Raw genomic sequence first — 144,179 nt, forward strand, 5'->3', positions numbered from 1 at the left:
ATAAATTTGAATGTTTATTCATAATCCACTTATAATCCATGGATGTTAAAAATGTGACGGCACTAAGGAGTAATCTTAATTTTCTGATCTTTTTTCGATAAATTTCATGAAAACTAAAACATTGCAAATTGAGACTACCGAAAAAAATCGAAGTTTCTGATAGTTATTACGGTTTATTAAATCAAGCTGGTTTAAATTTGAACGTAGAGATTCTGCGAATATTGTATATAAAAAAATATCAAAACATGAATTTGTCATACATCACAAGAACTAGTACTAGACAAACAAACAAACCGTTATGTATTGGCACATAAAAATGCAGGAATCACATGTTCTTTACCAAATGTCTACACAGTTTCAAACAAGGTCACAAGTGAAGGGAAGTAGTTTGCCGACAATCTCTTATTTCTGATTAATTTTGTTCATCACGGCTTCTAATTCTGTGCATTTTGCTTTGTCAAAAAACATCTCCATTAGCAGTAAGGAGAAGGCTGGTTTAAAAAAACGTATTCTGTGTGGGAAATTATTACAACAGAAGGTGCATGGGTCAAACCAAGTTATAATCTGAGATTAGACGGAGCAAGAGGCACAATTTTTGTCTAAAAAAAATAACCCAGCCAGATACGTCGCTATTTTAGTCTCTTGAGCTAAAATTACAAGCTGGTTTGGAGAAGTTCATCGTTATATTTTACAGGTCTGTATAAAAGATGTGTCAAATCATCCGGAACGAACTTACAACATGGACGAGTCTTCTATTAATCTTGTTCCAACGAAAGAAACCTTGTTTGCGGCAATAGGTACCGAATGCGCCAATTCAAAAATAGCTTGATAGAGCTGTATTCTGCAAACTTAGTTGCCCCACCGATGATACTATTTCCATATAAAGAACGCTTACCAGCAGAAATCGACAAAAGTGGACCAGATGATAGATCCACAGGTAAAAATGTGACGGATAGATGACTCAGGAGACATTTTATGACAATACAAAATAACCAATAGCTACTGCGATTACAGAATGACCGCATATAATCAAGTTCCGAAAGCGAAATGTAGCGTCAAGACTTTGCTTCCAATAATTACAACTTGATTTTGACAGATCGATTATATCAGATCGATTGAACTTAGACGAACTTGATGCCCTGAAAGTAACCCGCAAAAGCGAAAGTCTCCTTCCCTTCAGCCGATTTTATCGATATTCTGTAAGAATTTATTGTAGAATTTTATTGTTTATGGATGAAAATGTGGACGACGAAATATTCGACCATGTGACATGATGCAAAAGTTTTCCAAGTGGATGACTGCACTCAAATCTAGGTTGCCACAGTGCCACGAAAACGTCCAAGGTACAAGGAAAGACATTAATAATTGATAATCTTTTAGCCGGCACAATTTTTAAGTGCCATTTCACCTGTTAGTCGAAAGACAATCATTCTTAAATTCAATCTGTCATAATAAGTGATGTATTCAACTGTTTTCGAAGATATTGACGAGGTGATAACCCAGATTAATTGATTTGCTTTTTAACTGAATGCTATGCGTTACTCCAATTTACTTCTCTACTGTAGTGATAGTTTGCCAAATTAGGTCAAAAACTTTACAGGTCCATGGAAGAATACGTTTTATTTTTCAGACACTTCTGCTTGTACTTTTAGGAATCCATAGTCTAGTTTGTCACAAAACCCTTGGTGGTTTGTGCGCAGCCGCAAATTTCTTGCCAGTTCATATGCTTTCTTGCAAATTTATCGGCAAAAACGAATTTGAACTTGCTAGAAACATCGCCTCGACTAGTGTTCCATTTAGCCGCCCATAATCCATCTTCACGTAGCACAGTGGGGAATCGCTGGCCAGCAGCCAAAAAATGAAAGTTCATTTCGACTCTCCGTTGTATTTTTCCTGTGATTCTATACTATTGAAGTGTTCAAATCCAAAGTTTTAGATCAATATGATAAAATTTGAATTTTCTATGAATCTCGAAAGTATGCTATCTCAGCATGTTTTAGCGTTTTTTTGAAAAATAACCCAATATTTCAAAACATGCTAGAGGCCTAATGGTAGCTCGGATTTCAACGGCGTCTAAGGAAAAGCTCTTCAAAAAATAGTGCTGAATAAAGCCCACTAATTGAGTATGCAGTAATTTTATCATAGTATGCCACAATTTTAATTTTCATTAAAAAAGTGCCATATTTTCGCGTAAAACACGCTTAAAAGTTTTGAAGCCAAGGTTCGCCACTATTGACACTACCGGTAAAAGTTAGCGTAAAATATGAGCTTTCAAATGGATATAGTCTCATTTAGCGCAGAGTAGCGCAGAGCACAAATGTTACGCTTGTAAGGCTACTATATCAGAATTCAACAATATAGACAAAATGCAAACACTCAAAGTAAAACGGTGGATATCTCAATTATGGGATATCTGCTTTACATTGTTGGATAGGCTGCTTCGAATGTATGGTCCATATTGCATATTTACCAGATTTTAGAGGCTGGAGGAAATCTTGAGGATACAGCGATAGTAATGACGGAAATTCAGCTAGAAGATCTTATGCCAATCCTGGTATTAGTTCTGAAATCACGGGTATTGATATGAAATTAATTAAAAGGTTGAGAAATTTTCTTACAGCAAGTTCTTAAACACATTATTTCAGAAAAAATCGAAACTTATTGTTTGTATACCAAAAACCTTTACGTCAGGGTATAGTCCTCATATAATACGTCCACTGCAATGCAAAGAATTTGAATTCGCGGTCATAAATGAATCTAGACAACAATATTGCTGATAGGACGAATGACAGAAGAAGCACAAAAATAAGTTTCTTTGTTTAATTATAGTCACTTTAACAACTCGGGTCATTCGTGACTTCTGCGGGGTTGGGAATTGAACCACGGTCGTCGGTGTAAGAGGCGTGAATGCTAGCCACTGCACCGGTATTGACCCTCACGAAAATAAGGTTATTGCCTTATAAGACAATATTTTACATGCAAAAATAAGTGTGAAAAAATAAATCGTGATAGAATTATTCGTCTTCTTATTTCTCCGGATAAAGCTTATAGCTTCTTCGAAACGAAAAAATGTAATCAGGAAAATCTTTCTGAGAACGCTATATTACTATTGAAGACGAAACGTGAAACTAGTGATTCTGCAGAAGGAGAAGAAGAAGAAGAAGAAGAAGAAAAAGAAGAAGATGGAGATAAAGAAGATTAAGAAAACTAATAAGGGGAAAAGTTTTGATTTTTGATTAATATTAACTTATATGGATTTTGTGTTGATTATTAAAGCTCATACTTGCTTTGAATAGTTTTATATAATGTTTTATTCTACAAAAATCCATCTGCAATAGTTTTCCAAATGACCCTCATTTCTTATACGTCATTATACTTAAAAAATACTTGAAAAATAGTGGAAAATTCTCCCTAACACAAAAAATATACGTTCTAATGCAAAATAAATCTGAAATTCGGGCTCAGCACCCCAAAATTACTTAAGAACCACATATTATCCTTGATTTAAAGAGATTTTTTTGCTTGGCCAGCGTTTGTATGGAGTCGCCCCACTGTGCGTAGGTTTCGTCGTCCCCGTGGATGCCTTCTTTGTTATTTGTAAAAACCTTTTTGTACAACTTTCTGGCAAGTTTATAGCAATTAAATTCAGCTTTAGTGTCCTGTTTGATTGCTTCCTCGTCGAGATCGAAATCCTTCTCGGAGACGATTTTTTCCGACAGTGTGTCACCCGCTCCAAAGGCGACATGATTTAGTAATCACAACCGATCGAACAGGCTGATCCCACTGCAGACGGCTTCAGCGGGATCATTATTCTTGTGACCATTCGAGCGACAAGTTTACTATTCGCTAATTGTGTACACGCTAGCCATCAAGGCCGTTTTATCAAATTTATCAGAATTATTTAAGTTGGTGTTTCCAGTGCAGTGAGGCTGGGAAACGTCGGCCTGAGTGAAATAATGTTTTTACCAAGGTTTATGCCACACAGCTTCTGTGATATGGAGCCCGTATACAAATGTTTGATCAGCTAGAATCGAAGCAGTGCAACGGAGGTTTATTAGACACGTACTAAGATTTCTACCCTGATCGGACCCTCGTAGACTTCCTCGTTATGAGGATCGCTGTAAGCTGCTGAATATCGAAAAGTTAAACAAAAGGAGAGATGTATCTAGAGCTGTCTACAGTTGGGCGACAACAACTGTTGAATTTCGAAATTGATGCTCCCGAACTTCTGACATTGGTAAACATAAACGTAATGCCTCGACCGCTAAGATCCCGAGAATTTCTTCGGCTCGGCTTCTACCGCACACAATGCGGACAACACGAACCAATCCAGGCGATGTGCTCTGGATTTATTGACGTCTATGAATACTATGAATTTTCTACAACGACGAACACGAATGACGATGCTACAACTTCCATACTATATTTTATCTACAAAAAACAAAAACTTCCACCAAAAGCACAGTTATAAAGGATTTTATCAAAAAACTACACTTTTCAATTGTTATTTTCCGGGGTTCCTGCAGAGTGCTATGGAAGTTGGTTAATTCATCCGAAGTTGCCCAAAATTGGAAAAAAAATTGAATGCGAATTTTTTATTTTTCATGATGTTTTATAACTCATTAAATATACATCCTAGCGAAAAAACAATCTTCAGAGAAAATGTGTATTTTAATATACTGAATAACACAACATTTGAAAGCACTAAAACAATCGTGTGCAAAGTTGTTGAGCAGAATTGATTTTCAAATAGGCTTTTTACACCGTGACCGCTCCTAATTCTGCGCATTTTTCAATATTGTGCATAACTATGATCATTGCGTTATTTTTATAAATGTCTGTTGAATATTACGCCATCTATATATATAAAAGTGAGCGTGAGAATGGTTGTATGTTTGTATGTTTGTATGTTTGTATGTTTGTATGTTTGTATGTTTGTATGTTTGTATGTTTGTATGTTTGTATGTTTGTATGTTTGTATGTTTGTATGTTTGTATGTTTGTATGTTTGTATGTTTGTATGTTTGTATGTTTGTATGTTTGTATGTTTGTATGTTTGTATGTTTGTATGTTTGTATGTTTGTATGTTTGTATGTTTGTATGTTTGTATGTTTGTATGTTTGTATGTTTGTATGTTTGTATGTTTGTATGTTTGTATGTTTGTATGTTTGTATGTTTGTATGTTTGTATGTTTGTATGTTTGTATGTTCCACCATAACTCTAGAACGTCTTGACCGATCTCCACCAAACTTGGCACACATGTTCCTTGACATAAGAGAATCAGCACTGGGGGGTCAACAAAAAGGTGGGTAGGTTCCCTACAGAGGTGGGCACCGCTAATCAGCTAACCGCTAACCTTTTAGCCAGCGAGTAGTGCGTTCGCTAGGTTTTGAATGTGTTAGCGCTTTCATTAGCTTTCGAAAAGTTAAAGTGGCATTAAATAAACTACTAGCTGCTAATTTTTCAAAATAATAACAAAAATAAGAGTGCGATTTCTTGCAAATTGATAAAATTGCTGGCTGCTGTTCGCGACGTGTGCAAATATAGTTCATTCATGGCTAGTTGCACTATTTCCAAATATTATTTCCAAAAATTACTGACTGGTAGTTTATTTAGTAGTACACTCAAGTCTTTTTCTACACGGTTTGTTTTTTTCGATTACTCAAGAATGGTGCAACTTAGGGACCATGAGTTTGAGGTAGTCGATGAATTTGTCTACCTTGGCTCACTGGTAACGGCGGACAATGATACCAGCCGTGAGATTCGGAGGCGTATTATCAGCGGAAGTCGTGCTTACTATGGGCTCCACAAGCAATTGCGGTCGAGCAGACTAAGTCCCCGTACAAAGTGCACCCTGTACAAGACGCTTATTAGACCGGTTGTTCTCTACGGGCATGAAACATGGACAATGCTCGAGGAGGACCTGCGAGTGCTCGGAGTTTTCGAACGACGAGTGCTAAGAACGATCTTCGGCGGCGTACAGGAGAACGGAGTATGGAGGCGGAGGATGAACCATGAACTCGCACAGCTCTATGGCGAACCCAGTATCCAGAAGGTGGCTAAAGCTGGACGGATGCGATGGGCAGGGCATGTTGCAAGAATGCCGGACAACTACCCTGCAAAGATGGCGTTCGCCTCAAATCCGGTAGGAACAAGACGACCAGGAGCGCAGCGAGCAAGATGGTTAGACCAGGTGGAGCGAGATCTGGCGGAGAGTACTCGGTGTCCGAGGAATTGGAGAGCGGTAGCCCTCAACCGAGTTACATGGAGAAATTTTGTTCAACAGGTTTTGTCTTAGGACGGCAAGCCACCTAAGTAAGTAAGTAAGGGACCATTCACAAACTACGTAACAAATGTCGGGCCGCTCCCAAATGTATTGAAAAATAAATGAATGGTCCCTCAGTTGTCCCGTTCTTAATATTCGAAAAAACAAACCGTGTAAAAAAGTACTTGAGTGTACTTATATACATCGGAAGCTAATAGAAGCGCTAGCACATTTAAAACTTAGCGAACGTGTAACTCGCTAGCTAAAATGTTGGCGGTTAGCTAATTGGCGGTGCCCACCTCTGGTTCCCTAATAGGTGGGGGAGGGTCCCTTATAGGGGGGGAGGCCACAACTGCGAAACGCCTTGACCGTTCTTCATCAAACTTGGCACACATGTTCCTTGACATAAGAGAATCAGCACTGAAGGGGTTTACAACAGGGGAACCGAAATGTTTAGACGGTTCCCCCATAAGTGACCGTAGGACAAAAGGAGGAGCTGATGACCGGAGGTTACTGACGAGAAGGGGGAGTAACGCCCATATGACTGTAACAATTTATCTGTACAATGGAAAAAATCAGAATACGAAACACTGAACTACAATGCTCGCAGCTGTAGATTTGTCAAGTGTAATTAGGCACTAAATCAAAGTTACCTGTATAAAAAGTGTTCGATTATTAATGCTAATTGTTGTTGGTCGACTCTGTTTGAGTCACAGGGGTAATCATTCAAACAGCGTGGAGTACAACTGAGAACACTATATTTTTCCCATGGTAAACTTTATGTGGCATGCTCCAGAGTGGGCTCAGCCAATAATTTGTGCATACTTGCTCCTGGTGGTGACACTAAAAACATTGTTTACAAACAAGTTTTGTCTTGAAGTGAGATGAAAGGAATGACAGGTTTGTTGTATCCATGGAAGAAACACTGTTGCACCTTCTACTTTTTTATTAGGATAGCATATAGCACTAAACTAATAAATAAATAAAAAGCTGTGTTTAGAAAAATGCAATAACAAAACTATTCATTTCCTATGGGTGGGGTGGCCATTGTTAAAAGCGGCAGGTGAAAATAGGAAAAATGGCTTTGTTTTTCTTTCATTATAGGGTTCTATAGGGATTTCCGTAAAGAAAACAGATGTGCAAGTGGCCGGGTAGACAAAAGAGGGGGGCTGACAAATGGGGTGGGAACGTCCGAAAGAGGAACAAGCGTTGTATTTTTGCATTATGAGCATTTCGGTTACAATAACCGATGTTCAAGTGACTATGAGACAAAGGCTCCCCGAGTAAGATCGTGCACTCAGCTAGTTATTCATAAACGGGCCATAATAGTTGAGAGCGAAATAATGCCGAATTTTTTGGTGTGCTTTCAGCGTATAAAGACATAAACAGCATGGCAGGAGTATTTATTTTCACTTTTTGGGTGCGAAGAATTAGGAGCAAACATGCGTAGAATTAGGAACATGGGCAAGAAAGTGCGCACCGTGGATAAGATTACAAAACGAAAAATATACTCAATTGTTGGTCGACTTATAATTCCCATATGTTTTACCAGATATTATATTATAGTGTAGTGCTACGACGTTGCTGATATCCACGTTGTTAATTTAAATCTAGAATACTTAGAATAGAGGAAGAATCATAAAAATGTCTTAACTGCGCAGAATATGGTACGTTCACGGTACGAATCTTTATATTTTGCAGTTAGTGAGAGATGGATAGTTACTATATTCAGCAAAGTTGCTCATTTTAGTATGTTCTATAAGTTTTCAAGTTCAATCAAAAAACAATAGTTTGTACTACCCCAATAGGTGGATTCACGGTCTTACTAATAGTGCAAAAAGATGCGCTGTATTTTATTACTAAACTTCTTCAAGGATACTAAACTTCTAAAATTACGCATTTATTGCGTAAATACAATCGCGTTTTTCAGAAACGGTAACACTGTGCACCGTGACTGCAGACGTCTCGAATTCTGACCATACTCGTAGGCTTACCTAATTTAAGATTTGCACTCGATTATAATAATGAACTTACTATACATACAATAAACTTAACTTTAAAATAAAAAATATTACACCAAACAAGCTTAACAGCAAATGAATCGGTTCAGTTTCCGACGACTACAATCAAGCAGACACACACACACACACACACACTCACACACACAGCCACACACACGCACACACACGCACACACACTCACACACTCACTCACACACTCACACACTCTCACACTCACTCACACACTCACTCACACACACACTCACTCACACACACACTCACTCACACACACACTCACTCACACACACACTCACTCACACACACACTCACTCACACACACACTCACTCACACACACATACACATACACACATACACATACACACACACACACACACACACACACACACACACACACACACACACACACACACACACACACACACACACACACACACACACACACACACACACACACACACACACACACACACACACACACACACACACACACACACACACACACACACACACACACACACACACACACACACACACACACACACACACACACACACACACACACACACACACACACACACACACACACACACACACACACACACACACACACACACACACACACACACACACACACACACACACACACACACACACACACACACACACACACACACACACACACACACACACACACACACACACACACACACACACACACACACACACACACACACACACACACACACACACACACACGGTTGCTATTGCCTGCACCGGTTTTGACACGCCGCGAAACCAGTCTGTCTGGAATGCAGAGGGACGCTAGAAACAGTGGAGCACGTAGTCTTCAAGTGTCCAAGATTTCCCGAGATACGATGAGAGATGCCACCCCTGAGCGTGGACAGCATTATAGATGGAGAGCACGTTGAATGCCGTCAACTGCGTGGTAGCGCAGATTATGCTGCAACTGCGACAACAACAAAAAACACACATTGCTGAGTGGGATCTACTACAACAGTGCAACAGTATAATGATAAACCATCGCCATCGTGGTCACCTAGTCGAAGGACTTATGGATTGCCAATTTGTCCGCCGTAGCTTTAAGACGTTTACCGCCGGTTGAAAACCGTATTCGTATTTGCGGCTTTTATACGTCGTCATCACTGCACTGGTACCACCTAACGGCCACCGCTATAGTCGTGGTCCGACATCAGTCGCTTCCCGTGTCGCCTAAATTCCTGCGGCTTCAAATCGAGTAAGAGTAAGATGTAGATGAAAATCGGAGTGAAAATAAGTTGCCATGTTTCGAGGAATGGAGCGGAAGATGTACGGTTGCAGAAACGGAGCCCGTAAGATAGAAAGCGACTTCTTAGAGGCCTTGGAAATTGCTGACGAGTAACTCAAGCCACTCCGGTTCTATGCTACTGATGACTACGTTGAAAATGGTACAACCATCCCCGTAATTTTCCTATACTCTAAACAGCTGACTGCGAAATTTCAGGCGTAAGCGTGATTTTCTGCGGGGTAGATTTGAATACATACCCAATTTCCCCCCGCCCCTCCTACCGTGGTTAGGCCCATGCCTGAGTCCATAAGGATGGAATATTTTTTGTCTCTCACACGCTGGATGCTGAAAGATATAAACCCAACATTTTTTCAAACCAATCGCCCGACATCATCATCGTGGGCAGATATGTGGCAAAAAAAACGCGTTTTTCAGCCATGATGTGTTTATCAAATTGACAAAAGAAAGTCTCCCATACATTGCGCAATTTAAACCAGCATAGAAAAGGGAGTTGATTCTCACCTGGGGGTTTTGGATATACTTTAATTGAATTAGCATTGTTATTTGAAGCGCGGTTCTTACGTTTTACGCGTAAAAAAATCATGCAGACGAATAAAAATGCCGTTGTTCAGCAGTAAACTCGACCCGCATTCCCAGTCTGTCCACCATCGAATTTTTCATCAGCTTTCTCGATTCGTTTTATGTTTCTTCTAAACCCTTCGCTTGGCATCGTGCCCTCCGACCGACCGACCGACCGACACCAGATACGATGTGATCGGCTAAAGTGGAAGATTTTTGAACTTTTCGTCATTTTGCTCCATTCCACGTTCGTTCGCTCGGTCGGTCCCACTTCGGCAGCCGAGCAAACCAAATCCGAACCGATTGGTGCCGAACCCAGTGCAAGTGGGAAGAGAGGGTAACGAACGCGGTACAAAATGGATTTCGGCACCGATCCAGCAGCGAGCGACCGGTCGTTCGTGCGGCTTCGTTTGCTTACGTCAGCATCGCTATCGCTATAGATTGGCCGACAGAAAAGGAGGCGCGGTCATCCTAGGCGGGGTTGAGTAATTTTCCCTCATACGACGATGATAAGTCGATCCGCATTCGCCTCGTTAGTCGAGTACTAGTTGTCAGCGAGAGTGGTTGTGTTTTTGTGTAAGTTTTCCTAGAAAATAGCGACCGAGGTTTGTGAATATTGTTCGATAGATTTTACGAGTTTGCTCCGCGGCAGGGAAAATACTGCGTAACCTGGGCCGATATTGCTGCAGTGCGAATATCGTGCTATTGATTACAGAACATATTGTGTCTCATGCACGTCGCTGTGTGCGTGTGGATACCGTTCAGTGTTGCCAACTACAAGATGCATCGACAGATTTACTAGGTTTGCTCCGCGGATTATAACAACCGATGTAGATGCTGGTAAGTCGATCAGTTTTACTTTTTTCTATGTTCTGTTTTGGTCGCATTCACTCTCTTTCGCATTACCGGCTTATCGCTCTATGTTGAGAAGAGATAAACGTCCGCTCTGCTTGTTTCGCTAGTATTTGTGCAATTGTCCACGTTTTTTGGCACGTGACATGCCCGGATCTCTGCGTTTAGCTGGATCTCTGCGTTTAGCTTGGGTGGATTTTCGTTTCGTATGAAAGCGGGATTGGAATTGCTACACGAAACGGATTGATGGGTGAGCACGAATATACCTCGAGCGGCGCACTTTTGGTATGGTACTTCACTGGTCGCTGTTGTTATTCTGTGCGCGTAATGTTTTTTTCCGCACTTGTCGACACAGTGACAAACCGCCAACCCCCGTTGATTCCCCGAAGCATACAACTCACATGCTGCTGATTTAAATTTTTGGGTTCCACATGCGTAGTTTGAAGTGATAATTATATTCACATCAAGCATTGATTATTTTCGGTACACCTACCAACATTGGTTTTTTTCTGTGGGCTTATATGAGAGAAACTGTACGCTTGGCAAAAAAATTAAACAGGTTGTATAAAATTTTTAGAGGACAATTTTCAACTGGAGAAGAATTTAATTTGCAGCAAATAGAGGCGTAACAGCCGCGGGCTGTGAGGCCTAGAAAAACGATTATAATTCTAATCTGCAGCAAACGCTGGGGCACACAGCGTATTTGCAATCACAACTGTTCGATTTTAAGCGAAAAAATCAATTCCAAGCGCATAATTCACACTCTTGCTAAATGTTTTGAGTTGACACCTTCACACCTCTCACAGCGCTTATGGCGCGAAAAGACAGGGAGTGGTGCCGGCTAAAATATGCGCAGACTCGAATAAATAGTTTCGCTCATTAGCGAAAACAAGCGTGTAAACGATTCCCAGTCGTTGGTGCTGGTGCCGATCTTGTTTTTGCGACCACTGCGACCGGGTTGGGTTCAAACGAAGTAAACAGAACAGTTTAGCATTCCCTACAGCAGAATGAGGTTTCTGTTCAGTCATTCCGTCAGCATGTGATTCTAATTAGCGGATTACTCGCGGCTGCCATGCAATTCGTTTAGCTGCTATTCAGCCTACTTGCTAATCGATTGGATGTTAATTAGTGGCATACTTTTAAAGTAAGTTTAAAAGTGGTATATCATAAAAATATATCAAACGTAAAATAGAAAGCAGTGAAAGGAGTGGGATGTTATTGATTAAAAACTGGTCAGATCTGTGCATATATCCGTATAAATGTTCGAACAAAGGATCTGCGGATATTTGTGTATATTTATTTAACTAGTTTCATATCCTAAGATAATAAATTGATGAACAATATTTCTCCTAATAACTTCCGTTGTCAAATTATTTGGACAGTGTGACCTATTTGCTGTCAGACCTCGCTCCACCTCGTGATAACCATCTTATTCGTTGTGCTACCGGTAGTCTTGTTCCTATCGGATTAGGAGCAAACACCACCATCTTTGCAGAATTATACTGCCGTGAATCGCATCACAGTCCCATTTATATATTTACTTACCTAAGTGGCTTGCCGTCCTAAGACAAAGCCTGTTGAACAAAGTTTCTCCATGTAATTCGGTTGAGGGCTACCGCTCTCCAATTCCCCGAACACCGAGTACTCTCCGCCAGATCTCGCTCCACCTGGTCTAACCATCTTGCTCGGTGTGCTCGTCTGGTTCCTACCGGATTTGAGGCGAACACCATCTTTGCAGGGTAGTTGTCCGGCATTCTTGCAACATGCCCTGCCCATCGTATCCGTCCAGCTTTAGCCACCTTCTGGATACTGGGCTCGCCATAGAGATGTGAGAGTTCATGGTTCATCCTCCGCCCCCATACTCCGTTCTCCTGTACGCCGCCGAAGATCGTTCTTAGCACTCGTCGTTCGAAAACTCCGCGTATTCGCAGGTCCTCCTCCATGTTTCGTGCCCATAGAGAACAACCGGTATAATAAGTGTCTTGAACAGGGTGCACTTTGTACGGGGACAGTCTACTCGACCGCAATTGCTTGTGAAGCCCATAGTAAGCACGACTTCCGCTGATAATACGCTGAATCTCACGGCTGGTATCATTGTCCACCGTTACCAGTGAGCCAAGGTAGACAAATTCGTCGACTACCTCACCGCCGTCGATCAATATACTAATACCCAAGCGGCGTCGTTCGGCCTCGGTTCCGCTGGCCAGCATGTACTTCGTTTTAGACGTATTTACACGGAGAATAAAAATGTAGTTTCAACCATATTTATGGTTGTTTTACGCACAAACAAAAATTTCGTTTTGTTTCAAACTGAAATGTATGATTGAAATGAAAATATTTATTGTTACATCAATGTCAACTTCAAATTTGAAAATATTTTACTTTTAATTCAAAACTGTTATTTACTTGATTCAAACAGAATCTCGTTTGGAAACAACAATATTTTCAGGTTGTTATAAAAATATTTTATTGAGGCTTAAAACAACAATCATTTTGTTTGAAACAAACTGGAGCTTTTTCGCTCCGTGTACCTTTAACCCAATCTTTTCTGCTGCGCGCTTTACTCCAATGTGCTGAGCAGCCTCCGACACAAATGTTCTACCTAGAATGTCCATGCAAATCAAACCAGACAAGTTGACTAGAATTGTGGAAGATCATGCCGCGCGTATTGATACTCGCTTAGTTTAAAACACTACAGTGCTACGTTGAAAAGCAGGCAGGAGAAAACAATACTATGACGAAGGCCCCTGGGAAACTCCAATGAAGTCGATTGTCCAGCCGAAAAACAAACTAAGCATTGTATGCTTCAATTAACCCGATCAACTTACCGGGAAAGCCGCTCTTGTCCATGATTTTTCATAGCTCTTTGTGGTCGACGGTATCATATTTAGCTTTGAAATCGATAAACAGATGGTGCGTGGGAACCCTGTATTCATGACCTTTTAGGACTTGCCGCTGTGTAAATATTTGATCCGTCGTTGTCCATCCGTATCTGTGTCCATCGTGAGCCACCCAATTGACCAAGAGGTACGATGCTGGTCTAACAAGCTAGTCGTTAGTTCGAATCTCGACTGTGAGAGAGAGGCTGTTAGAGTCAATATGATCATAGTACTAGCCCCGTAATTGTCCTGTACTCTAACAGCTGGATGCGAAGTCTGACGTATATAAAAACAGGAGGTCAAGTTTCAATAATGGAAGCACTGAGGCTTTTTTCGTTGTCCGCCTTTCAACGTAGCCAGAATGATAACTTCCTCCAAATCTATTCGCAATCGGCGTCAGTCGGCGGAAGATGATTTCGAAGAACAGCTTGCAAATATCACCATTCCAACCTTAATTCCTACAATCAGCTGGTGCAGGCAAGTGGCCTTTGCTACGGATCGTGATCTCTGCGTGTGGCGATAACCCACAGATTTGATCAAATCACTGATCTTCCATCCCTGGTACCATGGCATCGGATTCCCAGCAAATTTATTGGTCTTCAGCTATTTGATGAAGTATTCCACGTCGCCTGTTGTTATTAGTGGCTGCTCTGTCACGTTTGTTCCACCGACCAAATTGCTTTATTCGCCTTCATGATCCTCTATATGGCCGCCATTTATGTGTTCGTCGAAGTGCTGTTTCCAGTTTCCGCTCAAAGCCTTTTGCGGTATGCGTTTAATATCTGATATCCTGATGGAACTGTTGCGTTTTCTGAGAACGATACAACTCCCAACTTTGCATAGGCATGTTCTTTCACATAATGCTTTTTCTCCCAGAAGCTTTGGGTTCACTGAATCGTCTTGTGTCTAAATTTTTGCAGTTTATCTCGAATGACACTGCGCATGTTTGCCTAGGGGCACGAACGAGGGGCTCACGTAGGACTACGAATGCAGGTTCAGTTCGACAAAGCTTGACATTTTGCAACTGTTTGTCACGCAGATTTTTAATTTACTGTATTGTAATAAATTCCATAAGCATTCCTCTAAATTTGATACAAGAAGCTAAGTTTAAATTTCCTAAATGCTCGTGCTGTGTATATCAGTTACCTATATCCGTGTTTTAGAGTTTGTAGTTCCACTAAGAGTTTGATCGGGTCAAGAGTTGAACGGGAAAAATAAATAAATAATCTGGGTTATCATCACTGCACAGTGGTTTGATTGCTCCGGAATCGTGAACTTTTTTAATAACTCTTTTCATAGTTTTTTTTTTCAATATGGCGTCTTCGGAAGAATTTCTGTATATTAATAGACGCAACAACTGGTGGTTAGTATTAGTTCGGAACTCAAACACCGGTGGCGCTGCCAAATTTAACTTTGTAATTTGATGATATAGAGCTATAGTATGTTCTAGAAAGTTTTAGATAAAGATAATCTTATTATGAAGCTTTTTGCTGAAAACATTATTCCTCTAAGTATCACAGTTTTTGAGATATTAAGCGTCTCATGACGGACCCCCACAAATCGGGTTTTCCACTTTAGCTTCAAAACTATGTGATATAGGGAAAAATAGTGTTCTGCAAACATTTGCATCTATTAAAATCACACACTTTTGCAGAAGAAAGTGAACACGTATCTTCTATACAGAGCGAGTTACTGAACGATTTAGGTAAAAATTAGCCATATTTCGTACTGCTATACAATAAAAACTTGGAAAAACTGGCGACCGAGATATAATTAAAGTAAAAGTACATTCAAAACTGATCTTAAAACATGCTAAGTCATTTGTCTCTTTAAGTATCTTCATCATTTAATTCGCATTTAAAAAAACCCATCTAGTCGTCTAAGAGACAATGCGCATATGTGAAAAACTACATCCTAGTAAGCTACGTAATGAAAAAAATCGTTTCACTACGTGTGGTTAATTTTCTAATTTATAATCGTGAGCTTTTGTATCATTGGAAAACAATAATAAGGTAATTGTTACAGTTTCATAACAGATCCGAGAACCAGAAGCATGTCCTTCAATAATGCAGGTTAGTGTAATGCGACGAACATGGCGCTTTAGTTAATTTAAAATCGATGAAATAAAAATGTCGGCTTATTCCATAGAAAGACATGTGTTTCTTATATTATATAAAGTTACAATATAAACATGATATTTCAGCTGCAATCGACAAACGAAAGCTTTTTGAATTGTGGAAGGATTTTAAAGGAAACGGTATCGAAAAAACAAAAATTGTAGCCAGAGAAGTGTTTAATTGTTATGGTATTGATACTGTTCTAATGACAGATGTGGCAGCTGATGTCCACAATTACGTGGAGGTAACATGCAAATATTTTAAAAAATTGTAGGAAAAGTGCCATAAGTCAATGCCGTTTACTTTCGAACGGCATAGTGCTTATTTCGATAGCCCTTTTAAGTTACCATTACTATAAAATATTGTCGACCGTATCCTTTCTTCGTCTGGAAAGTCCCAATGTGGAAGGAAGGCTTTGACTTTCGAAGAAAGCTGCGAAGCTGTAAAGAGACGTAAAACGGCAGCAATGCGATCGCAACACCAAACCGATGAACTGGCGTTTGCAGCCCAAATGAAACTGCGCGAAGATGGTAGAGGTGATGCAGCTTTCATTGTACAACAGGCAACTCAAACAACTCCGACAAGAGTTGTGAAAATGGTAACAACTCTACAACAATCAACTAAGTCCGAATTTGTACCGTATTCGGAAACGGAAGCCTTAGGTTTAATATTAGATCTCAATTTGTCCAAGGATCAATACGAAAAACTTCGTAAAGGTGCTCTGGACCGCAACGTACATTTATATCCATCCTACTATAAAGTTCTGCAAGCTAAAAAATGTTGCTATCCTAGAAGAGGATTAGAAATTTCGGAAACTTCAGCAGAAGTTAATTTGAAAGATTTATTAGAGCATACTGTAGCTAGAATCGTAGATGCAAATGAATGCATGTTAGAGAAGTTTAGCGACAACGATCTAACGAACATGACCCTAACAATTAAGTGGGGATTTGCTGGGAGTACGGGATTAAGTGAATATAAACAAGTATTTAGCAGCGTTGAAGGAGAAAGATCAGATGCTAATGTATTTGTAACTTCCATAGTTCCCATTAGAATGGAATCTAGAGGAAACATTTTTTTTCCAAAATAAACGCCCGTCGTCCACGCGGTGCTATCGACCCTTTCGAATACTTCAAATTTCGATACTATACAAATCCAAATCAATAATTTAGAACCAATTATTATAATAAAAAAAAACAATAGAACTATCAAAGTTGATTGCAACATGCTATTGACCATGGTGGATGGTAAAGCCATCAACTCGATGGTAGACAATAAATCGACACAGTCTTGCTATTTGTGCCGAGCAAGTCCCAAAGAAATGAATAAGATCGATGGAATGCGATCTAGAGTTGTGAAAAATGAACATTACCAATATGGATTAAGCATTCTCCATGCTTGGATAAGATTTTCTGAGTACTTCTTACATATGTCATACAAACCTGAAATAAAAAAATGACAAGTCCGCGGAGATTCAGTGTGTATAACCGTCTTGAGGATATTACCCTTCTTTATCGGCAGGCTTCGCAGCCGGTTATTAGAGTACAGGACAATTACAGGATCCTATTAAACTCTAGCAGTACCACACAGCCGAGATTAGTACATACGACGACTGGCTTGTTAGATTAGCATCGTACCTTGCTGTTAACAGGGCGATAGGATATAGTTAACATTATGACATATATGTCTCTAAAAGACTGAGTAACGCTTTTTGGAAATGCACATTGAATGATGGAGATACTTAAAGAGACAAATGACTTAGCATGTTTTAAGATCAGTTTTGAATGTACTTTCACTTTAATTATATCTCGGTTGCCAGTTGTACTAAGTTTTTATTGTATATCAGTACGAAATATGGCTAATTTTTACCTAAATCGTTCAGTAACTCGCTCTGTATAGAAGATACGTGTTCACTTTCTTCTGCAAAAGTGTGTTTTAATAGATGCAAATGTTTACAGAACACTATTTTTCCCTATATCACATAGTTTTGAAGCTACAGTGAAAAACCCGATTTGTGGGGGTCCGTCATGACACGCTTAATATCTCAAAAACTGTGATACTTAGAGAAATAATGCTTTCAGCAGAAAACTTCATAATAAGATTATCTAAAACTTTCTAGAATATACTATAGCTCTATATCATCAAACTAGAAAATTAAATTTTGCAGCGCCACCTGTGTTTGAGTTCCAAACTAATACTAACCATCATTTGTTGCGTCTATTAAAATACAAAAATTCTTCCGAAGACGCCATATTGAAAAAAAAAACACTGAAAAGGGTTATTAAAAAAGTTCACGAATCCGAGCAATCAAACCACTGTGCACTGGTTCACTTTTGTCAATTTCCTTGCAAATAGTTGATATATAGCACCATTTGTTGGGATTGTTACAGGTTGATTTGAAATATAATTGCCTTTCAACGAACATACGAACAACGTGTTAGTTCGGATCAGACAGTCACTTATTCTTCCTCACTTTGAGAATTGCTGCATCATGTCACATGCATGAATATTCCGTCAACCTTTTTTTCATATAAGACATCAGTTTTGAATAATTTTTTTCAGTATAGGGATGCAATGGGCCGAAAGATAGGGTTGGTCGCTCAGTTTTTTGTAACTGTTCACTTTCAGGACATCAAATTGGACTAGGTAGAACTATGTCCTAAGAAATTTTGCTGGTATGAGGATGAGGACACCACTTTTTCTGGCGCAATTCTCTAACGCAGACATCAAGTTGGTCTAGGTTTACAGCGGTCACTTGAAAGCTTCGCGGCTTTTTTACCTTTGTTATTTATAAAAATAAAGGGAAAATGTAACGAGAACCATTAAATACAAACGTCAAAACTGGAATGAGTGTAAATTTGTATACAACCGTACTTATTCCGACCAATCACAGAGCGTGGATTTTTAGTTAGACAATGCCAACTATTTTTCAATTATTTAAAAGTTTGTTAAGGAAACATGTAACCTACTGTTTTGTAATGGTTTCTTAGAAAAATTATCAATCGATACCAATATCTCTAGAATCTATTGAGGGAAGCAAGCAAACCATTATCACTTTTCGTTACATGTTCTCTTTTCGTTATTCATGGACCCCAATATAGAAATCCAAGGCTTAGTCCTACGTCAAAAAATTCATTCAGCAAATTATATGAATAATTCAAACAAGCCTTCAATCCTAATGTGTAACAAATATTTTTTCTGGAGGTGATCACATGTGCATATTCTTTGAATTGTTTGTGTTTAGATTCGAATCTGAAACACATCATTTTACTCAATGGGCTACTTTGTTTTATAACAGTACCGTAGTGAAGTGTAAAATGATGTCCAAAATATCAAGACCTTACTTCTCTCTCTCCAGAAAACTAATCACTCGTATATTTCATCACAGTTCCAGAGTGAAACCGATTGGTTCAAAATGATTTCCAGTTCATCCTTAGATATACAAATGAAATTCGAAATCTCGAGACCGCTTTCGACCACCAAATCTTTAAACTCGCTGGGTAAATCCAACTCACACAAACACTTTTGTGTTTCACCACCGGTCATTTTGTTGATGATATGTGTTGGTATATATATATTGTTGATGGTGTTCCAAGAATCTCCGAGATGGCCTTCATTCAGCTCGTCTTCTTCCGGCAGCGCATCTTCCTGTGAATGCGCATAACTTTCGGTAATATCAAGTTGCTTTAACCGAGGGTGATTTAACCGAGGCTAGCTTCGATACCGAATGTTGGTCTCAACAGAGATTTGGGTGCATCTTAACCGTCATCAGTTAGGTGGTCCGAGTCAACGTTAACGCTTCAGCAGGATCTGATGTTAATGATGTTCGAGAAGACCGGCAACCAAACGTTGCCGATCTGGGTTTCTGTCAGATTTGGTGACCTTGTGGTGGTGTATTTGTGTGAAGAAGGTACTACTTATGGCCTTGTTTTCAAAGGTGTCAGGGGAGCTGTTCTGGGGGAAGTCTAAGGCCCACTTTGTTGATCAGCTGAGCTCACCAATCACCGGCTTGTATTGCCCCTCTTAATGGTCTGACCGTTGAGCTCCGCAATGAAGATTTTGGTATATTATTTTGGGCAGCGGGCGAATTCACGCATGAACACTCAAGTGGTTCCTTGGAAGTTGCTAGACCGGCACTTCCAGATTCTAACTTCAAAGTCTATAGTTTGTTTTCACCGGGTTGTTCTTTTCTGATTGTTCCGGTCCCAATTTCTTAGTTTTGTGTTCTTTGTGTGTTGATCGTGCCGGCGGCACCAACCCCCTATCTCCCGGAGGACCTGTTCAGAGTCCCACACTGACACGAGAATGATGATCGATCACTTCTAACCTGAAGCTCAGACACCGTTTTAAGCTAATCCTAGCATGAAAAATAGGCACTCAGAAGCTCGAATGAGCGCTCATCACATGTTAGGATAGGACCAAGCTCTCATCGAGGTTAATTGTCCGACTTTTATTGGATATAGGTCTCCCCGTTGGTACCGCGAAACGAGCATAGGAATTGTTGGATAAGAGGCGAACAATCATTATATGGTTTGTTTAATGCCAGGCTTCGATGCCAAGGGTAACTAATCCTACAACTCTTCCTTCAGCTAGTAGTTCTTTCCCAACTGAATCCGTTAGCGAGAGATACGACAAAAATGACAGCAATTTAGCAATCCTAAGTCCAGAAAACAAAAACGAAGCCTGGTTTACGTAGATTCAAAGCACAAGTTGTATCGGAGCAAGATTTGGAGACAGATATATGACAGATATAACTAAACTATAGACTGTCTGTTTACATAGGGTATTGTCGTTATCGTCGGGCCACTGTTATGGTCGGGCCAGCACGATTTTACAGTTTTAGTAACGCATGATATCTATGATTCAAGCATTGTAAAACTTCTTACTGTGATAGCTAACTTTTCACAATATTGTGAGGTTCAATCGTGTATTCAAAACACCTGTACTGAATTCAGTGACTAAATCTTACAAAAAAGTTTTTCAGGCGCAATAAACTTTTCATCAAGAAATGATTCATGAAATGCAATTAACAAGGTAAATTTTGAAAATGTATGAAGTGTGTTGTGCTGCACACGAAGACTATAGAAAAATCCCCTCCAGTAAGGTGTTTGGGAAGGCTAAGGTGAAATACTAGAAAAGGGCTATTTGTAAAGGTCGGGCCACTTGAGTAGTCATGGTTGGGCCACCATAATTTTAAGCGCAGAAGCACAATAATCGCTAGAGAATGACAGTCACGTAAAATGTGATGAAATAAAGCAAAATTAATACGATAAAAACCTAGATTTTTGTTGTTTTTTTTCATTGTAGTTGTACACTTCGGAAAAGGCGATTGTAGCAATATTGATTTTACAAGATCGCCAAAATTTCGCAAAAATGCAATTAAAAATAGGATATTTGTACCTATATGAGTCGTTATTCACGGAAATCATTCTTTTCATGTCTCTATATAGAATTTCAATACGTATGTCTTAGATTTTCTGCGGTGGCCCAACCTGCACAGCATGGCCCGACTATGACAACATTTTTTGTCTTCACATAAATGCCTATAACTTTTTTATTTTTCAATCAATCAGTTCAAAACTTTCCGAAAATATAGCTTATTCTTAGACCTTTGCAACGATGTATTTATATTTCAACAATTCCTTTTGAAACGAAAGTTGTGGGCGAATTCCAAAACGTGGCCCAACCACGACGACACTTTCCTACTTTATATAATTCCTATGGCTAAATCGCACTTTGGATTTTGGACATAGTCATGTCAATTCTTTTGCATTTTTGATTATAAAGATCCGACGCATAAAAGTGTAATACCAAAAACAATTCTGTTGATTTTATGCATTAAGAAATAATCATAAATATTCCGCTTTATTCCGTCTATAAAGAGAACTATACTACTGACAAGACGTCATGTTTTCATGGCAATAATCATAGCTCGCTCCCTAAATACTTTACACAAAACAGTTGACGTTGACAAATTATATAAATGTAAACGAAGACTTAAACAAATTATGCGAAATTAATTGCAGTCAAGAGAAGTATCAATTACGTGCGTCACATAGAGTTACATAGCGTTAGAGATACATTTAGGCGTTTTGGTCATACATTCCGGTTATCTCTGTTAAAGTGAGTCTAGATTATTGCATCAAAAAACTATTTTTGTGTGAAAATAAAATGCGTACCTGCGATTTGCCATCGATAAAGTAAAACATTGTATGTTTGTGGTGTTCTTTGAGTGTTTACGCATGCAACGTGATTCATAGGATGATAAAGGAAATGTTGCTCAGTTTAGTCTTCAAAGCGCGTATAGTAGAAATTGTTTTTGAACAGATTAAAGGGATTTTTCGTATAACGCTGTGCTTGGGTGCCATACAATATTGCAAGTCTAACATTATTCCTGAATCATTTCAACCCTCGATCGGTGGAAAACTGCAGGATAAAACAGAGATCAAAGTTCCCCCCATTTGAAAAGCACAAAATCTGCGGCTGCGGTTTAAAAAGTGAAGTTCATTGGTAACATTTGAAGCCATGTACCATGTAATTTATCAGAAGAAGTACCGTCAAACGCGGTAACTTACAACAGTTCTCAACTATAAGCGCAAGAAAAAGCTTATCTGTAGCACATTTACGGATTTTTGATTCATACAAAGTTATTAGGTCCAGGATAGAATAATTTCACATATTGAGATAAAGTCTGTTATCAATATTTGCTGTTCAGCGAATTTTAAACTAATTTATTGCCAACCCACTCAACGGGGTAACTTGCAACAAGCAATATTTTTTGGAAATTAAACAAATTTAATGATTTGTATGAGTTTTTTTGACTTGAATATGTAAATGTTAATCCGACCTGCGATTTTTAATGATTTTGCTATCAATATACGCATAAATGTCCTACGTTACGTTGGTGCAAATAATTTATGAGTCCCGTAACGGAAATTGTGAGTTTAAGTTTTTATGTTATTCGTGCAGTTGATGCCTTCCTCGGCTGAACATCAGGCAGCTAGATAACCCACAAGCTGCCGAGAACTACGCGCGAGTACTGAATGAGGCACTGCCTTCTTCCGAGGAGTTAGGTGCTTCAAACCTCGAAGACGGTTGGGGCAGAATACGCTCGGCCATCGGAGAGGCCGCTACCGCGGCACTAGGTATTAAGCCTCGGAGTACACAAAATGATTGGTTTGATGGGGAATGCCAACAAGCGGTGGAGGAGAAAAAAAATGCTTGGAAAAATTATCTAAGTATTGCCACTAGAGAGAGCCTGGCCAAATACCGACGAGCTAGGAACCAGTTGACCACGATCCTGAGGAGAAAAAAAGCGCCCAAAGGAAGACAGAGATCGTGAAGAAGTAGAGCAACTATTCCGAGCTAATGACACGCGCAAGTTTTATGAGAAGGTGAACCAAACTCGGAAGGGCTACACACCGAAACCTGAACGGAAATTAACCTAGGAGCGCCCATGGAAGATAGTGATGTCCTAGCACCTGATCTCCAAGAAGTCAAACGAGAAATCAGGCTGCTGAAGACCAATAAAGCCGCTGGGAAGGACCGCCTACCGGCAGAGCTTTATAAACATGGCGGAGAAATGCTAGCAAAGGCTCTACACTGGGTTATTTCGAGGATTTGGAAGGAGGAAAAGCTACCGGAGGAATGGATGGAAGGAGTGGTTTGTCCCATCTTCAAAAAGGGTGATCGGCTAGACTGCTGCAACTATCGTGGTATTACGCCCGTAAACGCCGCCTACAAAGTACTCCCAGATCCTGTTACGCCGGCTGTCACCGATAGCACAAGCTTTCGTAGGGAATTATCAGGCGGGTTTCATGGGGGCTCGCGCAACTACGGACCAAATGTTTACTATCCGACAGATCTTGCAGAAATGTCGGGAGTACAACGTGCCCACGCATCACATCTTTATCGATTTCAAAGCAGCATACGATACAGTCGATCGAGACAAGCTATGGCAGATAATGCACGAATACGGTTTTCCGGACAAACTGACGCGACTGATCAGAGCTACATTGGATCGAGTGATGTGTTTCGTACGCATCTCTGGGACACTCTCCAGTCCCTTCGAGACGCGACGAGGGTTGAGACATGGTGACGGTCTATCCTGCATGCTGTTCAACATCGCTCTTGAGGGGGTGATCCGACGAGCAGGCATCAAAACGAGAGGCACGATTTTCACCAAGGGTAGCCAACTTCTAGGCTTTGCAGATGACTTCGATATCATAGCCAGGAACTTTGCGACGGCGGAGGCAATCTACGCCATACTGAAAGCGAAATCTAGGAGAATTGGGCTAAAATTAAATGCGTCGAAGATCAAATACATAAAAGGAAGAGGCTCAAAGGAAACAAACGCGCGTCTCCCACGGACGGTAACCGTTGACGGCGACGAACTAGAAGTGGTAGAGGAGTTCGTGTATTTGGGATCGCTGGTGACCGCGGACAACAACACTAGTAAGGAGATCCAGCGGCGCATCCAAACGGGAAATCGGGCCTACTTTGCCCTTCGTAAAACGCTACGATCAGGAGGCATACGCCGCCGCACGAAGCTAACAGTGTACAAAACCATTATTAGAACGGTAGTTCTTTATGGACTTGAAGCCGTGACGCTGCTTACGGAGGACATACACGCCCTTGCCCTGTTTGAGCGGAAAGTGCTGCGGACGATATTTGGCGGAGTACAAACTGAAAGCGGAGAGTAGCGGAGGCGTATGAATCACGAGCTACAGGCACTGCTTGGGGAGACTCCCTTCGTACATCTAGCGAAAGTTGGCAGGCTACGGTGGGCCGGACGACAGTGCGACGAAAATAGTACTCTTCAACAACCCCACCGGCACCAGGAACAGGGGGGCCCAACGTGCACGATGGCTCGACCAGGTCGAAAGCGATTTGCGACTTCTGAGACGACTAGGACATTGGCGATGAGTGGCCCAGGACCGAGTTGAATGGAGACGAGTGCTTGAAGAAGAAGAAGAAGAAGAAGCAGTTGATATTCCGTGTCTGTATCCGATGGAGCTGCCTTCTTTTAGGACCATCAAATATTACGTAACGCACTTAGAGGAGCGGGGGTTATGTAACAACGCATTATACGTTGTAAATCTACGAAGGGGAGTGAGGGGGTTAAAAGCATTGATATCTTGGTTACGTAACATATGAATGTTCATTACGTTACGACTGATCGTAACTAGATACTATAACATTGCTGGTCGATTTCTCTCAGAAGATATTTTCTTTTTGGCCTCTTCTATGGCCATGTTCAGTACATCAATATGGCATGACTTGGTAAGCTATTACTTATTCAAATTTGATCAATCAGTTTGTTATGCAGTAATAATGGCGTCACTGTGGTTCGCAAAGAGTGCTGGTGCTGGTGATTATCCTAATGCTAAGGAGCCGACCCAATTCAGGAATGTTGACAAATTGTGAAGAGGATGATGGGTTGTGCTCGTAGAAAGGCTCGAACGATGGGCTATGACTAGCAGTAGACAGCGAAAATAATGGCCTTATGATAAGCATAAAGCCTCGAATTAAAAATGTTTTAAAAATGTAATTTTAATCAAAAATGTAATATTAATAATTACTAATATCGGAATAAAATAGTTAGTTTTCCAAGTTACTTAATAAATATATTAGGTCTTTCACACTTTGGTAAGTGTTTGATTTGATTCTGATACTAACAGAGTTGGTGTAAAATTCGTCAATCTAAAAGGTTTTGATACTCTAACACCTTATTTTGGAAAATTATAAAGCTAGTCTTTAATTCTAGATCAAGGTGTAAAAATTTCATTCTATCAACGAAAGTTTACTAAAATTAAATCATTGTTGAAAACCAAGTGCTAGAGGCGGAGGACGATACGAAGTTAACGAAGGAATGTAGAAGAAATCAATCACGATGCCTCGCCTACCACCCCCAGCCAAAACACCATCGTTCGCACCCGTTCGCAACTCTTCGCTCTGTCGTCATTGTTAGCGATAGCGAGGAAAAGCAATCTGAAAAATTCATGAGATCGAAACCTGTGAGAATAGTGAGGTGGGGAGCTGTAGTAGTAGTGGTAGAGGAAAGGGGCACTGCTAAAGCGGTTTTCCGGCCCAGAACGGAACCCGGAGCGAGTCCGGACGGGAAAATAAAAACAGCTAAATAGATATTGATAAATCGGTTTGACTTCCGGTAGCTATTTTTCTTCGCCGGGTGGTGCTCAGACGAAAAGTGTCTCTAGACACGGACGAGTGCTTGTGTGGTATTTGATTCCTGTGCGATTCAAGGCATGGCAAGGCACAGAGTCGATGGTACATGTACTTGTTTCACAAACATACGAAACGAAGAGGTTGAGCTGAAATTGAATAATCACTTGAAGTGGAAAGCTGTGATCCAACATGAACATTTTCGAGCTCTATCGCTTAAATTTGTTTCGAAAACTAGAACAGGGAATAAAATCCATCTTCACTTGATGGCAGTTTGCTTGTCGCGTGTCGTGTTTATTGAGAATTTATTGTGATAACTCTATTTCTTTACTGCATTGTCACTTTATAAACAAAAAGTAGACTTAATTAGAATGTTCGTGTTAGTAAGCACGTTGTTATTTTCTAAACATGAATATTTTAACACAGTAGCCATCTAGCTGAACCGGTGGACTAGCGCCATCAACGATATTCAGTAACATAGCCTTAAACGCGACAGGGAGTCTAAAGTCAAGTTTCTCTACATGATTGGAAAAACAAATAAACAGAACCACCCGCACATGCGACCGACAACAAGTTACCGAAGAGGCAAAGCCAAACGTCGAACTCCATCGTCACTAGTAGAAGGTAGCAGCAAGCAAAAACCTGATTGATCTAAACAGGTGGCAAATTTTACACGCCCGCTGACATTAGTGAGTGGGGTGAAATGGAAACAGAAACGAACGGGTGTTCTGGCTGGGGTAGGAGGGCGAGATTAGAATTGGATTTCCTGCGGGTTATATTTTGAAAGCGTACGATTTCAATGCATTGTTCAGAATGATTTATGAATCCGTAAACAAATTGCCTTTGGTTTGAACAGCCAGGTATATAGTTGCTTTCAGGAAAAATTCAAAAACTAAAAAAAACAGAAATTCATAGGCAATTTATAGGAAATTTGGCAAGGAAAGGCAAGGAAATATATAGGCAATTTGGTAGGTTACCTTTAAGAGTTACAATATTAATTATTATTATTGTAATAGTTAGTGCACATTAGGATTTGAGCGTTATAGCACTCAATATACAAGGAATTATGATCATTATTATGCTACATATGATTCATTAATTTGTTTTCTACAATTCGGTGGTTTAGTGTCTTTTATCAGTTTCAGACCACCCTTCAACGAGTTGAAAATGTTTACCGTAAGAACTTAGATTCCCAAAGAAACTAAAAGTTCAATAAATGAGACAGAACTTAACTTGATATTATCAGCTCTTATTAAATAAGATGAAAAGGCAAATTTTACCTGTGTATTTGATTTGATGTTTCATGACGTAATTACTCTATTTAGCTCGACCCATGGCCGCTAGTTTTCAGTCCCGCGGGCACTGACTGTTCACCAGTTTTTTTATCAACTGATCTTACCATTTAGCTCACTGCGCCCTTTTTCGCCTGATTCCTACCGGATTCGATGCGACTACCATTTTTGCAGGATAGTTTTTCGGCACGTTAGCAATATGCCAGACAGACATTGTGACAGTAACATTGCTTACGGAAGACGGCTGGTGTACGTATTTGAACCTTGCGGGCTATTTTTGGCGGAGTACAAACGGAAAGCGGAGAGTGGCGGAGGAGTATAAATCACGGTCTACAGGCACTGCTTGGAGAAATTCCTATCGTACACCTGACGAAAGTTGGGACACTACGGTGAGCCGGCCAAGGCACAAGGATGCCGGACGACTGTGCGGTGAAATTTGTTCTCTTCAAGAACCGGCACCAGGAATAGAGAGGCCCATCGTGCTAGATGGCTTGACCAGGTTGAAGCCGACTTGCGTGTGTCGAAACACGCAACGAATTGGCGACGAGTAGCACAGGACCGAGTACAATGAAGAGGATTCTTGATTCGGCAAGAGCCACCCCAGCTTTTGGCTGCTAAAATAAGTAAGCAATATGCCCGGCTCATCCTCGCCCAGCTGAAAATTGGATTCACCGTAGTGACGTGGTAGCTCGTGGTTCATCCTTTCTCTCCAAACACCGTTCTTCTGCACCTAACCAAAGACGGTTCTCAGCACCAGCCGCGATGTTGGAAAACTTTTAGAGCTCGCATGTCCTCTTCGAGCAATGTCCACATCACACGCCGGCAAATAGAGGACAACCGGCAAATGCTTATGGAGCCGACTTTCATTCATAATAACGGGTGGCAACTAAAATTTTGGAACAACAAACGAGCTCAGAGAGAAATGAGAGTATGTATGTGTTAGCTCTCTCTCCTCTTTTTGTTAATATTTTTTGTTTAGTTTATGTTTGCCTAGTTTTGCTAAAAATGGCGTCCGAACAAGAAGCATTTCGGGAGCGCGTTGTACACTTCTATGAACTGCAACAGAAATCTCGGCAAAAATTATACGCTACAACATTTAAAAAGCAAATATGTTGCGGCTTCGACTGTTTACCATATCCTAAGATGCCCAACAACTATTCGCAAACAAAGTAGTGGAAGACAAGCCCAAATTGTGGACGCAGAAGGACATCGTTCTCTTTCTCGTGCCTTCAACAACAGGCCCTCTGATTTGGCTATCAATTAAAATGCACCAGACGAATGTTTGGAGAAAATTTTGATCCCGTTTCTACAAAAACATCATACAGATGGACAATACGTGTTTTGGCCGGATAGAGCATCATCGCCTCACGCCCATAAAACACAATCGTTCCTGAATACCCATTCGATCCCATTTTTACCCAAAAGCTACGACCCGAAACATCTATCTCAGTGCGCCCAATCGAAAATTTCTTCGGGATTTTCAGTTCCTTAGTGTACAAAAATAATTGGAGAACCACGAATTGCAAACAGTGGATTGGTAGAATCAAGAGATGCATTCGCAAAGTTGACATGAAGGCCGTACAATGCTCGACGTCAAACGAAAGCTTCGTTGAACAGCCAATTACGGACCGTTTTGAAATGTACACTATTTTTTTTTCAACAATAGATAATGTATCTTTAATTTCGGTAAATCAGATCTTCTTCCTGTATCTTTGTCTTTTTTTGACAGCTTGAGAAAAAATTCCAAAATTTTGTTGCCATCCGTTATGCTTATAGCGTAAAGAACTAGTTTTAAGCAGTCTAAGCGGGTCACTGATTGTTTTACCTTATTACAAGCGATGGGTTGACTAAGTGGGGGATATCAGCATACCAATCTTCTTGCTATCTTTAGTTCTTCAAGCTGTTACCATTGGAAGACACTATTGTTGAGCTAAACTTTTGATTTTTCGCTTTAAAAGTTGGAGCGGCGGAACTAATTTTGAACAGACCGAACCCATTTTCACCCGCAAGGTGCTTTTTTAAGCAATCCTGAAATCTGAATTTTTTTACGTCCCCTTAAAAAATCCCTCGAACTTTTTGCCCTATTCAGTAAGTTCGCGTTCCTATCCGCGACCTACTAATCGGCATCTGATGCGTAATCGGCATAGCGTATCGGCATTGATGCGTAAAATGCCATCTGTCTAAATTGTTTATCGGGGCATACACTCACCGCACCGTTCGGCAAACGGTATTCGTCGTCTCTTTTATTCTCTGGTGTTCTTATGGGAAACTGCGAGTTTGACGTCTCACTCGCTGTTCATACCCAAGCAACACAGCTTGTTATAGAATAGTATAACATTACATACATCAGCACTTCTCTATTACCAGAAAAGCGCAAAAAATTGAAGTCTAATGAAACAACAATTGAAAGAAGTATGTATCAGGTTATTTCATACCATTTTAAAACATTATTATAGCATAAGCTACAACTTGTTCTTCCAGTAGTTGAAATTTAGTAATGGAGATATAATAAAAACTTTGTGTTGACATGTTGACAAAAACAAACATTATTCATTTTATATGAGCTGTCAAATAAATTCATGTTATCACAAAACATCTCAAAACCTTAATAATAACGACACATGTTTTCAAAGTACGTTTATAGTACTGTTAAACGACTACTTTCCCTCAAGATTATTTTCTAGCTTGTTTTGTGTGTTACTTGGGTAAGGATGGTGGGAGAACAAAAGAGGTAAACATATAGCAGTACAAACGATCCGACTCAGAACAGTGTTGTCAAAGCAAGTAACATTGAAACACATCGTTGCTTTATTAAATCACTGAGAAAATCTTCGAAAATTATTGAAAAAGCTGTCTTTTGTGTTGTTTTTAATAAAGAAAAATTAATTATGAACATACATTTCTCTTGAAAGTATTGAACCATGTTTTCACCATAGGAGGTTTCAGTTAATTTCAAACTTAAAATTCTTATTTCCAGAACCGAAACAGTGTCTTGGCAACACGATAGTTCATCAGTTGTGCTGCAGCTGCTGCTAGTGGTGAACAGGTGCCGTCAATTCAGAATTTGTTTTCAGTTTTGTTAGAAAATAATAAGACTTTGGGCTAGTGACAAAGCCTTAGATAATAGAAATAAAGAGAGTGAATAATATGGTATGTGACAATTGAGTGCTTGACTTTTAGAGTGGTTGTAATCAGTGCTGAAAAATGTGATGGATTGATGGATGTGATAGATTGCCTTCAGCAGCTGAAAAATGTACGTTTTTGGACAACAATTTTTAATTCATCATATTTCTTGTCGGAAACCCAATAAATTGTGTTTGTGTGAATCAAATGTATGGTTAAGTGATTTGTGAAGATGATCCTATCAAAAGATTTTGAAAATATGAAAAAAAAGTGCATTTTCGGCTGATTTATGTTCAACTGATTAAAATAGGTGACACTGCTTAACTCGTTCCTTACCCTAAATCGCAAGACTGATGTTGTTGTCTTCTGGTTGTCAATGAGCCATGGCCGAATGCCTTTGCAAAAGCAGGCAAGAATCATAATCATCGAAACAGTGAACCCCTCGATCGCTAAGGGGCCCGACAGTTGAAAAAATGTGGAATTTTTAGCAAACCTTGAGACCTATATCATGTGATATTTTCTAAATTTGCAATGAAACAACTAGCAAAAGGCACAGCTTTGTAAAGAAGAATAACTGGGCTTTCAAATAGAGTAAACAAAAATTTTGGTAGCCATCTTGAATTTGGTCGCCTTAATGGATTTTATCAAATGCTCGCCGCTTTCGCCGTGTTGTCGTGAAACATTCGTCAAATTAGGATAGTACAACTCGAACAACATATGAAAACGACGTATTTAAAATATAAAACTTGAAGTACACTTGAGTCGCTTCCTCCCCTTGAAAAAAAAATACTTATCGCTTTTAACGCGAAATATATGTTCCGCTTAAATCAAAATCCCGTAAATTCCAAAATTCGCGTAAGTTCCGATATTCACGAAAAAACACGTAAATTCTAAAATTGGTGTAAAAATACCTCGTGTAAACCAAAAAGTTGTGGTGGAAAAATTGTATATTCTAGACTCTATGGTCCATTGTTTTCGAACCATCATTTTTTTTTTTGTTTTTAAAATAGATTACAAGTGGTGCATTTGATTTGTTTCAGTACAGGTTGACTATTTGAATAATAAGATTAAATGTTCCAAGGTAATTAACTATAAATAGTATAGAGAATCGTTTTCAGTAGCTCACAATCTGTCAACCAATCATCAGGGCATTGGGCTCAATTAAAATTGCTTTACCCAGGAGGACTTTCCTTCTGCGAAGCGCTTCTACTTTATCAGAAATCAGTAGCAAAAAATAGCACATCGGCAGGGGTAAAACAGGCCTACGTCCGGTAATATTCTACTGCTAGCTAGAGCAGTCTAGCTCCATCGAAAGAGGGCGTGGGGCAACGACGACGTGCAATTAACTAATTTATCTCCGGCGAAATTAAAGTTAATTGTTTCCCTCCCAACGAATACCACCTACTCTGCTATGCTACTCCGCTAAACCCTTCAAACCGATTTGCACATGAAACATCGTCTGAGTGTAAGTGCCAGTAGTGGCACGGACGGACGATGGAAGAGCTGCCCCCACCCACCACAAACTCCGACAAGCATCGACAGCGACGAGACGCACGGAGCGTTAAATCGTGTCTCACGGCAAGGTTTTCCAGTCCCCCTGGCGTGTGTTTATCGCTAAATTCAATCTCTCGCATTATTACGGGGCGCATGCATACGTGAATGTACGAGAAACACGACGGCCGGACCGATCGAGAGGGAAATCTTGCATGAAATCGTTAGCACGAATCGGCCGCCTCATACTCGAATCGGGACCAGCGCCTCCGAGATGAGCGGTGGGCGAGTGAGCCGAGGGATATTCTGATACGCGGACAAGGCACGGTACGAATGCGAACCACTTCGCTGCCGATATTGATTTCGATTCTCACCCGCTCCGCCGAGTTCGATCCCGCGGGTGTGCAGCAAATGCGTCGGGAGGGAAACTGCGAAAGCGGATTGCGGTTTTTATGGCTCAATTTTATCAAGGCCGATTTTAGTGGTCAACTGCGTGAAGCCTTGCACGAGACTCCCTGCGGTGAGAGAATGCCATTTGTCGTCGTCGGATTTCAGAACGGAATCGGGATTTTCGAAAGGCAGTTCCGCCGGTTTGCGTTATGTCGTTAGGAGAAATGAACATGATGTGAGTAAATTAATATTTGTTTAGGGTTATAGCTTTAAAAAATGTTGAATCTTCCAGAACAGATATAAAACTAGTAATAACTTGGAATAAATAAAAACCTAACAACCAAGCCAACAGTTTTCTTGGTTCGACAAGCAGAAATGCGATAAATTCTCCTCCTATCATTTGCTGTCCTGCATTCTGAATTAAATTTATTTAAAGCAGTTATGAATATGAATTCAATTTTTCATTTTCCAAAACGCCACCTCCGCTTAGGTTCTATCCATTTTCCTACTGTCATCATCATCATCATCATCATCATCACCAACAACGCCACTACCATCATCCCATCATCAACATTCCCGTTTCGAGTCTACCGGAACGAATTCCGCAAGCACACTCGTCTGCGCTCCCGTTTCACGTTTTTCGCTCCTTCACTTGCATGCAATGATGGTCGGTGGGTACGCTTGTTTAATTTGAGACGAGACCGGAGCGCTATGGACCGAGCGATTTTGGCTACCAGCACTTTGAAAACGATCCGTCATGGGCGGTAATTTGAGGAAAACAGAGTCGGCATAATTCGACTAATTAGATGCCACTTAAATCTTCTCTTCTGTCCACCGGTTTCAGTGGATTCATCTTAAGCCAGAATTATTGATTGAGTTCAATAAAAATTGTAAGTGCGCATTATAAAATAAAATACTGTTGAGAATTTAGTGGCATATTAATCTGAGTGCGATTAAATTGATGCCAAAATACGTCCAATTCCCTACTTAATCTACAGAGAGTATACTACACACTTTTTTTTGGGCAATCAATTTTTGTCAGCAGCGCAGTCAATATAATGGAAAAAAATTAGTCGTACTTGGTGTATTGGTAACAGTTAGTTTTGAGGTGCGATCCTGGTCTAACAAACTAGCCGTCGTACGTCAGAATCTCGGCTGGCTGGTGCTGCTACAGTTAGTAGGATTGTTTCACTTGCAAGCTGGCATTGAAACGAGAGGAATGATTTTCGGCAAAAGTATCCAACTCTAAGCCTTTGCAAACGACCACGACATCATTACTAGAAACCTTGGGTATCTGCAGCTGTAGCTCGAGTAGCACGTTCCTCACAATCGCGTGGAAGAATTGAACTTTATTGGACCTTGGGACGGCGGAAACAATCTACGTCTAGTCTGGCGTAGGCTAAGAAGATTGGGTTACAAATCATTGCGTCGAAAGCAAATATATGGAAGGAAAACGCTCCAGAGAAAATAAGGGTTGCCTCCCAACAGTGGATATTGCTTCTCCGTCATCGGCAAACACATCTACCAGGAAAGCGACCGTATGGTCATTAAATGGTTTTAGAGGAATTAAGCCGAATGACCGTTATGCTAAATAGGTGGTCCCCGATATCACCATTGGTGGCGGCGGGTCTTCCTTCTTCGACTAGGCAATTAGTCCAAGCTTTCTTGTCCCGTCTGCAATAGCTTGCTTAAAAGCTTTCTCCAGTCCCGCCTATAGTTGACGGGCAGCTGTTTAAGCCACTCTGGTTTGTGCTTGCTCTATGTCGGCTTTCGCCTCTCTCCGCTCGTTCATCCATCCGAAATCCACTTCCTCCGCCCGCTGTGCACTTTTCCGAGTTTGATCACTGGTCGTTTGTGCTGCCGGTCCATTGTTCTGTGATAGTTCCACCAAGAAGCAGATTTGAGGATTCAAGTTGTTCGACAAAGGCGCAGAATTCATCAATCGGCGGACGTTGTAACAACACTCCACTTTAGACAACGTTGACCGAAAAAACAGAACCCTTTTTGCAGCTGTTTTCAAAGAGTGAAAAATGACTTTTCTTATGTATAGAAGAAATCGAATGGTTATGGTCTCCACGCGAGGAAATGATGAAAAGTAGTTCATTGTGTATCATTAACGCACATTCTTTAATTATTTTGGAAGAATCATTGACGAACTCTCTCTAATTTGAGAATCTATGGTAAGGAAAATAAAAGAAGGAACCTTATAGGATCCCAGCCATAGCTTTGAGTCGCACAGCTGTGTTGGCCAACCCGTTATGCTCTATATTCAATAAGTTGTTCGAGCAAGGAAAATTAAAGTAAGGAATTAACGAGGAATTACTACTTTTCGCAGCTTCTATACTGTTCGGGATAATTGTGAGTGGTGTAATAATGCTTCTCACTAACCGTTATATTTTAACGGGGCGGCACAATTTCATGCCTGGTAGATCTTTTTGCACTAATTTGTTGGAGTTTACATCGATGTGTATCTCGCATATGGAAAACAAGCAGTGTCTCATCGGTGTTTAACAATAAATCTGGAGTTCCTATAGGAAGCCACATGAGACCTCTGCTTTTCTCGCTATTCTTTAACGATGTTGCGTTACTGTTGAGTGTTGCTTGCAGTGTACGATGATGACCTGAAATTGTTTGCTTCGATACACCCAAAACTTAAAACTATTACTCTAAAAGGAATAACAGAAAATTCTTGTTTTAGTAATAACATTGTTACTTAAAGGGTAATAGCGTTTTTCGCCGGTTGAATAATAACATATACCAATGCATATTGTATACATTACACAGTCGAACTTTCTGTTATTTGCGCTTACACTTTGATTTACATTCCTAGCTTGCCTGTTGAATAGCACTCAATGCAAAAACGTTGACTGTGAATGTGCGTTGTGTGGAGTATTCTACCATGCACACATATAAGAATTTTTTGACGTTAGCGTCGCTGAAGTTGTTTGCAGTAGGAATAATATCAACAACATCAAATTCCAAACTCCAGGATCTTCTCCTTCACTCTTTGCTCCCCTCTTAACCCTACACATACGAGCCCCAGCTAATGTCATTCTCGTTTAGTGACGAAACCGCAAATTACTTCAGATTGAATTTGATAACCGTATACCGTTTGCATCGGGGGACTAGCAGCCCTATTCCTTAGAAAACCACAGCAGCCCAGCCCATATATCGCATGCCGTATACGAATATGGCTGAATGCAATTATCCGATTGATTTGACGCCGATTTCTACAATAAAAGCAACCAAACATTCATTTGGTACTTGAACTAACAGGAACATTAGATCGGAAATGACAGAGAGTAACATGCACAAATTTAAAAACGCTTACGATATGTTCGATGCTAACCGCACAAGTTTTGCCTCCTACCAGCCCGCTGGTTTGTAATCGGAAAAGCGTAGCTGTATTAGTTTAGTCTGATAACTCATTCCGATACGAAAAAGAGAAACATAGTGGCCAAAACTGCCAGACTAAAATCAATTAATTATCAAATATTTTGAAGGTAGTGATTTTCCAATTGCATATATTTTTGCAGCTGAATTTGTACAAAGCTTCATTAACGGGAAATTAGCAGTCATTAACTTTTCGTTGGAGGGCCCAATTTCGGAAGCAGTTTTTGGATCCAAAAACGGCAAGGTAAACAAAAACGATCATGGGGATTCAATAATAAAGCATGTATATATAGTATATAATGAGTATAAATGGACAAAACTAGAACAATCTCACCAACAATCCATCTTTGACTAATTACGTCATTTGAATTTTTATCAGTTCATCTAATATCCAATAATTTAATTTTTTTTTCGTTCTGGTTTCCAAGTGCATTATTTAAACTTGTTACGGCCAAAGTTTTCATTGTCTAGTAGGAGGTACTTGATGAGCTAAAATGGAACAAATAATTAAAATAACATATTAGGCTTACCAAGTCCTTGTGGTTCAGCCGTCTGCCCAAAATATCAGTTTTGAGATCAGGAATCTGGGAACCACGCGGCATCGCACCTCCTAGTTTAGTTACTTAACAGATTATTAACGGGTATGGTCGCGTGGAGGCGCTAGGCAGGAGCTTGGGCTGGCAAAAGCTATGTTGGTCGTTTTCTCGTTTGCCTTCTCCATTTCATACCCGTTACTCTTGGCTTTTCAAATATCTACCAAAACGCATACACACAAAGACTCTCACACGAAACAACTTCTAGTTCAATTGAGAGAATGGTCAAGTCACTCATTTTGCATTTAACGAAACCAAAGCAGTATGAACACTTCCTATCTAATTGTGCAGGTTCATGCTCGTTTGGTTTCGTTAAATTCATGTTTGATTTGACAGATAACCAAATGAGTATGAGTTTCCTCGGCCATTCTTAGTTCTTCTTAGGTGAGTTTCTCTAAGGCTTGTCCGGAGGGTCTCAGAATTATCCAACCCTCATTCTTCCGCTGAATGTTGACAAAAGCAATAGCTACAGAGACTATAGGTTACAGAGGCGACAAGGCACTCAAAAAATCGCTAAATTTTGAATCAAAATGGAGAGTACCATCACTAATAAAGGTAACTCTCCGTTATGATTCAAAATTTAGCGGTTTTTGAGTGCCTTGTCGAATCTGTAATCTATAGTCTCTGTAGCAATAGCCTTGCTAACCATGAGCGCTTGTCTCCAGGGTAAGGCGGCTCATGACGGTGATTCCACTGCATCGTAGATCGTCGTTTTCTTATCATATGCGCAGCTGTATTCCAGGATAGGGGCGACGTACAACAGCGACTGATTCGGAGCAAGCGGCTTATTTATGAATTCGTTCTGGTATTCGCGGAACTGTACTGAAGTGGTTTCAAAGTTATCTGGAAAACCGCGTACAAGTAACGAGGTACAAAGGATGTGTGTCGCCAGAAGCTCCAGTAAACCTTGGAGTTCCTCAGGGTAGTGTGCTTGGATCGTTGATGTTTATTTTATACATGAATGATGTGAAACGAATTTTGGAGAGGGCAGAAGTTAATCTTTTTGCGGACGATACAGTACTGTTTGTAACTGCTAACAATTACGATGAGTGTTTCAATGTGATGAACAATGAATTGAGTAACTTCTCTGAATGGTTGAAATGGAAAAAACTTAAGTGAACGTTGCTAAAACAAAATGTATGGTAGTTACTAAACGGCTGCAGAATGGCGGAGATAGACAAGTCCGAATTGACGGAGAAATGGTTCAGCAAGTACAGGTTGTGAAATATCTTGGAGTGATGATTGACGAAAAACTAAATTTCAAAGAGCATATTAATTACACGATCCGTTAGGCTGCTCGAAAGTTTGGTGTGCTGTGTAGAATCAATCGTTTCTTGACTACAAATGCAAAGATATTGATTTATAAATCAACCATCGCCCCCCACTTCGACTATTGTGCTACAGTCCTGTTTCTTGCATCAAAGCAACAGATGAAACGAATGTAGATTCTCCAGAACAAAGTTATGCGTTTGATTCTGTGTTGTGATCGACTGACGCCAAGGATATTTATGTTAGACTGTTTACAGTGGATGTATACAAAGCAGCGAGTTGAGTATAATACGCTGGTTGTTGTGTATCGTGTGACAAAAGGAATGGCACCTCAGTACCTGACAAACACGATAGTGTACGAAAGAGATGTGCACCGCTACCAAACAAGACATGCTGGAGATCTCAGACTCCTGAATTTCCGAAAATCATGCACGCAAAACTCATTATTTTATAAGGGTTACAATTTGTTCAACCAGCTTCCGGAAACAGCAAAACAGGTAAGCAGTTTAAGAGAATTTAAACAAATCTGTAAGATATTTGTAACGCAAAGAGCCTTGGATTGAGAGATATGGATGGGAATACACGGAAGTAAAGTCATATGAAATGGAATCTCTCTGTATCAAACTATTATCGAAAGATATCTGCTCGTAATCCTTCCACGCTACAAAAGATGTCTTTTTTGACAGCTTGTGAAATAAATTCCAAAATTTTAGTTGTCACCCGTTACAGATAAATAAAATAGATTTAAAATAAAATAATTAACCATTTGGGTGTATTTCAAATCTGTTGCGGTTTATTTTGGGCAGTGGACAGAATTGTAGTGTTGTAAACTTTTCTATCCCAGATAAGTGATAATAAATTTTAAAAATTCTAGTTCAAAATTTCCAACCAACTGCAATTACAAAACTTACCAGGTACTTACTACAATAACGTCTATTTTCATGAAATCGTCCTATTCCACTGCCAGCTAATTCAATTAAGAGAGGTGAAAAACTTTCACACAGCTGTCATTTGTCATTTCGCTAGTGCGGCGAAGTAAATTTGTTTCGCACTTTTATCGCCCGTAGGTTATCTTGCCAATCAGCTACTAATGAGTCGTCATACTCATTTGGCTGGTGTTCCGAAAATTGTCGAGTCATGTACTTCGGTCCCGAGAGACTGTCACTTGCGGCAATTCGCCCAAAAAAAAGTTTTTTCCATTAAATAAATTGGTCCACAGCAAAACGTGAATGGGAACCGTACCGAGGCCGATAAGTGTAGACAAACTAAAACGGTAAATTACTGAGCAGCGAATTTCTGCCGATGAATTGTTAACAGTGAGATGCAGTAATATTGTGGTAAGAAGTTTCACTTCACTGGTGTAAATTTCAAAATTTCATCCTCCTAGTTTACAGGACAATAAAGATTTTTTAAACCTTGGGTTCAAAAATCTCTACTGGATCGGCGAAGTCCCACTGTGCAACCAAGCAATCAGCAGTGGAAAACCGGGAAAGAGACCAGTGCACGAGAGAAACTAATTTTAAACTTAATTAATATTCATGCTTTGATTCATTTTGCTGCTCGTAATTTACACTGACTGGGACGCGCCACGGAACTCTGGAGGTACAGCCGTCGGTGGAGCGAGCGGTCGGGTTTAGTTTGGCGTGGCGAAACGGGAATCTTGCATGGGATCTCAGGGGGGAAATCTGGTTCACATTTGACAAGCCTGCGGTAGTGTTGGTTGATGAAGCGTGCATACTTTGGTATATGTTAGGTAAAGTTGGAATACGAGTTAGGTGCGGTTTACTTTTTCCTGCTAGATCACTGAAATGGTGGACGACGTAATTAATTTACGCGCTTTAGTCTAACGAAATGTGCTGACGAAAGGAGATAATATGTTTGGTTGTAAATTTTAATGATGCAAAAAGTGCCTGAATTGTGTGGTCCCAAGTCTAACGATGTGTGCTACAAACTGTTGATTGTTGGAATGTCGTACCTTACGACATTGTTGTATCTGTGTGATGTAACATTTAGCTAATGACAACAATTTTGTTGAACTTTGATAATTGATAATTGATATTCAATTTTATACGATCTCGCGACACAATTTTGTAAATCTAACCCTAGATTGATTAACCGGAAATCCGAGAATATTCTAGCAGCTGGAGCACCCGGTTGTAAATATAAAAGTTATTATATAAACGTTTGTATTTACGTAAACATCAGTATCGAAAACAAGTATAGAACTCGAAAATCTCGACATGGGCACAAATGAACCCGGTTGATCAATTGAGGTTTAATTGAATAATAAGCCTATTCAAATACACAGAGGGCTGCCCTGCTCTCGTGCTCCGATTTTACTTATTTTTACTTGCTTGGCCTCGGCACCCCAGCGAAGCTAAATTTTAACAAATTGTATGTGGGACACTAATAGAGATCATTTGTATTTACGCCGCACTCCCGGTTTATTGTTTATTTTTGTTCATTGTATATTAGTTCATCTGACCTTTTTGGGTCTCAATAAAACTTAGGAGTGGGGAAAAGTTCACTTGAGGTCGACCCTCAAGTGCGCGTAAAACCCCACTATCTTTTAACACTTTAACACTATATCAAATTACAATGTTCACACTACACTACACTACATACAATTACTATATTAATATGGCACATTTACCCATTCTTAACTTAGCGTCTTATAGTATTTGCTTAGTCTATTCTTAAAAGTAACGCTTGGTAAATCGAAGTCAAATAATTCGAACGCGTTATTGAAGACGTCATACATCGTCCTAAGAGGTTCGTTTTGCCCATAATCAGTGCGGTGGAATGCAAGGCGCAGAAAATCACATGATCTTAGATTTCTGGAGAGGACAATAAAATCGATTTCGGATAGTATGTTTGGAGCATCTATTTCCACAGTTATTAGTTTTCCCACGAAAATAGCTTGGAATATATTTCGCCTCTTTACCAGTGTGTCGATTTCTAGCAGTCGGCAACGGTCAGCATAAGATGGCAAATGGCTGGGGTTTTGCCACGGTAGAAACCTTAGAGCGAACCGTAGGAACCTGGCCTGTACTGATTCAATCCGGTTATTCCAAATTTCAGTGTAGGGACTCCAAACGATGGCCGATGTCCCCAGAATGGAACGGACAAGTGAGAAGTACAATGATCGCAAGCAAAACGGGTCAGTGAACTCTCTGGCTATCCTCATAATAAAGTCAAGGTTTATATTAGCACGTGCTATGATGTTAGAGTAGTGATGTTTAAATGAGAGTTGTGAGTCTAGTAATACACTTAGGTCTTTAATTACTGTGAACCTTTCGAGCATTTCTCCAGATACTGTATAGTTAGACAATACATATTGGGTTTTTCTTACGTGTGAAAGAAATCACAAAATATTTCGATACACTAATAGTCAATAAGTTTCGCAAGCACCAGTTAGAGAAAGAGTTCAAGGATCGTTGCAGTTCAATGCAGCCCGTCAGAGTGCGGATGACCAGAAATGATTTCAGATCATCAGCGTAAATGAGTTTACAGCCTGGTGGGATAATAAAGCACACATCATTGAAGAATAAAGAGAACAGCAGCAGTTCCAGGTTACTCCCCTGCGGAACACCAGACAGAGTAGTGAAACTGTCGGACTCAATGTTGCCTAATTTAACAGAAAGCGTACGGTCGACGAGATAAGATTTCAGTCACTCTGTAAAGTGTACTGAAGCTCCGAACCCAAGTAATAATTTGGGTTTTATTACATTCTTATGATGGCATTTAAGACCAAAATTCGTCTTGAAAACCGCAATAAGAGTACAATAAAACTCACATTGTTGCTTGGGAGTTTATCTCCTAACATCAAATGCTACGCATTCTGCTTGTGATATTGCCAAACATTGAACATAAGCATCGGAACTGTGCAAAATATCTAGAAGTGACATAACATCAGAACCTACACTGCCGTGAATCGCATATCAGTCCCATATGTATTTTTTGTGATTTTGAGTTTAATCGCTAAACAGTATTAGTTATTGTTAGTTATTGTTCTTTAGGTTGTAAGAAAAAAAGCTAGTTTCATTTCAAAAAATATAAAAAAAATATCAGGTCAGTTTGTTCACTGGTTTTGTTCTGGTAATTCAATACAACATTGTTTTTTAGTTTCGTCTACTAATGGAACGATGGTTTTAATCAATGATTTTTTCCTTCCATCATCTTTGTCTTTTGTCTTTTTGAATGATTTTCAATAACAAATTCATCAGGCATGACTTGTTTTTCTTGCTTCGTTGTAAAAATCTTGCAATGGTTTTGGTTTCGCCCACTCACAGAGTTGTTATAATGGAATTCGTATGATCCTTTTTTACAACTACGTATCTGATGTTGTCGATATAGGGTCAGGATATAGGATATAGGATATCGACCTTTTCGCGTGCGTAATGGTGGCTAGTGGGTACAACTTTCGGAGAACGTTAGCATGCCTTTTGGCACCTTTGTTCACGTCAAGTTGATATTTCCACCCTCAATTGTTGTTGTAGAACTATCAAGCATACGTGTGCGGAGTTCCCAAAAGCAAAATAAAATTGTCGAAAACTGTACCCACTAGCCGCCATTAAGCGCGCGAAAAGGTGGATAGGATATAGGGATATAGGCTTCAACTTATTTAAAACATATTGAGATACGCTAAAAATATTTGTAAAAAACTGTCGCATATCCATAAATTCAACGTTGTTTTGAAATCAAAGTATGTGATTGGTGGATTTTGCTTCATGGCACCTACCACAGTAGCATGGAAGCTGTCGGCGGACATAAACGTGTGCCCAGATTCTAAATATTTGAGAACCAGTTCTTCCATTTGAACATTCTTGGAATTCACATGAATGATCAAATGAAGGAAGAGGTTCCAATTTTTGTTCTGAGCAGCACAGTTATCCAACCACAGAACATGCTTCTTCGCTTCTCTGAATCGGGTGATAACGCGATGGAAACAACTTAAAATGTCATTTGCAGACCGACCACTGATGGCTTCGTTCCAAACACACGCGAGCATCGGTTCTGTACGGGCATATTTTCCGACAGGGGCAAATGTCTCGTTGAAGGCAATAAGCCGCTGAGAAAAAGCTACCGTTCTTAATCTATCTAAACACGACAGTTGAATGACCTTTTTGAAAACAAAAATTTAATAAATGTAATTTCCTGAAAATATTTCTACCTTCTTACGATACCTTTTGTAGATCAACCACCAAAACCACATTTCCAGCTTTTACCGAATCTTCGTCCTCACGGTACTCTGCACGGGATGCTTTAGCTAATTGAAAGTGCTGTAAATATTCTTCACATATACGGCAAGAGGTGTCCAAAGGCAGAATTTCAATCGAGTGTCCAGATGTTTTTTGGTGTTGTATTGTCGAAACGCATGAGTCGCACTGTTCGTGCCCAAGTTTGACTAACGATACATTCATATCCGTCATAACGTGGCCATTAAACTTATAACTCACGCCGTTTTCGTGCGTTTCGCAGTAGTTACGGTGTATTTCCTTCTTAGATAAATCCGATGCAAATACAATCTATTTGGAACATGGGCACGACGGTAATGTGAGATGGTAGGATTGTATTTGTTGATGTGTGCTTCAACTGAATCGCGTTTTTCAGTATTGCGTACATATTTTCCTCATTTAGGAGCTTTGGAGGGATGATGGGCATCTTCATTATCTTCAGCATCATCAACAAATCGATTAACAATATTTCTATAATTAAACGTTTAAATATTACGTTGATTTTAAAATAAAGTTAAGTACTTACCCACAGTGCTCTCCATACCCCAGAGTATTGAGAAAAAATTTCCTGCAGACGATCGTAGATTCATTACTGCCCACTGTTCGTATACAGAAAATATACGAATGACGCTTTCCAAGATGCTCTTCGGTAATACGATACCGGTTTCGTTTTTTAACAGTTGCTCGACAAAGCCTTTCTCTCACAAAACATTTCTCTCCGGCCGCGTCTAATTCCCAGGAAGATTTAATCATGTCGATTCTGTCATCCTTTGAGACCAATTGGCTGCACTCTTTTTCACAGCCACAATCTTCCATTATTCCATAATGAGCAAGATGCCGTTTTTTCGCCTTATCCAATTTCCTAATTTCTTTTCTAGTACGCTTTCTGGTTGGTTTCGTCGATGTCTGGACATGTTTGTTTTCAAAAAAGCTGCTATCCGAACCTTAATCCAATCCCAAAGATTCGTCGACATTTTCTTCTACTACACTTGCCCCAGTTTTCTCAATTTCAGCGGCTGAAACAGATGAATTGTCAGAACATGACCAAAACTTTTCAATTATTGTTTCGCGACATGAACACCGTTCAAAATCATTCGAGTCGAAACCAACACAATCTTCATCGGAACTATCATCGTAAGCATAACACGCTCTAAGAAAACTTAATGACGACATTTTTCAGGAGATATTAAAACTTTTAAATAAACAACACTTTAAACGAAACAATCAACTTTGACAGTCACACCGTAAACGAAAATCGGTCAAAGCGGGACTGATATGCAATTATTTTGCAGTCTGTCATGCAAAATAATGGCATATCAGTCCCATTGTTGTTTTTTCATACAAAAATATTATAATTTTATTGTATAGGTAGTACTACAAAAGTATTAAAAACATTGTAATACATATTCTTGAGCCATATTAACTAACGATATGTCATGCGATATTTTTTTTATCTTCATAAACATGATCATAGCTTTCATCACTGTGTTCTCCGATTGATGAATTTCCATATAGGACTGATATGCGATTCACCGCAGTACGAGAAATAACGAGCACCTGTGCAGGGTTTCTGTACAGCAAATTATCTCGAAGAAAAGGTCACGGACTTTGTATAATCTGGAAAAGTCCGAACGATGTGTTTTGATGGATAACGAAATGTACAAAGTTCTTCGTATTTCCCAATGGGCACGATCAACGGCTAGGACTATAGGAACGAGAGCATCAAAAACGGCTTCTGTATATCCACTACAGAGACTATAGATTACAGAGGCGAGTTGACACCTAAAAACCGCTAAATTCTGAATCAAAACGGAGAGTTATCTTTATTTGTGATGGTACTCTCCGTTTTGATTCAAAATTTAGCGGTTTTTGAGTGTCCAGTCGCCTCTGTAATCTATAGTCTCTGTACTATCCACCGAAGGCCTCCATTGTTTTGGCCGGATTTAGTATCTGCTCACTATGCTGCTGCGACTTTGACACTGCTCAGAACTGGAAAAGTTGATTTTGTTCTATAATGTCAAAGCCTACCAAACTGTTCGGAACTGCGGCCGAAAGATACTGGCTGGCTGTAATCAAAAAGTTTCTGAGAAAGGATGGTAGCGAAGTTAACTCCATGGAAAGTTTCAAGACAATGTGATCAGCAGCAGTGCGAAAAATGTCTGTGAACGATGTGCAAAGTAACGGGTGGCAACTAAAATTTTGGAATTTTTTCGCGGCCCTTAAACTCAACAACGAACGAACTCAGAGAGAAATGAGAGTATGTATGTGTTAGCTCTCTCTCTCTCCTCTTTTTGTTAATACAGCCCGGACTCGATTATCCGGGTGCTCATTTTTATTTTCAGCCCGGATAATCGAATCATCATTTTTGGTACAAAATTTTTTTTGGTATGTCAAGTTTTTTTACTTTTAAGTATCAGAAATGTTTTATTTATTATTGATCTATCTTCCCAAAAGTCAGAAAAATCCTTTTCTACGACTTTTTCCACTGATGATTTTTTTGGTACAATATTATTTTTTGTATGTTATGTTTTTCAATATTTAGGTATTATAAATGTTTTTTTTTATTATTGATCAATCTCCCCAAAAGTCATAAAATTCTTTTTTTTGCAATTTTTTTACTGGTGATTACAATGATGATGGTGATGATGATAATGATGATGGTGATGATGATTTTTAAGTAAAAAAATTGATTTCATCATCGCAGGATTTATTTTTGTTTTGTTCGCCGATAAAAGGGATATAAGAAAGGAATTTTGTAGCTTTAGGGAGGTGAATCAATGCTTGTCTAGTTGGAATCATCATGTAGCATGAAAACTATAACATTTGGGTTTAAAATAAATCAGCGTGCCTCTTCTCATACATCTCCCACGGTAATGTAAATGCACTTTAAAACGCCAGCTTTGCATGAATCGGTTGCTAGCGTCATTATCTAGCTAAACGTGAGGATATTTTTTGATGGAATCAGAAGAGAGGGACGCCAAAGAGAGTCTCTCAATGTTACTAAGGTCCTTTTGAAAAGTTACGCGAGAATACGTGTTTTCTGCCGGATAGAATATCATCGCATTACGCAAAAAAAAACAATCGTTCCTGAATACCCATTCGATACCATTTTTCCCCAAAAACCACGACTTAAGAGATAAGGAGACAGGGGGAAAGGCAAAGAGATATATCGGTATAGAGAGGAGAAAGATCAATAAAGAAAGTAAGAGAAAGAGAAGGAGTAAAGAAAGAAAGAGAGTTAAAAGCGAGAAGAGAAAGAGGAAGAGAGGGGAGTGAAAATAGTAGATAAGAGATAGGAGAGAGATACTAACTATGTATTGTATTAATTGTATAGCCGTTGCAGGCATAAAATGATTTTTGTTCGAATGTTTATGTGTCATTCCCAGTGCTTAAAATTTTTACTCACTTGTAGGATAAACGTTTTTCGCTCACCCATTATTCTCATATGACAACTAGATTCTGTGGTTATCTGTTTATAAAAAGCGAAAGAAAAACATTTTTCCGCTACAGAATGAGAGTTGATAATATCTCATTGCATTTTTCCCTGAAAAACATTTATCCGCTCGTAGTGAACCATGGAAAATATAAATCGCAGGTGGAATTGGCGCGAAACTCTAATGCAATACTAGATATATAATGAAACCCATGGTAATACCCAAATACATAAGTTGGGTTGTTTTATATGTCTCTCTCTTGTTGGCTGGTTGCTTGGTAAATTCAATAGTAACCTGTGTATTTTCGTCTCTGAAAAACGGCTGATACTGCTTTATCCTCTCACAACAAAGAGAGGATAAACTCGTGTTACGAAAAATTAAAAATAAACAAATCATGATCGCGTGTTTCTAGGGATAAAGAAAAATATGGATAGCCTGCGCTCACGAGCGACAATACATATGTATAAAACATTTTCGTTTCTCTTTTGCAAGGTTATAAGTCGTAGTAGGCAAAATTCATTGAATATCGCGCATTTGAAACGATAAATTTAATGCCTGATTTAATTTAATTTAATGACTCATTCCTGTACGTTCCGCTTGTCGATGGGTTGGGAGGGTGTTATTTTATTTATTTTTTTTTTTTTTTGACGTAGGACTACGTCTTTGTTTACTGTACTGGGACTGGGTAGCACTTTGTGAAAACGAAAATAGAAGTGTAACGTTTGAATGAAAGATTTCAAATGCTAATAACTACTAAACTACTGAACGAAAATGAACAGTTTATATATCGTTGGATAGATAAAATGACCAGCAATTTTATGGGGGTAAGGGATTAATTTTAAGGAGGGTGTAAGAGGGGGGGCTCCCATACAAATGAAACATAAATTTCTTCAAAACTCGAGAACGAATCAAGCAAATGGAACCAAATTTGGTATGGGGGGGGTTTTTGGAGGTAATAATTTTTTCTATGGTGTACTGAGACTCTTTCCCCTTCTAAGAGGGGGGAGGGGCCTCCCATACAAATGAAATTCAAATTACCTCATAACTCTAGAACTAATCCGGTAAATGGAAATAAATTTGGCATGTGGAGGTTTTAGAAGGCAGGAGTTTTTTTCTATGGTGTACTGAGGCCCCCATCCGTCTTTTAACAGGGTGGGGGGGCTCCCATACAAATGAAATACAAATTTCCTCATAAATCAAGAACTAATCAAGCAAATGAAACCAAATTTTGCATGTGGGGGTTTTTAGAGGCATGAATTTATTTTATGACGGTTTGAGACCCCTCACCTCTGTGGTACGAGGATAAGGATTCTCATACAAATAAAACAGAAATGTTTGCGTATGTGCCATATTTTCTGCTATGTAACAAGCAGTAAGCTATAAAAGTAAACTAGTAAAGCCTTGTCGGAGCAAAAGACAGTGAAACGACGCCACTAACCTACGTGCCTATTGCAATTTATGTCAAAAGAGAAGGACATTCGAATGGCACATCATATTTGCGATGAACGTGCTTTGGCATTAATGTTATTTGTAACCAATGGCCCTTTTAAACGTCACAAGCGAGTAAAAGTAAGATTATTGAAACATGTCAAGCTTCGCATAATCATATTTAATGCAATAATCTGTGGGCTGATCATTCATTACTATTTCAACTTTTATGATGCACACAAGTGATTTTTAAAAGAAATCTTCGATGTCTCAATGGTTGCAGGTGTTGTACTTGTGAACCCCCGTCCACGTATTTTCATTGAATTGCATTCAATGAAGAATTGAATCTGAATGTTTCGCTCTCTTTTAAACATTCACTTAAACAATGGCACTCACAGATTCTTATAAATATTCATATGCCAGAAATGCAGTTTACATTAGTCTTTGATCTAATGATCTGATATAGTCCTACGTCACCCATTCGTACAACCCTTAGGGCTGTATACCTTGTAGTTTTTTTAACGAGTAGGGAAATCTGCTCAGCACCTTAGAAGATACGGTACCATCAGGCACCTGAGAAGACAACTCAGGGAGTGGGGTTTGGTATCCCGACCCTCCTAATGGGGCGTGTGGACCCAGACCCACTAAAACCCTACTCGAGAGAGAGCATACCAGTGCATAGTCCTTATTTCGTAACGCCAGCATTCAAAATCCGGCCAAATCAGCTCAGACTGACTGACTGGTGATACTGGTTACAATGAGAATTTCGCTTTTTAAACCACAGGCACAATTAGTATGCCAAACCAGATGCTTCGTAGCAAACTTCGACGATTTCATATGCTTGAAAATTTTTGTCTCTTTTTAACTTCCAGTTGCTGTATAAGATTCTTACCCTGGGAACTGTTAAAAGTCTCCCTTAATGTAAGTTTCGTTGTCCATCATCACGCAATCGACCTTCGTCAGTATCGTACACCTTCCGTACTCGTGTTTTAGCCGTCTTGTTTTGTTGCCATTTGTAGACACTAGCTTCTTACTATTTAATAGTCCAGCTTATGTTGTAGCTCGGTGCACGGTTGTAGACAACTCTTTCAGCTTGTTTGTGACATCTCGGATGGATAGGTTCGGGTTCTGCTTGAAAGCACTGACCACTCTTTTTATCGTCACTGAAACTTCTGGTTTTGATCCAGGTTTCCTGACGGCCGACAAATGTATCTAGAGCACTTTTCTTACGTTGGTGACAGTTGATTAGGTCACTTTTGATGATTTCGCTAACAAAAGTAGTGCGGGCAGCTCGGATTTTCTCGATGCGCGAGCAAAATTTTGATGCGTTTTTTCTGGTGCTTAGATGAAGAGCAAACGGGAACTTGTGATAAGTCTACTTTTGAAAATTTTTCGACCGTGTGATACTTTAAAGGAGCTGAAACCACTCGGAATAAACGAAAGATTCATCTTCATCGGATGCCATCAAACGAGTAATAGAGCGAATTGGACGGAAACCAGATCAATCTGGACCTAAGGTGGTCATGGAACTGGGAATTTCGCAGTCAACCATGGAGAATACTATGAAAGGCGATCTTCGATTGATTCCATGCAAAAAACAACGGGTGCACGATTTGACTGAGAAGTAGATGGTTGCAAGAGTCGAAAGATGTCAGCAGCTGCTCAAGCTGGTGATTGTGAAATTCTGTTTTCAGACGAAAGAATGTTTCTGCTACAGAATCACCAACAGCATGATCGCATATATGCAGTACATATTTCTGATATCCCTCGGGATAAACTGGCTATTCAAAGATTCTACAATGTTTCCAGAGCAACGTGATGGGGATGTTTCTCCAAAAAATTAAAGGCATTGCTGTTCATTGAACCTGGTATTAAAATCAACACTAAAGATTACATTAATAATGTTATGAAGAACCATATCCGCCCCTGCGTCATTACACCACACTACAAGAATGCTTGCAACAAGATTCTGCACCGTCTCACCAGACGAAAGTTACACAGGCTTGGAGTGTGGACAATTTTCGGGATTTTTTTTCTTTGGAAGAGCCAGCCTCTTATGCTGATTTGAATCCTCTCGACTTCTATGCATGGAGTTACACGCTAGGCAAGCTAGGGAGCACCAAAGGGTTGACTATGGGTACTTTCAACCACCGTTTGGAGGAGATTTGGGTTGAAGTACCTCAGCATATCATGCGTGCCAGCTGCAACTCTTTTCAACAACGATTGCGACTGGTAAGTTAAGCAAACGGAGAAAGATATGAATTAGACATTAGTCTAATGTTATGGACAGACAAATTAAGACAAATGTTATGGATATACTTTGCAAGAAATTACTAAACAGTAAGACAATATTGAAAGAATAACGCGGTAAAACAATCCAGTGCAAAAAATAGTGTAGTTGTTGAAAGGTATAACAGTAAACGGAATGAACGGATGCAACCATTCAATAGAAGACATTGCTGTAAAGCAGGAATATATAAAATACACAGTTGAAATATAGATAGTAAGTTTTATATATAGATAGGCCACATCTTGATGCTTACTGTAATCTGAATACTGACACAACGCCAGTAACGAAACCGGTCATCGTGCTCAATCGTAATCCAGCAACGAAAAAAAAAAACATTTCACCAATTGCATCATTGCCACATTGCTCTGGCGACGATAATTGGAAACAAAACATCTCATCAGGCCACTTATTTTAATTAAAACTCAAACAGAATAACAGCAAAACAACGAACACCACACAAATGTACAAGTACTTGCTCGCACGCTTCCTTCCAGCCAGCCAGCATCAACAGCAGCAGCAGCTACAAGCTACATCACCTTCGTCATCTTTCATTATCACACTTGCGCTGCGCCTTATCTTCTTCGACATCGCAGCACATGGCACAGCAGAGCCTTCCTTTCCCGAACAGTGACCAGACAAATCCCTGCACTTCGGTGTCCCTATCCTCCGAGGCGTATTAAAGCATCGGCGGCAGCTTGGATAAAATATTCAGTGTTCTGGTAGTATGTGAATATGTAGTGTACATAATCACACCGCCCGCCTCCCAGCAACCGGTCTTCCCTCTGAGAACCCCCTTGTGGGTGGACAGTAAACAACCACACGACGTGGGTAAATGTGGTGCAAAAGTGCACAACTGAAACACGTCAATTAGGTCCATATAAAACAGCACTCATTCCATTTATAAAGGCGAAGTACACCTCGCTATATATGTGCATAATTGTACTGCAGAACAAGAGAACAAGCGGAGAAAAAACAACGATACAAGAGAGCACTGGACCAGACCGAGAACAGTTGCCTACAGGTACAGCACAGCCAAGCTACTGATATTTATTGATTCTAGTGCATTGCTGCATTCTATGCGCAGGCAGGACATACCCACGTACCTAGTAGAACCGTACCATCACATCCACTGCAAATGCTGATATTCTTCAGCTACTGACTGCACTTTTTCAATCAATAATGCTACTCGTTTTCGAACAACAAACCAGACGATGCCTGCTCTCGAAAACGTTAAACTGTATGTCCGAATTCAATCACAGATTGGATTTATTACAATTTTGCTTGACATCACATTTACATACAAAAACGATTTTTTTATACAGTAATGTTCCGAATTTGTCAGCCCATGTTGAATTTTGGGCTGACAAAATGGGGAAGCTGACAAAATCGAGAATTTTTTTTCGATTTTTTTTTCTAAATTGAAGGCTTAAGACCTTGCAATATCGAAGACTTCTAATAAAAATTAAATTTAAACCCTCAATTGGTCAACCGAAAGCTCAATGAACCGGGCACAGCACACTGCACAATGGGCAAAAACGAGCTCGTAATCCCAAGAATTAGAAGCCGCTGGTTTGGAATCTTACAAGATACTTATTCTTATGTAAAAAATGCAGGAAATCGATTGGTGATGGTTTCATCTTGCGCAGACTTCGGGAAGTGGTCCATTTTGCCCTATTTTACCCAAAAATCATGTTAAAAGCTAATTAAACAGTATAAAAACTTATTTGCCACCCGTGAAACGAACTTACCTGCGGTAACTGGCGTGGCATCACGTTGCTCTGTATTACTCTCAAAGTACTCTGTAAGGTAATCCTCAACCGGATCCAGGAGAAGATCGACGCTACTCTCCGGCGGCAGCAAGCTGGATTCCGTGCTGGCCGATCATGTGTAGACCATATCACAACGCTCCGCATTATATTGGAGCAGATCAACGAATTCCAGGACTCTCTTCTGCTGGTGTTCGTTGACTTCGAAAAGGCGTTCGACCGACTCAATCACGAAAACATCTGGGGCGCACTTAGGCGTAGAGGAGTTCCAGATAAGCTAGTCCATCTCATCGAGGCTCAGTACGAGGCGTTCTCGTGCAAGGTTTTGCACGACGGCGTCTTGTCCGACCCCATAAGGGTTACTGCTGGCGTGAGACAGGGCTGCATTTTATCACCGCTTCTGTTTCTCATCGTTATGGATGAGATATTAGTTGGAGCAATTGACAGTAGACCAAATCGAGGATTGTCTTGGAATCCTCTAACGATGGAGCAGCTAAATGACCTCGACCTAGCCGACGACATTGTCTTGCTCGCACAACGCCGAAACGATATGCAGAGCAAGTTAGACGACCTCTCCGAGAGCTCCCAGGCAGCAGGTCTCACAGTCAATGTAGCGAAAACTAAGTCTATGGTAGTGAACACTGACAATTCCACCAACTTTACAGTAGCAGGACAACAAGTTGAGCAGGTAGCCGTCTTTCAATATCTTGGTAGCCAAACAACGCCCGATGGTGGTACCAAGACTGATATAGCCACACGGATCAGGAAGGCCAGGGGTGCCTTTGCAGGTCTGCGAAACATTTGGCGCTCAAACCAGATCACTCTACGTACGAAAACCCGAATCTTTAATTCAAACGTTAAATCCGTACTGCTGTATGCCTGCGAAACGTGGTGCGTCTCAGCGGAGACAACGCAAAAACTGCAGGTATTCATTAACCGGTGCCTGCGATATATTATTCGTGCCTGGTGGCCTGATAATTGGATATCCAATGAGGAACTCCATCGTCGGTGTCATCAACGGCCGATAGCCACAGAAATTCGTAAGCGTAGGTGGAAGTGGATCGGACACACCTTGAGGAAAGGAGCGAACGAGGTTTGCAGAGCAGCACTCGACTGGAATCCACAAGGACAGCGTAGAAGAGGCAGACCCAGAGGCTCGTGGAGACGGAGCTTAGCCAACGACATCCGGGCTGTAGACGAGAACCTGTCCTGGCGACAGGTAAAAGCCATGGCGGGTAACCGTCAGCAGTGGAGATCTCTAATTTCATCCCTTTGTTCTGCCGGACCGGCGGACATGGACACATAAGTAAGTAAGTAAGTGAAACGAACTTAAATAGCTTCCAAATTTTATCAAAACATCAGAAGAATCAAATTCCATCCATTCTATACTGTCCGAAATGCAAGAATAGTCCATTTTGCCCAAATCACCCCATTATACATAGATAACCTAATTAAAGCGATTAAAACTAACTCAAAGATAAAAACAGTCTTCAAAATGATGTGTAGTTTATCACACTGAATAACTTTGGAAAACAGTTGAAAGCAATAAATTAATTGGATGCGGAGTTATTAAGCAGAATAGATTTTTATGTGTACTTTTTAAATAAATCAATATATCTCGCAACTAGCAAAAGATAGATAGTTACTATATTCAGCTAAGTTGCTCATTTCAGTGTGTTCTATAATTTTTCTGAAGAAAAAAAATTTTTTGGATGTTTTCAAAAAAACAAAAGTTTGTATCACCCTGATAGATGATAAGATCACCTTAATAGTTTGAAAAGATGCGTTGTATTTTATTGATAAACTTCTTCAAAGACACCATCGTTGAAAAATTACGATTTTTTACGCAATAGCAAATGACCATGTTTTTGTAGATCTAGGAGAGAATCAAGCAAAACGAACCGATTGTGAATTCATCACTGCACTGTACTAAATCGATGACAATCAACTCTCCTGAAGTCCTGAAGTCTTTCGAGTAAATTGGTATTATTCGAAGTCATTCCCCTGTCTTTGAATTAGTTTTAATCGCTTTAATTAGGTTTCACTATGTATTTAAGGGTGAATTGGGCGAAATGGACTATTTTGCATTTCGCACATCATGGAATGGATGGGATTTGATTTTTCTAATGTTTTGACAAAATTTGGAAGCTATTTGAGTTCGTTTCACGGGCGATACCCGGCAAATAAGTTTTTATACGTTTTAATTAGTTTTTAACATGATTTTTGGACAAAATAGGGCAAAATGGACCACTTTCCAAAGACTGCGCAGGATGAAACCATCACCAATCGATTTCTTGCATTTTTTTACATAAGAATAGATATCTTGTAAGATTCCAAACCAGTGGCTTCTAATTCTTGGGATTACGGGCTCGTTTTGCCCATTGTGCACTGGTCCAGAACCTTTTTGGTGCGCATTAGCTTAGAGCGGGAAAACTTGGTTTTAGGTTTATGGAACCTTTGGAAGACTTTCTCAAAATTAAAAGCTCTATCATCCAGCGAAATTCAAATTTTGATTATTCCCCCTAAAAGTGCAATAAAAAATTTATTTTTCTTCAGTTTTAATATAACACATTGATGTGTTCTGCAAGGTTTTACAGCATAATATTACAAGAAATTTTGCTGAAGACTGTATCCTTCTAGCTCTTCAGCAAAGATAGAAAAATCCTATTTCTCATAAATGCAAAATCGTAAAATCAGTTTTTAGTTGTTTCTGTAGTTGTTGTATGACTTTTTTCTGTTTTACAAAGTTGTACAAATAGTAAAAATACACAACATTGCTGAATATAGTATACCTCTATCTTTGCTTGTTAAAGAACTATAGAACTTGTACCCTGCCCTAATTTTGACCTCGAATATCTCGCAAGAAGGCATCATTTTATTCAAAAACTCTCCCCAGAGAATCAGAATAGTTTCAAGCACGTTGAAAAGTTTTTTTAAATCATGTTTAAAAGAACAAAAGTTTAACAAAATTTATAGGCTGACAATATCGAGTTAAAAAGCTGATAAAATCGGGGGTTGACAAAATCGGGAGCTGACAAAATCGGAACATTACTGTATTCCTTCCCGCTATTCTAGGGTAAATGACAGAAAAAATTTTGTCATTCTAAGTTGACAAATAAAACTAAAATCCTTTTTAAGGTGGAAAAACTCCTAGCATATTTTAAAAATTGTAACATCACTGGAAGAACTGTGTTGGAAAATCAGAACATTTTGATCAAAAAGCAAAGCTAAGCAAAGCCTAGGTGCTACATTTCGAAACTTGACCATCGTTTTTCATACGACAGACTTCGCAACCAGCTGTTAGAGTACAGGACACTTGCAGGGCCAGTTGCTACGACTCTCCTATTGACTCTAACAGCCTCTCCCAGTCGAGATTCGAACATACGTCGGCTGGCTTATTAGGTCAGCCGAGACTTCGAGACCAACTGGAAGGTTTTTGATCATTTTGATCACACTTTCGAAATTTCTCACCATCCAAACACAAAAAATGAAGAAAATTGCATCCAAAATTATTCCATAAATTTGTGTCATGTTGATTCTCAAAAAACTGCATTCAGAATAAAATAATCAACATATAGTTTTACAGAAAGCAATTTACATGGTTTCTTTGAGATTATAATGTAGGTATCCGATTTGCAGGTTTGGTTTGGAAAACAAAACTCAAGCTTCTTTTGGCTGTATTTGCATAAAAAATAATCCGATCCGCTTATTTTTACGATATTGCTCGTTATCAAGAAAGTTGAGTCGAAGCGCCGGCTGAAATCTGTGGATTTAAAAGCCAAAGACTCGCGAGATATTTCCAGCGCTTGTTAAACCAATGGGTATAAGTAAAAAAAAATATCTGCATCACTATCCAACATTTAACTTCTAAAGTTTTGCACGTCTTTATTCTCTTAACAGGAGACATAGCCATATAATAACACATAATTATTCTTTAGTATTTCAGTAAAACCATATGTCTCCCTTGAAACCATATCATTTCATTGTGCTCTCCAGCCGCCTAGCCGTAATTTCTTCGGAAGCAATGATATGTATCTTGCTGTCACTACCAGAAACTACCACTACGTAGCCGGTAACTCTGTTTTGCACAAATCAAGGAAACTTGTTTCTTTATTAAACTAAATTTATCCAGCGCTTCCGGCAGCAGACGTGCCGCAATGCTGAAAAATTCCAATCATCCGCATCTCGTCTCGTGCAGATCCGATTTTAATCTTTGCCCTTAGGGTCGGACGAGTTCGACCTGCAAGCGGAGTCGTCTAGTCGACCGACCAAGTAGATATAGACGTACCACCACCGGACAGAACCGCCGCAGCCAACGGTCATGCAGACCGACACATGAACCGAAAAGTTCGTATCGTACATCAGAGGTACATATGCACATAGTCTGTGCAGCCTGCGAAGGTAGAATGGAAAGGTATACTTTCCGGTTTGGCTCTCGGTACATAAATCATATCACTCGGGCGGTGCAAAATGCTAGAAATCTTGGCTTAGCTCTCCATGGTAGGGTGGCCGCAAATTTGTAACAAAAAGTTACCATTCTATAATAAAAATTTAAAATTAGCAAAGTTCTATTCATCCACTCACTTCTTAGTTTTGGTGGTGTAGTACTCGTAGCCACTCAACCGAATTTTTTGTATTCTATGCCTTAATCCTTCCGAGACACCGATTAAATGTTACTGCGGGACCAAACATAATTTTTTATGTCGAATTGATGAATATAGGGTTTATTTCTAATTCCGGTCGCAGTAAGTAAAGCCATAATAAAACGCACTTACCTTCCAATCCGTGAACTTTAAAATCACTGAAAAGCGGTTATTGAAGCATTTTATTGAAATTACGCAACTGACTTTATTTTATAAATTCGTCGTGCCGTTTTAAAATCCGTCAAAATCAAAATTTTTCTTCGTCCGAACTAAAAATCACAATAATGTTTACGAAGCTAACGCGCATGTATTTGGGTAAGACGGCTTGATAAATGTTATTCTGCAAAATTTCTGCAGGTCAGGCAAGTTTTCCTGGCTGTAGAATAACGACAATGCCTTGCGTGAATTATTTTCATTTATGAATAACGGAAATTAAAACGATTAGTCGACATTTTCTTCTTCGTCGCACGAAAAAACGTAGGATATTGGGCTGGTAGGTTTTCTTTAATGATAAAGAGCATTTAAATAGATCTCAGCTCACTTTGATTGATCGCGTATGATAGACAACAAACTAAAATATTAGGGAATAACTAGTTTTGCGTTGTGTGTCATAAAAATGCTGATATTTTTAATAATTTGTGTTGGATAGGACGGGAATAGGCAATTACGGCGAAGCAGCAACATACCCTACTCTAATATTTCTTTATTATTTTTACATATTAAAACATTCTCACATCGTACCCAGCTTGACTTTTTTTTAAATTTTTTACATGTTATAGCATGCTGCATCAAAATCCGGACGGTACCAACATTACCTTCACTAATTTATCCTTATTAAGTAACTAGCTGAGTGCCCGATCTTACTCGGGACGCCTTTGTTTCATTGCCACTTGTACATCAGTTATTGTAATCGAAATGCTTATAATGCAAAAATATTAAAATGTTGTTCCTCTTTTGGAAGTTCCTCCCAAATTGTCAGCTTCCCCTCTTTTGTCTACCCGGCCACTTGCACATCCGTTTTCTTTACGAAAATCCCTATAAAACCCTATGAAGAAAGACATTGTTCCTATTGGCACCTTCCGCTTCTAACAACGGCCACCCCACCCATAGGAAAAGAATAGTTTTGTTATTGTACTTTTTTGAACACAGCTTTTAATTTATTTATTAGTTTAATACTGCATCCTATCCTGGAATCTGAAACATGCCATATAACTCCTGTACTCCATGCCATGCCTTGTAACTCTAATAGAGTCGGCCAACAACACTTTCACTAATGATCGAACACTTTTTACACGGGTCACTTTGATTCGGTGCATAATTACACTTGACAAACCTACAGCTGCGAGCATTGCAGTTTAGTGTTTCGTATTTTGATTTTTTTTGTTGAACGGATAAATTGTTACAGTCATGTGGGCGTTACTTCCCCCTTCCTGTCAGCAATCTCCGGTCATCAACTCCCCCTTTTATCCCACCGTCACTTATGGGAGAACCGTGCAAACATTTCGGAGCCTTACGCTGTTCTAAACCCTTCCCCCCTCTTTTGTCAACTCCTTCAGTCTAAAATCAAAAAAAAAAAAATAAAAAAAGAAGAAAACTTATCCAATTTAATTCTACTATGTATATTTTATTGACGACAGATACGTATTTCGCCTACGACTTGTAGGCTTCCTCAGTGTCTGTTTTCGAGAGATGGAAACCAGACACTGAGGAAGCCTGCAAGTCGTAGGCGAAATACGTATCTGTCGTGAATAAAATATACATAGTAGAATTAAATTGGATAAGTTTTCTTCTTTTTTAATTTTAGGGTTAGTATTCTACTAAGACGCTCCAAAAACTTCAGTTAACTCCTTCAGTTCTGATTCCCTTATGTCAAGGAACATGTGTGTCAAGTTTAGTAAAGAACCGTCCAGGCATTTCGGAGTTATGGCCTCCCCCCTGTTATGAATAGCCACCCCTCTCCCCCCACCCCTCTCTTGTTGTCAACCCATCAGTGCTGATTCGGACACTTTAGGGTTTTAAGATAAAACACAAAACATACTGACTTTATTACCTCTATTTACACTTTAATGTAGAAAGAAACAATATTAGGTATATGCAAAAAAAATACAAAGCAACAAAATTTCTGCATTCTGCATTTACTAACAATGAAAGCCTCTTGCCAGGGCAAGTTGTAAGAGTGGTACTTGCTTGAGGTGCGAATGAAGCCTCCTGTTCAAGGGCAAATTATAGCTTGCTCCGCTTCCTGGTTCTAGGAACGAGATAGGTGATGCATAAGTAGTAAGGAACACATACATACACGCATACACACCTTCACTCTGTGCTGAACTCTGCTTTACCGACCATGAAGCCTTTAGCCGGGGCTGGTTATAAGAATGATACTTGCTCGAGGTGCGAATGAAGCCTCTTGTCCAAGGACAAATTATAACTAGTCTCCGCACTACCTGGCTCTAGAGCTAGATTGGTTAAAAAGAAGAGGCGTAGAGGGAAAAGGGGTGAAAACACACCGACACTTTAAGCACAGATAATAAGCAGTTCACTCACTCTATAGCGATACTGCAATAACAACGAAGTGCGGAACAACACCTGGATAAGATCACAATAGATCAAAATGCTGGTCGTAGTGATAATATCCACACACAAAAAAAAGCAACAAAATTTACGCTACAAGGTTGATTTTGAAAGTAGATAGCATTTTGAGTACAAATTAGCTCAAATCGAAATTAAAAACCAGCATCAATAGAAGAAAAAGATCCTAGAACAATTTATAACTTCAGCACAGACCTTGTGAGTCCAGTCCTGGCAGGTTCTATTCACATACCTTTTTCGGTGAGAATGTGGAATGCATCCAAAAATATACGTGGCAACTCCATTTACAAAGCATATCGATAGGTTGACATTTTTGCTGATATTTTACTGCAATTTTTTTCTGATTTTTTCTATGTTTTGCATTGTTAACCAGTTTTATTCTACATAGGAATCAAAGATATAGCAATTCTAGATGATGTAAGTATATTTTGCTGATTACTTTACTGTCCGGTCATAGAGGACAGGTTGGTGTCCGGCCAGAGAAGACACAACACAATTTCAAAGAAAAAATTTCTTCAAAATCTTATCTTTTCATGGTAAATTTAAACTGTTTCAAACAAATAACTTTATCAAGCCAACGTTCAGAAGTATGGCATCTTTTATTCATTAAAAACATTTGCAACTACACTTGTATGAAATTTACTCGATTCTCTCTGTTTTAATGGTTGAACCGTTTGACAGTTCTCATTTATTTACTTTTTGAAACAAAGACATTGCAATTTATTATTGTTCCATGCTTTCCGAATATTTTTATCAATGTTTTTGTGAAATCTTAGTGTCCGGCCATAGAGGTTGTCCAGCCATAGATAGCTTCCCCCTATAGAAGATAGAAGAAGATAGAAGAAGATAGAAGAAGATAGAAGATAGAAGATAGAAGATAGAAGATAGAAGATAGAAGATAGAAGATAGAAGATAGAAGATAGAAGATAGAAGATAGAAGATAGAAGATAGAAGATAGAAGATAGAAGATAGAAGATAGAAGATAGAAGATAGAAGATAGAAGATAGAAGATAGAAGATAGAAGATAGAAGATAGAAGATAGAAGATAGAAGATAGAAGATAGAAGATAGAAGATAGAAGATAGAAGATAGAAGATAGAAGATAGAAGATAGAAGATAGAAGATAGAAGATAGAAGATAGAAGATAGAAGATAGAAGATAGAAGATAGAAGATAGAAGATAGAAGATAGAAGATAGAAGATAGAAGATAGAAGATAGAAGATAGAAGATAGAAGATAGAAGATAGAAGATAGAAGATAGAAGATAGAAGATAGAAGATAGAAGATAGAAGATAGAAGATAGAAGATAGAAGATAGAAGATAGAAGATAGAAGATAGAAGATAGAAGATAGAAGATAGAAGATAGAAGATAGAAGATAGAAGATAGAAGATAGAAGATAGAAGATAGAAGATAGAAGATAGAAGATAGAAGATAGAAGATAGAAGATAGAAGATAGAAGATAGAAGATAGAAGATAGAAGATAGAAGATAGAAGATAGAAGATAAAAGATAGAAGATAGAAGATAGAAGATAGAAGATAGAAGATAGAAGATAGAAGATAGAAGATAGAAGATAGAAGATAGAAAATAGAAGATAGAAGATAGAAGATAGAAGATAGAAGATAGAAGATAGAAGATAGAAGATAGATTTTCGATGCCTGCTCGCCGGGTCATACCTGCAATAGCGATGTTGAATAACATACAGGGCAGTCCATCCTCTTGTCGCAACCCTCTGCCCGAATCGAAGGGACTTGAGAGTGCCTCCGGAACACGCACGGAGCACATCACTCGCTCTTGGGTAGCTTTAATCAGCCACGTCAGTTTGTCTGGAAAATTGTTCTCATGCACTATCTACCCATGTTGCTCGCGCTCAACTGTATCGTATGCTGTCCTAAAATCCACGAAAATATGATGCGTGGGCACGATGTACTCCTGACATTCTTGTAGGATTTATCGGAGAATGAAAATTTTATGGATAGTGCATAGCCCATGGATGTATAGTCGACGTAACGACCAGCACCATGATTGTTGAGAAAACGCATTTTTATCGTGAAAAACGTTTAAAGCCATATAATCTTTGCTATAAACTTTTTCAACCGAATAATCCGTCAATTTAGTAGAGTTTATAAATCAAAACATGACTAATGGGGTTTTATGATTCATTCCTCATTTATTGTGTTTAAAAAATGCGAACGCCAGTTTATGCGAATAAACAGACAGTTTTTTTGAACGATTATTCCCATAACTTGGCGTAAAGCTACAAAAACAAATAGGTTGCTATGCTGATCGATTATGCGAGGAATTAGGGGCATTAGGGGCATAATGAGCACCCTAACTTGTTGACTGATTTAAGCACCCAAAATGACGGAATTTTTAAAGTGTCGTCATTGCAAAACATACATTCACTATCGATAATTAAAGGTGTACTGTTAACAAATTAAAAAATAATTGATATGATGACGAAAATTGCAATTTAAACTAATCCTTCAAAAACTAAAAATCGGTCAGTGTGTGGGGCACAATGAGCACCCCCTGGGGCATAATGAGCACCCTTATAAACACATGCTTGAAGAATGTATATAAGAACAACAACCACACACACATACACACACACTCACACACATGCATATACACATACATAAACACATACATACACATATACACATACACACCCATACATACACAAACATAAAACGTGTCAAAATGCCGATAAAACTATTGACCGCAAGCCGCTTAAAGGCAATTAAGCCGCGGAGGTTGCCTCTGGAGCACACAAGGAAAGTTTCGGATGACGCTTAAGCTAGCTGTGTTTTAGTGTTGAAGACATATGCTTTTCCGTTTCCCTCTACCAGCTGGTATAAGAGAGTTCTGATTTCACGGGTAGTAAATACCGTAGCATCGAACCTCCACATACAAAATAGGGACCACCAGCTCTTGTTCTGCAGCGGGAGCGAAAACTATTTTGAAGGAATCAATTTGGTCCACCTCCTGCTCCGAAATTGCCCTTTCGTATGGCCTCACATTCGTATGGCCGCGCTAACGTCTGCCGCAGAATGCTGTGGTACTTGGCGACTTGTTTTGTGAGTATTCCGTCTCGCCTTAGAGCGGTCAAGGCCACTTGCAAGGCCTTTTTTGACCAATTATGTCTTCCGGATTCTCTTGGCATATTTATACCATCACTGTAAACAAGCATTGACGCGATAAACAAAGAAACTGACAGGTTAGTTAATGTGACATAGTGCTCGTTTCACCCCAGCTAAGGGTGCCCATTTCGCCCCCACTCAAGTAGTTAAAATAAAAATGGGTTTTTACACTAATTATAGTATAAAATCAAAACTTCAATGAAGGTGAAATTTGAGATACAATGTATACATCATGCTGTAGTGTGCACTTAATAGTTTAAAATATTTAAATGATCGTAAAAGCTTATTTGGTAGTGCACCAAAATTATAATTTTTTCAGCGTCTGAGAACCAAGTTGAGTTTTTTAATATAACTCCGTGTTTTAACAGTAGAGATCACTCATTTTTTGATAAATAGATACTGTAGTATCTACAGCAGTGTTTCGCATGCCATATGATGTTACAAAATGCGTACTTTCGTAGAAAAGAGGGGTGCCCATTTCGCCCCGGGTGCTCATTATGCCCCTAATCCCCCTACATCAACCATTAGCATTACGTGAAACCAATAGCAGAGTAGCTCAATTTTACTAAATTTCTCGAATATTTTCGAACAAACATATGTTGTTTGAGTATTGGGCATGTGAACAACATAGTTAAGAGTGCGTAGGACCGAAAAAGTACATTTTGGTCATTTTGGTTTTTACGTCAACTATGCATCCATGGGCAGAGTAGTCCGGGCCCCAATAAGCTCAACTAATACTGGCCTACGAAATCTCTTGCTATTGGGGATAAACGACGTAACAAAATCTGGGAGAGCATCTAGTAGGCGGCGTTGATCAGCGTAATGTCACGGTAATTACAGCGATCCGCTTAATCGCCCTTTTTGTAGATGGCACAAACCATACGTTCCATCCCGCATCCCCTCCTCCGGTAGTTTCTCTAGTGCCGCTGCTAGTGGTTCGTAGCCATTTTTGTAGAGTTCTGCCGAGAGTCGGTCCTTTTCGGTGGCTCTATTATTTCCCAGCTGATCAATCAATCCAGCTAATGTTGGATTTAGACTCGAAATAAACCGATAATTATTGAGCTTTAACCTAGGTCTAGGATAGCAGTAGTAAGCTTGAATTTAGAGAATAATTTCTTAAACCAAACGGTAGGCGTTTGACGAAATTTAAAAGGTAATTTTTCTCTGCCAAATGTTTGTTAGCTAACACCTAATAATCTTTTTTACACATTATTTGAAATTAATGACATATATTTGTGTTTTGATCTTTTGGAGTGCTGTAATAACATCGATATTCTCAAATATTGTTCAAAAACCCAGAAGTGGGCAACAATTAAGTGTTGCGCAATAATTGGCAAACTACCTTAATTATGAAAAAATAGTTATCTGCAGAAGCCAAATCTGATGAGTATGAAAGATTATAGGGCTGTGGTAGGGTTACCCACGATTGATGAGCCAGGTTTAATAAAATCATACTAGATAACACCAACAAGCATAAAACTGTTGTTCTGAGCTAGATCCGATATCGTCAAAAGTTATTATATAATTGACTTTTTTGCACATCACAAAATCCAAATTCATTTTATTTTTTTAACCAAATTTCAAATAATATCGATTATTTTATGAAATTACTTTTATTGAATACCATTCGTATCAATTGCTGTAGGGTAGGCGAAACATTTTGATTCATAGGCATTTGAATCGAATGAGAATGCGACGAAGGCTACTGGCCACCCATCGAGAGAAGTTGTTCCTTCCCTTCCCAATGAAAAAATTTCGCTACGTCCTTGACTGAAGGGTTCTTCATTTTAATATAATATAACGCGGAATTGTACTACAGTCTTACCCAACGTAATCATGTATTTACATATTATAACATGACTTAAAACACATGCACCTTTCACATTTTCACAACCATTGCAACATACCTTGGCTGAAGTAGTTTACAATTTAGTTACATCTGTTTTATACACAAATTGGTTGGCATATTGGGTACCTAACCTACTAGATGACAAAATTTTCTCCATGAAAAAAACATTTAATCAAAAGTCAAAAACGTTGCTTCTTCTGTACAATAAATAAGTGAGTAGCGCTATGTCTGTGGATCACGAAGCTTATGAAACGCTCTTTAAAATAAATGTTCTTCTGTAAGGTGACGGTAGAAATTATAGAGGGTTGGGAAAGGGTTCCGCACTGTAATGAAATATTGCTCTGGAAAATTGACGTTTAAGAAAATGAATCGACAGAAGATTGATTTCATTTATAAAAACATCTTTGTAGCAATATAATCTGACATACATCGTCGCTTTTTGCGGGAAGAACATACGTGGAAGGTTTTTTAAGGTTGTGTAATAATGGCGACATAGAGGAAACCGGGCCGCCAGCTAGAATTTCCATTGACATTGTCCAAAAATTTCCAGAACCTTCCTGTGAAGGCCAAATCGCATAACATTTTCCACCACTACGGGTCTTGGACTATCCCTGCACCGAAAGCGAAAAATAAGCGACACACACAGTCACCTGTTTCCCATGTGCAACCCGACACCAACACCAACGCTGACCACTGCAATCTGTGTATGTGCTAGCTATGGAAGCACCTCTCCGGCTGACATGTTTCGCAATGAGACCGCGGAGAAATTTCCCTGCCCCGGCCGAGCTACAGCCGGCTGTGTATACACTGTCTTCACCTCATTCGGACTGGCGCTCTTCTCTCCGTTGGATTACGACCTTCTCCCATCAGCTCTGTATGCGATCAAATTATTCTCGTTCTCTTTTTTATCGATTTTCTAAATACAGTTTCTTCAATCGTCCAATTTCAAACCGTGCCAAGCGCTCAGTGCAGCCAACTTTTCTTTTGCACCTTTTTCGAACCGTAATTTAGTTACGATTCACAGCATCATTACATTTAATTTTGAAACTCCAACTCGCAATTAGTTTCCTCTGGAAAATAGGAATAGTTTTGTATTTCGTTAAAATCGAGTTAGTTTGTGAAATAAGTGCTTCTACTAATCAAACCATCCTTTGGTAGTGGTTTCACCCGAATCAATACAACATCAAAAGCACTGGCAACCACACTCGAATGCGCGAGAGAGCTACTACCGAATACGCATGACGGTGTGCAGCGGTGTTCGTGTCGCGGGTGCCGCCGCCACGGACCGGGCCAAGATCGGCTTTTTGCCCGCAGGAACCACACGCCGTCTTTGCCGTCTTGGCCAGTAGTCTCGCGCACATACAAGCAGCCGCAAAGGCAGTTTGCTCGCAGGTCGTTCGCATTCGGCGTAGAAGGCCCTGCTGTCAGTTCGGTTTGTTTTCGTCGGCACAAACGCTCATCGCGGTTGGTTACGGTGGCGAAGTAAGCAGGCTGTGGCGTGTTGTGTTTTACTTCACATTTTGGGATTATATGGCAGCAGCAGTGCACGGGCGATATTTATACCGCACGTTTCGATAATTGCTTAACCAACAATAACAACAAAGATCAAAAGAGAGTAGAGTGGTTGTTGGTGTAGAGCGAGAAAAAAAAGATGAAGTAGTGGTGTTTTGCCTACCGTTCGTATTCGTGTCGTGTTTTCGGCAGTGTTTTCAACTCGAAACTCGTCGGTAAAGTGTTTTGATTTTAGGCTGTTTTCCCCTTGAGAGGTATGAGCATAACACTTTCGAGAAATATTTTATATTGCTTTCCGATTTTATTGAACGTTCGTTAAACTTTATGATAGGAAATTAATTTAAATTTAATTAGATATAATTTTGTGACAGCAAGTTATAAAATCTTCTCGGTGTCTTATCTTCTTTTCAGCAGCACGATGCAATTAGCGGAGCTAATGAAACCAGCAGGCGATCGGAAAAGTAGGCAGTGGATCGGTACAAAAAATACCCCGTAAACGAAGCGAGCTTCACCGATTCGCACGATCCATGTGTGCGACATAGATAGAAGAGAGTGTTAATCGTAACCTACACGAAATCTAAATCGCAATAAAGCGCCCAAAATGTCAACCGTTTCCGCGTTACACAGTGATTCGTCTACGGCCACTACTACCGTGCCAACAACACAACTGTCTACTTTTCCAAATCGAATCAGTAGAAGAAAAGTTAAAGATTTTAACGATAGTGTAATCTGCTTACTATGCAAAGGCTACCTAATTGAGGCTACTACAATAAACGATTGTCTGCACGCATGTAAGTATGAACTTAATCTTTTCATCTTGCGATAATATTTTACCTATAATTTTTCGAGAAAAAGATTACTGTTTTATCATGGGATTGAATTATTCCACATTCTTGAAGTAATTGTAGATACACAGCCGTCAAATTTGAACAGCTAGTAATCTGCTAGTTCCGAAAGCAAGTAAAATTGAAAACTTCAACATCAACTCCTAGTTCAATACAACTATTGACAATGAACTTTGTTCAAAGACATCTATTAATTTCGTTGAACCCATGTAAAGGTTGATGTCTCGGAAGTAAAAATAGTACCAATTTATTGTAATTATTCGAAAATGACAATTAGAAGTTTTTCTTCTGTATTGCGTTCAATTATAAATTATGTTTCACGCTTCGTTTAATTCGACAAAAATTTGATCACTCCTCCAAGGACTTACAAAACTTTGGATGAGAAATCGAATCCAATATCCAACACAACCACATGGATGATGTAAAACTGCGAAAACTTTGTTTTCAATTTTAAATTACAATTATAATTGATCTGTACTAGTAAAATGGTTCTGAAAAGGTTCACCACGTTGCCTGAAGCAGAATTTATACATTTATTTTCTTTTGGTATGAATATGCAAAAGACTATCCTATTTGCAATATATAGTCTTTTTGCTATCGATGAACGTTTAAATGTCCTACGTCACGTTCGTAAAAATAATTCATGCATCCATAAATGAAAATTCCGTGTCTGGCACTGATAGAGCTACTTTCAGTAAGAACTATGCATATATTACGTAAGGCACTTAAAAATGCGAACGTTGTACGGTACCGGGCTTTAGTCATAAATTCACTACAAATTGTGTTACGGGGGTAACAACCATCGATGTCTTCGTTACGAATGTTTCCACTATGTTACGACTTATCGAGACTAGACATAGATAATATTGATGGACGATTTCTCTCAGTGACGTTATTTTCTTTTTGGTCTTTTCAATGGCCATTTTCAGTACCTTTCGAGAAAAATTGGCATGGTATACTTCCCAGTTACGCTTTTAGTATTGCTTGATGGTAAAAGAAATTATAACTTGTTCCGTGGAGTTAAGTTTTTATATCAACTAGCTATTACAAGTTACTCCGCTACATTATATGTTTTATAAATAATGTGGTAACAAGCAGGACAACCAAAATAATTACCATAAAACCCAAGTGTTTGGCTTCTTCCATTTGTATTGATTATGGGCGAAATCAATGTTTTACAGACGAAAAAATTCCAATGCATTCGACAACGTATTGAGAGAAAACATCAACATAACTGTTTCAATAACTGATGTAGATTAGATTAACTGATATTGTTGTTGTACCGCGTTTAGTGGCGTATCTAAAAATATTCGGTGATTTTTAGCTTTACAAAAATTTCAATACCTGTGCTTTGAATACCAATACGCGAAATTCAGGGCAACATTAACTTGATTTATATACAGTTCACTATTGAAGTTCCACGCAGATAATGGTTACTGATAACTGCCATCTTCCGCGAACTCGTTAGGAGACCTTCTATCGAGTATGGCCCCTAGGGAAAACCCCCCTACAGTACGTAGAAATTAATGACACTACCCATCCGTTACCGCCGTTTCAGCAGCCTTTGCACAATTCTACGTGAGACCTACCGACCAGACCGACTAGTTTCGTAAAGCCTCCACTTTTTTACTCTACGTCGTGTGTCACCATGTCCGTTCACTACTTGTATACGTCCCGAACTGCATTGGCAAACTTGCGCAGTGACAGCGGCTGCCACCGTTGACGCGGAATGATCACGCAAAACGGTGACGATAATAATTGAGATTTCATGCATCGAGATAGAGACTCCGGCAAAGCTTGGCTCACCGAAAACTTGCCGGGCTGTATGGACATGTCTGGTAATAAAATAAAATCACCGGACTAGCTCGCTTCGATAGCGCAATGAAAGCACACGCATAATTATGACCATTTTCAATTTCATTGAAGTAAATAATAAAGCGAAGGTAAAATTTAAAAACTAAATTGAAACAACCAGAAGCTGCCTTAAAAGGAAATTGCACTGCTTACGGTCAGTCAATCGCACGATTCGCATTGATCTGTCGGCATGGCTCTCTGGTGGATTTTAAAGGAGGGAAAGGTAAAATGGGCTGAAACGTACGAATAACAACCTTGAACGGTAATGGTTTTGCAGAGATTGAGAAACGATTAAGGCTGTCATCGTTTTCGGTGCCTTTGCCTGCATTTATGAAATTGCTCTATCTTCTTGAGCAACGAATCGGTTCAGAAGGGTAACAATTATAGAAATTTGTTCCAAGAACAAATCTGTGTAACGATATCATTATTAACCTATTTTATTTCAATTATTTTTAATTTGCGGTGAAATTTTATATCATTTTCAGGGCTAACCCTGCACTCGTAGTAATGCCTACTTATGATGCTGCATTGTTACGATAAAATGTAGTATGAATAATAATGAACACTTTAATTTTCAGTATAATTAAACCTGTTGTTCATTTATATAAATGACTAAAAGACTATAGTAATATTGTGTTATTGCGATCTCGATCTCGAAATAAATTTGATAACTTGAGTTAAAGTCGAAGAATTAAAGATTTTATTCAAAACTTATATATTTGTTTCGTTCCGGAAAATTCTTGATCTGCATATTTTATTTCGCCGGTAAGGGTGCTCGTTTCTAAGTTAGGATGGTACCTACCTGAACCTCCTTTTTATCCGGTCCGCTATGGTTCAATAGTTAACCAACATTGGCGATCCACACGATCTGGAAGAAAAGTTGCGTTCAAATCCGATTATAGTTGGTTTGGCAGTGAATCAGTCGTTTATTAGCATCCCTGGCATTTTATACTGCAGGTTGTTGTTTATCAGCTTTTTGACTGCATAACTGTTGTAAATTGGCATCCACAATTCTATTTAAATTCTTCTTGTTGGTAACTAGCTGCAAATAAGCATTGTCAGCACTATAAGAGGGCTAGCAGTAAAGTAGCCGCATATTTTGCCAAAATAGCATTTAAGTAGCATTTAAGGCAACTTAAATGCTTATTGGCTTGCTTTTAAATTACATTGGAAATGCTTATTGGTTACCTGGGAAGCATTACTTCAATGACCCTTCCTTTCCTACCCAAGTAGCAATTCTAAAGCCATTTGGATTTACTTGAATTTTATAAAGATTTTATAGCGCTGTTAGACATTACCTCTGGTTTTATGGTGGTGTTACGCAATACCAAGAGGATATGAGTCAAAACACACTTATAGCTAGTAATAAAACCATAATAAAACTGTTAACAAAGCAAATTTATTGTATTTGCTTATATTACCGAGATAAAACAAGTTTGCTGCACCACTTCTCTTATAAACTTACACATAAGTGTGGCGTAGCAATACAAATTGGCGCACCAATCAAAATTCATCTTATCGCGGTTGCTTGTCAATGGTAACAACCTGACCACACAAATTTATTGCTGCTATTATGAAGAATGCTAAAGCTCAACATCAAAATCATTTTTTTATGCGAAGCTGTATTGCCATTTTCAAGTATTTTGTTTTATCTCGCAAACAAAATTTTATCAAAGCAAAGTGTTTTGCAGAAAGAAAGTTATTATCAATTGGTTTTCCTGCCACAGGAAGCAACTAAAATGATTTTGTCAGAAATTGAGATTGACTAACTGATGAAAAATAATCAGTTTTCGAAAATTGTAAAATTTCGATGGCTCGTTGATGTTATCCACTGTCCACTATCCACTATCATATCAATATGCACCATTAAATTTAATGCGCATAAGCTGCAAACGAACTAAGATAGCACAAAATTTATTAATCGTTGTATGGGATATTTTAATATGGTCGCTATAAACGAAATCGATCATATTTGTCGAATCACATTTCGAATAGAGAGGGTCGGATTCCACTGCTAGTACACTCTGTACTGCGCATTTGGGTTAATAAAGTTGTTTTGCAAGTTGACGCATCGAAAGGTTTCTTACGACGGCTGTACTAGATCCGTTCGCGCACGTATTTCGTTGTCATCTTGAACACTGCTTACAAAATGTCAAAATCGATCACAATAGACAAATTTATGGACACCCACCTCTGTTTTTTTCCTCGAACATCACGAACGTACACTCTCTACTGGGTGCGGAAATCAACTCGGACCATTACTCGCAACAAAGCCACCCTCCTCGGTTCAACATTCAACAATTAGACAGCCCGCGAGTTGCCGAAAACTACACTTACGGGATGAAGCTCTACCTTGCTCTGGGGAGCTAGACGCTTCAACCCTCGAAAACAGATGAAGTATGATACGCTAGGCCGTCAACGGAGCCGCTACCGTGGTGTTAGCTAAGGAAACCTCGAGCCCACGAAATGATTGGTTTGACGGGGAATGCCAATAAGCGATGTAGAGAAAAAAGTGCTTGGAAAAACTATCTTAGCATTGACCAAACTCGTGATTTTAGTCATGACCTTCAAATGCGGTCAGGCATATACTAATATTTTTTTTTTTGAAGCGATGAAAAAAACAAGTTAGATTAAAACTTCTCGGTCGGTGGTTTCTACAGTAGGTGGAGGAAGAGGCACAATTTGTGTCTAAAAATAGCCCAACCCATGCACTATGGGCCAGAAATTGAAATTTCGGGACAAATATATTTGCGGTTACACGGCGTGTCTCAGCTCAATGTAGTCTTCGGCAACTTTTTGAATGAAAAAATGATGCATCTTTTGAAGGGGTCGTCCAATATTTACGTGTTACTTTAACAACAATTTAAGTAATAACTTTTTGAGTAAATTTTTTTTCAACTTTTTGATTTCAAAATATTAAAGATTAACCAATTTCAAGTAATTTTTCTGAAGATATCAAACTTCTACCTTTTACCCATTTTCAGCAATAGACCTTTGTTTATAAACGACCCCTCAAATCACATTTCTTCTTGTAACATGTTTATTTCAACAGACAGCTCAATGTGATGTTCTAGACAACATTTTGCACATTAAAGAGGAATATTTTGCTGGAGACTGTTTCGCTTTTTCTGCCATAATTAATAAGACATTACTATTTTTAGGCTAAAAACCGTCTGATGAAAAATGTGTATTATTTCAAGGATGGTGTCTTCGGAGAAGTAAAATAATAAAATATAGCGCATCTTCCTGAACTATTAGGGTGACCATGAATTCACCTATTAGGGTGATACAAACTTTTGTTTTCTTGAATAATTTAAAAAAAAAGTTTTTTCTCCAAAAGTTGCAGAAAATACTAAAATAAGCAACTTTGCTGAATGAAGTAACTATCTATCTCTTACCGGTTACGAAATATAATGATGTGGTAAAAAAGAGCATTTGAAAATCAATTACACTCAATAACTTTTCACACGATTATTTTATTGCTTACAAATGTTCTACAGAGTTATTTAGTATGTTGAAATACACATTTTCTGTGAAGACTGTTTGACGCTAGGACGCATATTTATTAAGTTATATAATGTATGAAAAAAAAAATCCGCACTATTCCCAGGTATTCCCAGGTATTCTCTGAAATATACATTTGGGCAGATAGCTTTAATAATTCCCTACAAATTGGTATGCAAGCAAATTGTAGATACTTGCAGATGGCTAAGATATTCAGAATTTTCATCAGACGGGTTTTAACCTAAAACCAGGTTATATCTTATTAATTAATGCATATAAAGCAAAATAGTCTTCAGCAAAAATATTCTTCTTTTATGTGCAAAATATTTTCTAGAACATCACATTGAGCTGTCTGTTGAAATAAACATGTTTCAAGAAGAAATGTGACTTGAGGGGTCGTTTATAAACAAAGGTCTATTGCTGAAAATGGGTAAAAGGTAGAAGTTTGATATCTTCAGAAAAATTACTTGAAATTGGTTTATCTTTAATACTTTGAAACCAAAAAGGTAAAAAAAGTTTACTCAAAAAGTTATTACTTAAATTGTTGTTTAAGTAACGCTTAAATATTGGACGACCCCTTCAAAATATGCATCAATTTTTTATTCAAAAAGTTGCCGAAGACCACATTGAGCTGAGACATGCTTTTTAACCGCAAATATTTTTGTCCAGAAATTTTAATTTCTGGCCCATAGTGCCATGTCGATACGGTTAATAAGGGGGGTTGTGCAGACTTCTTTTGTCCAGCGCCTCTATAGTTCAAAGGTACACGGGTACCAGCGAGCCACACGCCCTGGCAGGTGTTGTGGGTTCAAATCCGGTTATAAACTCTGATTATAGCTTGGTTCGACCCATGCACCAGCATTGGACAAAAGATAGGAGTCACTACGACAACTTGTTACGCGTAGCTACCTATTACCCCCCCCCCCCCTCCTTTCCACTCTTTCTCCTCCATTTCTCAAAAAATCCTTCTTCATTACTTTCCCTTACCGTCCCTTCATCAATTGTAGAATCATCGTTTCAAAAAAAAATATATTTTAGCATATCCACGAGAGAGAATTGGGCAAATTATCGACGAGTGCGTAATGAGTAGACCACGATCCTGAGGAGGAAATAGCGCCAGAAGGAGGACAAAGATTGTGAGGAGCTGGAATAACTATTTCAGGCTAATGACATGCGCAAGTTTTACGAGAAGGTGAATAAAACTCGCAAGCGCTACACACCTAAACCTGACATGTGTAGGGACGAGGAAGGGGATGTAATAACAAACAAGCGCGAGATGGTCGACAGATAGAAGCAGTTCTTCGATGAGAACCTCAACGGCACTATAGCAGAAGGAGACGCAACGACAGTTAACTTAGCAGTGCCTACAAACAACAACAGTGTATCGACTCCCGATCTCGAAAAGATGCGGCGAGAAATAGGTCTGCTGAAGAATAATAGAGCCGCCGGAAGGACCGACTCCCGGGCAAATAAGCAAATGGCCTAGAACCGTTAGCAACAGCACTCCAGCAAAAGAATTCGTAGGAGAGTATTAGACGGGCTTTATGAAGGCCCGTTCTCCTCCAGAAATGTCGAGAGTAAAACGTGCCCATGCATTATATTTTCGTGGATTTCTGAGCAGCATACGATACAGTTGAACGCGAACAGCTATGGCAGATAATGCACGAGTACGGTTTTTCGGATAAACTGACGCGGCTGATCAAAGCTACTTTGGAGCGAGTGATGTGCTAGTGAAGGACACACTCAAGTCCTTTCAAAACGCGCAGAGGGTTGCGGCAAGAGGATGGACTGTCCCGTATGTTATTAAATATTGCTATTTAAGGTGTGATCCGGCGAGCGGGCATTAAAACGAGAGGAACGATCTTCGGCAAGAGTACCCATCTCTTAGCTTTCGCAGACGATCTCGACATCATTACTAGAAATCTTGGGACGGTGGAAGTAACCTACACCAGACTAAAAACGGAGGTTAAGAGGATAGGGTTACAAATCAATGCGTCGAAAACCAAATATATGGTAGAAAGAGGCTCCAGAGAAAGCATCGTTTGCCTCCCACGGACAGTGACTACGCTACTAGCACAGTTGTTATAAAATTATTGTGGTAAACGAAATATACCTAACTAATTTCAGTTGTAATTCGGTTGCTTTAACACAGACAGACGATGTACAAAAACGCTAATCAGGTAGTCCTCTACGGACTTGAGACAGTAACTTTGCTTACGGAAGACATACGTGCACTTGCCGTATTTCAACGAAAGGTGTTGCGAACTATTTTTGACAGAGTACAGACGGATTGCGGAGAGTAGCGTAGGCGTATGAGGCGTATTGCGAATTGAAGGCACTACCTGGAGAGATTCCCATCGTACACCTGGCGAAAGCTGGGGGATTCCCACGTCGCAAGGACCGCCGGACGACTGTGCAGTGAAATCCGTTCTCTTATAGAACCCCGCCGACACCAGGAATAGAGGGTCTCAACGTGCTAGATGGCTCGACCAGGTTGAAGCCGACTTATGTGCGTCGAGACGCGCAACAAATTGGCGACGAGTAGCCCAGGACCGAGTACAATGGAGAGGCATTTTTGATACGGCAAGAGCCACCCCGGATCTCGGCTGGCAAAGTTAATAAATACCTCTGTTTGTATAGAATATTTTACTCGAGGCTGAAATATTTTAAATGCTACGATGCTTTGAAAGTCTCCAGATGGCGTTTGTTTTGATGTACTGACGTGTATTGTATTGATAAAGTGCAATATTGATAAAGTGGAAAGGCTTCCTGTGTTTTCAAATAACACATATTTAATGGAATTTGTTCGAGAGTTCTTAACAAAAAAGCAAAGACAAAATCTCTTACTAAACTTCTGGGATAAGTATTGACAGCATTTGTGAACCGATTCGAGACTGTCAGACTCAGTATCCACTTATCGACACGATTGTAGGGAATGTGCTGCTGGAGCCACAGCAATAATAATCCAATCACTTCACGCGTTAATCAAGTTTCTTCCCATTTTTACATTTTCCCAACTGTTTTAATAGAATTTTTCCATTGGTATCAATCAGTGAGGGTGTCCTACTCTCACACATGTGAGAAGCAGTAGAGAAAAAAAACGCAAACAAATAACAGCATCACCTCATTCGGTGAGGGACGGCGAAAAGAAGAATGAAAAGGTCACACCATCCAATTATTATGAATGGATCTTTCATTTCACACACTACGACGGAGGCTGTGGTGTGGTGAGCATTCATTTAGACGACAACAGCATCGTGTGCCTAGTCCTCGCGCTGTGCTTGCTAAGTCGACGCTATATGATGCCGCCCGTTTGCGGGTGCTGCTCTCATGTTTCCCGGGCTCAGTACAAAATATGTCCTGCTGCTTAAGAGGGAATCTCTTTTTCGGTTCGCTTATTTGGTTCGATCCGACGGCGGACGACTCCATTCCGAAATCAGGCCCAGCAAGCAAACGACTTGGCTTGGGTTTAAACATTTTATCTCGCTCTTGCTTGCGCCGTGGGTCGAGAGTTGGAATGAATCGAGTTTTTGAAAAACAACAATAAAACTAATGGGAACAGCAGCCTCAGCTTCACCACCCAGAGCCTCCCTCTGTCGCCGCAACATCGTCGACCGACCGCGCGTCTATCGTCCATTGCGTGTGGGTGGGGTTCTCTGGGATGCTGGATGATTTCATTTTTTTTCTTTTCGGTGTTTGGTTTAGTTACCCTTTTGTACGTCCGGGCTATCTTTTGATTGTAGCTTTCGTATTGTTTTGAGAGAACGTTATTTGGTCCATACGGAAAAGTTTTCTAGGGTAGATGTACCAGTAATAGTGGAAGATCTCACATCGGGATCGCAAAACAATGAAATGAATCGAATTTCCACCATTACAGGTACATTCATTATTACTGGTACATCTACCCAACTGAACTGGAAACTATAGGCCGTATGAATAAAACAGTTAGAGCATACTCTCCCATAAGATTTACACGGGAAAAGCAAAGCAAACTGTTTTATTCATACGACCTAATAGCGTGGAAGCTTTAAATGCGTTTTTAGAAATGGTTGATAAAAAAGCTTAAGCAATTACTAGAATTTGAGTGCAAGTATGTTTTTGTTTGACAAAACAAGCAAATCTAAATAAAAGTATTAGTTTCCAACAACAGAAATAGTGACGCTCTCGCAAAATAGATCTCTTATATTCTTTTATTAAATAAATGATTGAATTATGTTACCATTCATAAATTATGACATTGTGCCATTTTGGCAGACAACCATCGGTGTGTGCAGTGCTACTTTTGCGATGCAAAAAACAATGTGGCATATTGTAATATGTAATGCAAATTTGCTTATTTCTGAATGCACTGCGCTAATTAACAGACACGATAAACCAATCAACACTGTTGTTACCCGCGGACGGTGGCAGCAGAGAACAAACTCCAGCAAAAACATACTTTTATTACACTTAAACAAACACGCTGCTCATTAAAACGGGCAAACATTGTCATTTGGTGCTGCCGAGATTCAATCGTTACTGGTCCATCATAAATTCATAACCAACAGCGCGGTCGGTGAGCGTCATTCCGGAAGTGCAATCGTTTCATTTCATCGTGTCAATCTTGACGCGTAGTCGCTCGTAGCGATTCGCTGTGCTGCACTGCTTTGAGCGCAGATTGCTTTTATTTACTACACATTTCAAAGTTTTACGGCTCGTAAAAGAGAGCTTGACGGCGTACATTAGATCAAGTGGAGACGTTTTCGCCGCCCGCCATTCTGTGCCGCCGCCGTGTACACACATCATCATATACACCTACATAATGCAGTGTGCTGCAGTAAAAATTCTATCAAAGACACACAGTTCTGGTATCAATCAGCAAGATTGTAAAAGTAGGGTCGAAGCTTCCGTTTTTGCCTTGGATGCAACGTGAAGGAAACTAATGTCTGGTCAATCGATAGATGCGGCAGAAAACAGCAGAGTACTGTCATATGAACTCCCAGAGCTATGGGAGTAGAATATTGTGGAAATGCGATGCGATGTGATGATATGCTGACACATTTCAATTGGGTGCACAGCAGCAGAAAAGATGAGGTGTTTAATAATGACTTTTGAGAACTTTTGAAAAAGCTCCTCATGATGCACTAACAGCATTTTTGTTTTTGTTTAGGTCCAATTTTTTATTCAGTGTACGAATTAAAACTTGCCCAGATTAAGAAAAGAAATGCTAGCTACTTTAGATACTTACTTACTTACTTACTTACTTACTTAATTGGCCTTACTCCTTATAACAAGGCCTGCATAATGCAATTTCTCCATTTAACTCTTTGTCTGCCCCTCTTTGTCTTGTTTCTTCCGGATTCCATGCAAAAACCATTTTGCAAAATAGTTTTCTGGCATACTAGTATCACTTTGTCTCTTTCCAGCGTATCTTTCCAAATTTAGCCACTTTCTGAATACTGGGTTCGCCGCAGAGACGCGCGAGTTCGTGATTCATTCTTCGCCTCCATACCTCGTTCTATTGTACGTCGCTAAAGATGGTTCTTAGCACCCGCTGTTAAAAAAAATCCGAGCGCTCGCCGATCCTCTTCCAGCTATGTTCACGTTCCACGTCCAAAGAGGACAACCGGTCTAACTTGGTTTTTCGTATATTGTGTGCTTTGTACGGAGTAGTTGACTATCTCAAACTTATCCCCGTCGATCACCGTTGCCAAGGAACTGCCTAAGCGCTCGGTCTCGCTCGCCAATATATGTATACTTCGTTTTAGACGTATTTAATACAACCCAATCTTCTCTGCTTCGCATTGTAGTCTAGTATACTAAACTTCCACCGTCTCAAATACTCTGCCGATAGCATCCCCGTCGTCGGCTAAACAGATAATTTGAATAGATATGTTGTAAATCGTACCCCACATGTCCATCACAGTCGATCTCCTTGTCGAAGTCCTCTGCGAGATTCGAATGGGTCCGACAGTCCACCTAAAATTCTCACGCAGCAGTGGATCCCATTCATCATAGCCATAATCAAACTAGTAAGCTTCCCCGAAAAGCCGTTTTCGTCCAGGATTTTCCATAGCTCTTGTCGGTTTACACTATCACATGGGATTTTGAAATCAATGAACAGGATACGCATGGGAACTTGGAATTCGCGGCACCTTTGGAGAATCTGCCGCAGACCGATCGTCCATCAAACCTGCCTGATAACTGCGACAGTCAAGATGAGAAAGATGACTTGGAAAAGTAGTTTTTAAGTGGCATTCAGGATAGTGATCGCTCGGTAGTTCTCACAATCCATCTTATCACCTTTCTTATAAATAGGGCAAATAACCCCGTCTTTCCACTCCTCTAGCAGTAGTTCCGTTTCCTAAATCTTGATGCAAACAGCTGACCAATTTGAACGGGCCCATTTTGATAAGCTCCGCTCCGCTTACAATCTTTTACCTGCACGCCCTACAGGGTTTTATTGTGGCGCTGCTTCCGATCATCGCACGGTCGTCTGCCAAAATACCTCCATCCAGTCCCCGGGAGATTCGTTGACTCTTCTACTGAACTTCCGTGTTTCATCAAAACGGTACACTGCCGCTACTCGCATACCAGTCCCATTTTCTATGGAGTTTCCTTAGTCGAATCATCAACTTCGGGAACTAAAACGGATACGAGCAGCCGCGTTGAGAAGATACGTCAATTATCGCAACCCGTTTACAAAGAGTGAATTTAATATGGCTAGTATTAATTACCAGATTTTAAGTCACTACCTTTATTCAAGATACGTCCAGCGAAAGAAAGCTGATCATAAGCGCAATCCAAAAAGTACTAAAGGCTCTCGACAACTGTGTTTCTTAATACTAAAGCAGGTGACACTCGCGAGAACTCTAATAGTAGCGCACTCTCATTGAAAATTTTGCTTCGTCTTTTTCCTGTCTGTAGTACGCTAGCTTGGCTTTAAATATCCAACTAGGTTCATGTCAGTCGTACTGCTTTACAAACAAATCGGGAGTACCACAGGGAAGTAACTTGGGGCCATTACTACTCTAGATCTTTTTTAATGATATCTGTTTGCTGATATCGGATGCTTGTAGACTTGCGTATGCTGATGATCTGAAGATATTTACTACCGTGAAATTAATTGAAGAATGCAGCTGGTGACGGCTGGTGAAATTGTCTGCGCATTCTGATAGGTATAGCACTACGCAGTATTAGCACCCGCACTGCGTTCTTCTCACCCAATATCAACCCAATATTGTCAAATCAATGTTAGCGTCCCAACAGGTTCTGTCGTCGATAATGGCTGAAAAGTGCCGACCATCTATAAGAACGTAGTCGATTTGTATTTTTATTTAGTTGGATGATCTCCAGATATTCCGAAGGGGGAGGTTATGATAGTAAAAGGTACTATGTATGATCATGTTCATAGAGGTGGCGAATTCCACAAGTCTTCCAAGTCCAATCACTGATTTAAATTACTCCTTCAGACCAATTTCGGCATTCACTTCAGTCACTGATAATGAGTTTGACATCAAGTCTTGAGCAGCGGTTGTCTTCGCGCTCCAAACGCGCGTAAAATTCTTCCTTGTGTTACCGCAGATCTGGTAGATGGTATGACCATTTCTATACGAACATACCACCGTTCCTTTCCAACATACCTCCGGCAGCGCTATGAGTTTCCAACCGTTAACCTGTTTTCGTTGCCTGGGTCTTTGCCGATGATTCCGATCCGAGTAATTACTTATGTCGTTCCTTGCTTTGGTTGTTTTAGTTGTGTTGGCTTGCAATGTTCGTGACCAACCCGACCGCACTGGGGTGCCAACGTAGCTCAAAATAGCACTCCGTCCCTGTCAGCATTCGACCTTGGTTTCCACCGGGGTTGGTAACCCGATCTTTACCAAGGCTGCTCGTATCCCGACTGGTACCACGAGGAGGTAGACATCGTAGTTACTGGGTAAGAGACTATGGACTACTGAAGGTTTTATTTTATTCCAAGTGCGGAAGGCACCGATGTTACACCTTTAACAGCCGTTTACAAACCAATTTTTCAACTTCAGAATGATTATTAAAAAGATTTGGCTTAGACTAGTTTGAAATGCGATATTTCAGCGATGTAAAACACTTGCACGCCGATACACGCCACTGATTTGATTTGACCACAGGCAGGGCTGTCATTCGCTCACACTATGCGCCCAATGTTACAATATTATGCCTTGTCGCACAGAGCCATTCGGCAACACACCTCTACAGCTAATATGCACACAGCGTACGAGCGAAAGCGGAGTGGGAGCGATCGACAGCACTCGGTGAAAATCTCCCAGTGAGTGATCATCCAAACAGCACTTGGTGCTGCCCTTTGCCACACTCCGTGCGGAATTAACGCAAAAAATTGTTTTGTATTTACAAATTTTCTGCCCTTTTAAAAGTGAAAATACACGCTGCACTGAACAACTAATATGGTCTATGCTAAATTAGTACGGATCAGGCGACGCAACAGAAAAAATATTTTTTTCAATCACACCACTTCAACTGACCCAGCGCAGGGTGTACAATCCAGCCGCGCAGAGTGCGGCTCTTGGTGTGGTAAAGCACGCAGCAAATTTATCACTCTGCGTTTGCGACTGCCTTTTCCTGGTGCGCGTAAAACACGAAAGAGCGTGTTTAGCAAAAGAGACACTGAAGGGAATTTGTGGGCGAACACACACCGCATGGCAAGTGTTGTGTTGCTTAAGAATGCGTGTCTTTTGGTTTGCGCTGCGGTTTATGCCACCTCTGACCACAGGTTTATACTTGAACCCACTCAATCTGAATAAAATGTCATTCATGTTAGAGGTGGTCTACGCTTTCAGCAAAGATACTCCCAACGACTGTAAATTTGTTATACAGGAATGATTTGGTACGGGAGGTCTACGATTTCTTCCTTCTCTGCTCTCTGCTCTCTTGCAGTTGAATTGGATTGGATTGGATTGGATTGGATTGGATTGGATTGGATTGGATTGGATTGGATTGGATTGGATTGGATTGGATTGGATTGGATTGGATTGGATTGGATTGGATTGGATTGGATTGGATTGGATTGGATTGGATTGGATTGGATTGGATTGGATTGGATTGGATTGGATTGGATTGGATTGGATTGGATTGGATTGGATTGGATTGGATTGGATTGGATTGGATTGGATTGGATTGGATTGGATTGGATTGGATTGGATTGGATTGGATTGGATTGGATTGGATTGGATTGGATTGGATTGGATTGGATTGGATTGGATTGGATTGGATTGGATTGGATTGGATTGGATTGGATTGGATTGGATTGGATTGGATTGGATTGGATTGGATTGGATTGGATTGGATTGGATTGGATTGGATTGGATTGGATTGGATTGGATTGGATTGGATTGGATTGGATTGGATTGGATTGGATTGGATTGGATTGGATTGGATTGGATTGGATTGGATTGGATTGGATTGGATTGGATTGGATTGGATTGGATTGGATTGGATTGGATTGGATTGGATTGGATTGGATTGGATTGGATTGGATTGGATTGGATTGGATTGGATTGGATTGGATTGGATTGGATTGGATTGGATTGGATTGGATTGGATTGGATTGGATTGGATTGGATTGGATTGGATTGGATTGGATTGGATTGGATTGGATTGGATTGGATTGGATTGGATTGGATTGGATTGGATTGGATTGGATTGGATTGGATTGGATTGGATTGGATTGGATTGGATTGGATTGGATTGGATTGGATTGGATTGGATTGGATTGGATTGGATTGGATTGGATTGGATTGGATTGGATTGGATTGGATTGGATTGGATTGGATTGGATTGGATTGGATTGGATTGGATTGGATTGGATTGGATTGGATTGGATTGGATTGGATTGGATTGGATTGGATTGGATTGGATTGGATTGGATTGGATTGGATTGGATTGGATTGGATTGGATTGGATTGGATTGGATTGGATTGGATTGGATTGGATTGGATTGGATTGGATTGGATTGGATTGGATTGGATTGGATTGGATTGGATTGGATTGGATTGGATTGGATTGGATTGGATTGGATTGGATTGGATTGGATTGGATTGGATTGGATTGGATTGGATTGGATTGGATTGGATTGGATTGGATTGGATTGGATTGGATTGGATTGGATTGGATTAGATTGGATTGGATTGGATTGGATTGGATTGGATTGGATTGGATTGGATTGGATTGGATTGGATTGGATTGGATTGGATTGGATTGGATTGGATTGGATTTAATTGGATTGGATTGGATTGGATTGGATTGGATTGGATTGGATTGGATTGGATTGGATTGGATTGGATTGGATTGGATTTGATTGGATTGGGGTGAATAAGCTCGAAAAGGAGATCTCGAAGTTTTTTAATGATGTTTACGTTCGACCATAACTTATACCTTTGTTTAAAATTTCAATCTAAGACCCAAGTTGAATCCTCAACTCCAAGGCTCTTTCTGGCAGTAAGTTTTTTCATCCCTTTTAAAGACAAAGACACAACTAATTATTCTCCATACAACGAAAGCATCGCTGTTACATTTCTTCTCCCGTTTCGAACTAAATCAATCCTCCATCAACTATAAAACATTAACACTCCAAAAAATATCACCAAAAACGGATTAACACCGACAAATCCCCACTATTTATAGCAATCTTCTTAAGCAGTGTCATGTTCACCGCAATTTTCAACGCTGCAATATAAAATGACCCCCCAACCCAACTCCGAAATCGATACCCGACCGTCCGTTCTAATCAAATCCAATTCTTTATTACATCAACAAATCTTTTTCCTTCGCGCCGGAAGATACAAACGTGGGCTGCAGACCAATGCCGGCCGGAATCGGTACGATACAGCCCGCCACTCGTTCCATGAGAGCAATCGACAGCCAGCCAGCCATCCAAAATCCCCGATGAGAAATAAAAAATTATTGGCTTTGATTTAATAAAATGAATACACACTCCTGGTCGTACGAATTCGTAGATAGAGGAGCACAAGTAGACTCGGAAATCGACCACGGTAGCGTGGGGAAGTGACGAAGAGAAAAGTTCAGTACACCATCAGATAGCAAATGCCATGAGGGGAATAGTGAGCGCTACGCTTTGCTGCATAGATTGGAGATCTAGGCTTTCGAGCACCTATTTTCTCGTTGCCTTCCTGTGTTGTGCAGCACAGATCGGACCATGCCTCGTATGAAGTGAACGATGCTTTGCTGCTCCAATTGCGGCTATATTTCATCTCAACATGCTTGTAAGAAGGAATGGTCCAGATTAAGGTGGCGAGGAAGGAGATCATTTCGGTCGGAGGGCTGCAACTGAGAAAGGGTTCAACCGTACACGGGTTGTTGAAGCGGTGAAATTTATTAACCTTTTCGCTAATACTGCTGACATCAGTGCGGAACTGTGAGCAGACAGCCTGTAATGTAACAGTGTAATGTTTAAATTTCCGGATGATTTTATGCTGCAGATGGTGCAAAATCAATCACAGCAACGAAACAGAGTTGTATTTTTTATATTTTTTTAGACGCACAAACAGTGTTTCCTATGAAACAGAACTTCACTTGAAGTATGCATCTAATAGAATATAAAATTTGTATTAATGACATGAGGAAGTCGAGCATAAAACCTAAAGTTGTTCGGAAATTAACATAAAAATCGTCTTGGGATTCGTGAACAATTCACTGGTGTCGTTCAGTGATTGAGTCACAAAAGAAACAAATCGAGTTGCTTGCAATGTTCACTGTATTATAGGTTTCAAGGAAATAGTAGAGCACAACAAAGGTCCTAATCGAAATAGTTAGTATCGTAGCGTTATCTATGACGGACACCTTGAGCCTATCTACTTTTGAATTACCGGAAAAATTAGGCAATGTTAGAGGGGACGCGGCACACTAGGACAAGCAGTGTCATAGCTGGACAAAATTACTTTTTTCTTTCTATTTGAAAAAAAAACAATAAGAAACTATCAGTTTTAGAGTCAATTTAAAAAAAACTTTCAATGCTTATCTGCAATCTTTGACACTAAGCCATTCATTTAGCCCACAATGCGGTGCCTATCGCACTAGGAAGCGCACAGGCAATAGACAGAGGCCCATTCGCTCTAGATTTCCGCGGTCACCGCGTACCACGCCGTCGATACTCACAAGTACCCCTTGCGCGCTTCGTTGGCCGTAAGCACAGCGAGTCGGGGTTCAATTGCGACTTGCCAAGCAACGGCAGCGGCCAGCCGGTGATGGTTCCTGACGGCGAGGGGTGAATATCAATGAGAGGAAAAAAATGTCTTATGCTTGGAAGGCACAGAACATAAAAAGTTTTTGTTTGCTCTCCATAACATTGCTTCCCGGCCGCGCGTTTCTTGGTCCGTCTGTCTCGGTACGACTGCAAAGGCAAGGTCTAGCGTAGCGTTGGCTGGTTTTTTCCCTCTTTTGTTTATGCTTCAAATTCAAAAGTTTAGGAAAGAATCACGTTTCTCGGTGGTTGCGCCGCAATAGAGTCATGTCATGAAACATGTCTCTTGGAGAATAATGACAGTGTATGCGACGCAAAGTGCTTCATCCACAAATTGGTTGTATTTTGCTAGTGTGATTTATGGAAGAGACCTCTGTCGCTCTGTAGCGTTCCGTAGGGACTCAAGCATAACAGAAATGTTTTGGAAATTTTATAGTTTCCACCAAGCAAGACGTAACTTTTTAAAGAAAAAGTAAATTTTCCAGTTCAACTAGATTGTACCAACAGTTGTGCTGGTGTTCCTTCAATTGATCTTGGTGTTTCTACAATTGTGCTATAGAGATCCTTTTTGTTTTATTTTTTTGGGCCAATTTTAGTTTCATTTTCTATTGTCAGTGCTCTTCAGACTATTTTCGATCCATTTTTCGCATAACCAGGAGCTCAAGGTTGAAGGAAATACAAATTACTTACTTACTTACTTATTGCTTACTTACTTAATACTTGCTGAATACTTGCTGAACAAAAATTGACAGCAAATTTTTTAGTAGAAACAATGCGTCTACAACAGTTTTTACTGTTGACTAATTTATTGTAAATGTGTTAAAAAATTAGATTTTTAATTTTTTTTTGTTTCCTTCCTGTTCTTTCTTTTTTCATTATATTTTGTTTTTTCCTTTAAAAAAATTACCATAAAAGGACGATAACATTTACTGTTATTGAAAATTTTTGCTCGCGAAGAAATAGATTTTTTTATGGTTAAGTTTTTTTCCGTCATTTTTATGGTAGAATCTCTCAAAACCGTAGAAGTTATGGTAGGCTCCAATAAGCTTGATGGTATGGTTATCTTTTCTGCCAGTAAAATTTATTGTTTTTATCGTATTTTGTATCCTATTGTTACAGTAATCCTTATCTTCATGTTATGGTTATTTTTTCCGGGAATTACTTACTTCTATAACAACAACAGTCCGTGTGTCGCTAAGTTGTGCCTCTATGAACCTCGGGGTCTACCTCCTCTTGATTGTGATTGCAAATTCCTGTCAAGTGCTTCTCTGCAGAACTCGTGCGCTCCTCTCTTCGAGGTGTATCTGATCCACTTCCACCTATGTGGAAGTGTGGTCGGCGTTGTGTGGGCTTGACTATGTCATCGGCTATATCAAGGTCTTTTAGCTGCTCCAGTGTTTTTTTTTTGTTTATAGGAGACTAGACCACTGCGACCACGGCTGTTAAGAAAGCAACTTCGGCAATCTGGGCATGCAGGTCACTGTTTGGCAAAACCTGGGGATTGAAACCTCAACTAGCCTTCTGGTCATATACTACTATTGCACGGCCTAGGATAACCTACGCTGCAGTCGTGAATGAGGTGACAGCCCAAGCCAAACTAAACAAAGTTCAGCGCCTGGCCTTTCTCACAGTTACCAGTGCCATGGGTACAACACCTACTGCAGCCATGGAGGCAATGCTGTGCTTACTGCCTTTGCATCATGTGAAGAAGGAAGCAGAGCTCGGCGCACTACGGTTGCAAAAGAGTAAAACCATACTCGAAGGTGACCAAATCGGTCATCTTCGCATACTTCGGGAATTCAATCTGACACCCTTAGTAACTTCAGTCTCTGACTGCATGGAAGCCAGGCCCAATATGGACGTTCCATATGAGGTGATTGAAACAAATCGCTCAATGTGGAATAATGGAGGGCCAGATCTTCCATCTGGAACTACCTGTTTTTTCCAGATGGTTCAAAAATGGGGGCCTGCACAGGCTCCGGAGTCTACGGACCCGGCATCAGGGAAACTATCTCATTAGGAAAGTGGCCCACCGTTTTTCAAGCAGAAGTATATGCGATATACATATGTGCAACAATATGCTTGCAACGAAAGTATAGGCATGCGAAAATCGGTATCTTCACGGACAGCCAAGCAGCACTACTGGCTCTCAAGTCCGCCAAATGCGTGTCCAAATTAGTTTGGGAGTGCAGCACAGCATTGAGGGAACTCTCCCGCCAAAACAAAGTTTTATTACTTTGGGTGCCCGGTCGCTGCGGAATCGAGGGCAATGAATTTGCTGCCAACCTGGCAAGACAAGCATCAGCTCATCAATTTATTGGTCCTGAACCGTTTCTGGGCACCTCCACATCCGCCGTAAAAGGCGAATTGATGACATGGGAAAAGCTAGAAATAGTATCCCGTTGGAATCAAACACAGGGTTGTAGACAAGCTAAACAGTTTATCTACCCAAACCCTGCAGTAGCTAAAAAACTACTCCATTTAACTCGTAGTGAACTACACACGATCACGGGACTCCTAACAGGACACAGCCCCGCTCTTTATCATTTAAATAATATCGGCAAGGTATCATCCGACACCTGCCGCTTTTGTAACTCTGAACCTGAAAGTTCAGTGCATCTGCTCTGCTATTGCGGAGCTCTTGCATTATCAAGGCACAACTTCTCAGGAAGGAACTCCATCAATGGGTATGAGTGATCCGTAAACTGTGTACAGCAAACGGGGCCTGCCACAAAAGACGATCATTAAGACTGTCGCAGTGGCCTTTTAACCCAATGCCCTTCTGGCATACAAGACCACTGCGACCACCATTTAGATCTATTGTGGTACTCCAGTGTTAGTGGATAACTCCAGTGTTAGTGAATAACATCCTACCGTTCGCCATCTCTACAACTGACTGACGAAATACCTCGTTTACGCAGGAACTGTGAACTAACTCCGACGCTTTCTTTGTGCGTTACATTCTACCGGCAACTACCTAAATATTATGTAAACTACACATTACATATTCCAGGCAAGTCATCGAATATACTATAAATACCAGGATGCCACATCCTCCCCATGTGTAAAAAGAATAATTCAATATATATTATTTCAGGTCATTTATAGATTATTTACATTGCTAGTATAGTCGACTGATTATTCTTGTATGTTATATTGAAATTCGTTAAATCTAATTTATAACCTGTAACAAAACCGCTCTACGTTTTGAAACGTGACGACCCAAAGTATAAAATAATAATTGTTCCAAAATCTTTGGTTAGGGCAGGCATAATCGTTCCAGTATTCACCATATCTTGTCATTGGTATTGGACGTTTATGAACCTTACCTTCCGGATATCAATGGTTATTATATTCTACCTATCCAACTTTTTAATATTTACGAAATATTGGCCTTGAATTCGCGTAAAAAACCAAAATTTCGCGTAAAAAAACTTTGTGGATTTTAACATTACGCGAAAAAATAGACGTTTTGAGCACATCCGCGTAAATTCCGAAAATCGTGTAAAAAAAAAACGCGTAATTTCCGAAATTCGCGTAGAAATAGTCGTGTAAAAAACAAACCGCGTAAAAAGCGACTTCTGTGTATACTTTACATGGTATGGTCACAGATTTTCCCACTCAATTTTAATATACGTTGGCCATGGCCCTCTCTCCTATTTGTTTATCTGTTTATTTGCTTATTTGAGAAGGACTATAGATATATCTATGGTCTCTGTAATCCTGCCGTTCACCATCTCTACGACTGACTAACGGGCTACCCCGTTTACACGAACTGCCAACCAACGCCGACACTTTGTTTGTGCCTTACACGCTACCGGCAACTACCTAAATATTGTGGAAACAACACATTACACAATCCAGGCAAATCATCTATTATATTATAAATACCGGGATGCAACAAGAGGATTCCAAAGTAATCCACGATCTAGTCGACTGTCAATAGCTAGTATTTCATCCATAATGATGAGAAACAGCAGTGATGACAGGGCTCAATAATAGCTGTGTCTCACACAGCTAGAATAAGAACAAGAAAGCCTCGCGGTAGGCTTCGATGAGATGGACTAGTTTGTCTGGAACTCCTCTGTACCTAAGTACCAGATATTTTCGTGGTTCAGTCGGTCAAACGCTTTTACGAAGTCAACAAACACCAGCAGAAGAGAATTCTGGAATCCGTTGATTTGCTGCAATATAATGCGGAGCGTTGTGAGATGGTCTACACATGGTCGGCTTGCACGGAATCCAGCTTGCTGTCGCCCGAGTGTAGTATCGATGTTCTCCTGGATCCGATTGAGTCATACCTTACGGAATACTTTAAGAGCAACGTGATGCCATTTCAATTACCGCATTCAGTTAGGTCTCCTATTTTAGGGACCTTGACCAATATGCCCTGCTTCCAATCGACTGGAAAAATAACGGTTTCCCATATATTGCTGAATAGTTGATACATCATCTGACCTCACTAAAATGGGTCAGCTTTGAGCGTCACGGCTGAAATACAATCTATTCCTGGCGCTCAGTTTCATCCAGTGATAGCGCATCAGAGTTGACGTGATTAATTTGACGAACTATAGGCGACAAGCGCTTCTGGTTTTGCTGATCTCTGACACCTGATACTTAAAGGAGTTAGCAGCGTCTTAGTCCTAGTAGGCGTTTTCTCCTTCTTCGACTTGAGAGTTAGTTCAGACCCTCTTGTCTCGCCTACAAGTTCAACCGCCCTCTCCAGACGGGTAGCAGTCTTATCCGCTCTGGCTCGCGTTCGCTCAATGCCAACTTTCGCTTCCCTTTGCTCGTCGGTCGTACAGCAGGTTTCATATGAAATTCATTCCCTCCGCGCGCTGCGCACTTTGCCGAGATTTTCGTCACAGGTTGTGATCAAGGCGTTCTTGATGCCGGTCCATCGCTCTACGACGGTTCCAACAGGTGGTAACTCCGAGGCTCGGGATTCACGTTGTTCAACTAAAGCCCTTTTCACCTCGGAATTCTCCAATCGGCAGACGTAACGTCACTCAACTTTCTGCTCCCGTCTTTGGACATGTGCTGCGCGTAAACGTATCTCAGCGATAATAAGATGATGGTTGGATACAATATCAGCGTTGCGCTTGTTGCGTACATACATCAAAAAGTCTCCATCTCCACTTTCGGTTGATACAAATGTGGTCAATTTGGTTTTCGGTTCGGTTTGCACGGGAAACCCTCGTGACTTTATTCGCTGGGGACCACCAATGACCATGTTGACTGAAGTTTTTGTAGCGTCTTAGTAGAATACGAACCTGAAATTAAATAAAAAGAAAACTATTGCCAGGATTAGACTTAACGCACCTGAGTACCTTCCTCCACAGCTCTCAATTCCCAGTTCCGGTTTTCTTGAAAGTTCTATGCCGCCTTTCCACATCTAGGCTTTCCTTATAACCCCTTAAAACATTACTCGCTGTGGATTTTGGCATTTTTAGCACTTTGGCCATCTTTGATCCAGACCAATCTGGATTTTACAGGTGTTTGTGCAAGATTTGCTTACGTCATACAAGTTCCATTCTGTACTGCTCAAAACGTGGTGGAATATTTTGACGAAGCTTGCGCCAGCTGTTTTTCATAAACATGTAAACAAAATTATGTCAAGTGGTTTCAGTTCCTACCACAAAAAGCGTGCCGGTAACGCACGAGGGACGTCCTGATGTAGTTTAGTCAGACTTTATGAATTTATATTCGACAGATTTCTATCAATTTTGCCAGGTCACATTCAACTGTTATCTTCAAAACAAAGGTATTTTAATTATTATGCAGTAAGATGCACTGAATAATATGGGTTCTACGAAATGAATACGAGCACTCGTAACACGAATATGAAATTTGTTCGAAGTGTGTATTATTATTCGGTACGGTAGAGCTGCTTTTGTTTCACTCTATTCTAACGCCAGTGTAGAGAATGAACACTAATCACAGGACAAAAGAAAACCGATCGAATCGCGGCCGGCCACGACGGTTGAGTAAACAATGGCCCCTTGACAAATGGGTGCAAATAAACGCGAGCAAACAAGCGATCTTCTGAATACAAATTTCAACCGATCCATAAAGACATGCTGACCACCCAAAACCGGTCGTCGAAAAGTTGAACGCCTCGTTCGCGTAATTAATTAATCAAGCTACCGTGCTTAAATCTAATTTATACAAATTTATGACCAGTAACATACAAAGCGCGATGGAAGATTTAAATACGACTCTACCGAACGAAAGTACCTACCTACCATCAGAAAACCTGCGGTGAAGTTAACGAGAAGAGAGAAGGAATGGAGAAACGCATTTCAAGCTTCCGAATTGAGCTCTTCCAAAATAAACAAGTCCCGGCGAAGAAGAACGCACTATGAAAGGAAGGTAGATTCGCTACTCCTTTCCCCATCTGCTGGATTTCGAGTGCTATAAGTCAAATAACAGGAATTGCACAAGATTTAGGGTGACTTGCGCAAAAGCACAAAAAAGCATTGTACACGCAACAGGTTACTGTCGTAATAAAGTATATTTTTATCGACCAGGTCGAGAATGATTCAAAGTGTTTATTGCAATTCTTGTAGATTCTGGTGCCGACTTTCCATGCACGGGCACGTTTTACTTTTGGACTTTCTGTCTGTCGATAAAAGCCGTCATAAAACGACCGTTAGTGCCGTCGCTGAATGGGCTTGACATTCGTGTGGCGCTCGGGAAAAAGTTTTCCTCTCTGTTCATGTTTAATTAAAATTTACAGAGCAAAGAAGGAAAAAAACTGCCTCGGAAGAAGGCAGCCAAAGCGTGAGAAATGGGCTTCTCATTCTTTTTTTCTGTGTTTTCTTGCGCTGGATGATTGCTTTTCGGTTTATTTTGAATGGAGAGGAGAAAGAGGCTTTTCCCTTCATAGTGAACGCCGCGGCAATGATATGGCGAGTTTTAGAATACAAAAGCACGATTTTGGGCTCGCAAACACTCCTTTTGAGTAATAAACTCGAGAGCTGCAGAATGCGTAAGTCGTTCGCACCATCATTACCGTAGGTATGGCTCGCAAATTTAGGCCTTGCCAAAATAACGAAATAATAAATTTGTTCTTTTGAATCAACGCAGAACAATGACATTACATTGAATCAACGAAGTAATGCGAAATTTATGTTTATTACCAGCTATCATTAAAATGAAGATTTAAGTTATCTTTCATTGACCGTTCAAGGCTACTCAGTGAAAAGTTGTTGCTTAAAAAGCAAAGCGCCTTCAAAATTTGACGAAAGGTTTAAACTAACCACTACACAGCACAGTACTTACAGTACCTAATTGACTTGTAAGAGCGGAGTTACCTTAAAGGCACACTACGAGGTTATTTTCTAATCTGAGATACTATCTTTATATAACTGACTAACATAAAGCACTCCAAAGTAGAATCTAAAATATAAGAAAATATAAAGTATAAGAACCATCAAAGAATTTCATAGTTCATCTCTTTTATCGGCAGAGCTCGATAATAGTTAGGCGATTTGAATCGGTAAAACCCTTTCATCATGGTTGCCCTTCCTCCGATAGCTCCAGAATGACGCATTCGAACACCTTCTGAATGGGAAACACTGATTCTTGCCGGGTGAGTGTCTTTTGAGTGATTCCTTTCGCTGTGTTGTTCTCCTGTTGTGGCCGCAGCAGCATTGACTGAACTGAAGGAGTTCGAAACCGTTTGTATCGCTTGCCATCGAAAGAAGACCCGCCGCCCGGAATGTTCTGAATGGCGAACAGAACGAAACCGAAGATTAATACGCTTGATGATTATCACACATTTCCGTTGATTAGTTTTGACAGAGGTTTCCGCTCGTGGGATATGGTGTTGTTTTCCCGGAGAGTGACGGTTCGGTGTTTGTTTTGGAATGCTGAAAATAAATGGGAAGCAGATGTTCGCAAGGGAAAACATGCGGGTCGGGCTTTTGGAAATATTTGAAACAAATTTGGTTCAATCAAATTGCCAATACAAATATGTAATAGAGCACGGCAGGGCATAAGTGCGATGTTTGAAGTTGCCATCAATTTTCGTGAGGTATAAAGAAGGACAACAACATAATATATTTTATATTGATGTAGCAGCTCAATGTCTTTACAATCAACTATAAATCATCTGCGGTAATAGTGTTTTGCAAAATAAATTCTTCTTTCTTCTGATCAAGTGCAGATTCGCACTTTTACCCCACTAACGGGGCAAAAGTGCGAATACCGCGGGGCAAAAGTGCGAAGCTCGAATCCATGAAATTAGCATAACAGTAGCTAACAAAACCATATTATCTTCAATCTGCGTTATGTTTCGGTAAGGAATATTCTCAATTTGCATCTTTCCTATTTTGCGCTGGTGTATTGCAGCCAGCGTTAGACCGAAACCTTTCCAAACGTTTGTTTTTTGTTTCATCAGCGCAAAAACATTGTTTTCCTTCGGCCAACATCTGTAGAGCACACAGTTTTCTGAAGATCTTCCATTTCTAGTATCTGTAATAGAGCTTGCTAATTTGCGGTTGTGTTGGTAATTTGTTTTCCCCCAGTTTGAAAACCGTCATGGAAAAACCAACAGCAGCAGCAACAAATCGCGTGTACGTATACGCGGCATAGTGTGCGTACGGTAGCTGTCAGCAATCTCAATATAGTGCCAAAAGCTGTATATAATTAGCTATACATTTTTGCCTCGTCCATGAATCGCAATGTAAATTCATTTCACCGTATTTCCAAAACATATATGTGAGTGATGTGCTACAAATTTTCAACAAGTAATATCCTCCTGTTGATATCGTATTTGCAGTATAACGAAAAAATACATCAAAACCGCCCTAAAATAACATTTGCACATAACTCAGCAACTATGATTCTTAAGCAACCAAAGTTTACGTTAGATTCAAGCTGTCAAAGTAGTCACCCATCCATGCCAATGTAGGTAATTTACTCGGAATTTGCACCGATAAATCATTGAATCGCACTTTTACCCCTCCTTACTCTATTTATTTATTTACTATTTTAATGGGGCTTTCAACCGGTAGTCGGTTCAACCCAAAAATATGTAATAATGATAAGCAACCATTTTTCTAGCACTGTAAATAATTAGCGAATCAACCAATTACATATATGTGAGCACGCTTTTGCCTCTCACACCTGGGACTTGTGAATTTGACTACCACGTTTTCAGAAAAAAAGTTTTGGGATTTCTAAAACATACGCTAAAACTATGATGGCGTCTTATGCAACCAACCACGAAGCAAGAATTTCCAGTTGGACAATGCTTCATTATTTCCAATTCATCAATAGTTCGTGCTTTGAAATCAATAGGTTTCTTTATTGGGATTGATGCGTAGAAGATTTTCCGATCGATTCGCTCAAAAATATTTAAAATCGATATGGAAACCTCGCATTTTTTGATTTTTTGAAATGACACCCCATCGCAAACCTTGCCGTAAGACGTAGTCCTACTTCAAAAGAGAAGGTGCATGTTCGCAATTTGCTCAGTTCTTCCACTTAGTTTTCAATACGATGCGTTTAACCACCCAGTTTGCTTCGAGGTACGAACATGGAACTTACTTACTTTAGTGGCAACGGTTCGTTACCGATACCGTTACCGCCGAACGAATTATGGTCCTCCAGTACCGTCGGTCCTGGGCTGCCACCTGCCACCAAGTATAGATCGCAGAATTTTACGCTCAAAAACCCCAAGCACTCGCCGATCAGCTTCCTTTGGCGTCCATGATTCGTGTCCGTAAAGGGCCATCGGGAGGATTAGTGTTCTGTAGAGCGCCAGTTTTGTGCGAATTTGCAAACTACGGGACTTCAGCTGGCTACGTAATCCGTAGAAAGCCCGATTCGTGGCTGCAACTCGTCGTTTCACTTCGCGGTTTACATCGTTGTCACATGTCACGAGTGTACCAAGATATATAAATTCCTCCACTACTTCATATCGTTCCCCATCTAACTCAACCTCGGCACCAACACCACTTGAGCTCCCACGTTCCCTACCAGCAACCATGTACTTCGTTTTGGCGGTATTAATGGTAAGTCCCAATCTCGCAGCTTCCCTTTAAAAGGCCCCTCTTCCACTGCTCTACGGTTGATTCCGATGATATCGACGTCATCCGCAAATCTAAGAAGCATGTGAGATTTCGTGACGATAGTTCCATTCCTTTCCACGTTTGCCCTTCGTAATGCACCTTCCAAGGCAATGTTGAATAGCAGGTTAGAGAGTGCATCCCCTTGCTTCAGTCCATCCAACGTCACGAAAGCAGCTGAGGTCTCACCCGCTATTCTAACGCATGATTTGGATCCGTTCAGCGTCGCACGAATCAGCGTAACTAGTTTCGTCGGAAAATCATGTTCTAGCATTATCTGCCACAGCTCATTTCGTTTAACTGAATCATACGCCGCTTTAAAGTCCACAAACAGATGGTGTGTCTGCAAGTTGTAATCCCGGAACTTGTCTAGCAACTGACGCAGGGTAAACATCTGATCCGTCGTGGTGCGTCCCTCACGAAAATCAGCTTGGTACTCGCCGACGAAGGACTCCGCTAACGGTCTCAGTCTGCTGCACAGGATACGGGAAAGCACCTTGTAGGCAGAATTGAGCAATGTAATTCCTCGATAGTTTCTACACTCCATTCGATGTCCCTTTTTGAAAATTGGGCAAATGGGTTAGGTGGCTTGCCGTCCTAAGACAAAGCCTGTTGAACAAAATTTCTTCATGTAACTCGGTTGAGGGCTACCGCTCTCCAATTCCTCGGACACCCTCGGACACCGAGTACTCTCCGCCAGATCTCGCTCCACCTGGTCTAACCATCTTGCTCGCTGCGCTCCTGGTCGTCTTGTTCCTACCGGATTTGAGGCGAACACCATCTTTGCAGGGTAGTTGTCAGGCATTCTTGCAACATGCCCTGCCCATCGCATCCGTCCAGCTTTAGCCACCTTCTGGATACCGGGTTCGCCATAGAGCTGTGCGAGTTCATGGTTCATCCTCCGCCTCCATACTCCGTTCTCCTGTACGCCGCTGAAGATCGTTCTTAGCACTCGTCGTTCGAAGACTCCGAGCACTCGCAGGTCCTCCTCGAGCATTGTCCTTGTTTCATGCCCGTAGAGAACAACCGGTCTAATAAGCGTCTTGTACAGGGTGCACTTTGTACGGGGACTTAGTCTGCTCGACCGCAATTGCTTGTGGAGCCCATAGTAAGCACGACTTCCGCTGATAATACGCCTCCGAATCTCACGGCTGGTATCATTGTCCGCCGTTACCAGTGAGCCAAGGTAGACAAATTCATCGACTACCTCAAACTAATCGCCGTCGATCAATATACTACTGCCCAAGCGGTGTCGTTCGGCCTCGGTTTCGCTGGCCAGCAAGTACTTTGTTTTAGACGTATTTATCTTTAACCCAATCTTTTCTGCTTCGCGCTTTAGTCTGGGAATTGACTAGATTTGTTGAATATCGTGCCCGCCTGTTGATATCCGCTCGGGTTATAACACCTTGTAGCGCTATGTTGAACAGCAGGCATGAAAGACCATTACCTTGACGAAGCCCTCTGTGTGATTCGAATGAACTTCACAATCCACCCGAAATCCGAACACAGCACTGTGTACCATCCATCGTAGATTTAATCAGTTAGATGAGCTTCCTGGGGAAGCTCTTCTCGTCGATGATTTTCCATAGCTCTTTCCAGTCGATGGTATCATATGCGTGGGTACTCTGTATTCACGGCCCTTTTGGAGGATTTGCCGCAGTGTAAATATTTGATCTGCTGTAGACCGACCTTCGACGAAGCCGGCTTGATAAGTTCCCACAAATCTATTCGCAATTGGTGATAGTCGGCGGAAAATGATTTGGGACTGCACTTTATAAGCGGCATTGAGAACGGAGATCGCTCGATAGTTCTCACAGTCCAACTTGTCGCCCTTTTTGTAGATCGGGCAGATAACCCCATCTTTCCACTCCTCCAGTAGCTGTTCCGTATCCCAAATTCTAACAATTAATCGGTGCAGACAAACGGCCAGCTTTTCTGGTCCCATTTTAATAAGCTCCGCTCCGATAACATCTTTTCCAGCTGACTTGTTGTTCTTTAGCTGCATGATGGCCTCCTTAACTTCGCCTATGGTTGGGGCTGGCACCTCTTTCCCGTTTGCTGCACCATCGAAATTGCTTTCCCCGCTATCATGGTTTTCCGCCTGGGCGCCATTCAGGTGTTCGTCGAAGTGCTGCTTTCACCTATCCGTCACCTCACGATCGTCCGTCAGAATACTGCCAGTCTTATCCCGACACATTTCGGCTCGCGGCACAAAGACTTTGCGGGATCCGTTCAGTTTCTGGTAGAACTTCCGCGTTTCCTGAGAACGATGCAGCCGCTCCAACTCTGCGTATTCCTGCTCTTCCAGGTTGCGCTTTTTCTCCCGAAAGATTTGGTTTCGCTGCATCTTCTTCTGTTTGTGTCTTTCCACGTTCTGACGTGTAGCACTGCGCATCTTGGCCGCCCGTTCAACCTAATTTCACCCAATGAAAATCAAAAAAATCTCAACTCTTTTAATTAAATAAACATTTTTCACAGCAAAAATATCGCCAACATGATGAAAAACCACGCTGTTTTGCAATATTAATTCAAACATCCTGTACAACGGAAGAGGAAAGTTAAATTCCAAATATAAATCTTTCTGCTTCCCATTCACATATATCAAAAACAATAGCAAATCAGCAGACTGTTGCAATTGTGAAATAAAAGAAACAAAACGGGTCTCAAATTATTTTATGGACCCACTTAAGGTGCTGTTGAGCTAGAAGCAATAAAATTAAGATTTATGAGTACCCCATTACGTCACCTGGTATAAAAATTAGACTCTATACACTGCCACGTCTTGTGTCTGTTTACTTTACGTTTTCTGGTTCTGTTGGTTTTCCATTCATCCTCTCCATAATGATGGCAAAAAAAAAACCTAACAGCAACCGGCTTCAAATAATGCCATAAATAAACATTTCGCAGCCCGTTCCATCCATCCGTTACTGTCCGATTTTGTATTGGCTGCTGCTGTGGCCTGACTGGCCTCGCTACCATTCAACGGTGGACCGGACCCAGCGGAAATGGTTCAACCCGCGTCTGCCTGCATTCACGCTGCTGACCATATTAGCAAAGCTGCCAAGGACAAGTAGCATAAATTCAGGATTAAGTCAACAATAAATTTAACAAACGCAATTTGAATCGCCAGTGCAGTGTTCAAAAGAAACTCAGCAAGTCGGCAAGAATAAAAAGGAAGTGGAAACTTGCTAGCCAGCACAAGTTGCTGTGATGAAATTGATTTTCAAGCTAGGTATAACATCACAACTTGTGTGTCGTTGGGTTTAGAATGAAAAGATTCTGGGATGCAGTTTCGGTCCTGGCCGGTCTTAGAAGTGGCCAGTAGAATTTAGTATTTTTTACCCGATTGAGATATTTAATTTCAAACCAATATTTTGTCTAAAACAAAATTAACCACTTTTCGTCAGGTCCCAGATAACAAATTTAAAAAGTGTGTTCATTTTATCTTAAGTTTGATCCAGTGCCTAGTTGGATCTAGCTGCATATCAGGCAAAGCCTGGACAAAAGTTTTTGTTCATTCATCCCTCTCCGTCATTCCGTTTTTCCCTTTCCGCAAAACAGTTAGTGGCCTGGGTGAAACCAAGCCTCATTCCATCATCCTTTTTTTTTGTCGCCATTTATGTAGTTTTCACTCGCCCATTTTTCGGGGCCTGGTTTGCGTGATGTATCACAGCGTAGGTACCATATGCAAATTTTATGCCATTTTTCCGTACATTTTCTCTTTCTCTCGCCGCACACCCATTTTCATTCAGATTTTTTAATGTTTTCTTTTCTCTTCGTATTTTCTTCCGCAGTTTGCCGGTCCTGCATTGTGCGATATTTGGAAAGCAATAAATTCTGCCCCAAATGCAAATCGTACAACAACAAAACCATCACGGTGGCTAATTTAAGGTAATTCCAACACTTGACTTTTCACTGCAAATTGCCAATGAGGGAACGGGAAACGCTTGACGCCTGCGGCAGTGCTCGAGTTGAAATATGTACCGAACTCACCGTCGTCGTTGTCGTCCTCGTGCCCTGCCGCTGCGCTGTCGTCCACCAGCAGTGTCATTCCCGCATCCTCTCATTTGGTGACGGAAGGGGAACAGCGAGTTAACTTTTTAGCGACTGTCAAAATGATGAATATTTGAGCACTTCAAAATTAATATTCAATTTCTTGCTGTTCTCCATTTTCGTTGCCGTTGGCGCGGCAAAATTTTAATTCATATCTTGCAATGTGCTGTTCTTGCTTTCCAGGCCGGATCGGATACTGAAATCGCTGGTGTACAAACTGGTTCCGGGGCTGTACAAGTCGGAAAACCAAAGAGTGGCTAAATTCTATGCCGACCAATGCCAAGATGACTTGTCTACTGCTAGCCGTGGTAAAGCCCTGGAGCCCAACTTTATGGACGATCAGAACTTTTTCTCACCGGATGAACTGATTAGGTATTAAGCTTAGCCAGTTCTATGCTGGGTTGAGCCAACATTTTAATTGCATTTTTACTCTCTCCGTGTCTAACAGCCTATCGCTGCAGTACCATCATGACTCGATAGCCGATTACGATCCGAAGTCAACTACGCTTCCCGTCACCTATTTGCACTGTCCGGCAGCGGTCACCATTCACCATCTGTACAAATTCATCCTGACCAAAAACGGACTGCAACTGGGCAACGAGAGGATCCAGATGGATATCATCTATGAAGATGAAATTCTGCCGCACGAATTCACATTAATGGACGTTGCGTACTGCTACGATTACAAGCGGGTGAGTGTGCTTTAATAACGTTCTGCAAGCGAGCTCCAGTAAATGGAAGTTCCGCTTTAGTTTTCTTTTTCTATTTGACTGCAATTATATTTTAATGGGTGCGTTTATGGCAGAAATGTTTATTACGAGATACTGAACAATTATCATGAATGATATAAAATAATAATTGCAAATCTAAACATATATTGATAAGTGTAATTCATAACCGTTAGCAAAACTGTGACAAACATTTTTATGAGCAGAGAATAGATTATCATTTTTGCTGGAAATGATAGTGCTAGCACTTGAAAATTATTAAAAACAAAATAATTACTTATGATTGAACATAAATTTTAACGGAAAAAGTTAACCCTGTGCGAGTCTAGTCAATAAACCTTCTTTATCTAAATTAATTTTCAAGATAGTGAAATCGAATGTTCAGCAGAGTTGTGGCAGGCATCGAAAGCCATTCGCAAATGGTTTCAAAATCTGACAGAAGCTGACGATACTGTTCGACTCCGATAGATCTTGATATTACTTTAAGATAAAAAGTGAAATTATTGCCTCATAAAATCGAATGTATTATATGGGATAGTTTAATATGTATTTTTTGCTCTCTTTATAAGTAAATAATGAACTAACTTGTCATAACAGGGTCTGCTTAACGTAATTCTCACATCTAACTTGGTCCAGTCCATGCTCTCTAGTGTGGAGCTTTGCGGACACCCAGTGCTCGCCAAATTTTATTCCGCTTGTTCTTGCCACCGATCTCACTGCGTCCTTCTTCGTTCCAACCGATCCGGCATTCTACCAACATATACAACCAATATTCAGCAGAGTTATAGCAGTCGGTTGTAGTCTGTTCATCGTATCTGGTCAAGCTTTAACCACCTTCTGAATACAAGGTTCATCGTAAAGACACGCGAGTTCTTACTTGTTCCTTTGTCTCCATACATCGTTTTCCTGCAAACAACCAAAGATGGTTCTTAGCATCCACCGTTCGAACGCTTTCAGGTCTTCTTCAATCAATGACCACGTTTCCATAGAGGTAGCTGCTCCATTTGGTCTACCCAAGCAGCACACTTTAGGTCCATTTAGTTGAAGCAACCGAATTACGACTGAAATTAGTCATAATTCGGTTACCGTAACTACTTTGTAACAACCGTGCTGGTAGGGTAACCAACCATTTGGTGGTTGGTTCTCTCAACTTATTTTGGACAACGTATGCATTAAAAAATGGACTAATTTTGGATGGCAATAAAAAAACCTCGAAGGAACAAATTTTCTTTACATCCTACATTAATTAAACTTTCTTTGCTTCAACGCCCTGCCGAGTGATCTTACGACAATTGACCGGAACCGTCACCGGAAGTCATGGTCGATGAAAAGATGGATATCGGCATGTTCCTCAGCTCTTTCGTGACCTCAGCGATCAGCAGTTTCACCATTTTGTTCACGAAATTATTGGACTAGATTCTCCGTATGAGGTTTACCCAAAAAAAATCTGAGGGGTTGTGCACAAGACACGACCGCATAGGTGACGTAGGACTACGTAAGTCTCTTTGTAGCGATAGTAGGATGTAATAACACGATTCTTCATGAATACAACCTACATACGCAACGATTATCCTAGTGGTAACATTGTATACGTTCAATCTTCAACCGATTTCGGAGTTATTTCCATGAATTGATTGAATCCATTTTATTAACACGAATTAAAGTCACACTAAACCTAACAGTAAATAAATTTTCATGATCTGTTTCTACGTTGAATAGTACTTTTCCTCTGGTAATCGGTAAACGGCACGCGCGAGTTTTCAAAAAGCTGAAAAATTTGCGCAAAACTTTTCTGCAGTTTACAAAAGAAGAACACTTATAATAAAGCATTTACAAGTTGCAGACTTTTTGGAAGTGGCAGAAAATGTCGCCCGTGACCCGAAAACTTATTCCCGCCATTTGTTGGTCTTCCGCAACGGCGAAAAGTTCAACTTTTCCCTCGTTGCCTGTGTTATTATGATGGTATTAACTGGGCAAGAAAATATAATAAACTTTTCAATCGTTGTGTGATCCTTAAAAAGACCGATTGTTTGAGTATCATAACTCCAGCTTGCAATAAGCTTGCACTAACGCACTTAACGTAATTCTCTGTTTGGTAAATTAGAATACCGATAACCGCAACCCAGGCACAACTTATTGCAACGGATCAACCGGAAAGCCTCAGCAGCTATACGATCGACGAAGCCGTTCGTGTATGGTCCTGAGGCACGATGAAATACCACTCCAAGTGGCCAGCTGCAAGTGACGTGGGATGCTTCTGGTCGTTGTGTTGTGGCGAGCAGCATATTTCCTGCCAAATCCTGAAGTTCTGATATGCCATTACGGCAGCGAAATGAGTGCTCCAGCCTCGGTAGCCGACCGGGAACTGCAAACGTGCACGAGTTGACTTTCGTTTGCTCTGGCAAACGATGTTGGCTGTAGCTCAGCTAGCGTTTGGTTTGAATAATGCTGTTCGCCGGCTTACCACGTATTATGTACCAGAGCAAGCGACAAGAATCGACCACACCTATTTTTCATGGTCCTTCATTCTATCATCTACGTTAAATAAAATAGAGCATTTCAATTTCAGTCTGAACAAAAGAGCAAAGTTACCAGTGAGCCGTTCGCCTTTTGCTGCCAAAGAAAAATTACGCTACGTATTATTACTGTAGCATTGGTGATGGATAAATTTGTGTTGCTAAAGAAACCCGAGTGAAAAGCCTTAAGCTCCAAGTTTCCTAGGTTTTATCAATTACCGAAAACCGTTCTTTGAATGGCTTTGCATGGCTGACGCTTGACCGAATACATTTACTTGGAGCTGGAATATTTGTTGGCTGCTTTGGTACCTTCCGAAACGTCCAACTCAACCAGCAGCAACAAGCGAACAGAAGCGCGAGAGGTTAAATTTATCTGATAAGAAGCGAACAATTAGAATCAATCGAATTAAATAGAATTAAAATCAGTGAGCGAAAATTCCTCAATTCTTCCTGAACATTATGTTTCGTTCTTAAAAGAACATTTTGTCGACGTGATATGTTGGAAATTTATAAGCCTTCTTTTCCGTCTTCTTGGGCAGCAACAAAACAGCTTGGATGTTCGGAAAGACACTTCTCTGAGCAGTGGTGACACCGGACAGCAATTTGTTCAACTCTTCGTTGTTGCGGATGGCCAGCTGCAAGTGACGATAATTCTGATCGTTTCGTTGTCGCGCGCAGCATATTTCCTGCCAATTCCGGAACTTCAGCAGCCAGATATTCCTTCACGGCAGCGAAACGAGTGCTCCAGCTCTAACACACGCTCAGCATCTGCTCAACAATTTTCGATCGGATTCTGTATGGCGTAAATTAAATATTATCATAAGGAAGCTTAATCCATAGCATAGCATAGCACTGACGAGGGAAGGCAAAAATATGAAAATAATTCAATTTTTCAATGACGTGCATTGAAAATCAATAGTTTTCTGTATTTTCAATATTTTCAAATCGATTTTCCGATCAATTGGTGTAAATATCTTTGAAATCTATTGAAAATTAACTGAATTATAAGCCGAAGCGTGAAAACGCGTTTCTACTTTGATGACGTCATTTCCAACAACCAATCACGAAGAAGAATTCTGGTAAAACATAGGTTCATTATTTTCAATTTTTCAATAGTTCAACATCAAGAATCCATACTTTTCTTCATTTGGGCCAATTCTTAGAAGATTTTTCGATCAATTGGTGTAAGAATATTGAAAATCGATCGTGAAACCGCTGAGCTATTAGCGCTGAAAACCTATCATTTTTCGTGACGCTCGCATTTTTCGATTGTTTGGAATGACACCCTATCTCAAAACTTGCCGTAAGACGTAGTCCTACGTCAAAAATTCTACCGGTCGCAGTTGGAGTACGTTGTGAGAGTTGGTCTTCGGTACAACGTTTAGCTTCGGTCGGTCCTTCTCCTCCAGTGATTTCTTAGCATGACGGGTCGAGGTCAGATCAGGGACGTAAACTGTACTGGTTGGTGACAAAAATTTGAACACATTTGCCATTTTTTCTTGCTACCAGTCTAGCGACATGTTACTGGTACACAAGCACCGAAAAGAAATGCAAGAACAACGAAAACATCTTTTGTTTTACGTGTCGTACACTTTTCGGTATCGGGGAGAAAATGTCACCAGCCTTTTAGACACTTTTCTGTATTCTCTTTTGTTGTTGCGCTCGTAAACCAAACATACTGCTTTTCCCCAAACAACACGGTTTTAAATAAGGAGGTCCCCAATACACCTTATTCTCTATCGCTTCTCCATACTATTCCAACTACAACTGTAAGCAAAAATCGGAAATTGCATGTTATTTCTACACGGCATTTCGAATGAATGGTCAGCTGACGTACGAAAATGTTCGCTTATTATCTTATACGTATTCGGGCTAGCTCGACACTTACAAGAGATAGGGACTGTCGAGACAGAAACAGTACAGAGCGATGGTATTGGTTAAGAGTATGACATGGCATTGCATGCTAGTAAATGTTTAGAAAAAGTGTAACCGTTTCGATCCCTGGATCAGATATGACCAAAAGACCACATCCTCCTTCGCGAGATACTTCTTGATGATTGCGGCCACTTCTAGAAAATACTTCGTACTGGATATCTCCCCGTTCATCGCAAGCCTTGAAGAAGAAAAAACAGCTGCTTAGACATTCCCTTCTCGCAGATCGTCAGCTATAGAGCATCTTCTTCAGGAACTTCACGGAAGAAATATATTTGACGTCATCGTTTATCTCCTGAATGGGGGACATAAAGTACCCGGTCCCCTGCCAGTTGGTAACCAGCATGAAGTGTGTCTTATCATCTACTATGACAACTACGTTGCGCTTCGTTGGAAAGATGTTTACACCAGTACCTTCAGTCGCACCTTCAGGGTACCTGCTTGTTGTGGCACCAATGCACATGCCACTATCTCATTGGTAAATTGACGTCAATACAGTCATGTACGGGAATGGCTGTAACCTAGACAACAAAAAACACCTTGGTGCTAATGAAGAAAAACCAAAACAAAGTTTAAATTGCAACAAAATAAACTAAATTAATTATTTGAAGATTAAATGCTAACGTATCGTTGAGCTGGTTCTGTTTAAGTGAAAAGTGCTAGAAAGCAGATCTACGTGTGTTAGAACAAAATTAGCGTAACCGGCAAGCGAGTCAGAGGCCTTTGGCAGGAGATTCGTATAAAACTGAGCATTAGTTAGCTCTTCTCGAGAAATGTTCAGGTGAAACAAGATTCCGCGGCGTGGCGGTTAGAAGATATTTCGTGAAAAACTATTCATGTAAGCGAAATCAGATTTATATAATCAAAATGTTACGAGAAAATTTATTTTAGTTTTAAGCTGCACAAATAAAGGCTGCTCTAAGAATTTAGCTCGTTCACGATCCGAACACTGCTACTCAGGCACGGCCGGCCTCGATTGGCGCTTCCGCATTAACAAGGTCCATTTTGGCAAGGTACGTCATTACCGTTTCGACGGTTGCTCAAATCTTGAAGCGGTGTAGAACGACGAGATTGTCTTGTTCTTAGTCTTCCTCTTCAGTTTCTGCTGCACTTTACTGTAGCGCAGCACCGTCGCACAATGGGCAAAAACGAGCTCGTAATCCCAAGAATTAGAAGCCGCTGGTTTGGAATCTTACAAGATACCTATTTCTATGTAAAAATGCCGGAAATCGATTGGTGATAGTTTCATCTTGCGTAGACTTCGGGAAGTGGTCCATTTTGCCCTATTTTCCCCAAAAATCATGATTAAAGTTAATTAAACAGTATAAAACTTATTTGCCGCCCGTAAAACGAACTCAAATAGCTTCCTAATTTTGTCGAAATATCAGGAGAAACAAATTCCATCCATTCCATACTGTGCGAAATGCAAGAATAGTCCATTTTGCCCAATTCACCCCCATATACACAGATAACCTAATTAAAGCGATTAAAACTAACTCAAAGGTAAAAACAGTCTTAAAAAAAATGTGTACCTTATCATACTGAATAACTTTGCAAAACAGTTGAAAGCAATAAATTAATTGGATGCGGAGTTATTGTGCAGAATTGATTTTTAAGTGTACTTTTTAAATAAATCATGTCTCGCAACTAGTAAAAGATAGATAGTTACGATGTTCAGCTAAGTTACTCATTTTAGTGTGTTCAATAATTTTTCTGAAGAAAAAATTTTTTTTGTACGTATTCAAAAAAACTAAAGTTTGTATCACCCTGATAGATGAATATAAGGTCATCTTGATAGTTTGAAAAGATGGGCTGTATTTTATTGATAAACTTATCCAAAGACACTATCGTTGAAAAATTACGATTTTTTACGCAATGGCAAATGAATGTGCTTTTGTAGATCTAGGAGAGAATCAGGCAAAACGAACCGATTCTGAATTCTTCACGGTACTAAATCGATGACAATCAACTCTCCAGATGTCTTTCGAGTAAATTGGTACTATTCGAGTTCATTCCCCTGTTTTTGAATTAGTTTTAATCGCTCTAATTAGGTTTTACTATGTATTTTTACTATGCGGTGAATTGGGAAAAATGAACTATACCTGCATTTTGCACAGTATGGAATGGATGGGATTTGATTCTTCTGATGTTTTGACAACATTTGAAAGCTATTTGAGTTCGTTTCATGGACGGCAAATAAGTTTTTATACTATTTGGTTAGCTTTTAACATGAGTTTTGGGGAAATAGGGCAAAATGTACCACTTATCGAAGTCTGCGCAGAATGAAACCATCACCATGAAACCATGCATTTCCTGCATTTTTTACATAAGAATAGGTATCTTGTAAGATTCCAAACCAGCGGCTTCTGATTCTTGGGATTACGAGCTCGTTTTTGCCCATTGTGCGTCGGGTGACCGGAATCAGGCTTTCGTTCGACGCATTCGCCTTTCTCCAGAACGAAGAGGTTGTTATAAATTCCGAACCGGCTAAATCCGGTGTACACAAAGCTCCACAGCTACAGTTACAGTTCCATGATCCAAGTTTCCAATCGTTAGTCCGCTTCCATTGCCTAAGGCTATGCAGATTTCTCCGGTCCGTATTCACATTGTTTGCTCCCTATAATAATAGTTACGAATGGCTTGCTGGAGGATCATTGTGTTAGTACTGCTCATCGTCCCACACTGACACGAGGACGGCGATTTCTCCTTCCATGTGGTACCACCGGGAGCTGGTTACCTGATCACCCCTTCGGCTATTTGTATTTGTATATTTGGAGGTAGGGATAGGACTTACCAAGTAACCTTTGGTATAAACGACTTTAACACTTGATCTTTATCAAAACGGACTTCGCAGCCGAATTACGGGGCTAGCGTAACAATTGTATTATCTCCAGAAGCACTCCCTAGCGGAGATACGGATAGACGACGACTGGTTTGTTACACCAGCAGCATACTTCAAAGCTAACTGGGCGGATGCGAATATTGAAGAACCAATCCTTAATTCTCAATCTGTATATGTGAAGATTGATCACCAGGTTCTGCATATCGCTCATTACAATACTTACTTACTTTACTTACGTTATCTATCCTGCGCGGATCGAATTATGGTCATTCAGTGCTGCCGTCCCTGGGTTTCCGTTCTCCAATCCCCTCGAATACCAGCTGAATGCGCATCGCACGCTATGTCCGAAGGCAATTATTATTTAACTTCCATGCACTTCAGATTTTTCTTCACAGGATGTTAGTATTGGTCAAAACAATTAATTTTGAGAAGGTCTTGAAATATTCTATCTTGGGTTTTTTACAAAATTCAATTTTCAAGGTTATATAGGGGTCATTCCCTCTCAAGTGATCATATCCATTGTAATCGACCACCTCCGATTTTAATCAAATTTGGTATAATTACTCATTTTGACCCCACATTCTATTTCCCAAAGTTTTGTACGGATTGATCAATTCCCCTTGCAGTGACATGCAATGAAAAATGAGTTTTTTCGAAAATCTAAGAAAAATGGAGAAGCATCACTGCAAGGGAGATTGATCAATTTGTACAAAACTTTGGAAAATTGAATGTGGGGTCGGAATGAGCAATTATACCAAATTTTGTTGAAATCGGAGGTGGTCAATTACAACGGATATAACCATTTGGAAGGGAATGACCCCTATATAACCTTGAAAATTGAATTTTGTAAAAAACCCAAGATAGAATATTTTAAGACCTTCTCTAAATTAATTATTTTGACCAATGCTAATATCCTGTGAAGAAAAATCTGAGGTGCATGGAAGTTAAATAATAATTGCCTTCGGACATAGCGTGCATCGTCCTAGACAGCGCACATCTATCGGGTGCGGGGTTTGCTCCGAAGTCGACGACCTCTTCCTGGTTATCTACTGAATAAAGTTTTTGTTGTTTTTTTGTCGGGTATTCTAGCCACCGCGCGTTCAAAACCCTCAACCACATTAATCAACTTTCTTTTGCGTCGATAATTCATATCAGGAAGTGCCACCGGGAAGATTAGCAGTCTGTAGAGTACCAGTTTTGTGTGAATTGGCTAACTACGGGACTTAAGCTGGCTACGTAATCCGTAGAACACCCAATTCGCAGCTGCAGTTCATCGTTTTATTTCGCGGCTAACAACGTTGTCACATGTTACGAGCGCACCTAAGTATTTGAATTCCTCTACTATTTCATGTCGTTCCTTATCCAGCTCTACCTCAGCACCAACCACCAACACCATCTGACCTCCCACGTTTCCTGCCAGCAACCATGTACTGTGATTTAGTGGTGTTAATGGTAAGTCCCGATTTCGCTGTTTGCCGTTTAAAAGGTCTAATCCCCTAATGGAGAACTCGGACATTCCAGGTACCATTTCCTTGTTCTCTGCCGTATCCGATTGATCCGTTTCGTATTTCCATTTTCGTTGTTCGTGGTATATGAGAGTATCAATATACTACCTTTTTTTAAACGAGTAGGGAAATCTGCTATCAGACACCTGAGAAGACAACTCAGGGAGTGGGGTTTGGTATCCCGACCCCCCTACTGGGGCGTGAGGATCCAGACCCACTAAAACCCCACTCGAGTCTCCAGCCTCAATCCTCCCTGGCACCACCTTATCGGTATTACTTCAGGGAGGGGCTATTGTGCTTAACGCATACTCTTAGATAACTACTGGACTATGGTAGTTAGGCTGTTTATTCGCCGTTGATCGGCTTTCCAGCGGTTTTGTCGCTCCCCAGACGCCCGAGCTAGAACACATCCTTTGGACTAAGTTATCCGGAGTAGTGTCCTGTCCGCTCACTGCCATCATGTTGCTTCTCACGCCCGCGAAACGAGGGCATATGAAGAAAGCATGTTCTGCAGTTTCCTCAATGTCCACGCATTCGCGGGGGACTCCGCATGCCCAAACTTGTGCAGATACTGTCTTAAATAACCATGCCCTGATAGAATCTGTGTCGGGTGGAAGTTGACTTCGTCGTGGCGCCTATCGACCCACCTGGATACTTCCGGAATAAGTCGGTGTGTCCACCGGCCCTTTGTGGAATCAGACATGCCCGCTGCCATGTGGTCATCGGGGCCGATCTTATGGTACTCCGTATGCCTCTAGTTCCACGTTGGTTGGAGCACTCTACGTCCTCGCTGATGATGATGCCAATAGGCATCATACCCGCAGAGACGCAGATTGCGTCATGTGAAACTGTGCGATACGCACTCGCCACTCTTAAGCACATGAGACAACAGGTGCTTTCCAGCTTGGCTAGATAGCTTTTAGTATCTAACGCCGATAACCTACCATACCTGAGTATGGACTGGACCACGTTGGCTAATAGCCTTCGCTTGCTGCCATATACCGCAGAGCTATTAGACATCATACGAGACAATGCCGAAATAGCTGTGGAAGCCTTCTTGCAGGCATAGTCGACGTGGCTCCCGAACTTGAGCTTGTCGTCGACCATGACTCCCAGGAGTTTTATAGACCGCATTGACGAAATAGTACAGTCCCCGACGCTGATATTTGCTTGCTGCACCGACTTGCGGTTGTTCACCACGATAACCTCCGTTTTATGATGCGCTAGGTCCAGTTTCCTGGATCGCATCCAATCTTCAACAATGCTTATAGAGTGGACAGCCGTCAACTCGACCTCTCTGATAGATTCACCGTCGACTTCCAAGCTGATGTCATCCGCAAAGCCGACAATCACCACCCCTACCAGGAACTTTAGCTTCAACACCTCGTCATACATGGCGTTCCACACAATATACTACCTTGTCGGGGTTGCAATGCATACATCCCGCTGATGGGTCTGCCATCTTAAGTACAGTTTGCGGAATACAGCGTTTCATATTCAGCCGTTCGCTCCCAGACAGACGCTGTTTGAGCTGCTCGACACCTGGGGAACATCCGCTCAAGTTCACAACTCCTAGCTCAGCTGCTCTAGTATGTACATGAAGCAAGCGCAGTTTACTTAACGACTCAGGATAATATCCCACAATTTCTCGATGCATTTAACATCCAGGCATTGTGAAGGCCACTCCATAGATTTAATTCGGCACGTGCGAAAGAATAACTTTGCTTTAATTGCTAAATAGGAATGAATACGTTTACTACTCCTGGGCCAGTTACTGCTGCTCCCACTTGATTCTGGGCGGAGATCACCCACCAAATATTCGATTAAAGTTGTACCTTTTCTCCGTCCAGTCTTTGTTATTGGTTACTAGAGGATAAGTATTGTAAATTTTCAGCACACTAAGATGATCTGTCCGATAACCCTTGATGTTTTGATCCTCAAGGCACTCTTTTCATCTTCAAATTGTATAAACAGATGTAATGGAAGCATATAGAGTAAGGTGTCCAATGCCTTTATTGGCGAGCTACATTGCACCAGTTATTGATAGAGTAGGTACCCTTTGAAGTCTTTTTAGCTTTTTTGAGTAGCTCTCTGTTTTGTTTTTGATCACCAGACCAACAAAGCATATATAATCCTGGCTCACGCAATAGCCGAGTAGCCCAAATAGACAAGGCACAAATATTCCACATGATTGTGAGGAACGTGCTGCTCGAGCCAAAGATGCTGATATCTGATACCTGAGATACCTGATGCATGGAACATCTTCGGATTCAGCTATTGTATACCAAACCACGAACACAGCAAGTGTTGCTTCAATGATCCTTCCATCTACCCAATTTTCCGCTCTCTACTCTTTATGTCTGGTCCTACTTTACAAATACTATAAAAATACCATTAGTTTCGTCACTTCATTAGAAAGGTTGAATCGAGTCAAAAAATTGAGGTTAATGATACCTTATTTTTTCTGTTATTTACAAAACTTAGAAGCTAGTCTTCGAGCAAAAGGTATCAGGTTACAAATCACCAAACTACCACACGAAGTGCATTTCTTTACCGAGCTCGACAATCCGTGTACAAAACTTTGCTCAACAGCGAGTGAAACCGCATCTCATTGCGCACTTTGCGTCGCCATCCGCGAACCTGAATACCTCTTTCGTTCAAGGACCGCTCGTTTCAGGGTAAAACATTTATCGCGTTTTTTTCCTACGGCTGTCACTATGTACTTATACATTCCGCTAATCATTCTTACCGTCGCGCGGTTGTGTCGCTGTAGTTCTCGTCTCCGTCGGTACTTTATCATTGCAATCTTTCAACATAATTACTATTAATTATTTTCGTTCCGCCAGTCTCCGGCAAAAGCGCCACCACCACCGCAATTGACGCATGGTTTGTAGGACCGGCTGCGATTTACGGCAGTCACTCTTTATTATCCAAACTGTGGATAAAAAGTGTGGAGATGCACTGTAGAGGGGCGTAAATTACCGCTGGTGCAGGTGGCGGAAGAACGGGGAACCAATCGAGAAACTGCTTAGTAGAAAGTGGTAGAAAGGGTAAAGTTCGCAACTTTTGGGTCGTTATTTTTCTTGAAGTTTTAGTTCAAGTCTTTCAACGTTTACAAAATGACTTAGCACTTCTATCAAAAAACATTATTTGCAAATATTTTGCGCTAATCCATTAACGAATATATGAATGTTTGTGTACTGCTAGGTGTGCCTATTCGGTAGAACCTAGTCAATATCATAGCGTTATTCACAATCACTCCGATGCAGCTCAACCTTGTCGTTCAATTTACCACAAAACCTAAGCAACGCACATCTTTTCTATCTCCTTCTAACAGGTCTCATGGATGCGACTGTTTTATCGAATATTCATACGCCCGACCGCGAAACCGATGGCAGCCACTACAGCATACAGTGTGGGAAGCGATAAAAATAGCAATGAGAATAATAGCCGTGGCGGTGCAAGTGGTGGCGCAGGTGGTGGCAGCAGTGGTGAACAAAATGCTAATAATAGCGGCCGCAATAACAGCAGCAGCAGTAGCAGCAGCAGTGATGCAAAGCTGAACGAAAGTCAAGGAAATGCAGAACCTTCGTCATCGCCGGGAAAGGCTGCCAGCAACAGTGACTGTGACGGAATAACTGCCAGCATCAATGGTGATGACTTCGCCAAACCTGAGCCAATCGTCAGTGCCGGTACGTCGGTTGCCACTGTAAACAATAAAGCAAGTGAAATATTAACTCGAACCAGTGAAACAGTAAATATACCACCTTTGGAAGCCAGTTGCTACAAATCGGTTGAAAGCAAATACGATAACAAGTTGATAATAACCAAAACAAACAAATCTGATAAGAGCGGCGGTAGTGAGAAAAAAGAAAAGGAAACATTAAAGTTAGTGTTAGTGTCGAAGAAAAGTGATAGGAATGACGCGAAGATTGTTTATTCCAAAAGTGAATCGAAATCAAGCAAATCGCCAAAACAGAGCAACCCTAGCACATCGAGCAGTTTCGGTGATTTCAAGCGACTTCGCAGCAATGACATTCGATATAGTGACTACGGGACAGCGTCTTTCTCGATGAGCTCGGTATCCAAAGCAGAGCCGAAGGGTGGCAGTAGCAGTAGAGGCGGAGCCGTTCCGGGTGATGATTCGAGAAAATCAGAATCACAGAGCACTAAAAAACATAACAAACTAAATAATGACTCTAACCATGTAAGTGATTCTAGCGGAAAAAAGTTCTCCGAAGACAATAGTCGAAACAAAGCGAGCTCGATCGGGAATGAGGCCAACATCGTCGTACCGGCGCAACCAATGGATGAGGTAAAATCCAAGCATGAAAAATCTAAACCTTCCCCACAACGGGCTGAGAGCAACGGTACTGTTGCGCCGATAACGGCATCCAACAGCAGTGCTAATGGGCGAAGTGAAAAGTCATCCGAACTGAAGTGCTATGTAAATTTAAAGAAACAAATGGTGGTGTCACCGCTCGCATCCAGTGTCGAAACCAATCGCAAACCAGAAGTTCCTAAATTAAAAATAGAGCTACCTAGTCTGAAAACCAAAATCTCCATTCCAAAATCGGACAGTGAGCGCTCGCCAAAATCTGCTCACTCGTCATCGACATCCTCTTCGGCTGCTACATCGCCTACCACTTCGTCATCTACCTCCGGCAAATCGCCCATGTGGTCGCGACCTGAAGAGAGTGTCAAACCGGCAAATAACCCTCAAATCGATATAGAGGAGTACGCGAAAACAATTGGCCTAAAGCCGGTCTACAAAACTAGCGAAGGGGAAGGCAAAAAGAAGAAGAAAAACTCGTCTACTTCCTCGCCGGATCCACCGTCGTTTCATCGTAAGCGCAAAAAGGCTAAACACTCCAAAGAAGCCGGCAGCAAGCGGAGGAAATTACACGCCGAAATCTCTTCCCAGCACGATGAGAGCTTGAAAATGAAGGTTAAAATAACCGAAAAACCATCAAAACACGAACGCAAACCGAGCGAGGAAATCATGCCGCAATCGCCGAAAGAGCCAGCGAAACAAAATACGGAAGTTAAACCGCCATCGTCGCTACCATCGATGTCAGCACCATCATCATCAGCGTCATCATCGTCATCATCGTTATCATTGGCAGTCGCACCGGTTCCACTGCCGAAAGAAGACAGTTCAAAGGTGATTGACATTACCAAGGGTGATGATGATGATGATGTAAAAATTATTGAGCAACCCACGCTTTGTGTGCAGCCAAAAGTGACGGACAGCGGAATAGCTAAATTGGTGGCAGCCGCTGAAAAGCCGTTGCCGGTAACGACTAGGGTAAACGAGTTACCAAAGCTTCCGTCCCTGGGCGGCTCATCGGACAGCTCGACGAAGGCGAAGATTAACGAGATGAGAGCAATTCGCCACAAACCGATGGTTTACATTCCAAATCTGGACAAGAATCTTTCGGATAGTTCATCCACAATCAATAGTATCATCGAGAGTGTACAGGCCAAAACTGGCTTTATTGACAATGATAATGATGTACAAATTGTTTCTACCAGTAAACTGGATACAGGTAATAGTCTGCCTTCTAAACTAAGTTTGCCTTCGTTGGTTCCCAGCAAGTCTGCTACGACTGGACTCAGCATGAAACCTCCCACGATGATTCCCTCGACTGTAAATAGCAGAACGGTTTCGACTAACAGTTTTCCCAGACCTCCACAGCGTACCGGAGCTCAAGGACCAATGTTTAGTCCTCGGCACACTCCTAGCTATCCTACACTGACATTACAAGGTGTGCAGAAAAAGGTTACTGTACAACCAGGCAACAGCACAAGTGCATACCAGCCGAGAAATACAAATCCTGCACTGAAACGATCAACCAGTGTGGACAGTAGCCTAACTCATAACATTCCTCCGAAAACACCGCGTGTGGACTTGTTTGAATCGAATGCTCAGAATCGGCTCCTAAAAAAGCCCATATATGCACCGATGTTTAACTTTGTAAAGGGTGCCAGTCTCGCAAAAAACGGTAACGCAATGATGCCAACCTCAGCAAACGATGTACCTTACAAATCGCCCATTAGTTCTACCTACACGAAGGAAGTAAACACAAAAACACCTGTACCGAGTCTATTGCTACCTCCTTCTTCAATTAGTGTGACCAAAATGACCGATTCCGCTCCTAAACCCTCACCCGTTGACAACCGTCCAGCGCTAGAAATTGTTAGAATACCATCTACTGCACCGGTAGCTGATAAACCTCAACCCGCTGTTGGATCGACGGTGGGCCTGAAATCTACCCTCACTCCAAAAACGAACCGACCTCCGCCACCCACCATACCGTTGATTAAAATTAAAAAATCGCTATCCGTGCCGGAGCAATCGTCCACTCCAATTTCGCCGTCGATTTTTCAAGTCACCAGCTCCGGGACGAAAAGTGCCACCAAACTTACCACCAGTCCAGCATCGCATCAGGACACTAGCGGTGCTCTTGATCTAACAACACGTGCAAATGACGATTTAATCATTCTCGAAAGCAGTGACAGTCTTACTTCGAAACTAAATGGAAATGATCCGAAAGCGGCAAAAGATTCCACTGGACGTCCACTGCAACCAGCCAAACAGCCCGATTCGGATGGGAAGATTGATATTGATAGCAGCCGATTAGAGCTAATCAATTCATTAATTCAAACGTCAGCTGCTTCGATGATTAAAGCCGGTTCCAGCGTGATGGCTAAGTTTCAGTCCGCTGGAATACCGGGTCTGAAACTTCCGGCCGACATGATAGGCTTTGCCATCACCAGTACGAACAGCGGCAGCAACGTGTCGAGGCTAGGACTGACCTATAGCTCCGCCAGCCCAACGGCAACATCGACGGTAAAATCGATACCGATGCCAAAACTGGCTGAAATCAATCGCAATCGCAACATTGCAGTGCGCCAGCCGAATCCATCAGTACGTAGCATACCGAACCCATCGGCGCTGGCATTTCGAAACCAAACGGACGCGATAAGCAGCTCCTCCGGGCCCACAGCTTCGCCAGCAGCATCATCCTTTTCGTTGGCATCCAACAGCAGCAGCACGATAACATCTCTCTCACCCGCGTCACCAACAAAACTCATGAACGTAAACATGCGAATAAACAGCGCAAACACGGCAGGACAGAAACCAAGTGTGAATAATAACGGCATCGATACATTTGCCTCCGGTAGAACCTACACCAACATAGCTGGCAACGTATCCAATACGAGCGTCAGTTACAATGGGAACAGCAGCAATAATAGCAACAGCAGCAGCAGCTCCATCAACAATATTAGCAGCAGAAACGATAGCGTTAGCTCAACCAGTGGGAACAACAATAACAACAACAACAACAACAACAGCGGTACAAACGGTGGCAAAAAGACCATCGAGAAAGTGGCGGCTGGACTGAAAGCGACGGCTGCGGTGGCAGCGGCTGCAGCAAATGCTACCAACGGTAACCGCAGCAGCAGTGGCAGTACTGTCACAGCCACCACGACCAGTACCGCCACTACTCTGGTGGTCAGTGGCGGCAAAAATGGTGTAAACGTTGTCTAACACGTGAAAAACATCGTTTCCACCAACTCGTGACATCTTATCTGATCGGAAAAGAAAACAACGCGAAATTCGACAGCACGATAATACCAACATGATGATGAAAAGAAACCAACTAACCAATGCTTTGAATGTGGCGAGAAACACGCACTGATTGACGGCGGCAAAGTCACGCTAGTGGCCATGTTGCACGTGTCAAAATAAATACGTGAAGTTTTTTGGTGACATTTTTCCCGTTACAAGCAAGAGGCTACAGAATTCAGTAGACTAATCGAATGTCACGCGTAACATCGTCATGGCTGTCAAAAAATTTGACATCTAAGCAGGCGCAACAGTTTCTTTTTGTTTGTTTTCTTCAAACTTTGTGTTTGGCTGATTTGTTGAACATACAGAACAGAATACAGAACGGTAAACACATTGGCCTGTAGACTCAAACGAAAAAATTGAAATCTCGTAAAGCAAACAGCACAACTAACACTTAACTTTAATAAAAGTCACATCAAGCTGTGAAATCGTCAGTCCGACGTGACTGTATCAACCAACATGACTTCATGTTTCCGTACTGAAAGATATTTAAAGCAAAATGTTTATTACCTTTACTTGCTCTGATAAGTTGTTTTAGTGTAACGGCTATGCTTGACTAAGAATATTTATTTTTGCGATAGTTTAGTTGAAAGAGAAATTGTAAATTTCCTTAAATGCAATTGATACATAAATTCGATTGGATATTATAAAGCAGCGCAGTGCGATCACTGCAAACATGTGCATATTAAACTATTTATAGTGATAATTAGACAAATGTCCCACACCGGTAAAATCAGTCTTGTGAATGTAATCTAGATACAATTACGCATATTAAATGTGTGCACGACCGTACTACTCTCTAAACAGATAACTAATCACATGTCTCCGTATCAGCAATAAACCTGGTTATATCACCTCTATTTCTTCCCTGTATTCCTATATTTGATATTGTGCAATAGTAGCAGACAAACACAAACACACAACAACGTACACTGTTAGAAGTCTAACTTAGCCACTTGGTTAAATGAGAAAATAACAGCCCCTGGAGAAATGATCAGACAGACAGTAGAGGAGGCAGGGCAGAGAAGGCACGAATGAGTGAACGCGACGAACGTGAGCGCTGCTAAGTGCCAGAACGAGAGAAATCATCCCACCATCTGAATAAGCATAACTTCTTTCTGAAAATAATGATATTTCATTCTCGATACCTACCTACTACTCCTTTCGATTTGTGGACTAGCCCCCTCCCAAGCCGGCACAATCCGCACCTGAATCTTACCTCCCCCTAGCCTAAGTGACTGTCTGTGGTAAGACGGAGAATGGGAAATTATTATGATGATGATTGAAGCAAGTATAATGAAGATAAATTGGAAATTGAAGTGAGAATCCCTCTCAATAAGAACCAGAAAATCTAGCAAATTGTTCTCTCACAAATCCAACCAGACCAGGCCGGAGACCCAGTCTGGCAAACAGTGCAATTGATTCACTCATTCTGCTTTCAATTTGGACGGTAAATTAAATTTCAATTACGATGTTTTTTCGCTATTAGCTTAGGACTTTCATTTCTTTAAAATCACGTACTCTGATATTATTCGTAGACTCGATTGTGTGAGTGTTTTGTATTTCACACACCAGCAGGTGATGATTATTTCTGATTGTTTCCCACAGCATTCATACAATCAATGGTAATAATAATAATAAGTATTAATAAATTGAATAACACAAAAATCGAGCCTTTTGATTTAGCCTGTTTCGGAACTTCTGGAAATGATAAGAACAATAAGTTATATATTTGCAATGATTGTTTTAGCGAATGATATGTATGTATCTAGTGCAATAATATCTGAAAAACCAGCAACTGTAGAGAAAATAATAAAATGATTATCATAATATGAAAGTATGCATAACATTGTTTCGTTTACTTTTTAATTCATATCACTTCCGATTAGCATAAATGGTTGGTAAGTATTCTGTTCATAGTGAGTTAATCTAAGATACTTTCAACAGGCCCGCTTGCCTTGTTTGAAAATTCATCGAGAAATGAAATAAAACAGGGTTTATTTCTAATTCCCGTCGTAGTAAGGAAAGCCATTCTAATTTTCATCATTTCTTAGGTAGATTTAATGAATACTCCAAAAGTTCTTGTGCTGATTTGACTCAAACACATTTACCTTCCGATCCGTGCACTTTGAATTCACTAAACAGCGATTATTAAGCTTTTTTTTTGAAACTACGCAACTGACTTTATTACTTAAATTCGTCGAACCGTTTTAAAATCCGTCCATCAAAATTTTTCATCGTCCGAACTAAAAATCACAATAATGTTTACGAAGCTAGCGCACGTGTATTTCTGTAGGACGGCATGACAAATGTTATTCTGCAAGATTTCTGCTGGTCATGCAAATTTTCCCGGTTGGAGAATAACGACAATGCGTAAGTTGTTTTCATATTATGAATGACGGAAATTGAAACGATTAGTTGACGTTTTCTTCTTCGTCGCACAAAAAATATGTAGGAAATTTGACTGCTAGGAATTCTTTAATGAAAAAAAAGCATTTGAATAGATCTCAGCTCACTTTGATTGATCGCGTATGGTAGTCAACAAACTAAAATATTAGGAAATAACTAATTTTGCATTGTGTGTCATAAAAGTCGCTGATATTTTTAATAATTTGTGTTGGATAGGACGGGAATAGGCAATTACGACGAAGCAGCAACGTACCCTACAAGACTTTTACATATTTTGCTTCTATTGGGTAATACAGTCAAATGAGCGTTATCCGCTTCACGTCTTGTGCTACCCTAAGAATATTATGTACACCTTTAATTTCATTACTTCCTTCTAACATTTCCATTTGTATTTGGAGTACGAATCTATCCATGAATTACATCTACCATATGAGATCTACCAAATTCCATCGGTAGAAAAACCAGACGTTTTGTTTTCGTGGCAAAAGTTTCTCCAAATGCTTTACACACAGCAGAAACCAATTCAGGTGAACCTAAACTATAGCTTGGGCAAGCATCTCACTAACATTCTCTTATCCGAGGCAGCCCAAAAAAGAAGTTGTCCCACCTTGGTTTTACCATTATAACAATATTCGTGATACAATGATGTCAGCGCTCTAGTTAAAACGCACAGTAGACCGTGGCAAATTAATATAGTATCCCCCCGCTAATCCGACACTCAATAATCCGACGATAGTCCGGATCTCGCTCATCCGGAAAATTCCGAAATAAAAAGCAGTGTACTTAGCTTGTTTCATTCGAATAATACCTTCATTAGAGGTCTCCATTTGAGTCAAGGTGTTATTCATACCAACTAAATGAAAATGGTAAATGGTGCTTCTTATAACTGCACGCGTTCAATTTTGCCAGGAGCTACATTTTTTCATCACTGTTGTCAACGCTCTTGCGCTTATTTCGAAGCTAACCAAGAATTGTAAAACATGTTATAGATAAAATTGAGCATTTTTTAGTATAACACGAGTCAAAACTCGTTAATCCAGCCATGAATTTGTCGGATTGGCGGAGTGGTACAGGGATTCCCTGAATAAGGCGATGGTTGGTACTGTACGCTCACCGCGATGTCTTAGCTATCCATTAAAGTTTTTTTTGTAATTGACTGTTTGGAGGACTTCTGTAAATGTAAGCGAAGAATTAAACAAATTATGCCTGATGGCAGTCAAGACAAGCATCCGTTACGTAGTACATAGCATCTTATAAAAAATCAGAGGAGTTGTGTATAAGACACGACCGCATATTCAACATAGGACTACGCAAAGTTAATGTAAAGGTGCGTTTAGAATAGGCAATTTTGGCTACGTTGGGAATGCGATATGTTGCTAGTTTTTGCTCAATGTTGCTTCTGTCACCACCTGCACATTTGTGGTACGTCGCCATAGTTACTTGGGAACATCAGCAACTGTTAGGAACAATTGCATGCCACTAGTTGCCAATCTAGACACACCTTACTAAAACACTTATGAGAAAATTGATTGCTAATGGAAATCATAATACTCTTCATTAACAGTTATGATGGTTCTGAACAGAACCATTCGAAAAGTTTAAAATTGACTGAAACGATTGGATTGGCTACTTTGTGCTGTAGAGAAAAAGCATAGTGTTAGCATTACAAAAGCATTACATTACATTACATATTGCAGAACTTCGCATCGTGTAAATTATAAGCAATCTGGCACATGCTAAACCGTTATCTAGAGCAGCGTGGGGTCGAAATCAGACATCATGATAATGCTGGTAATTTAAGTTTTCTGTTTGACACTGTGAATTAAAGTAATGTATGGTATAATCATAAATGACATTCTTTTTCTTACATCTGATTTCCAGTGGCAACATTATCGAGTTGATGTCGCTTGTCCGAATATTTCAACTGGATTGTTTAAGGGGTTCAAGGGAAGAAATCACATTGTCTCTGGTTAAGATAGTGGTGAATTAACACTACAGAGTAACAATCATTTAAAAAAATTGATTTGGCTAATCAGAAACTTACTAGCCGTTAAAATCAGGAACATGGTGTCATCTCCTTACCGGTTGGTAAGGAAAACCTCCTGGCACTAATGTCGATATGGAAATGACTTCATTACTGTCCATCCATGTTTCGCTGAGCGCAAGGATATCTGCCTGCCTGAGAACCGCATCGGTTGAAATACCTGCTGAATGTGCGTGCGTTTAGACTCTGTACATTCAGGCTCAGCAGTACAGCAAAATGGCTTACGTTAGATATACATTCTAGAAGTTTAGTACCCAAAGTAACCAATTTGTGGTTTTCCAGGCGCCTAAGTTCCGTCCGTAATTCCTGGATTCTTGGTGATGCAGTTCCCTTGGCATGGTAAAAATTAAATATGCCTCTGTTATTCGTCAAGTACAATCCTTCAATCGATGTAACTCTTGACATTCCCACGTACACCAACTGCTGTTCCTGTCCCTTGCCATACTCGTACGTGATTTCAGAAAATGTGCCGCCTTGACTCTTGTGTACAGTAAGAGCATTCGCACCTACTAAAGGAAATTGTATACGTTTGCACTTAATGCTACTACTTAGCTTAATATTTGCAGATCGCGTTTCAATAGGTGCCCAATCGGGCTGAAGAACGTCATCCTTAGGGTACACAGCGGGCCTCGATTTGACCCGCAAGACCTTTCCAATGGAGTCGTTTTCAAATTTGAGCAATGATAATAAAGCACCGGTTGCGAGTATTTCACATATTAATATTTTAAACCTACATTATTTTTTAGAATATTCTATCCGGCAAGTTGAAAGCATGGAATGGTATATCCATAAATAAGCCGAAAATGTTTGATGACTGATCCCGTACCCTACATCTTTTCGGCTTCTATAGGACTCACCTGTTACGTTAGGCGATACGCTGGCCTCTACGTGCGCCGGAGCGGTCACCTCACGCAACACTTCAACGTTGGAGGGACCAGCTATTTCGTGCGATGCACCATCTAAAGCCTAGTATAGAGTTCCGAGCGAAGTGAAAACCCCATATAAAACGTTCAACTTTTTCACTAGCGCAAAAGCTGCATTTCACTTCACTCGGAACTGTAAACACACGTGATCCACTGAAATTAAAGATTGTGGATAACATCTTTTTCACTTGGGCGCTTTTCTTTCGCGCGCGCCTATGCTCGTGAACAAGGCTGCAGCTAGCGAAAACTTGACGTTTCTTGCCAATGAGTGTATAGAGGTGTGGAAAAGGCAAAAATTTATTATTATTGGCAACAAAAACTTCATGACTCCAAAAACATACCGCAACGAGCAATGCGGATTTTTTGTAGAATTGAACGTCACGCCTAACCGTTATTAATGGTTTTTCGGTTCCAAAAACGTATTGATAATGTTTTGCGCTACACTTAACTACTGCAGCACCATTGCCCCACTTGTAAATACCGCATTGGCTTTAAATTTATTTTCACTTCGCTCGAACTGTAAACCCTTCAATTCACTTCGCATGAACTGTAAACCGAAAGCTCATGAAGTTATGAAGAGATCCACAGTCTTTATATTCCGCGAGCGAAAAGACACGCTTTTTCACTTGCTTCAATTTTCACTTCGCTTGGAACTGTATACTATGCTTAACGATGTATTGCCCACTTCAGAATACATTGAATCACTATGATTTCCTTTTTTTCTCAAACGGTAGAATTTACAGCGCTATGCCACAGTCAACGCCGGCCTCTTGCTGGTCCAGTTAATAATGCCTGAAACATGAACAACATGAAACACTATTTACAGATAGGGTAATTTGCCAATGATCGCACAGCTAAGCCCCTGTGTTTTTAGTTTTAACGATATTTTCTAAACAAATAATTACAAATAGACAGAAACATGAAAATCAGAATCAGATACAAAATATGTACACATTACATGGCCATTTTCACGAAATAAATAAGCTTTTCGTGGAAAAATATGCGATTTTTTAACAACGCTTGAATGCCCAATCGTTGAACACTTCTGAAACCGTATTGTCCTATAGTTGGACACTTATTGTCCAACGGTTGGACATGCAATATATATCACCGACCTTAAAGTTAATTTGATAGATTACTATTAAGAATGAATACATTTTAAGATATATCGGCACCAACTACTCAAAAGGGCCAGTCTGCAAAATGTAAACAAACCGAGTGAGGGTTTCTTTCCCTATCCTAGTCCAGCAGAAAATAACCCTCACTCGGTTTGTTTACATTTTGCAGATTGGCCCTTTTAAAAAGTTGGTGCCGATATTCATTAACAATAATCAGCAATTAGTTAGCATGTTACTAATTACAATATATTTCTTAAGGGATGTTAATTTCCCCTTCTAATCTACGGAGCTCTTATTCTACATTTCTGTTGCTTTCCCGCAATTTTTTCTCTCTTTACGGTTCCCTTGAAGCATACTTATATTTCCTGCGGCCTAATGGCAAGATCTGTTTTTTACAAGGGAAACTATCTTTGTTTCTCTCCTGGTTACTCGAAACAAATTTGTTAGCAAGATAATAATCTGAAAAACTGCGAATATCCGTTTCCTTGCAGTTGAAAAAATGCTCCATTCATCTTCGTCTCATCATCGAAACTTTATTTATAAAAGAAATCAAAATATAATATTAAGAATTTTTCAAAAGTAATGATAAAAAATTATTTAGCTTTCAAAAAATATGAAAAACTAGCTCGCTGGCGAGAATTTAGAAAACAAAATATTTTCAACGTTTTATAAAAAAATTGTTTAAACCCAATATTATTCTACAATATTCATAGGAGTATCTAACGTTTGCTATCAGTACCATTAACACCGGAACGATTCGGTGATCCAAACTTTAATTTTTTCTTTAGTCTTTAGACTAAAATGATGATTTTTGTGATTACCCTAATCAGGGTTGATATGTTCTTTTTACTTCTTTTTTGCTCTTTTGACTACAGCGCCTCCTACAGCCAAACAGAATTCGAAAAAGTGATTTATAAAACAAGTGTAGAGTTACTTATTATCTACAATATTATTGAAGAAAGTATAGTTTAATCTTTTGTATTTATAGCGTTACAGAGCTGCAATGCCATTGCACAGTGGTTTGATTGCTCGGATTCGTGAACTTTTTTAATAACTCTTTTCATAGTGTTTTTTTCAATATGGCGTCTTCGAAATAATTTCTGTATATCAATAGACACAATGATTGGTGATTAGTATTAGTTCGGAACTCAACCACAGGTGGCGCTGCATAATGTAACTTTCTTATTTGACTATATAGAGCTATAGTATGTTCCAGAAAGTTTTAGATAATCTTATTATGAAGCTTTTTGCTGAAAACATTATTCCTCTAAGTATCACAGTTTTCGAGATATTAAGCGTCTTTCATGACGGACCCCCACAAATCGGGGTTTTCACTGTAGCTTCAAAACTATGCGATTTAGGGAAAAATAGTGTTCTGCAAACATTTGCATCTATTAAAATCACACACTTTTGCAGAAGAAAGTGAACACGTATCTTCTATACAGAGCGAGTTACTGAACGATTTACGTAAAAATTAGCCATACTTCGTACTGCTATACAATAAAAACTTGGAAAAACTGGCGGCCGAGATATAATTAAAGTGAAAGTACATTCAAAACTGATCTTAAAACATGCTAAGTCATTTGTCTCTTTAAGTATCTTCATCATTTAATTTGCATTTCCAAAAAGTGTTACTCAGTCTTTTAGAGACATATATGATATATATCATAATGTTTACTATATCCCATCGCCCTGTTAACCACAAGGTACGATGCTAATCTAACAAGCCAGTCGTCATATGTCTAATCTCGGCTGTGTGGTACTGCTAGAGTTTAATAGGATCCTTACACTAGTCCTGTAATGGTCCTGTACTCTAATAACCGGCTGCGAAGCCTGCCGATAAACAAGGGCAATGTCCTCAAGACGGTTATACCCAAAGCTTTGCTCTACTTGTATCGCAAGAGACTAGTAAGAAAAGCAAACTAATGTTAGATAATTAAAAGTCATTACTTTGAGCGTCTTAGCAGAATCTCGAATACGGGAATATTGTGATAGATTTTTGTTATGTAACAGAATTAAACAGAAAACTTTTTCTTCAACTCGTAATGTTAGGGGCTTTTAATTTCAGATAAATTACAACATAACCAAACCAGAAAATGTTCTAGAACGGCAGCAAACATGGATCTGCTGCATCGCCTTCTCGAATCATCAGATCCCTTAATTAGTAGCATAAGGGCGTCGCGAGACAAGTCGGCGAGTGAACTATGCGGCGATGCAAAATACATGCTCGATATTTAATTTTCTATTTATTTTTTTTATATTCATTTTTATATGTTTACTTTTTATATATTTATTTTTTATATATTTACTAGCTGACCCGACAAACTTCGTATTGCCACAAATTAACCTGTGTTGTACATAAATCATGAATCTCGGATGATCTTTGTCACTTCTCGAGTTTTGCAAGCCCCCCAGTGGGCGGCGCTTCCGACGGCGGGTCACCGGCAACACTCGCGACCGGCTCGTCCTGAATGATCTAGTGTTACTATAGATAGTTTTTGTGGTCTTGTTATTGATTAATGTTTTATGGAAGAGTCTCGAATTTCTCGAGTTGGATTAGTTTTTGAGTTTCGCAAAAATTTCTGTTTTATTTGTATGAGAGTCCATATCCCCCTGCCACAGGGGTGAGAGGTCTCTAACTATCATAAAATAAATTCAAGACTCAAAAATCTCCTACATGCTAAATTTGGTTCCATTTGCTTGATTAGTACTCAAATTATAAGGAAATTTGTATTTCATTTGTATGGGAGCCCACCCTCTTAAAAGGGAAAGGGGTCGTAATACACCACAGAAAAAAAATTCTGCCATCTAAAACTCTCACATGCCAAATTTGGTTCCATTTGCTTGATTAGTTCTAAAGTTATGAGCAAATTTGTATTTCGTTTGAATGGGAGCCCCCCCCCCTCCTAAAAAGGTAAGAAGTCCTAATTCATCATGGGAAAAATGGTTGCCTCCAAAAACACCCACATGCCAAATATGGTTCCATTTGCTTGATTAGTTCTCGAATTATGAGGAAATTTGTATTTCATTTGTATAGGAGCCCCCCCTCCTAAAGTGGGGAGAGGTTCTTATTCATTATAGAAAACATTCTTGCCTCCAAAAACACCTACATGCCAAATTTGGTTCCATTTGCTGGATTAGCTCTCGAGTTATAAGGAAATTTGTATTTCGTTTGTATAGGAGCCCCCCCCCCCTCTTAAAGTGGGGAGGGGTCCCAATTCATCATAGAAAAAAATTTTGTCTTCAAAAACACACACATGCCAAATTTGGTTCCATTTGCTTGATTAGTTCTCGAGTTATGAGGAAATTGGTATTTCATTTGTACAGGAGCCCCCCCTCTTAAAGTGAGGAGGGGTCCTAATTCAACATAGAAAATTTTCTTGCCCTCGAAAACCTTCACATGCCAAATTTGGTTCCATTTGCTTGATTAGTTCTCGAGTTATGAGGAAATTTGTATGGAAACCCCCCCTCTTAAAGGGGAGAGGAGTTATAATTCCCCTTATAAAGAGGGGAGGGGTCTCAAATTACCCTAGAATAAATTCTTGTCACCGAAAACACCCACATGCCAAATTTGGTTCTATTTGCTTGATTAGTTCTCGAGTTATGCAGAAATTTGTGTTTCATTTGTATGGGAGCCCCCCCCTCTTAGGGGGGGGAGGGGTCTCTAACCATCACTAAAACCTTTCCTGACCCCAAAAACCTCTACATGCAAATTTTCACGCCGATTGGTTCAGTAGTTTTTGATTCTATAAGGAACACAGGACAGACAGACAGACAGAAATCCTTCTTTATAGGTATAGATTTTTGATATATTTATTTACGATTATGTAAAATTAAAAACCCCTAACATTACGAGTTGAAGAAAAAGTTTTCTGTTTAATTCTGTTACATAACAAAAATCTATCACAATATTCCCGTATTCGAGATTCTGCTAAGACGCTCAAAGTAATGACTTTTAATTATCTAACATTAGTTTGCTTTTCTTACTAGTCTCTTGCGATACAAGTAGAGCAAAGCTTTGGGTATAACCGTCTTGAGGACATTGCCCTTGTTTATCGGCAGGCTTCGCAGCCGGTTATTAGAGTACAGGACCATTACAGGACTAGTGTAAGGATCCTATTAAACTCTAGCAGTACCACACTGCCGAGATTAGACATATGACGACTGGCTTGTTAGATTAGCATCGTACCTTGCTGTTTACAGGGCGATGGGATATAGTAAACATTATGATATATATCATATATGTCTCTAAAAGACTGAGTAACACTTTTTGGAAATGCAAATTAAATGATGAAGATACTTAAAGAGACAAATGACTTAGCATGTTTTAAGATCAGTTTTGAATGTACTTTCACTTTAATTATATCTCGGCCGCCAGTTTTTCCAAGTTTTTATTGTATAGCAGTACGAAGTATGGCTAATTTTTACTTAAATCGTTCAGTAACTCGCTCTGTATAGAAGATACGTGTTCACTTTCTTCTGCAAAAGTGTGTAATTTTAATAGATGCAAATGTTTGCAGAACACTATTTTTCCCTAAATCACATAGTTTTGAAGCTACAGTGAAAAACTCGATTTGTGGGGGTCCGTCATGAAAGACGCTTAATATCTCGAAAACTGTGATACTTAGAGAAATAATGTTTTCAGCAAAAAGCTTCATAATAAGATTATCTAAAACTTTCTAGAACATACTATAGCTCTAAATCATTAAATTAGAAAGTTAAATTTTGCTGCGCCACCTGTGTTTGAGTTCCGAACTAATACTAACCATCAGTTGCTGCGTCTATTGATATACAGAAATTCTTCCAAAGACGCCATATTGAAAAAAACACTATGAAAAGAGTTATTAAAAAAGTTCACGATTCCAGAGCAATCAAACCACTGTGCATTGGTAGCAAAAAGAGTGCTCTTTTGGCTACCAGCGGGGTATCAGCCATAAATATAAAAGATAAAGCTATACTTTCTTCAACAATATTGTAGATAAGAATCAACTCTTCAATTGGCCTATGCATCACTGTTTCGAATTTTGTTTGACTGGGACGCTGAAGTCAAAAGAGCAAAAATAAAGTAAAAAGAGCAAATCAAGCCTGACCCTAATTCAGGAGCAGGCCAAATCAAATACACGATTATAAAATTTTTCAGATAAGGTTCAAGTACATATAGTTTAAACAAATCTGGAGTAGCTTTAATTCGCAATAGGACTATTTTTCGTGAATTGTTGTATTAAAACAAAAAAAAAACAAAAGCATGCATATAAAATAAAAAATTAGTGCTATTACATAAATTTTCAACGGAAGATTTTTGATACAGATGAAAATCACTTGTAAACAGTGCCATAAACATAAAAACTGTCAAATACACATGCATAATAAGAAGTAAAGCGGTTTTTTCATGCTATGTCAGTTCTTGTACAAGCTTAGGAGCTCGTTGCTTTATTGTCCAATGATTGAACAGTCAAATTTTAATACTTTAAAAACTATCAATAATTTTTTATTTTGCTTGAAAATGTTGACAAATAGTGCATAGATGAATATAATTAGCTATGAACAGCATGATATAGTAATATAATTATTTTAAACGTTAACTAGTGAGACATGTTTCTTATATGAAATGCTAACAAAATTCAGGATTATAGCCCATATTGTATATAACAATGTTCAACTTGTTTTTTTGTTATTAAATCATGCCTTATGTAACGCTATTGTTACAAGAAATTATCTACAACTGATCAAAGTGAGTAATTCGTGCACTTTGATAGGGTTTGAGCGTATATGTATTCTAGAATTAGCGTTTTATTGGACGCTGTTCAATCATTGGAATCGTTCAATGATAGGCAAAATACCCTATATGTATTTTGATAACATCAAAAAATTGTTATGTCAAAATGGCTTAGGTAGGTTGACAAATTAAAATTTTTGCAAGTCGATAATTTTTTACATGTTTTTACTCATTTTCACGATTGCAAGCTACTTTATAAGTAAGTTAAAGTTGTTTGGAAAATGATTTGTACCTTCTTGTCTTATGCCAAGTTGACGGTCAAATAAAAAATGCCTTGTCTTGTCCATTATTTTCGAAAGAAATTAATCTTAATGTAATGCACAACAGTTCCGAACAAATTCTTGCAGTATATGGATGCAATCTAGCAAAAGGAAAGGGCGGTCGCTCACTTTCTATGAAGTTTCACCTTCAGGACATTAAATTGGGCTAGATTCAATGTTTAAAGGATAACACCGGTTGAAGAAGAGGGCTGGTTTGGCACTCTGGCATACTTCCCAAGCACAGATATCAAATAGGACTAGGCTTAATCGCGTTCGTAAAGAATTTTGTTGGATGAGGAGACTTTGTCACTCTTTCTGGCGTATTTCCCAAGCACAGACATCAAATTGTTCAATAGTCGCAAAGAATTTTCGACCTGTTGAGATGGGGAGATTTTGTCACTTTTTTTCTAAAAACACGTTGCGGCCAATCACGAAGCGAGGATTGCCAGTTGGACAATGCTTCAATATTTTCAATTTTTCAATAGTGTGTACTTTGAAATCAATAGGTTTCCATATTGGGGTTGATGCGTAGATATTCCAATTGATTGGTGCAAAAATATTTAAAATCGATCGGGAAACCGTTAAGCTATTAGCGCTCAAAACCTATCATTTTTCGTGAAGCTTGCATTTTTCGTTTTTTCGGAATGATACCCTATCCCAAACCTTGCCGTAAGACTTAGTCCTACGTCAAAATAATCCTGATTCTAATTTCCTTTACATCCTGAGTTCTGAGAAAACTTGTTGGCATCTCTGGCGGTACATTTCGCCAAAGACCATATCGCGCAGTATTGTTTCGCCGAATACCATTCAGCGGAATAAACTACCCTGCGAAAATCTCTAAAGCAAATTATGCAACAGCTTTGTCGAAGACATTATAGCTGTATCCCTTCATATAAATCAGCTATGAAGCGTTAATTGAGGACAAACCCTTAAAAACTGTTTTTTGTCCCTAACATATTCTGGTCCCACATTCGAGTGACAACCGTTACCAAGTCAAGACGTATTGTGCGATCGCTCGTATAAATAATTTCGTTTTTGCTCGCGATAATCTGGTGGATAAATTGTGCATAGTGCATAGTGCCATTCGCTTTGACACAACACAAGTGGTCGCGACAAAGTGAAGCACCATTGTCTAGATTCCCGAACTTTTGTGCTACTAGCCGTGTGTGTGCTGTATGCATCACAGCAAGCGGCATTGTTTTTTCTTCTACCGATACCGGTATCCATTGTGCCCCGTACACGTGCTCCAGCAGACATCGGACGACATCAGCTGGCAGTGGTATTGTTCCAGATCCCTGTCACGACAGCTGTCAGCTGAAGCCGCCTCCGATAGTGGTGGTAATAGAGGTAGACAACAAGTTTTGAAACAAAATGTATGCGAGACAACACATGTATTTAAGGCTGCGCAGTATGACGAATGCAGCCTGTTGTTTTCCCTCTTTCGTTTATCGTAAAAAATAAGACCATCAAAAGTCAGAGTTTTTCACTTCTTATGTTGCCAATAACAGAAAAAACGAACATGTTTCATTATCTACATTCCACATGCAACAAATTTTCTGAAGCATAAAACCGTATGATTGCGTAATTCTTTCAGCTGCTGTCAAATTTGACGTAAAATCGAGCCAGCAAGCCTGGCTCAACCGGCTTCAAGAAAAATGTATGAGAATCACGTTCGTGCCAGGGATGTGTATTGTTCGTGCGGCGCTTAGACTGGATCATCTATTCACCTACCAGCCGGTTTGGATTGCGTACGGTGAAGTATTGTGATCTTCGTATTTATTTAAATTTTTTTTATTATTATTATTATTTTTTTTTTTTTTAATTGATAATTTGGCTCTTGATTCTAAACCGTCCAATTGATAACTCACCCACATTCGAGTTTATAAAGTTGTTGAGCGGCTGAGCTTATTGCTCCCGCTAAAATGGAAAACCCTAACGTTGCGATGTTTGTCGACGTCGGAACGGATGAGGAGGGAATAGATGAGCTAGATATCACCCCGCCTAGTTCACCTCTTTTGGATTTTCCCCCTAGCCCTTCAGTCTCGTCTGGTCCCCCACCCCCGTCCGGCCCGCCAGCTCCGGACCAACAGGTTACTCAACGGATTAAGGCTTATCCGGATGACTCGAAGGGGCCGTTTATTGTCTTCTTCCGGCCCAAAATGAAACCTTTAAATATTATACAAATTGGTAAAGACCTGGCACAACAGTTTTCGGACGTAACCGAGATTACAAAGGTGAGACCGAATAAACTGCGAGTTGCCGTGAAAAGCTTGAAGCAAGCAAACGCAATTGCTAGCTGCGAGCTTTTTACGAGAGAGTATCGCGTGTACATCCCTGCCAAGGATGTGGAGATTGACGGTGTAATTACCGATGGGAACCTCACCGTCGAATACATTTTGGAGCATGGCGTTGGCTGTTTCAAGAACCCCATGCTGCAAAAGGTCAAGGTGCTGGACTGCAAGCAATTGCATTCAGCATCGATCGAAAATGGGAAGAAAATATTCTACCCTTCGGAATCCTTTCGGGTAACTTTCGCCGGATCTGCATTGCCAAACTACATCCTTCTGGATAGGGTTCGTCTGCCTGTACGCCTGTTCGTACCGCGGGTCATGAACTGCCTGAACTGCAAGCAGTTGGGTCATACAGCCACCTATTGTTGCAACAAGGCACGCTGTAGCAAATGTGGCGACAATCATGCGGAGAACGCTTGCAGTGATAACACTGAGAAGTGTCTTTACTGCGAGGGAACCCCGCATGATCTGGCGGCATGTCCCACGTACAAACAGCGCGAGGAAAAAATTAAGCGCTCCCTTAGGGAACGCTCCAAGCGCTCGTTTGCAGAAATACTCAAGAGAGCCGAGCCGTTGACCAACGAAAATATCTATACCTTTTTGCCAACCGATGAGGGTACTTCTGACGAACCGCTCGAAGGATGTTCTTATGCTATGCAAGAAAGCTCTAGGAAGAGAAAAACGATTTATTCTCCTCGACTTACTCGCAAAGGACTTAAGATATCCTCGAACGGAACGGAAAATTCATCAAACTCTAAGAAAAGCGGTGAAAAAAATCCGAAGCAGGTACCTCCAGGTTTACAAAAATTGAAATCAAACCAGGAGTACCCACCGCTTTCTGGTGCACCAAAAACCCCTGGCGCATCCAATGTACATCCAGAGATCAAATCGGGAAAGGGATTTTTGAAGTTCTCTGACATTGTGGACTGGATATTTGAAACTTTTAACATCTCGGATCCACTCAAAAGCTTTCTACTTGCCTTTCTTCCCACAGTTAAAACATTTTTGAAGCAACTAACAGCACAATGGCCCCTCTTTTCAGCTATCGTATCCTTCGATGATTAATACATCGAACAATGCTGATAACTTTGTCGCTGTTTTACAGTGGAACTGCAGAAGTATCATCCCCAAATTCGACCTTTTCAAGCAACTAATAAATATTTCTAACTGTGACGTATTCGCGCTCTGTGAAACTTTTCTCAATTCAAGTAATGATCTCAACTTCCACGATTTTAACGTCATCCGACGAGATCGAGGATCACATGGTGGAGGAGTACTACTAGGGATCAAGAAGTGCTATTCTTTCTTTCGAATAGACCTCCCCTCGTTCTCGAATATTGAAGTCGTCGCCATTCATGCTAGAATAAAAGGAAAAGACCTTTGCATCGCTTCGATATATATCCCTCCATCGGTACGGATTGAGCAGAAGCAACTTTCTGATATTGCAGAATTGCTTCCCGCACCTTTGCTAATTTTGGGAGATTTTAATTCCCATTGCACTCAATGGGGGTCGCTATACGACGACAATCGATCCTCCCTGATTAATAACCTGATTGACGACTTCGATATGGCACTTCTAAACACCGGGGAAGCGACACGTATACCTAATCCTCCAGCCCGCGCAAGCGTACTGGATCTATCTCTCTGTTCGACATCACTAGCGTTAGATTGCAAGTGGAAGGTAATCAATGATCCTCACGGTAGTGATCATCTGCCAATCCTTATATCAATTACTAATGGCTACCCGCCCGTGAATTCAATCAATTACATATGACCTCACACGCAATATCGATTGGAAACGCTACGCGACTGTAATCTCAGAAAACATCGAATCCCGCGACGAACTTCCTCCGGAGGAAGAATACTACTTTATTACTGGCTTGATCCTCGACGCCGCGACTCAAGCTCAGACGAGACCGATACCCGGAAAAACGATCAATCGGCGGTCTTCCACCATTTGGTGGGACAAAGAGTGCTCGGAACTGTACGCGCAAAAGTCCTTGGCGTATAAGGACTTTCGAAAACACGGTTCGATAGATCTACTCAGGAAGTACGAGGTACTTGAGAGACAGATGAGGAGCTTGATGAAAGCGAAAAAACGCGGATATTGGCGCCGGTTCGTGAACGGATTGTCGAGAGAAACAGCGATGAGCACTCTTTGGAGCACCGCTAGACGCATGCGGAACCGTAACGTTACGAATGAAAGTGCGGAGTACTCCAACCGATGGATTCTCGACTTTGCCAAGAAGGTCTGCCCGGACTCTGTCCCGGCTCAGAAATCCTTTCGCGACGCGTCCCCCTCGACTACAAATGAACCCCCGTTTACAATGGTAGAATTTTCTATAGCTCTCCTCTCTTGCAACAATACTGCTCCAGGATTAGACAGAATCAAATTCAACTTGTTGAAGAATTTGCCTGACCCTGCCAAAAGACACTTGTTGAACCTATTCAACAAGTTCCTTGAGCTGAACATTGTTCCGCAGGACTGGAGACACGTGAAAGTCATCGCTATTCAGAAACCCGGGAAACCAGCCTCCGATCATAATTCTTATAGGCCGATTGCGATGCTTTCCTGTATCCGAAAATTAATGGAGAAAATGATCCTTCTTCGCCTAGATAAATGGGTCGAAGAGAATGGCTTACTTTCAGATACCCAATTTGGCTTCCGCAGGGGCAAAGGAACAAACGATTGCTTAGCGTTGTGGTCTACTGAGATTCAACTTGCCTACGCTCAGAAGAAGCAAATGGCATCCGTATTTTTGGACATTAAAGGGGCTTTTGATTCTGTCTCTGTAGAAGTTTTGACCGAAAAACTTCACTTGCAGGGACTTTCGCCGAATTTGAATAATTTTTTGCTCAATTTGTTGTCGGAAAAACGCATGAGTTTTACACATGATGATTTGACAACATCTCGAATTAGTTACATGGGTCTTCCCCAGGGCTCATGTCTAAGTCCACTTCTGTATAACTTCTATGTTAACGATATAGATAGTTGTCTCGAAGAGTCATGCACGTTAAAGCAACTTGCAGATGATAGCGTTGTTTCCATTACAGGATCCACGACTAACGATTTGCAGGGACCTTTGCAAGATACTTTGGACAATTTGTCCAGCTGGGCGTTAAAGCTGGGTATCGAATTCTCTCCGGAAAAATCAGAGTTGGTCGTTTTTTCTAGGAAGCATGATCCAGCACAACTTCAGCTCCTACTTATGGGTAAAACGATCGCTCAGGTACTGGTTTACAAATATCTCGGTATCTGGTTCGATTCCAAATGCACTTGGGCATGCCACTTTAGGTATCTGATTCAAAAATGCCAACAGAGGATAAACTTTCTTCGTACAATTACCGGAACTTGGTGGGGAGCGCACCCAGGAGACCTTACAAGGTTATACCAAACAACGATATTGTCTGTTCTTGAATATGGATGTTTTTGCTTCCGGTCCGCCGCTAACACGCATATTATCAAATTAGAAAGAATACAATATCGTTGTCTGCGTATTGCCTTAGGCTGCATGCAATCAACCCATACGATGAGTCTTGAAGTGTTGGCGGGGATTCTACCATTGAAGAATCGCTTTTGGGAATTGTCCTATCGTTTACTCATTCGATGTGAGATTATGAACCCATTAGTAATTGATAATTTTGAAAGGCTGGTCGCAGTTCAATTTCAGTCTAGATTTATGATCTTATATTTTGACTACATGGCTCAAGATATCAACCCTTCTCAGTATGTCCCCATAGGTGTCGCATCACTAGATACTTCTAAATCTGCTATATTCTTCGACACCACCATGAAAGAAGAAACTTTCGGTATCCCGGATCAACTGCGATCGCAAGAGATCCCCAAAATTTTTTCCAATAAATTTAAAAGTGTTAGTTGCGATAAGATGTTCTACACTGACGGATCCTACCTCGACGAGTCCACTGGCTTCGGTGTCTTCAATGAAAATTTTACTGCCTCCTACAAACTCGATGCTCCTGCTTCCGTGTATGTCGCAGAACTTGCTGCAATTCAATACTCCCTTGGGATCATCGAAACCATGCCCACAGACCACTACTTCATCTTCACAGATAGCCTCAGTGCCATTGAGGCTCTGCGGTCGATGAAGATGGTAAAGCACTCCCCGTATTTCCTGGGGAGAATACGGGAGCTATTGAGTGCTTTAACTGATAAAAATTTTAAGGTTACCTTAGCCTGGGTCCCTTCTCATTGCTCCATACCGGGTAATGAGAAGGCTGATTCTTTAGCTAAGGTGGGTGCGATTGATGGCATTATTTACGATAGACCAATTGCTTATAACGAATTTTATAGTACGTTGCGTCAGAGGTCGCTCACTAGTTGGCAAACATCATGGAATATAGATGAGTTGGGACGATGGCTACATTCCATCATTCCTAAGGTATCGACGAAAGCATGGTTCAAGGGATTGAATGTGAGTAGAGATTTCATTCGCGTGATGTCTAGACTTATGTCCAATCACTACACGTTAAACACGCATCTCTTTCGTATTGGGCTTGCAGATAGTAACCACTGTGTTTGTGGCGATGGCTTCCATGACATCGAGCATGTTGTCTGGTCGTGTTCCGAATTCTGTGATGCTAGGTCTAAGCTAACTGATTCCCTTCGGGCCCGAGGAAGACAACCTAACGTCCCTGTACGAGATATTCTGGGTAGCCGAGATCTCCAGTATATGAGCCTCATATACGAGTTCCTGAAAAATGCTGACATAAATATTTAAAAAGCTCTGTTTAATTCTCAGATCACTCGTCCCACACCCCACTGTGATACATACATGTTGTACTGGAGGTGGCAGATATGGCCCGAAAACTGTAAAACGCTACGCAGCACTAAAGTACGCCATATACAATACGACTACTAAAGGATACCACACACTATATAATGTACCTGCACCCTCGCAAATGACAATATAATGAAACCCCTAATCCACCCTTCCAAGCCTTCCTATATGTATACAAAATGTAAAAAATCTACTAACCCCAGTAAATCGGGTGTATCGATCATACCTTCTAACATAGATTATAAGCAGTGCTCACTATTATACTATATTTATAAAAAAGCCTTACGGCTCCGCTAAGTTTTGTTACAAAAGAGCCAAATCAAATAAACGATATATAAAAAAAAAAAAATATTCTGGTCAATTTTTATGTATTCATGTTCTAGAAAGTTATTTATCTTTCTAAAATCCACGTTTCAGTGGCACATCCTTATGTGCTATTTTCTACATTTTCCGAGATATTGAGCTTTTTCGGTGAAAAATAGTACTTCTTTGAGCTCAATAAATATTTGAAAAATATTGATGATGGTGTAACACAGTAGTTATTGTGATTTTGTAGTGCCAATAAAATAACAATTTTACGAGTGAAATAGTGTCTTGTTTAACTATAGTAATATAGTATTGTGTAGCAGTAGTGATTTTACATCAGGCTAAGTAGAAGAACAGTTGCACTAGCAGCTTATTCTTGTTAAATTTTGTTTTTTCTAATATCCCCCCAGCGCGCTACCATAGCAGCTGCGGCGGCGATCATTGTTTTTTTTTTTTCTATCTGCATACACTCTACATGTCTATTGCTATAGTGTTCCGCTCGCGCGTTTAGTGTGTGTTGTGCGATGATTTGCTCGGCCTGTGGATTGGCAATCGTAGTATCAGATTTGCCGATGAAATGTGTGGGCAAGTGTACACGGGTATTCCACTACAAGTGTACACCGCTCAACAAGGCAACGGCAAAGATGCTTACAGATAACGAGAATCTTTGCTTCAAATGTGATGATTGTCTATCAGATAAGTCTTGTGGGCAGAACGATTTGATCTCGAACGTCAAGAGAATAGAGGAAGAAATGAAGAGAATATCTTCACTCTCGGACTCGTTCGTTGCCATGCGAAATCAAATGTCTGCCCAGATAGATGACGCGTTAAGAAACGGTATTGAACAGTTGAGACTAAACATGAATGAGTCTCTAGAAAAATTTATATGCGAAAAATTCGAATCATTGACTAGTTCGGTTTTAGAAATTAGTGCGCAACAAAACTTAGCTGCAACGAATAATGCTTGCGCGCGGTCTGGAACGATTTGTACCGAATCGAACCAAATCGGAAAAAAGCGTAAATTAGATAGTTGTAGTGATAATGATGATTTTGCAGGCCACGCGACTTTTGCGGAAGTGGTAAAAAATAATAGTAACAGTAAAAAAGTAAGCAATATCAATAGTAATATTCCCGAAAATTGTAACACTAGCAATACCGGTTTTAAGCCGGTTAAACGTAAAACTCGACCGGTTATTATTATTAAACCTAAAGAATCTAACCAAGCATGCGATGATACTCGAAAGGTCTTAAAGAATAAATTAGATCCAAGAACGCATAAAATCAGCAATTTTAGGAACGGTAGAGATGGTTCCATAATCGTTGAATGTGCTTTAGGCGAAAACATAGTTCAAATGAAAAATGACATTGAAAGTAATCTGGGTGAAAACTATTGCGCTGTTGTTCCCACGTCTGTTCCAAGATTGAAAGTAGTGGGTATGAGTGAAAAACATTCCTCTGAGGCCTTTATTGACTTTTTAAAAAGTCAAAATGAAGGCATCGAAATAAATGATATAAAGGTTGTGAATATATACGAAAATCCGCGCTTCACTTACAACAAGTTTAGCGCAGTGGTTGAGGTCGATTTGGCGACTTATAATTCTATGTTGTCTGCGAAAAAAGTAAATATAGAGTTTGATCGGTGCTTTATTGTTCCCGCGATTAATGTGCTAAGATGCTTCAAATGTGGGGAATTTGGTCACAAGAGCATGGATTGTAAAAATTGTGATGCCTGCTCGAGGTGTAGCCAAAAACACAAGACATCAGAATGTACGTCAACTGTATTGAAATGTGTTAATTGTTCAAGAACAAATAAGGAACGTAATATGAACTTGGACGTCAACCATGCCGCATTTAGCTCTGATTGTTTGATTTATAAGAGACTTTTAGATCAAAAGAAAAGCAACTTACGTTTCAATAAATAGCAACAAAGTTCCAAGAAGAGTGTGAATAAAATCGATTTTTTGTACTTGAATATTGCGGGGTTATCAACAAACTACGTACCATTGCGTCAGATTGTTGAAGAAAAACGTCCTCAGTTGGTGTTTTTATCAGAAACTCACATTGTTGAAATTGAAGCATATGATCAATACAGCATTCCTGGATACAAAGTTGCTGCTTGTTTATCACATTCTAGACATACTGGCGGTGTTGCTATTTATGTCAGAGAATCAGTTCAATTCAACCTTTGTCTTAACGAAGTGAATGATGGCAACTGGTTCTTGGGCATTACAGTTGTGCGTGGCATGAAGATGGGTAACTATGGTGTTTTGTATCATTCTCCCAGTTCTAGTAACCAGCGTTTTGTTGAAATCCTAGAAAACTGGCTAGAGACATTTCTTGACTCAAGTAAATTAAATATACTGGCTGGTGACTTTAATATTAATTGGCGTAATAACTCAGATTCACAACATTTGAAGCATTTAGCTGATTTTTTCAATTTAATACAAACTGTAGATGAATATACGCGTGTTTCCCAGCACAGCAGAACCCTAATTGATCATGTTTATTCCAATTTTGACACTATTTGTTCAGTTGTGGATACTAATTTGAAAATAACCGATCATGAAACATTAATAATTAACGTTTTGGAAAACTCAAATAATAATAAAGATTTTATTAAACTGAAGTGCTGGAGAAAATATTCGAAGCAGGCTGTTTCTAATCTCGTTGAGAGAAGCGCAGATTTTCCGCTCGCGGTCGACAATTTAGATGAATCTGCAGCTGTTCTTACAAATACTTTGAAAACGTGTACTAATAAATTGGTTGAATATAAATTTGTTTCTTTGAAAAACTCGAACAGCTGGTACAACTTAGATCTCTTACGTCTTAAACGTAAGAGGGATAAATGGTATAAAAAGTTTTGTAGATCTAATAGTCAAAATCATTGGAATAAGTACACGTTCGCGCGTAATAAATATTCGCAAGAAGTTAAGAAAACTCGTTGTGAATATATCCAGAGGAAGATTAGTCAACATCAAAACAACAGCAAAGAGTTATGGAAAATTTTAAAGTCTTTGTTAAAACCTAATAATTGCAAACCGCGGTCCATAACTTTTAATGGCACATTAGAACAGTCTGAACAAGTAATTGCATCTAAGTTTAATGATTATTTCGTCGATAGTGTTTCATTGATCAATCAATCTATTGAATTGGTCAATGAACCTGATGAAATAAAACAGCCTTGTAATAGTAATTGTAGATTTGAAAGTTTTCACCCAATTACATTAGATGAACTTAGGATTATTTGCTTTTCATTAGAAAAAACGGCAGGCGTAGATAACGTAAATGCTAGAGTTATTCAAGATTGCTTTCATGTCATTGGTCATACCTTGTTGGTTCTGATTAATGAATCTTTGCTAATTGGCCATGTTCCTCAAGTGTGGAAAGAATCGTTAGTTGTTCCGATTCAAAAAGTTGCTGGAACGATTAAAGCCGAAGAGTTTCGTCCCATCAACATGTTGCACACTTTAGAAAAAATCCTAGAGCTTGCTGTTAAAGATCAGCTGCTGGAATATTTGAGTTCGAATTCCTTGTTAATTCCAGAACAATCGGGTTATCGAGAAGGTCATTCTTGTGAAACCGCATTGAATTTGGTATTAGCAAAATGGAAAGACTACTTAGAGCAGAAGGAGACGATAGTTGCTGTTTTCTTGGATCTAAAACGCGCTTTTGAAACAATTTCAAGGCCCTTATTGTTGAGAACAATCAAGCGCTTTGGAATTATGAGTACAGCGTTAAAATGGTTTGAAAGCTATTTGTCTGATAGATCTCAAAGGACTACTTTCAATGATTTTGTATCTAATGCAATGAGAAACGATCTAGGTGTGCCCCAAGGAAGTGTATTAGGGCCCCTTTTGTTTATTATGTACATTAACGACATGCGCCGCGTTTTACATTTTTGCGATATTAATCTTTTTGCAGACGACACTGTGTTGTTCATTGCAGCTAAGGATTTGCACGAAGCCGTTTTACATTTGAATGAAGATTTGCGTTCTCTTAGCAGATGGTTGAAGTATAAGCAATTGAAATTGAACATAACTAAAACTAAATTTATGGTGATGTCGCGAAGTCGATTAGATGAAAATGTCTCAGTTATGATTGATGATGAGGCAATTGAGCGCGTTCGGGAGATTAAATATCTTGGTGTAATTATTGATGACAAACTAAAGTTCAATGCTCACATTGACAATGTCATCAAGAAAATTGCCAAGAAGTATGGAATTCTATGCCGATTGAAAAAAGAATTAACTATTTGGAGTAAAATACAGCTATACAAATCAATCATCTCTCCTCACCTAGACTTTTGCCCTTCCATTTTATTTTTGGCCAATGAAACACAAATAGTGAAACTACAACGATTGCAGAATAAAATAATGCGTTTAATATTAAGATGTGACAGATTTACTTCCTCGATTTTAATGCTAGACGTTTTGCAATGGTTGTCAGTGAAGCAGCGCATTGTTTATTTGACTATGGTGTTTATTTTTAAAGTAATCAATGGTTTGCTGCCTCAGTATTTGTGTAATCGAATTGAAAGAGGTAGAGACTTCCATAGATATAATACAAGGAACGCGGATGAAATAAGAACACCGAATTTCTTATCATGTGCTTCACAGAACTCGCTTTTTTACAAAGGAATAAATGTTTTCAATTCGATGCCAAGACACATTAAACGTGCAGCAACATTTATGGAGTTTAAAAGACTATGTATTTCACACGTAAAAGCTGTTTTTTAAGATTTACTTATTAACTTATAATTGACGAAGTTTTGAACGAAACAAATGATTTTTGTGGACCATTGTGTTTGAAATTATTTACTTATTTATTTTGTTTGATGAATAGAAGATTGTAATTGACGAAGTATTTTTATGAATTATCTCATAGTGTTCGAAATTTAAATTGTTTTTATATTTTTAAATTTATGACTTTTTTTTTAATTATTGTACTCTTTAACTACTATGTTCACCACGATGGTGATGATGGATTTTTTTTTCTTATTATAGTAATTATAAAATAATACAAGAGCAGTCTTCAAAAGTTTGAGCCTCGCGCGCGGTGTACAGATATAACGATCGTTTAAATTTGATTACCTATATCTGTATGTGAAACCAGATCGTTTTTTTTTTTGTTTGAATAACTGGTTTAAATTGTTATAATATTAATTATCTTATAGATATATCGTCTTGCTCAAATCTTTGTGGGGGTATGTGGCGGGACCATCATCATCACATCAAATACTCCTCAAGGTAGTAATTGGCAACAGATCAAACTCGCCCATAAAAGTACAACAAAAAACCTGTAGAAGCAAGTATCAGTTGTTTGTGTCTGATTGTATCTTCAAAAGTTACAGTTATTTTAAATAGTGCTTGTTAAGTGCTTTTCACAAACAAATCATTATATTTCGACAACCATGAGGGATAGATAGTTACAATATTCGACGAACTTACTTATTTTGGTATGGTCTACAACTTTTGTAAAGACATCGTATGCTTTTGAAAGGTCGATGCCTTCGGTTTATTTCGGGCACGCCTCGTCCTCGTTCTTGGAAAAATTGATCGGATTCTTGTCTATCCGACGCAGTGCATACGGTCTTATTTATGGCAGTGAAACCTACAGCAAACAGTTTCGTTCAACATTTAGTCACCGAAAGCTAGTTTTGGGTCCGAATAAGCAATAGCCAGAAAGGACAGCATACGCCCGCAATGGTTGAGCCAGCCGAAGTCTGCGTTTTTTTTTTTGCGTTCCATTATTCCGGTTTCCGGACCGTGGGCTTCGGAGAAGATCCCGCACCCAACGGATGTGCGCTGTCGTGGACGACGCACGGTCAGCTGGTGTTGGAGGGAATTGGTTAAGAACTGCCCAGGACCGACGTTACTGGAGGACCATAATTCCTTCGGCGCAGAATCGATAACGATTCGTCGCCAATAAAGTAAAGTAAAGTAAGTATTTCGGATTTTTGTTTCACAGTCCATCAAACAGTGAGCAATAATATTTCTGCTGTAGAACTATACACTCAAGTACTTTTTTTACACGGTTTGTTTTTTCGAGTATTAAGAACGGGACAACTTAGGAACCATTCATTTATTTCTCAATACATTTGGGAGTGGCCCAACATTCGTTACGTAGTTTGTAAATGGTCCCTAAGTTGCACCGTGCTTAAGTAATAGAAAAAACATACCGTGGAAAAAAAGACTTGAGTGTAAACATCTATCGATTTGTCCTAACAGAAACTTATTCTGAAAAAGAAAGCATAACTTTCTTGCTGATCATTTTTCATTATTCGACCCATCGGTCAGCTGGTTGTAATTTAAACATGAAATTATTTAAGATTTACAGTTGTATCTCTTGGTACTAGAAGTTGGAGAAAATATGCTTCAATATGTTTTCCTGTGCAACAACAACGCATGAAATTTCATATTTCATGATAACGAGTAATCTGTAATGTTTTCAATAATTAATCTGGGTCCCTGCGAACGTACACCACAGAGAACAGACATCCATGCAGGAACAATTTTTTTTGAGAATTCTTGGATAAATTTTCAAATTAAAATCACGTAATATGCTAGTGTCACCACCACTATAGTTTCCCAACTAAATGATTCTTTTGATTTGCACACTGACAACCTTTGACTCCTCTGGTGCTAGGATTATGGACTACACGCGTTATGCTAGCGCCAGCAGCTAGTTGTTGTGAGTTTAGTGTAGAATTTTATGCACCTTCAGCGACATCATCACTATAGTTTCCCAACTAATTTGACATAAGTTTTATCCAAGTGGGGACCTTTCGCTTGGATGTCTGTTCTCTGTGCGTACACCACTAATGTGATTGCGTAAGATTACAACATAGTGCATTTACTTGGATTACGTTATCAAAAAATGAACAAACGAGCCATATTATTTGCCAATTACCGTGTCCAACAAAAGATACAATGATGAATTCGGATTGATAGATTATTATACAATTGGCTTTGTACAAATATTAATAGAGTCAACATCGAATCGAGTCGCAACTGCGACCGCACCATTATGACAGACAATTAAACCGAACGACGCGCCAGTTTCCACTTCTAGGCTGAATGGAGTGCGACGGAACCCCTCCTTTCTACATGGGCAGCCGCTTCGGGTGAGAGTCAACGTGAAGGCCTGCACATCGACTCCGGAACGGTGCACACTCGCCTGCCTTCACATTTGGTCGGGTTTTCAACATAAAGCTGTGTAAACATAGGCACAGTCTCGCTCCTCTTACACCGCAGGCAGGCAGGCAGGCAGCAACATACTCGTATCATCCGTGCTAAACGTGCCAGATGAGACTCGATGGCCTCGCTTTGCTGCTCTACCCTTGCACCTCCGCCAACGCGGGCTATTTGCGAATGCGTAGCGACAACCATGCGGATTGCGAATATTCATCCTCCAGTCAGACCGACGTGAACCTGTTCCTGCATCCATCGGTAGAATCGGTATGAGGTATCGTCATCAGCATGGCCTTTGCGGTTCGGTGGTTTACTAATAAATAACGATCAAATGACGGCCTTTTGTATGCAGCGTAAATTAAACTCACAGTTGTCATTTTAATTATTCATTTGTCTGAATTATTTGCTGCCATATCGGCACATGCCAATGAAGTGAAAGTCCATCCGAAATCGTTAGCCAATGCCGGCAGAAAGCACGTGGGGACCAACAGGACCGATTATAGTTGGAAGTCTAACAGCCGGTCAATTCCGGCACCACAATATTGTGGATACGCTACCTATATGTAGTGTATGTAACGTCTATTCAAGTTAGAATTACTCTAAGAGATTCGATTTGTGAGTTGAATATCTCCCATCTTTTCTTGCACAGTAATATCTTGTCATCCGTCACATTTCTTCACTTTATGCTTATAATTATAATTGCCCAATTGTGGATCATGAGGATAGCGCAAAAATCGAAATCTGCAATGACAAGTTTGGCCTTACCCAGAACAATCCCCTTTTCTTAAACTAGCTAAAATTTTTGGCTTGAAATTTACTCACGATTGTTTTCTAACGACCCACCCTTGGAAGCCGACAGGTAACACTTGTTCAATCTGGTATCACTAGAAGCATTACCGACTCTTGATTAAAGTTGCCGAGAAATCTAAAATTTTGAAATGTACAGGGTCCGCCTTTTGAAGTGGAACCAACTTCAGACAATTGTCAAAGCCGCCTACGAATTTACTAATTGACAGTTCTGACTCGGAACTACTGAGTATTGTTTACAAGTGTGCAAACGAGTTCAAACGAAATGGTGTGATTGCTTTAGTACAACCAGCGATTGTTCGTGAGGTCAAACACCTCAATGTAAATAAAGTTTTTGTTTTGTTTTGTTTTGTTTTGTCGTACCATAACTCGTAACTCCTCCTAGTTGACCTCGAGTTATGACGGTGGTCTAACAAGCCATCTTGGTTGGGAGATGCTATTAAAGGCAATAGGATCGTGGCGCTAGCCCCGCAATTGTCCTGTACTCTAATAGCTGATTGTGAAGTTTTTCGTATAAAAAACAGAATTTCAAGAATTTCAGAATACAAGTTTCGATAATGGAACGTCGCACCTAAGCTTTACTTTGCATAACTCGTAATAACAATACTAATAGCATAACAAATCTCCATTAAGGCGCAAAAGTGAAGAAGCGACTGGGTCGGATAGAGCATCGGTCGGAAACGTCTATAAGATTAGACTCTTTTTTATCGACAGACTTCGCAGCTGGTTATTAGTTTACAGGACAATAACGGGTCCCATATCCTGCATACCGAGACCGTATGCAAACTATGGGGCCCGAAATATGTACAAAAATATGTACCTTGTTTGTTTCTATGTTTTTCTTTATGTCGTTAATAAATGCTCGTTACGCCTGTTTTTCAAGATTTTTGAGTTTATAAGCTTCCAGTTCTATTACCTAA

General features: G+C 40.1%; 1 protein-coding gene across 3 annotated transcripts; it reads left to right on the forward strand.

The window, feature by feature from the left end:
* The first annotated feature begins 10,711 nt into the window (after positions 1 to 10,711).
* On the forward strand, positions 10,712 to 117,136 carry LOC128734252 (protein suppressor 2 of zeste-like). Of its 3 annotated transcripts, none has more exons than XM_053828330.1 (6): positions 10,712 to 10,990; positions 66,025 to 66,404; positions 97,919 to 98,015; positions 98,361 to 98,549; positions 98,626 to 98,869; positions 111,038 to 117,136. In XM_053828330.1, the coding sequence occupies exons 2-6, from the start codon at positions 66,215 to 66,217 to the stop codon at positions 115,253 to 115,255; spliced, it is 4,938 nt and encodes a 1,645-aa protein (XP_053684305.1). In that variant the 5' UTR covers positions 10,712 to 10,990; positions 66,025 to 66,214; the 3' UTR covers positions 115,256 to 117,136. The 3 variants fall into 3 exon arrangements, with proteins under 3 accessions (XP_053684305.1, XP_053684306.1, XP_053684307.1); XM_053828331.1 differs by having other exon boundaries at positions 66,028 to 66,404; XM_053828332.1 differs by lacking the exon at positions 10,712 to 10,990 and adding an exon at positions 65,473 to 65,867.
* Positions 117,137 to 144,179: the final 27,043 nt, after the last annotated feature.

This window comes from Sabethes cyaneus, chromosome 2 (assembly GCF_943734655.1).
Source record: "Sabethes cyaneus chromosome 2, idSabCyanKW18_F2, whole genome shotgun sequence".
Taxonomy (NCBI): domain Eukaryota; kingdom Metazoa; phylum Arthropoda; class Insecta; order Diptera; family Culicidae; genus Sabethes; species Sabethes cyaneus.

Coding starts and splice junctions, on each gene's coding strand:
- LOC128734252 (XM_053828330.1), top strand. CDS start 66,215: ATGTCAACCGTTTCCGCGTTACACAGTGATTCGTCTACGGCCACTACT. Junction 98,016..98,360: donor ATCACGGTGGCTAATTTAAG/GTAATTCCAACA, acceptor CTTGCTTTCCAG/GCCGGATCGGATACTGAAAT. Junction 98,550..98,625: donor TCACCGGATGAACTGATTAG/GTATTAAGCTTA, acceptor CGTGTCTAACAG/CCTATCGCTGCAGTACCATC.